Source organism: Aquarana catesbeiana, linkage group LG06, assembly GCF_042186555.1.
Source record: "Aquarana catesbeiana isolate 2022-GZ linkage group LG06, ASM4218655v1, whole genome shotgun sequence".
NCBI classification, from domain to species: domain Eukaryota; kingdom Metazoa; phylum Chordata; class Amphibia; order Anura; family Ranidae; genus Aquarana; species Aquarana catesbeiana.
Genome location: NC_133329.1, coordinates 54,830,136 through 54,973,922, shown reverse-complemented (window position 1 = coordinate 54,973,922; position 143,787 = coordinate 54,830,136). Strand labels below are relative to the sequence as shown.

Here is a 143,787-nt window from a genome sequence, read left to right as displayed (position 1 = left end):
CTTTGCCATTCTGAAGCTTCCCCCCAACCACTTTGCATATTATTTTATATATATTGTGATTCTGTACTTGCCAAATATGCTGCAGAAATCTCCCTCCACTGAGTCTGACTGCAACCATTTTAATTGTGGGCAGCTGAAGCTGCTGCCTGTTCACTTCCTGTATTTACACAGAGGCACAGCTCCAGCTCTGAAGCTCTAATTGGTCCTCTTATGACTCATCCCCCCTCCCTTCTTTGAAAACTCCCTCTCTCTCTCTCTCTCTCTCTAGAGAGCTGTGCATGATGTCCTAAGCCTAGGCTAATGACCAGAGAAGAAACAGGAAATGTATAAGAGATTTACTGGCAGAAAAATAATGTTTTACTATCTAAGTCGGCTTCATCAGGAAAAGGACGAAGGCATTCAGGTATTAAAAATTAAAACCAATGACTTGTATAGAGCCTTAGGTGTATAAACAGAAAACAAAAAATTGAAATTAATTAACATATCACAATACACAGAGAAAAAAAATCAATTTTAACACGATATAGCATTGTAAGTGCATGATTCATGTTGGTATGAAATAATAAAATTTAAAAAAACCATAGAGGCCCTGTATAACTCAATCCCACATGCTAGAGGGGTTGGAGTTGTGCAGGACTTTCTCTGTGAACGTGACCTTGACTCTTGGAAATATAACGAATTTGTTATTGAGTTGTTGGAATTTATCTTATCACACAACGTTTTTGTATTTAAAGGTTCCCACTACCTCCAGGTGCAGGGTGTTGCTATGGGGGCCAAGTGTGCCCCCTCTTATGCAAACCTGTACCTGGGGGGGTGGGAATGTGACCTGTTTTCGGATGAGTCAAGGTCGGTGGATATTGGTCAAATTATTTCATGGCATCGTTACATCGACAATGTATTCATGGTATGGGCAGGATCAAAAGAAAACTTGCAAAAATTCTTGGAAAGTCTACAAGTGAATACATACAGTGGAGATGGAAAGTATTCAGACCCCCTTAAATTTTTCACTATTTGTTATATTGCAGCCATTTGCTAAAATCATTTAAGTTCATTTTTTTCCTCATTAATGTACACACAGCACCCCATATTGACAGAAAAACACAGAATTGTTGACATTTTTGCAGATTTATTGAAAAAGAAAAACTGAAATATCACATGGTCCTAAGTATTCAGACCCTTTGCTCAGTATTTAGTAGAAGCCCCTTTTGATCTAATACAGCCATGAGTCTTTTTGGGAAAGATGCAACAAGTTTTCACACCTGGATTTGGGGATCCTCTGCCATTCCTCCTCGCAGATCCTCTCCAGTTCTGTCAGGTTGGATGGTAAACGTTGGTGGACAGCCATTTTTAGGTCTCTCCAGAGATGCTCAATTGGGTTTAAAGTGGGATTCCGTCCTAAAAAAAAAAATAATTGAAGTCAGCAGCTACTAACACTGTAGCTGCTGACTTTAAATAAGTACTTACCTGTCCTGGGTGCCTGCGATTTCGGCCGCCCGAGGCCGACCCGTCCCTCGGCTCCCGGCACCACCATCCTAGGAAAGGGAAACAGGCAGTGGAGCCTTGCGGCTTCACTGCCAGTTTCCTACTGCGCATGCGAGAGCGGCGCGGAGCTCCGTTCTGTGAATGGCCCCGTGGTGTTCTGGGAACACACACAGTTCCCAGAAGACAACGGGGCCGCTCACCGAGGAGAAGAACTCACCGCGGAATAGGAAGAGGCAGATTAGGAAGACTGCCTAGCAACAAGGGTTTAGGTAAGTTTAATTTTTTTTTTTTTCAGATTTTTTTTTTCTTTTTTTTAGGATTTTTGGCGATTTTTTTTTTTTCAGGGTGGTCCTCCACTTTAAGTCAGAGCTCTGGCTGGGTCATTCAAGAACAGTCACGGAGTTGTTGTGAAGCCACTACTTCGTTATTTTAGCTGTGTGCTTAGGGTCATTGTCTTGTTGGAAGGTAAACCTTCGGTCCAGTCTGAGGTCCTGAGCACTCTGGAGAAGGTTTTCGTCCAGGATATCCCTGTACTTGGCCGCTTTCATTTTTCCCTCAATTGCAACCAGTCGTCCTGTCCCTGCAGCTGAAAACCATCCCCACAGCATTATGCTGCCACCACCATACTTCACTGTTGGGACTGTATTGGACAGGTGATGAGCAGTGCCTGGTTTTCTCCACACATACCGCTTAGAATTAAGGCCAAAAAGTTCTATCTTGGTCTCATCAGACCAAAGAATCTTATTTCTCACCATCTTGGAGTCCTTCGGGTGTTTTTTAGCAAACTCCATGCGGGCTTTCATGTGTCTTGCACTGAGGAGAGGCTTCCGTCGGGCCACTCTGCCATAAAGCCCCAACTAGTGGAGGGCTGCAGTGATGGTTGACTTTTTACAAATTTCTCCCATCTCCTGACTGCATCTTTGGAGCTCAGCCACAGTGATCTTTGGGTTCTTCTTTACCTCTCTCACCAAGGCTCTTCTCCCCCGATAGCTCAGTTTGGCTGGACGGCCAGCTCTAGGAAGGGTTCTGGTCGTCCCAAACATCTTCTATTTAAGGATTATGGAGGCCACTGTGCTCTTAGGAACCTTAAGTGCAGCAGATATTTTTTTGTAACCTTGGCCAGATCTGTGCCTTGCCACCATTCTGTCTCTGAGCTCTTCAGGCAGTTCCTTTGACCTCATGATTCTCATTTGCTCTGACATGCACTGTGAGCTGTAAGGTCTTATATAGACAGGTGTGTGGCTTTCCTAATCAAGTCCAATCAGTATAATCAAACACAGCTGGACTCAAATGAAGGTGTAGAACCATCTCAAGGATGATCAGAAGAAATGGACAGCACCTGAGTTAAATATATGAGTGTCACAGCAAAGGGTCTGAATACTTAGGACCATGTGATATTTCAGTTTTTCTTTGATAATAAATCTGCAAAAATGTCAACAATTCTGTGTTTTTCTGTCAATATGGGGTGCTGTGTGTACATTAATGAGGAAAAAAATGAACTTAAATGGTTTTAGCAAATGGCTGCAATATAACAAAGAGTGAAAAATTTAAGGGGGTCTGAATACTTTCCATCTCCACTGTATAATTTAAAATTCACATACACATTTGACCAATCAAGAATAACCTTTCTGGATGTGGAAATCTTTACAGACGATACAGGGATGATTTGTTCTACCCTGTTTAGGAAACCATCGGCGGGAAATAGTTTGCTACACGCTAGTAGTTTGCATCCTGAAAAACTGATCAAAAGCATACCGTACAGTCAATTCTTAAGACTTAAACGTAACTGCATACATGATGCAGATTTTCAAAGGGAAGCCAATGCTTTACGCAATCGCCTTTTGATTAGGGGTTATAGCAGCACATGCCTAAGGAAAGCGTTCAATCGAGTGAAAAATCTTAATTGACATAGGCTGCTGTACAAACCTAGGCAAGACAAATCCTCTACATCAACGCGAATCATTACGAAATATAACTGACAACATGCTAAGATACGCAAAATGTATAACAAATACTGGTATCTATTGACCGCTGATCAAAAAGTCTGTAAATTTATTAAACCTCATCCAGAAATAACCTATAGGAGATCCCGTTCACTTACAGACACTCTGGTTACTAGCCACTACAGCAGTACAAATATTGTTAAAAAAAAGTCCCCCGGGACTTACCCATGCGCAAATGTAACTTTTGCCGATTTATCACTGCAGGAAGGAGCATTGAGCTCCCCAACGGAAATCTATGGACTCCAAAACACAGAACCAACCATCAGTCGGTTGGCTCTGTGTATTTAATGCAATGCCATTGTGGAGCCTTTTACGTGGGTAAAACAAAGCGCCCACTGTTTTGTAGAATCAGGGACCATGTATCCCTGATTTTGAAACATAAAATGGAGACATCCATAAGCCGCCATGTGGGATTGTATCATAACTTGAATCTCAAGTCAATTGGCTTTTTCAGCCTTGAACATCTACCTCAACATGAACGTGGAGGGGACAGCTGGAGACCAGGTGGATCTACACGCTACAGGCCATCCGCTCTCCAGGTTTGAACGAGGGGATTAGTTACAAGACTTTTCTGTGAATTTTGTCCCCCCCCCTTTTTTTTTTCTTGGGAGCAGCCATGTTTGCATCTTGAGCCCTCCTGACCACAGTTTCTCTGTCATTCATGGTTTTTCTTTTCCTTTATGCCATCTTTTTGGGTCCTCTGGTGATCCTGTGTGCCTGTGCCCTGGCATTGGCCTAGCTGCTACCTACTAGATGGTGTTGTTGGCCACTCACCCGCCGGGTAGCAAATGGAAACATAAATTATCAAATGATACATGTGATACAATTGTGTATAGATTTTGATCACTTGTCTACTTTGATTGAGTATTGATAAATGGAAAGTATATGCATGGCCTTGTTGGGTTCGGATGTTATTTTGAGGGGTTGGTGGGTGGGTTTTGGGTTTTTGTTTTTTCTGTCACATTGTTCCTCTGCTGGGGCCTGTCCTGTCCCTGTCTTTTGACTCCCGTACAGACGCCCAAGGGTGTGCATTGGGAGTAGTAATGCACCCGTATGGGTGACACTGTCCCGATGCATGCCCGCCCCGAGGTGCATTTTCTTTCACGGCATCCCAGCTGTATATTACATCTGCAGGACAGCTTTCCTGTCCTGCACTGTCTGCAGGGTCCATCTTTCACCCTGCTAGACGGAAACCAGATGCGGTCATCTTTTCCGGTTTTCGGATGTCAGTCTGTGCTGCATGCACCTCCTCCTTTGCGTCCGCGGGGCGTCAGTGCGGCGTGACATCACACGCCTGCTTTGGCACCACGGGGGGGGATATTTTAACCTCAGATTGCGCAGATGCATGTTGACACAACCCGGGAGCTCATGGTACTTGACAGCGGGGTTTTTGTAAGGTAATTTTTTCATTTTGGCTCTGTGACTGCCTGTGTTCCCACTTGGAAATCTGAAGGATTCCATATTGATCCTGATACACTCTTTATGTTGCAGAGATCGCCTCCAGCCTTCTTTCCTTTTTGGCAATTTGGCTTTGTGCCTCTCTGCCACCCCCATGCATTTTCTCATTTTTTGTGCCTATTGAGGACAGGATTAGCTTAAGCATCAGTCATTATGAGGTGAGAATACCTCTTATTCTATATACACTTTTTGCAATATGAGATGGGGGTTGGGTGTTTTCGTAGAAGACAATGTCAGATAGATGCCTATATGTCTTATTAGTTGTGTAGATGATGTGAAGCTTACCATACGAAGTGAATCTATTGATGTCGTTAATGACTGCCCTGTCCGCATGAGCTCTGGGCGTGTACACTATTATACTTATAGAGATATGGGAGTGTGGTGAGTACGGTTCATTTACTATTGGTCATGGACTGGTGGTTCCCCTACCCTCAAGCTGTTTTATAATTACTTATACTTTGATGTATAATTCGTTGCAGATATTGCTGCACTGCTTACCTGTTTGACCTAAGTGAAAACCACATCCCCCTACGGGAAGTCTGACACTATAGAGACTGGTCTGGGGTCCAGGCGGTGCGGGCATGTGACTCCCCTTGTCCCCCCCGGCGGTGCTCACTCTGGGACCCATCAGGGAACGGTGCAAGGGTTCCGGGTGTGGGGGTTGGGTTGTTTTAGTTTTTTTTTTTTTTATTTTATTATTTCATACCAACGTGGATCATGCACTTACAATGCTATATCGTGTTTAAATTGAATTTTTTTCTCTGTGTATTGTGGTAGTGGGTAGCACTCTTGCCTAGCAGTAAGAAGGGTCGCTGGTTCGAATCCCAACCATGACACTACCTGCTTGGAGTTTGCATGTTCTCCCTGTGCCTGCGTGGGTTTCCTGCGGGTACTCTGGTTTCCTCCCACACTCCAAAGACATGCTGGTAGGTTAATTGGATCCTGTTTAAATTGTCCCTAATATGTATGAATGTGAGTTAGGGACCTTAGATTGTAAGCTCCTTGAGGGTAGGGACTGATGTGAATGTACAATGTATATGTAAAGCGCTGCGTAAATTGACGGTGCTATATGAGTACCTGAAATAAATAATAAATAAATAAAATATGTTAATTAATTTCAAATTTTTGGTTTCTGCTTATACACCTAAGGCTCTATACAAATCATTGGTTTTAATTTTTCCTTGTCAAAAGAAGTTTATTGAGTATACAATATTATAAAGATACATAAAGTAAGTTTACAAGGATCTATAAAGTAAGCTCATTGTTTTACAGTAGGGTTTATATAGGTAAATATCATGAAATTTCAAATATTAAACATTGGGTTCACGTAAACCTAAATTAAAGATATATATCATTTCCTTAGTTACTTTTGTAGGTATTTAAATGATTTATACCTACTATACATATTGTTTACAGGTAGAGTGTATATAGGTCAAATAAATTCTGATAATGAGCTTTAATCGTAAGGTGGAGGAAAGGAAAGAGAAAGAAGAAAAAGGGTAGAAAGGTAGAGGTATGGTCCACAAGGTTGTCCCGCTCGTCAGTTTATTATTCTTTTTAGTTCTCTTTGAAGCCTTAGAATGGGTGTCTCTGTAAGTCATTTAATCTGTTACCATGGCAACAGGACAGAGTCATTGAAATTTGACAGGAACTGTTGTTTTATCCAAGGATGCCAAAGTTTTTCAAATTTTGGAATTTGATTTTGATCGATGGCTACCATCTTAGCATGGGACATTGTATTATTCATTCTGTGAATTGTTTCTGCTAGTACCAATGTAGGAGATTTCCATGCCTTGACCACTGTTTGTTTTGCAGCCGTTATTAGTTGGATCATAAGTTTGAATTGAGAGAGTGTTAACCATTCCGGTTTTAGATTAAGTAAAGTTATATATGGATCTGGTTGTATTATTTTTTTAAATATTTTAGATGCAATCACGAAGACTTCCTTCCAGAAGGTTTGGATTACTGGGCACGTCCACCATATGTGTAAATATGTGCCTATTTCTGGGCATCCTCGAAAACAAAGAGCTGAGGTATTAGGTGAATATTTTGCCACTCTAGCGGGTACAAGGTACCAGCGAGTTAGGACTTTATAATTTGTCTCCAGTGCTAAGATGTTGGGTGAAGATGACTTAGATGTGAGCCATATGTTAGACCAGTCCGTGTCTTCTAAAGTTCGTCCCAGGTCCTCCTCCCACCTCTGAACGTAAGAGGGTCTATTAAGATTTGCTACTCCATATAATTGATTATAAAGTGATGAAATCCTACCTTTAGCAAATGGATCTTTTGTACAGATTGATTCAAAAATGGATAATTGGGATAATGGTGTATCCCCCTTTAGGAATGGTGTATAGAAATTTTTGATTTGGAGATATCTAAATATCTCAGAGTTTGGTAGATCATATTTTTCTCTAAGCGATGGGAATGAAAGGAATGATTTAGATGCTATGAAGTCATTTAGTGTCTGAATGCCTGATGTTGTCCAAGCTTTAAAAGAATTTGGGTAGATCCATGCCGGATAAAAGGCCGGATTTCTGATAAAAGAAAGGAGAGGATTGTGTGGAGATTGTAACTGATATTTGGTTTTTAGTTTATCCCAGAGAGATAAGAAGTGTTTAGTTATGGGATTATGAATTTTAAAGCGGTCATTAGGATCAAGCCATAACAAGTTTGATATTAATGGAGGGTCATTTTCTGAAGCCTCTATAAATACCCATAATGGGATTTCCTGTTTTGCATGGTATTTGGACAGACTGGCCAAATGTGCTGCTCTGTAGTAGTTAGTAAAATTAGGGTATCCCAGGCCTCCTTTATTTTTGGGAAGATGTAGTGTGTGTATAGGTATACGTGGTTTAGAAGAGCCCCATATAAACGAAGTTGCTCTTTTTTGTACTATTCTCAAAAAATAGGAAGGAATTGGAATAGGGAGGACTCTGAATAGATAAAGCAATTTGGGTAGAATAGTCATTTTGATTGCATTAATCTTCCCTATCCAGGATAAAGGAAGTTGCGACCATTGTTTTATTAGATTTGTGATCTGTCTTAATACAGGAGGATAATTGGTTGAGAATAAGTCAGAATGAGATGCTGTTAAATTAATTCCAAGATATGGGATTGATTTTTCTGCCCATGTGAATGGGAGTGCAGCCCTAGCCGGGATCAATTCCATGTTTGTGAGCGAAATATTAAGCACTAGGCATTTCTTAGGATTAATCATAAGGCCGGATAGGGCTGCAAATCCATCAAGAGCTGGTATTAAGTTAGGACCAGAGACCTGTGGTGATGATAGAAAAAGTAATATATCGTCTGCAAATATACATAATTTGTGTGTATATAGGCTTTGGGTTTATTATATAATGCTTTGATCCATGTTAAAAAGTGGGGTCCAAAACCCCATTTTTGTAATGAATATTGCATATATTGCCAGGATACTGTGTCAAATGCCCTCATAATATCGAGAGATAGAAAACATAAAGGGATTTTCCGTTTTTTAGCAATATGTGCCAATAACACTGCCCTGCGTATATTATCGCCTGCCTGTCTATTTGGCATGAAGCCTACTTGATCTCTATGTATTAATTTTCCTATAATGCTATTGAGTCGTTTTAATATTTTTTTTGCTAATAATTTAATATCAAGGTTTAACAGAGAGATAGGCCGATAATTCACACAGGAAGTATCATCAGAAAGGGGTTTTGGGATCATACAAACAATTGCCATTAGTGTTTCTTGCCGAAAAGAATGTCCTTCTAGAAGTTTGTTAAAAGTTTCAGTGAAAATGGGAGAGAGTATTTCTGAGAATGTTTTATAGTATAAAGCCGAGTAGCCATCTGGGCCTGGTCTTTTGTTAAGTTTTAGGTCTTTTATGGCGTTAGCAACTTCATCTATAGTTATAGGCTCATCCAAACTGCTTTTTTGATTCTGAGACAACTCAGGTAAGGTTATTTTTGAGAAGAAGGATTCAGCCTCTGTAGGATTAAATTCATTGTTTGTCTTGTATAAAGTTGCGAGATGTGAGTGAAATTTATGGACTATTTTAACTGGATTACAAGTATAAACATTTTTTGATAATTTTAAACGTATTGGTTTGAAAGATTTGTTAGTTGAATTTAATGCCCGAGCCAAATATGTACCTGGTTTGTTTGTATTCATGTAGAAATTGTGTTTGGAGCGTCTGAGGGATTTATCAACTGACTCAGTGAGAAATAGATCGTATTCCAATCTAGATTTTTCCAGATGAGATTTTGTACTCTGAGATGGATTATCTTGAAATGATATGTAGGCTGCATTAAAATTGAGTTCTATTTTTTTTGCTAGATTTTTGCGTTCCCCTTTAAATAGTGCCATTTGTCTTTGTATTGTACCACGCAAGACAGGCTTATAAGCTTCCCACAGTGTTATTGGGGAGATGTCTGTTGTATTATTAATTGATATGTATTCCTTTAAAGCTTGTTCAATGGCCATCTGATGTAGTGGGTGTTTGAGCATTATGTCCGGTAAGTACCACGTTGGGTCATGCGCTTTTGGTATGGCTGAGGCTATAGTAGTGTATACTGCATTATGGTCAGACCACGGAATCGGAATTATATCTGATGCAATAATTTCTGGTATCATTCCCATTGTTAGAAAAATATGATCTATTCTGGTGAAGGTTTGATGAGGGTGCGAGAAATAAGTGAATTTCTTTTTCATTGGGTTACTTTCTCTCCACGAATCTACCAGATTGTATTTGGAAAGAAGTTGAGAAAAAGGTAATCTAGAGGTTATTTTGGATGGTGTAAAAGGTGATTTATCTAGAAATGGGAGGAGGACCTGGTTCGAATCCTCACACATTATCACTGTTCCTATTTTGTGTGTATTAATCACTTGTAATATATGTGAGAGGAATGGTGTAGGTTGTTTGTTAGGAGCGTAGTAGGAAATCACTGTGATTGCTGTATCCATTATATAACCCATGAGAATCAGGTATCTACCTTCTGGGTCTTTCATTTCTGATGATAAGGTGAATGGTGTGGATCGGTGAAATGCAATTAGAGTTCCCCTTTGTTTGGTACAGGCAGAAGCCGTGTAAATTTGTTGATAAAAAGGAGAAATATATTTTGGAGTAGAATCTTTGGTGAAGTGTGTTTCTTGGAGGTATACTATTTGAGCCTTCTTGTTATGGAAAGTACGGAAGGCTTTGGTCCTTTTTTGAGGGACATTTATTCCCTGAACATTCAGGGAAAGTATATTCAGTGGTGCCATGGCAACAGATCAAATAGTTTTGACTTACTTTTTGTTATGCAGAGCTGACTGCGCAGATCAACCTGTGTGGACTGAAGAGATGAAAAGATAGAAAAGAAACCAGTGAATTCTGGAGTAAAGAGTAAACCAAAAACATATGAGATTAGATGATACATTGTATAAATTATTTTTTGCAAGCAATCACAATTTACCCGTGAAAGAGAATAAATATCTCTCTCAGGGGAATAAGTGCCCTCGTCACACTCCCACATAATATGGTTGGGAGAATGAGGAGGGCTAATGGGGGTACACGGATCTTCCGCTTACAGGAGAGAAGTGCTATGTCAAAAGACATCAAAATGATGATTCATTAATTGGAGTGCAGAATATGGTTTTTGTTGAAATTATTTATTCCAGGGTGGTTGTATATGGTTAGTCTTGCCCTAGGCTAAATAATTCAGTTAGAAAGGTACTGTTAATAACTTTGGTATTGATGAAGATAGTTTGAATTATTTTGGGATTTTAACCCTTTTAGAGTAAACAATTACATATTTTATTCATATGTAACTGTTTAGATATGTTAACTCATAAAATTGAGGTTGTATTGCTTCAGATTAGAATAAACAGAAACATAGTTCTAGGAACTAGTTAGGTAATAATATATTTGTTTTAAGAAAAGAAAGAAAAAGCTTCCATTACTTCTGGATTATTGAACATATTTGTCCTAAAAAGTAATAAATCTATTGTTATTACCTGAAAATATATAACTGAACAAGAATTTCCTTATTTCACTTATATATTCTAAGGCTATATGAATCAGAAGTAATAAGAAATATAACTGGAATGTAACATGATCCCACACAGTGTGTGACTATCAGAATGCAGTTACATTCAGTTATAAATACAGGTTTTTTTATAGAGAACCATCTCTTAGTATAATAAATGAAGAGATATCAGGAATTAGGATGTCAGTCCATTGAATCTTCTTGGTCCATGGATGATGTGGCATAACGGCCTCTTTTGTGAGAATGATGATTCCCATTTTGTTCTGAAATTTTCTGGGTGCTGCCTGAAGGTGAAGATGATGCCATTCTTCTGCATGTGGGAGTGTTGCTGCTTGTGGGCTCTGTCAGATTTAATTTTAAAAGGGTTTGTTGTAGTTCATCTGCTGATCTGCTTCTGTAAATTGTACCTTGGTAGTTAAATCTGACTGAAAAGGGGAAGCCCCATTGATACATAATGTTGTGGCTTTGCAGTTCCATTAGTTGGGGTTTCATGGATCGTCTTTTAGTAATAGTAAGTTGGGATAGGTCAGCAAAAATTTGATAATTGTGTCCTTGAAAATTAAGTTCCTTTTTTTCTCTTGCAGCAATTAGTATTTGTTCTTTCGTTCTGTAATAATGAAATTTTGTGATTATATCACGTGGGGGTCCATCTTTCTTTTTGGCTGTGAGGGCTCTGTGTACTCTGTCCAGTTCTAAACGTTCAATAGGGATATCTGGCTTTAGTTCTTGTAATAGAGCAGTAATAGTAGATTGCAGGTCTGTCACAGTTTCAGGTATTCCCCTTATGCGCAAGTTTGAACGTCTGGCTCTATTTTCGTAATCTTCAAGCTTAGTTTGAAGTATTAAATTCTCTTCTTTTAATTGTTCCAATTCTGTTATATTTTCTTGGGTTGTAATTTCAATTTTATCCATTTTTATTTCTAAGGCTGCGGTGCGGTTTCCCAGCTCTCTTATTTCTTTGGTTAGGCTGTTTGTTATTTGGTCTGAGGTTTGTTTTAAAGCCTTATGCAGCATCTTTTCAAATTGTAATAATATTACTGGGGATACTGAGGAGGCTTGTGGAGAAGTTTGTGAGAGGATTTGTTCTGTATCTGACTCAAATGGAGAGTCTTGCTGTGACATTTTCTGTCTGTGAGAGCGCCCTGATGCTGTATATTGTGAGGTGACTGGAGCTGCTTCAGCTGCAGTGAGTGCCTGTGAGCTCTTTGTGAGGTGATTTTTATTTCTGCCACGGCTTCCTCCCAGTACCATATTTCCTGCCCAAACTTTACAGTTTGTTCCCTGGGGCAAAAAGGTTCAAATGGATACCTTTTGAGCCTGCAGGCTCCGCTTTGTCCTTCTCTTCTCTCCTCAGCGGTGTGGAGCTCTAACAATGCATTTCTGCTCCGCTAGACTCTGCCCATCTCCCCCGGTTTTAATTTTTAATACATGAATGCGTTTGTCCTTTTCCTGATGAAGCCGACTTGGCGAAACATGTCGAAATTTTAGGACGCAGGAACTCTGTATTTGCAACTCCAGTTTTTTCATTAGGTCAGGGTTTAGATAGGTGTGCATACCCAGGACCATGACTGTAACTGTAGTTGCATATTTTATTGTGTCTTAAATGTGTATATTTTTTCTTCGAATAAATGATTTATACTTTTATTAAATTGTTTTTCTGTGTATACATGAAGTACCTTTAACCACTTCCGGACCGCCGCACGCTGATGTACGTCCAAACTTTGAAGGGGGATATCGTTGTTATGGCAGCAGCTAGCTGCCATAACCCCGGTATCCCCGTTTTCGTGCGGTGGCCGGCTTTCTGATAAAAGTGGTCCCTGCGGCAGATTCGCCACAAGGTCACTTTTATCGGTGGCGGGAGAGGGACCTCCACCTCCCGCCGCGATCCGGTGCCCTCCGCCGCTTACCGGAGCCGTCGGTAGCGGTGGAGGCGATCGCGTCCTACTCCATGCTGTGCCCGGAGACGAGTGAGGCTAAGATCAAAACGTCACTTCCGCCCATGCCTCTTAAAGGCATATTTTTTCAATGTCATTTTTTTAAACGACTTTTTTTTTATTGCATTTTAGTGTAAATATGAGATCTGAGGTCTTTTTGACCCCAGATCTCATATTTAAGAGGTCCTGTCATGCTTTTTTCTATTACAAGGGATGTTTACATTTCTTGTAATAGGTATAAAAGTGACACAATTTTTTTTTTTAAAAACAGTGTAAAAATAAATAAAATATTGTAAAATAAATAATAAAAATAAAAAAAAATTTTAAAAACCACCCGTCCCGACGAGCTTGTGCGCAGAAGCGAAAGGATATGCGAGTAGCTCCCGCATATGAAAACAGTGGTCAAACCACACATGTGAGGTATTGCTGCGACCGGTAGAGCAAGAGCAATAATTCTAGCCCTAGACCTCCTCTGTAATGCAAAACATGCAACCTGTAGAATTTTTTAAACGTCGCCTCTGGAGATTTTTGAGGGTAAAAGTTTGATGCCATTCCACGAGTGGGCGCAATTTTGAAGCGTGACATGTTGGGTATCAATTTACTTGGTGTAACATTATATTTCACAATATAAAAAAGGGCTAACTTTACTGTTGTCTTATTTTTTTTTTCAAAAAAGTGAATTTTTTCCAAAAAAAGTGCGCTTACAAGACCGCTGCGCAAATACGGTGCAAAAAAAAGTATAACGACCGCAATTCTATTCTCTAGGGCGTTAGAAAAAAAAATATATAATGTTTGGGGGTTCTAAGTAATTTTCTAGCACAAAAACCTGTTTTAAACATGTAAACACCTAACATCCAATACGAGGCTGGTCCTTAAGTGGTTAAAGTCCCATTCAAAATAAATTTTCTCTTCACCACTATAATCTGCTAGTTAGTTTAAGTTCTGTATTCTCAGACTGTGACAGACTGTAACAGTTTTTGCAAGGCACACATATAAGAAAATATAGCTTACAGCAGCATCTTTGCTCTGTACCTTTCTATATAAAGCTTATGTGGTGTAGAACGGTCTGGGACATTGTCCTGTGTAAAGGGGAACACCAAAGGCATGACTAGGAGTTATGGAAGTAGATGGCATGGTTACTATAGTTGCTATGTCAGCCATGTTTAAGGGCTTGGGCATCTGAGTATTAATAATATGTAATGATATGAAATGTACACCAATGTATTGACCACCCCCTCGTTCCCTATTATGATTGGCTAATAATAATGTATATAAGTGGTATACCCGCCCAGAATGAAATCAGATAGCTTTGAACATTTAGACTTTGCAGTCATCTCTTTTGTGTTCACCAAGAAGCTATCTCCTCAGTACTGAGAGGGTCTTGTGGGTGTGGTAATTGCTGTGAATATACCCAGCTGGTCTTGTCAGGTATATAGAAATACCATTTGATTCCACTTCACTTTACATTGTAGCAAAGTATCATTTCTTCAGTGTTGTCACATGAAAAGATAGAAGAAATACAGAAATGTGAGAGGGGTACTTACTTTTGTGAGATACTATATGTTAAGTCTATGAATGGTAAGTAATGTCAGTGTAATATTTTCAGGCATTTATTAGCTCTCACGGAGATCACAGGACACCTCCTGACAACCTTTAATCTGCTTTTCTCTCCAGAAGGATGGCGCCATGTTTATTCAGGCACCCTTCAGGGTCACCATCTACTTCTTGGGCTGAGATGCCAGCATAGAGATGACACAATCATGTAAATCCTGGTGCCTGTGCAGTTCCTGGCTGTGTTCACAAATGTCTTGGGACAGATCAGCCACTTCTACGAATTCTTGTGAGTCTTCCAAGTTTTTCTTGTGACTTGCTACAAAGTTACAATGTTTGCTTTTTTTGAAAAACTATACTGTTGCTGTCTATTGTGACCTCTCAGGAATTTCTTCATGCAGACTTATGAAGTTACCAAAAGCTGTATAATATGGAAGTAAACCATATAAGAGAGGCGATGTACCCTAAAGACCCTCTACTTTCTCTTGTCCAGCATTACATTAACCCCTCCAGTCCAGGTTTGAAGAGGTATATTGGATCTGAAAACACAAATTTATTCTCTCTCCTATTTTTAGGTAGAAACTCTGCCACATCGACCCAGCCACAAGATTCGGAGAAGACATTCGCCCCCCAGGCAGCCCCGGCTATCTTTAGAGCCATTTCTTTAGAAAATAATATTTTTGCTAAAATCTTTAGGTGACTCTCTGTGTGCTGCACTCATTGGACTGTAGAGACCCCTCCTGGCCACATCCTGTATTGCAGGTAATTATACGCATTCCATCGTTAGCCGCTTGACCTCTGGAAGATTTACCCCCCCTTCCTTACCAAGCCATTTTTTGCAATACGGCACTGCGCTACTTTAACTGACAACTGCGCGGCCGTGCGACGCTGTACCTAGATAAAATTGATGTCCGTGTTTTCCCCACAAATAGAGATTTCTTTTGAAAGTATTTAATCACCTCTGCGTTTTGTTTTGTTTTTGGATTATAAACAAAGAAAGACTGACAATTTTGAAAAAAAAAATTGATATTTTTCACTTTCTGCTATAAAACACATCCAATAAAAAAAAAATGTAAAAAAAATCTAATTTCTTACATTTTTCAATCAATTTAGGCTAATATGTATTCTGCTATAAAACACATCCAATTCAAATAAAAATGTAAAAAAAAATTTAATTTCTTCATCAATTTAGGCTAATATGTATTCTACATATTTTTGGTAAAAAAAAATCCCAATAAGCTTATAATGATGTTATAGCATCTACAAACTATTGCTGCGTACACACGATCGGATTTTCCGACAACAAATGTTCGATGGGAGCTTTTTGTCAGAAATTCCGACCGTGTGTAGGCTCCATCGGACATTTTTTGTCGGAATTTGAGAGCCGTTCTCAAATTTTATGACAACAAAATCCGAATCCGTTGTTGGAAATTTACAAAGTACACAATTCTGACGCACAAAGTTCCACGCATTCTCAGAATCAAGCAGAAGAGCGGCACTGGCTATTGAACTTAATTTTTCTCGGCTCATCGTACGTCTTGTATGTCACCGTGTTCTTGACGTTCGGAATTTCCGACAACATTTGTACGACCGTGTGTATGCAAGACAAGCTTGAGCCAACATCCGTTGGAAAAAAATCCCAGGATTTTGTTGTCGGAATGTCCGATCGTGTGTTGCGTACACACGATCGGACATTCCGACAACAAAATCCTGGGATTTTTTTCCAACGGATGTTGGATATTTTTCTTTATATTTTTTTCTTTCTTTTTTTTTTTTTTACTAGCAATGGTGGCGATCAGAAACTTATAGCGGGACTGCGATATTGCAGTAGACAAATCTGGCACTTTTTTGGGAACAATGACACTAATACAGAGATCAGTGCTACAAAATATGCACTGTCACTGTACTAATGACACTGGCTTGGAATGGGTTACTATCAGGGGCAACCAAAGGGTTAAATGTGGGCCTAGCCAGTGTTTCAGTGTAGTGGGGGAGGTGCTTTTTACTAGAGGAAGGCATGGATCAGTGTTTCTGCTTTACAGGAACACAGGATCCGTGTCCTCTGTACTGACAGAATGACAATCTGCCTTGTTTACATAAGCAGACTGCTGTTCTGGCTGTGTACAGAGCGATCAGCGGGTGCTGGGGGACATTGGGTCTGAGAGACCTGCTGATCAGCTCCTGCTGTGAACACGTCACCATTTTTCTAGGTAAATATGTTTCTAAAGGTGCTGTTGACATGAAATTTTCACCACATGTCAGTAACAACCCATGCTATCCATGCATACAAAGCAGTGGTGGCCTGTCCATTATGCCTGCATCCGGCCCCCTAATCTACATGCGGGGCACTGGATGCATGGATTCCAATCAAGTTTTTTTTTTTTTTAGAAGCACATGATTAGAGCCTGAGGCTCTAATGGGCTTCAAAAAATAATGGGCTCGGGGCGCAAACTATTGCACCCTGAGCCCACCCGGTTGTGAGACCCGTTTCCCAATTGGTGGAAAGGAGAAGCAAGTCCATTGACCTAGGAGGAGGAGGATGGGGAAGGTATGGCGATGGGCTCCTGCCGCTCTGTCCTTGGAAAATGTGTACAGCATGGCCAAGAGCCTGGGATCCAACCTGCAGAGCCTCACCGAGCAGCAGTGGCGTCGCTAGGGGGTGGCTATTGGGGCTGCAGCCCTGAATCTGGGACACGTAGCCTCTTGCCGCAGGGTCCCTGCCTAACCAGCGGGTTGAGGCTGCGGTGGGTGGGCGGGCGGTTTGCATTAGAGGCAAGTGGGCGGACGAGCAGAGATGATATCATCTCTCACTGCTGCTCCCCCTCAAAAAATTGCAACCAGGAGCAAGTGCTTTGGGATCCTGATCACATGATCACATGACAACCAATCACAGGGTTCATATGATGGAGAATATTCTTCCATTAACATGCACTTAAAGGGCCACCAGGTGGCAGCAGCAAGGAGTTATGGGTTCATTTACATTTCTGGATTGCGGTCACACGTGGACAGTATGTTATGAATGGCACTCAGCACACTAGAGCAGTGGTCTCCAAATTGTGGGCCCTTTGCTTGCCTTTATCTGGCCCTTGGGGCACTATTCCTCCTACTGATACCAACAATGGGGGCATAATTCTTGCACAAACACACAAACAACAGAGCACTATTCCACTGACACCAATGATGGGCATGCTTCCACCTACTGACACCAATGATGGGTCACTATTCCTTCCACTCACACTAACGATCGGGAATTATTTTTCCCACTTGCACAAATAATGGGGCACTATTCCACTCACTGACAACAATGATGGGGCACTATTCCGCCCACTGACACCAATGAGGGGGTACTATTCCTCCCACTGACACCAATGATGGGCACCCTTCCACCTACTGACAACAATGATGGGGCATTTTTCTTCCCACTTGCACTAATGATGGGCCACTATTCCCCCCACTGACACCAATGATGGGGCACTATTGATCTTTTATTGAAAAGAATCAAGCAACCAATTTTATACAAAAGTAAAAAACAAAACCATAGTATAAAGCTTCAACAGAAATCCAAGGAATACACATCCATGTTCAGAATATTTACAATATATACATAATCCATTACCAACACATTTTTAGTAAACTATTTACATAAAGCAGCAGAGAGGGCCTAAGAGGCACAACCCATCACCTATGTACACAGCCATTTATAAAAAATTAATCATAAATTATAAAATCTAGGGTGATAAGAGACAGACAGCCACACCCAGTAACGAGACTCCTGGCAGTCAGGGAGGCTTGAAACCCCTCCACGCCTTCAACCAAGCCCCCCGACTCCGCTTGTCTCTCTCAAGCACCCGAATCTTACCCACCTCTTGCAAAATGTCATACACCACCACCTCAACAGTAAGGATTTTATGCTGAGTGCAGACCTGACACCGTGCGTTCCAGGAGAAATAACGGACTACTAGGCTAACTAGAAAAAGTGTATCCAAACAAAAAACTCCACCAGTATTGAATGCTCCATACACCCACTCAGCATAACCCAGCCTGGAGAGGAAAGGAACACAGAGGGCCCGCCCCACCTGTTTGTACAACTCTATGTTAAAAGGGCAATGAAGCAGAAAATGGTCCATAGTCTCCTCCTCACCTGCACACTCCTCCTGAGGACAACTATGATCCATCCCACTGCGGAATTTCAAATTGCTCCGAACATCGAGCCTCCCATGGAAGCACAACCAGGCCAGATCCCAGAATTTAGGGGGTACTCTGTCCAAATTAATCATTCTTAACCCTGCCCTCAAAACTGGGCCTGGGCAATCCAGTGGGTCATGAAAGACTTTGCTCAAGACTCGACTCATAAGGACTTTCCTCGGAACCGATCTGAGATCTTCAGCCGACAATCGCCACTGCCGTAGTAACTTCAGGCACAGAGTGACATAGACTGGTAGCTGACCACAATGACCCCTGAGATTCTTCACTTGGCCACCTTCTTCCCAAAGTCGTAGAAAAGGCCTAAACCAGGATCTAAATATGCCTACCAATCCAGGAGGTTCCACTGTAAGCATATTACCAATGTTAAATTTGAGAAATAGCAGCGAAAAGAAAAGAATTGGGTTGACCATACCTAAGCCACCCTCCCTCCTGGATAGATAGGTGACATTCCTCTTGACGGGGTTCAGTCTGTTCCCCCACAACATCTGGAAGAACACACTACTGACCCTAGCATAGAGAGACACTGGCAAGATGCAGACAAAGCTGACATACAAGAAGATCGGAATCAGGTAAGTCTTAATCAGATCAACCCTTTCCCTCATAGATAACTTCCATCTCTTCCAGCTGACCACCTTAGTATTGGCAATTTCCAGTCTGCCTTCCCAGTTTTTGAGGTCATAATCGCTGGGTCCAAATTCAATGCCTACAATCATAATCCTTTCCTGGGGCACTGGAAAGGTGTCCAGGAGATCAAACCCCTCACCTTCCTTTCCCATCCAGAAAACTTCTCTTTTGCTGTTTGATCTTGGAGCCCGATGCTTCAGAGTAATGTGATGCCAGAGATACCACCTCCTCTGCTTCATCGGTCCCAGTGACAATCACCGACACATCGTCCGCATAGGCAACAACCCTCAAAGGCGGCTCACCCGGGAGCCCCACTGGCACCCCACACAACATGCTGCTCTCTAGCCTCCCGATGAAGGGGTCAATTGCAAACACATAGAGCAGGGGACTCAGGGGACAACCCTGATGCACTCCAGAGCCAACCTCAAAGGACTGCCCAACCCAACCATTAACAAGAGGAAAGCTTTCTGCCCCCTTATACAAGACTTTCAACCAATCGACAAAACCACCCGGCAGACCGTACTTACTAAGAAGCACCACAGGTACTCATGGTTAACACGATCAAAAGCCTTTGCCTGATCCAATGTCAGCAAATACTTTCCCCAGCCTGCAGCCCTGCACCGCTCCAAGGCCTCCCGGACAGCTAAAACCACTGTGAAGGTGCTCCTACCCTGGACTGAACAGTGCTGATGGCGAGAAAGCAAAGACTCTGCTACTGACGATAGGCACCAGAAAAATATCTTTGCCAGTATCTATCGACATTGAGAAGGCTGATGGGGCTCCAATTCCCAATTATTGAAGGATCTTTACCCTTTCAAAGAAGAATCACAGCTGAGTGCCTCATGGAAGGGGGAAGTACCCCCTCGGCAAGGCAACTGTTAAAAACCTCTTCCAAATGTGGGACCAGAATAGACTTAAAAGCTTTGTAAAATTCAGCCGTCAAGCCATCTGGTCCGGGTGACTTTTTGATGGCAAGCTGTTCAATTGCCCTCATCACCTCTTCAACTGTGATCTCCTCTGTCAAATTCATCAATGGGATATCTACATCATTTAGACCTGGAGTAGAGTCCAAAAAGCTTTCCATCTTGTCACGGTCAAGCTCTTTCCTCCCAGGTCAGCATAAAAGGATCTCACGACCTCCAGGATCCCTGACCTGGACTTTGTCAAGGAACCTGTACTATCCTTAAGGCCAACGACCGTTTTAACAGCTACACCTTGTTTGCAGTTCTGGTAAGGGTCAGGCGAGTGGTACTTCCCATAGTCCCTTTCCTGAACCAAAGAGGCATGCCGGTCATATTGACACTTCCTGAGAAGGAGTTTCACTTCGGAGATTGCCCCAGGATCTCCTCCTCTCGAGACAAGAATATCCAGCTTCCTCTGTAAACGTTGGTAGGTCATGTATTTATTAAACGGCTTTCTATTGGCTAGGCCCCTGAAGAATCCAGCGATCCTCTTTTTGGTCAGCTCCCACCACTCAGCCTTGCTGCTACAAAAGTCCAGGATGGTCACCTGTGCCTGAAAGAATTCCTCAAAGGATTGTCTAACATGTTCTTCCTTGACTAGAGTCGAATTCAATCTCCAGATGCCCTTACCCCTCTGAGGTGTATTTGAAGCATTCAGGACCACAGATAGCATACAGTGATCGGAGAACTCTACTGCTGCACCACTGGGGGCGAGAAAGCAGAGGTCTCCTTAAAAAAAAAAACCTATCTATCCTACTCTGACTACTACCTCGATGAAAGGTGAACCCGGTGTCATCCGGGAGGTGCTTAATGTGCACATCCACAAGACCAGCATCCCTAACCATACTATTTAAAAAAACGTTATCATATCCCAGCCTGTCCTTCCTGTCCTTGGGCCTAGTTACTGTATTAAAGTCACCTCCAAAGACCACTTGCTGGAATGTAAAAAGAAATGGATTGATCCTTGTAAAAAGGCATTTCCTGTCCCACTTTTTTTGCGGCCCATAGACATTAATTAGGCACAGGTCCTGCCCTCCCACAAGGACATCTAAGACAATACATCTCCCAATCTCCACCTCCATAACCCGCCGGACAGTTACCATGCCGGTTTTAAACAACACCACCACACCGCCGTAAGGCTCAGCCGCAAGAGACCAGTAAGATGGACCATACCTCCACTCTCTCTTGGCCATATGAATATCTGCCAAGGAGGTGAGCCTAGTCTCTTGCAAAACTAAAATTTCAGCATCTAATTGGCTGAACAAAAAGAAGGCCATAGAACGAGCTCTTACTGACTTAATGCTGGCGACATTTATTGTCGCCACTTTTAATGGAGGGGGAACCGCCATTTGGGTTATTGGATGGATTGCATCTTAGCTCCCCTCTGCTGCTCATCACCAGAAGCCTCTCTCTTTCTTGAGGCTGCCTCAAACTCCATTTCGGAATCAGAACTTCACTCCGAAGAAGCTCTAGATGAGGAAATATCCCACTTAGAGGACCTATGACGATTGGAGACAGGCACTGGAGCCCGTTCTATCCTCACCGCCTGCTTCTTCCGCTTCCCAACCTTCCTTCTCTCCTCCAGGTACTGCAGGTCAGCTTCAGAGATGCCCTCATCTCTTGCTTTTTTCTTTGAAGTCTTTCCACAAGACTTCTTTACAGAGGAAGAAGCGACCTTTTTAGTACACACTACCACTTCTGATGGGGGGGTGTTCCCTTTGAGTCAGACTTAGGAGGGGTAGACTCCTGGAGGGTAACTGACTCGGAAGGGCACAGACTTGGAAGGTTTTGACACAAGAGGAGAGGGTACAGTAGGCTGGCGGGACACAGAGACAGATACAGAAGGAATACTTACAGACACAGGAGGGGTGACCACAGGAACTGGAGAGGGATCCTGAGCAGGACCAGGGGAGTCGTCACCGCAGAGGAGGATGGTACACCAGGGGCCTCACCCTCCATCCTGTCCAGCCTTGACAATTCACCTATTACCTCCTTCTCCATATTGTGCCATGCTTCAGGACATCTGCTGTAGGGGTGGCCAAGGTGCAGGCCAGGGCCGGACTGGGAATAAAAACCAGCCCTGGAAATAAATTCATACCAGCCCCATAGTATTTTTATACCAGCCCAACCGCATAACGTCTTTATTTTCTTGTTCACAAAAGGGAAAACCATGCATTTTAAAGCACATTTGAAGAGTGTATTATATATAGATAAGAGAGACATGGCTTTTACAAACAGCAGCAATTTTTTTCAAGGCAAAAACTTATGCCATTTACTGGCACATTTTTTATTGACACTGCAAAAAAAAGGTGCCGTAAATGGCAGTTTTCAGTGCAAATATCAATATTTAAGCTATAAACTGCTATTAGCAATGTGTTAAGTTAAACAAAAGTCAAAAACCATATTTCTCCATTTACATGAAAGTCAGATTAATATAACCTAACACAGAGTTCCCCCATATATCAGGAGGATTCCCCTTTACAGTGCAAGGGAACTCTGATATAAAGGGGAACATTGCAGATCATGATCTAAGCAGGAACTCTGATATAAAAGGGGGGCACTGGTGACCAGAGACTCCACTTATATCAGAGTCCACTGCATTCCCCTTTACATCAGAGTTCCCCCTTGCACTGTAAGGTGGAATCCTGCAGACTATGATGTAAAGGGGAACTCTGGGAATGTGGGGAGGACTCTGGTGACCAGAAAGTACCTTCCGCAGAAAGAAAACACTAAAGTAAGGGGGTTTACTGATATAAGGGGGAAACCTATATATCAGTGCCCCCTTACAATATTGTATTGACCCCTCCCCCCCTCAGGTAGGCCTGGCGGCGCTGTCACTGACCTCCTCTCAGGTGCACCTTACAGGGCTCAGTCAGTCGGCTCCAGCTCGGTGGCTCTGGTTTTATCCCATAGTTTCCTCTCCACAGTCCATACATGTCTGACTTCTCCCATGACCCTCATCCCTGCGGCACTCCCACTGTTGACTCCACTCCAGACGTGATATAAGACAAGAGATGGTCAGAGGCTGCGGATGGTACAGGAGAGGTCAGAGGCTGCCGATGGTACAGGGGAGGTCAGAGGCTGCCGATGGTACAGGGGAGGTCAGAGGCTGCCGATGGTACAGGGGAGGTCAGAGGCTGCCGATGGTACAGGGGAGGTCAGAGGCTGCCGATGGTACAGGGGAGGTCAGAGGCTGCCGATGGTACAGGGGAGGTCAGAGGCTGCCGATAATACAGGGGAGGTCAGAGGCTGCCGATGGTACAGGAGAGGTCAGAGGCTGCCGATGGTACAGGAGAGGTCAGAGGCTGCCGATGGTACAGGAGAGGTCAGAGGCTGCGGATGGTACAGGGGAGGTCAGAGGATGCGGATGGTACAGGGGAGGTCAGAGGCTGCGGATGGTACAGGGGAGGTCAGAGGCTGCGGATGGTACAGGGGAGGTCAGAGGCTGCGGATGGTACAGGGGAGGTCAGAGGCTGCGGATGGTACAGGGGAGGTCAGAGGCTGCGGATGGTACAGGGGAGGTCAGAGGCTGCGGATGGTACAGGGGAGGTCAGAGGCTGCGGATGGTACAGGGGAGGTCAGAGGCTGCGGATGGTACAGGGGAGGTCAGAGGCTGCGGATGGTACAGGGGAGGTCAGAGGCTGCGGATGGTACAGGGGAGGTCAGAGGCTGCGGATGGTACAGGGGAGGTCAGAGGCTGCGGATGGTACAGGGGAGGTCAGAGGCTGCGGATGGTACAGGGGAGGTCAGAGGCTGCGGATGGTACAGGGGAGGTCAGAGGCTGCGGATGGTAGAGGAGAGGTCAGAGGCTGCGGATGGTACAGGGGAGGTCAGAGGCTGCGGATGGTACAGGGGAGGTCAGAGGCTGTGGAGGGGGGATGACAGGAGGTCAGAGGCTGCAGGGGGGGGCAGGAGGTCAGAGGCTGCAGGGGGGGGACAGGAGGTCAGAGGCTGCAGGGGGGGACAGGAGGTCAGAGGCTGCAGGGGGGGACAGGAGGTCAGAGGCTGCAGGGGGGGGCAGGAGGTCAGAGGCTGCAGGGGGGGGGACAGGAGGTCAGAGGCTGCAAGGGGGGACAGGTCAGAGGCTGCAGGGGGGGGGCAAGAGGTCAGAGGCTGCAGGGGGGGCAGGAGGTCAGAGGCTGCAGGGGGGGGCAGGAGGTCAGAGGCTGCAGTGGGGGCAGGAGGTCAGAGGCTGCAGTGGGGGCAGGAGGTCAGAGGCTGCAGTGGGGGCAGGAGGTCAGAGGCTGCAGTGGGGGCAGGAGGTCAGAGGCTGCAGTGGGGGCAGGAGGTCAGAGGCTGCAGTGGGGGCAGGAGGTCAGAGGCTGCAGTAGGGGCAGGAGGTCAGAGGCTGCAGGGGGGGGCAGGAGGTCAGAGGCTGCAGGGGGGACAGGAGGTCAGAGGCTGCAGGGGGGACAGGAGGTCAGAGGCTGCAGGGGGGGCAGGAGGTCAGAGGCTGCAGGGGGGGGCAGGAGGTCAGAGGCTGCAGGGGGGGCAGGAGGTCAGAGGCTGCAGTGGGGGCAGGAGGTCAGAGGCTGCAGGGGGAGTAGGAGGAAGAGGCCACCAGACAAGTACTCACTGCGGTACTTTTAAAAATGGCGCCGCTCGGCGCCATCGTCACTGCGCATGCGCCCGCATTTCCGAGAATTGCCGAGTGTGTACGGACTTTCCCGAGCATGGCTAGCTCGGGAAAGCCCGTACACACTTCCGAGAATAGCGCTAGCGCATGCGCAGTTGCATGTCAGCCTGGCGGCCCCGCGGCCATGTTTCTTTCAGGCGCCGCTGCCCTCACAGCGGCACCAGGGGCAGCCAGACAGCCGGCCCACCGGGGGATTTCCCGGTATCCCGGTAGGCCAGTCCGGCCCTGGTGCAGGCAAAGGTTGCACCTGATCATCTCGGTGCAGTCCTTAGCCATATGACCCTGACCCCGACACACTGAACATATCAAGGCTCCACAGCGGTGACACAGCTTCGGCTGACCAGGGTAGAAAATAGTCATCCTATCCCTCCCTATAAAAGCTGAGGAGGGCAGGTGATGGACAACATTCCCATCCCTGGCCAACCTGACTGTTACTGACCAACCCCCAGTCCAGATGTTACACTCATCAAGGATTTTGTTGGGCTTAGTCAAAACCTCCCCATAGTTCCTTAACCAAACCTCTAGATCCCGAGCAGGGATGCTCTCATTAGTGAGGATAATTGTGATTTTTTTTTACTGTTGACCTCTGAGAAACTGCAACTGGGGCCAGACCTTCCCATTCAGGTCTTGACCTGCACCGAGCCTCATAACGTTCCCAGAACAGGTCAAGACCCTCTGGCCTGGTGAAGCTAACCGTATAATCCCGTGTCCCAGCTACATGTATAAAGGCATACAGGTCATTTGCCCCAAAACCCATCTCTAAAATCAAATCCACCACTGCACGCCGTGCTGGAGGGATTGCACCACCTTCCCATTTCAGAATAACTACATTACGTCTGGGACCCCCAGCAGAAGCCAAAGACCCAAGACCAGATCCTGGGGTGCTCAAAGTGGTAGCCTGTGGGGGAAAACCCCGCTTGGGAGCGGAGCTACCAGGAGCAGAGCGTTCCACCTAAGAAAACGTAGGTTTATCAGGGCCAAGGCCCCACACTGAAGTCACATTAGTCTTTACATTATTATTGTTATCATTATCAACTGTTTGAAACGAATTGGTAGCAGGACGATTGTCCATCACACTGGTACTGGGGTGATTGTTATCAGTCACAGAAATATTCAATTTCCCATCAGGAATGGTCAGTTACTGCTGCAATACCAGCTGTCTCCTGATGCTGCGCTGTAGAGTCCTCAGCAGCAGTGGGGCAGACAGCTTTAGATTCAGCTAAAGAAGGTCCGTAGGGTTCAATATTGAGTTGGTCCACCCTTTGCAGCTATAACAGCTTCAACTCTTCTGGGAAGGTTGTCCACAAGGTTTAGGAGTGTGTCTATGGGAATGTTTGATAATTCTTCCAGAAGGGCATTTGTGAGGTCAGGCACTGATGTTGGATGAGAAGGCCTGGCTCGCAGTCTACTCTCTAATTCATCCCAAAGGTGTTCTATCTGGTTGAGGTCAGGGCTCTGTGCAGGCCAATCAAGTTCCTCCACCCTAAACTCGCTCATCCATGTCTTTATGGACCTTGCTTTGTGCACTGGTGCGCAGCCATGTTGGAACAGGAAGGGGCCATCCCCAAACTGTTCCCACAAAGTTGGGAGCATGAAATTGTCCAAAATGTCTTCCATGTCTTTATGGACCTTGCTTTGTACTCTTGGTATGCTGACGCCTTAAGAGTTCCCTTCACTGGAACTAAGGGGCCAAGCCCAACCCCTGAAAAAAACAACCCCACACCATAATCCCCCCTCCACCAAATTATTTGGACCATAAAGACATGGAAGATGAATGAGTTCTGACCTCAACCCGATAGAACACCTTTGGGATGAATTAGAGTGGAGACTGCAAGCCAGGCCTTCTTATCCAACATCAGTGCCTGACCTCACAAATGTACTTCTGGAAGAATGGGTCAAACATTCCCATAGACACACTCCTAAACCTTGTGGACAGCCTTCCCAGAGGAGTTGAAGCTGTTATAGTTGCAAAGGGTGTGGCTGCACTACTGCTGATCTCCTGAGCTCTAGTGAGGCCTACTGATCCAGGGAAATTGATTATGCCCTATACCCAGAGTGGACGCAGGAATCTGGGGTGGAACCAAGGGAGGATCCCCCGGATGGCCAGAGTACCGGTCCTCTCATACCAGTGTTTGAGGACCTGGGAAATGGCCCAGCTAAAGGTGAAAGCCTGTCAGCCTACAGAAAGAAGGTTTGTGCTAGGATTGCGAGAATTGCCAAGGAGGAGGAAGTACTGGCAAAGTTGAAGTTTGACTTCAAACATAAAAAAATTGCAAATGACCGGCTTCACAGTTCCAAGAGAAGACAGATGCGGCCTGAGTTAATGGCTTTGGAGGCCAAAGTGGAAAAGCAGAGTCTGCTGGTGGCCGCAGTGAAATAAACCAGCGGAGCTTTCAAGGAGAAATATGGCAATGATGATCGCTTCCGTACAATGCGCAGAGGGGCCATAAAGGCCAGTGGAGGAGAAGCATCACCAGAGTGCGAGAAAGAAAGGTCAGTGCAAAGCAAAAAAGTTTCTGTGGGCTTGGACTGTTTCTGGCCAGCACGCTGGAAAATCTTTACATTCTGAGCCAAGTATCAGTATGCCTGCAGATAGTGGAGAAATCTCTGGCACACAGGCTGCGGGTGATCAGCAGTCAGGTGTTTTGACTGGCAGTATGTCATTGGGCCAAGGAAGTTCTGTGCCCTTGTCACCGCAGCAGGAGGCTATGGAGCAAGATGATCTATCTGAGCCTGTGAAGGGAGCAGGTATGCTAAAGTAAATCACAGAAATGGAATCACCTTTGCATGGTCGCAAGTTTGCCGTGTCTGGATCATCTGAGGATGAAGAAGAGAATAATGATGTCCTCCCAAAACCTTTGAAACATCGGGTGGCTGAAAAAACTTTTTGTTAAAGACTTGCCTATACAACATAATGGAGGTGTAGTTCCTATGGATGGTGCTGTAGAGGGCAGTGGAGAGCAAGCTCATCTCCTGGCTGAGACTCCCACCTGTGTACAGAAAGCCACTGAAGGGTGTGCTGACTCTGCTGTGAAGAGTGCTGATAAGGACATCTCCACTGTTGGTAACCCTTTAGTTACTGGTAATGAAGTAAGAATTACCAAGGGTAATGTAAATGATATTTTTGTGCCAGAAGTCTCTGCTCCATCTGTTGTTTCTACCTTATCTAAAGAAGGGTCTGTAACTAAAAGTGATGTGCGGGATGTTGCAAGGAGTGCAGTTATTTCCTATGCTGCAGCGCTGGCTACACCTGTCCCAAGGGTGAGTAGGGCCAGTTATTCTGCGGTCACTAGGACTGATTTGAGTGAAGGTCAGGCCAATCTGACACCATCTGGTAGCTCCTTTAAACGCTGCAATGTGGTCCAATTGATCTGGACTGGAGAAGGCCCCCCACCAAATAGGAGAGATGTGGTGGACCGTATTCTGGGGATGGGTTTTAAAGCGGAGGAGATTTTTGCCCTTATCAGCCCAGTTGGGTCATATGAGTATGACCTCTCCTTTGTCAAGGCGGAAGGATTAGATGTCTTTTGGGAGAGTTATGAGCAGAGGTGGAAGGAGTCCCCAAGATGGGCAGGTTTGTCGTAGGGTTGCCACCTTTTCTTTAAGCCAAACCCGAACATTTTTGTGTCGTACGGCAATTTTTTTGTAGTATACATTATAAGATTGTAAAAGACCTGGGGCACTGTTGGGTGTCCCAATGAGAGTAGTAATGCGGCGTGCTATGTGCGCCATGGCGAAGAGTAGGGGTGTCTAAATTGCATTAACAGTGTGAGGGGGCTTATAAAACAAAAGCATTTTTGTATTCATAAAATATTCTTAGATTTAAAAAAAACAAATGTCACTGTAAATATATGAACTTAACCTACCTTAAAAGTGGTCAGTGTTAGTCAGCAAAACAGTAAACAGTGGATGGTAGAAGTAGAGTATTGGACGGCACCAGTATGAGAGTGGACAGGATTGAAAACCTGGACTGTCCGGGTGAATCTCCGACAGGTGGCAACCCTAACTACTGCTCGCTTAACCCATTCCATTTAATCAAATGTAATGAGGGAGTGATATAACACCTCCTCCCTGCCTGTCAAATGCCTTCTGAAAAGCAATCCAAATGTGGATTGCTCTTCAGAGGGCACCACATGTGTAAATGAGCCCTACGTCTCTTTAGCCATTCCAGTATTTTCTGTCAATTCAGTAGATAACTGGGAACAGGAACAAGACTATTAATGTTTACTTTGGGACATTGCTGAGTAACCTCATTGTCTGCAGCAATTACAAAAAAAACTTCCCTGGGCCCCATCTACTTAGCTGGGGGAAGGAACAGGACTATTTAGGGCCGTTTCACACTACTCTGCAGCAAAATCTGCAAGCAGCAAGATTTTTCTGTGTTTCATGTGCATCTTTGGGTTGCCTGTACCTGTGAAAAATGGACACGTGACTCAAAAAATCCTCCAAAAACTTGAATGGAAAGCTGCGTTTTTGGTGTGGTTTTTCAACACACCGCACCAAATATGCAGCATGCAGGACTTTTCAAAACGCACATCACCCACAGTTTAAATCGTCCCATTGCAGAGTAAAAATGCATCGGTGTGAAAGGGGCCTTAGGCTACTTTCACAGTGGTGGTTAGAGCTGGTGCGAATTGTAACAGTTCCTGATGTGGCTCTCAACAGCTAGGTGTGGCTGCTGGCCCCCTTCACTATATTGACATTTTGCCAGTCCCGCGTCCCACTGCATCAATTGCTGCCACTGTGCCCCATCAGTTGCTGCCACTGTGCCCCATCAGTTGCTGCCACTGTGCCCCTCTGAGTCCTCGATGTCTTCTCCCATCCTCTGCTATGATTGGACACCTGATAGGCGTCCAATCACAGCGCCTGTCGCTTCAGGTAACCAGACCCGAGCATCCTGATTGGCTGAGAGGCGGGTCAGTGTTAGCAAAGCGATTTATTCGCTTCCCTAACACAACACTGTGTAAACAGCAAACACACAGCATTGTGCCCACTGTTTACCAATTTGGAAGCCTATGGCTCTAATCAGGCGCTTCCAAAAACACCCCCGCCGCTGTAATTCAGATGCCCGGTGCACAACAAGGGGCTGGACACCTGAATAGGGTGCGCCAGTGGCAACCATAGATTCATGCAATGCATGAATCTATCCATTGGTAATAGAGGAGTGTAGGAGAGAGGGGGCGGCGCTCCTGCGCCCTTTATGGACGTACCGGCACTGGCTTTAGGCTTGGTTCACACTGGAGCCGGCTGAGGATCACAGAGGAATTCTGTGCTCCCTGTTCTCCATTTCAGGAACAAATCGGGAATGAATCTATGCCTGAATTCGGCCCCGAAACAGAGCCAAAGACGCACAGTGCAGATATGTGAACCGGTTCCATAGAGAGCCGCTCACATTCTCCTGCTATGCGAATTGAATGTGGGGAAACCCTCATCCAATTTGCATAGGTGTGAACCCGGCCTAAAGTGAACCGGACGTTCCCTGAAACTTTCTAAGATGCCAAAGTTGTTCAGGCACCTTAGCAGGACTAGTTAAAGCTTATCAGGGAGCAGCGGAGTAATCCTTAATGCAGTGGTTTTAAGTCAGAGTCCCGACAATCCGCCGGGGCATGTAAAAAAAGCAGAAGGTGGAGGTCCGTAGTATGGCAGAGGTAATATGTAATGCGGAGGTCAGTAGTATGGCAGAGGTAATATGTAATGCCGAGGTCAGTAGTATGGCAGAGGTAATATGTAATGCCGAGGTCAGTAGTATGGCAGAGGTAATATGTAATGCGGAGGGTAACCATCAGTGGCCCACACACAGTCACAGGCAGGACCTTTGTCTGCCTTAATAGGTCGTGATAGGATTATTACTTTTATGCAGGGCAACCAAAGTTGTGTCATCACTGAGGAGAAAAGGGGCTTAGTTCAAGCTCATGTTCTGTGCAGAAATGTTCCCTCTGTCAGGGCTCAGGGCATGTTGCAAAAGACTGCAATAGTATTCATTGTAATCTTTGTAACAAGTTAGGTCACCCCTATAGCCTATGCCCTGAAGCTCTCCATAATCAGCCAGAGGTGGTGGAAGAACTGTTGAGGATGGAGGAGGAGGAACGTGGGGGACAGCAAGATGTTGGTAGAGCTGTTTCAGCTAGTCCTGAGGGCCCCCCCCAGGTGTCAGTTTCCCAACCTGAAGGTGTGACCCCTCTTGTGTCTGCTCCTCAGTCTGTGTTCCCTACTGTGTCGGTGTCTACTTCTGTTGTGTGTTCTTCCCCAGTGTTTCAGGTGCCCAGTTTTCCAAATGTAAATAAGTCATCCAGATTGGCTGAGGCTGCCAAAGGGGCAGATTCCTGCAGATCTGAGGTGGCAGCTTCATCAGGGCCTTCCCTAAGGCAGCGTAAAACCTCTAGTGGAGGTTCTAAGGTGAAGAAGGGGGAAGTTGCCACTGCTAATAATGTAGATGAGGCTTTTCAGGGTAATGTTTCAGGGGAGGAGGGAGAGTGGACCAAGGTGGGGAGAAGGAGGAATAAGGTAGTCCTGACCTCTGCCTCCTCGGTTTCATCTGTAGAGGTAAATGATCTACCGCTGGGAAACAAGTTTGGGTCCTTATCTGAGGGGGAGGAGGAGTCTTCTAATTTCGTGTCTCAGATGGAGGAGGATGAGGTAGAGTGTTCTCTAAAGAGGTCAAGGTCTCCAGTAAGGGGGGAGGGAGCTCAGGCTAGGAAACGCCTACCTCAATCATCTTGATAGCAGCTCCCACTCCGATAAAGGTGGCAACAATTATTGTTGCCAGCATAAAATCTGTAAGGGCTCGTAATATGGCCTTATTTTTGCTCAGTGAGATGGATGCTGATATTTTATTTTTGCAAGAGACCCGGCTAAATAGCCTTGCCGATGTCCACCTGGCAAAGAGGGAGTGGAGGCGTGGGCCCTCCTTCTGGTCTCTTGCGGCTGAGCCTTACAGCAGAGTTGCAGTACTTTTTACTGGCATGGTAACGTGTCGGCGGGTTATCGAGGTGGAGATTGGAAGGTGTATGGTCCTGGACGTCTCTGTGAAGGGGCATGATCTGCGTTTAATAAACATTTATGGACCACAAACTAGATGGGAGAGGAAATGCCTCTTTTACAAAGATTAAGGCTTTCCTTTTTACTTCTCGGCAAGTTGTCTTTGGAGGTGATTTTAACACCGTTACTAGGCCCAAAGACAGGAAAGGCTCCACTGACAGCCTGAGATATGATAGCGTTTTTCTTAATACGATAGCCAGGGAAGCAGGTCTGGAAGATGCGCATATTAAGCGTTGCCCAGACAGCACGGGGTACACATTTAAGCGAGGCAGTTGTGAGAGCAGGATAGATAGTTTTTTTTTAACCACTTCAGCCCCGGAAGGATTTACCCCCTTCCTGACCAGAGCACTTTTTCCAATTTGGCACTGCGTCGCTTTAACTGCTAATTGCGCGGTCATGCAATGCTGTACCCAAACGAAATTTGCGTCCTTTTCTTCCCACAAATAGAGCTTTCTTTTGATGGTATTTGATCACCTCTGCTGTTTTTATTTTTTGCGCTATAAACGGAAAAAGACCGAAAATTTTGAAAAAAAATGATATTTTCTACTTTTTGTTATAAAAAAAATCCAATAAACTCAATTTTAGTCATACATTTAGGCCAAAATGTATTTGGCCACATGTCTTTGGTAAAAAAAATGTCAATAAGCGTATATTTATTGATTTGCGCAAAAGTTATACCGTCTACAAACTAGGGTACATTTTCTGGAATTTACACAGCTTTTAGTTTATGACTGCCTATGTCATTTCATGAGGTGCTAAAATGGCAGGGCAGTACAAAACCCCCCCAAATGACCCCATTTTGGAAAGTAGACACCCCAAGGAAATTGCTGAGAGGCATGTTGAACTCATTGAATATTTATTTTTTTTGTCCCAAGTGATTGAATAATGACAAAAAAATAAAAAATAAATAAAAAAAAATAAAAATTACAAAAAGTTGTCACTAAATGATATATTGCTCACACAAGCCATGGGCATATGTGGAATTGCACCCCAAAATACATTCAGCTGCTTCTCCTGAGTATGGGGATACCACATGTGTGGGACTTTTTGGGAGCCTAGCCGCGTACGGGGCCCCGAAAACCAAGCACCGCCTTCAGGATTTCAAAGGGCATAAATTTTTGATTTCACTCCTCACTACCTATCACAGTTTTGAAGGCCATAAAATGCCAAGATGGCCCAAAACCCCCCCAAATGACCCCATTTTGGAAAGTAGACACCCCAAGCTATTTGCTGAGAGGCATGTTGAGTCCATGGAATAGTTTATTTTTTGACACAAGTTGCGGGAATGTGACAATTTTTTTTTTTTTTGCACAAAGTTGTCACTAAATGATATATTGCTCACACAGGCCATGGGCATATATGGAATTGCACCCCAAAATACATTTAGCTGCTTCTCCTGAGTATGGGGATACCACATGTGTGGGACTTTTTGGGAGCCTAGCCGCGTACGGGGCCCCGAAAACCAAGCACCGCCTTCAGGATTTCTAAGGGCATACATTTTTGATTTCACTCCTCACTACCTATCACAGTTTTGAAGGCCATAAAATGCCAAGATGGCACAAAACCCCCCCAAATGACCCCATTTTGGAAAGTAGACACCCCAAGCTATTTGCTGAGAGGCATGGTGAGTCCATGGAATATTTTATATTTTGACACAAGTTGCGGGAAAGTGACAATTTTTTTTTTTTTTTTTTTGCACAAAGTTGTCACTAAATGATATATTGCTCAAACATGCCATGGGCATATGTGGAATTACACCCCAAAATACATTCTGCTGCTTCTCCTGAGTACGGGGATACCACATGTGTGGGACTTTTTGGGAGCCTAGCCGCGTACGGTGCCCCGAAAACCAAGCACCGCCTTCAGGATTTCTAAGGGCATAAATTTTTGATTTCACTCCTCACTACCTATCACAGTTTTGAAGGCCATAAAATGCCAAGATGGCACAAACCCCCCCCAAATGACCCCATTTTGGAAAGTAGACACCCCAAGCTATTTGCTGAGAGGCATGTTGAGTCCATGGAATATTTTATATTTTGACACAAGTTGCGGGAAAGTGACAATTTTTTTTTTTTTTGCACAAAGTTGTCACTAAATGATATATTGCTCACACAGGCCATGGGCATATGTGGAATTACACCCCAAAATACATTCTGCTGCTTCTCCTGAGTATGGGGATACCACATGAGTGGCACTTTTTGGGAGCCTAGCTTCATACGGGGCCCCGAAATCCAATCACCGCCTTCAGGATTTCTAAGGGCGTTAATTTTTGATTTCACTCCTCACTACCCATCACAGTTTCGAAGGCCATAAAATGCCAAGATAGCACAAAACCCCCCAAAATTACCCCATTTTGGAAAGTAGACACCCCAAGCTATTTGCTGAGAGGCATGGCGAGTATTTTGCAGCTCTCGTTTGTTTTTGAGAATGAAGAAAGACAAGAAAAACGTATTTTTTTTTTCTTTTTTCAATTTTCAAAAGTTTGTGACAAAAAGTGAGGTCTGCAAAATACTCACTATACCTCTCAGCAAATAGCTTTGGGTGTCTATTTTCCAAAATGGGGTCATTTGGGGGGGGGTTTATGCCATCTGGGCATTCCATGGCCTCCGAAACTGTGATAGGCAGTGAAGAGTGAAATCAAAAATTTACGCCCTTAGAAAGCCTGAAGGCGGTGCTTGGTTTTCGGGGTCCCGTACGCGGCTAGGCTCCCAAAAAGTCTCACACATGGGGTATCCCCGTATTCAGGAGAAGCAACAGAATGTATTTTGGGGTGTAATTTCACATATTCCCATGGCATGTTTGAGCAATATATCATTTAGTGACAACTTTGTGCAAAAAAAAAAAAAAAAAAAAAAAAAATTTGTCTTTTTCCCGCAACTTGTGTCACAATATAAAATATTCCATGGACTCGACATGCCTCTCAGCAAATAGCTTGGGGTGTCTACTTTCCAAAATGGGGTCATTTGGGGGGGTTTTGAACTGTCCTGGCATTTTATGCACAACATTTAGAAGCTTATGTCACACATCACCCACTCTTCTAACCACTTGAAGACAAAGCCCTTTCTGACACTTTTTGTTTACATGAAAAAATTATTTTTTTTTGCAAGAAAATTACTTTGAACCCCCAAACATTATATATTTTTTTAAAGCAAATGCCCTACAGATTAAAATGGTGGGTGTTTCATTTTTTTTTTTTCACACAGTATTTGTGCAGCGATTTTTCAAACGCATTTTTTGGGGAAAAAACACACTTTTTAACATTTTAATGCACTAAAACACACTATATTGCCCAAATGTTTGATGAAATAAAAAAGATGATCTTAGGCCGAGTACATGGATACCAAACATGACATGCTTTAAAATTGCGCACAAACGTGCAGTGGCGACAAACTAAATACATTTTTAAAAGTCTTTAAAAGCCTTTACAGGTTACCACTTTAGATTTACAGAGGAGGTCTACTGCTAAAATTACTGCCCTCGATCTGACCTTCGCGGTGATACCTCACATGCATGGTGCAATTGCTGTTTACATTTGACGCCAGACCGACGCTTGCGTTCGCCTTTGTGCGAGAGCAGGGGGGGACAGGGGTGCTTTTTTTTTTTTTTTTTTTTTTTTTTCCTTATTATTTTTTTGCTTTTTTATCTTATTTTTAAACTGTTCCTTTCATTTTTTTTTTTTTTTAATCATTTTTATTGTTATCTCAGGGAATGTAAATATCCCCTATGATAGCAATAGGTAGTGACAGGTACTCTTTTTTGAAAAAATTGGGGTCTATTAGACCCTAGATCTCTCCTCTGCCCTCAAAGCATCTGACCACACCAAGATCGGTGTGATAAAATGCTTTCCCAATTTCCCAATGGCGCTGTTTACATCCGGCGAAATCTAAGTCATGAAATGCTCGTAGCTTCCGGATTCTTAGGCCATAGAGATGTTTGGAGCCATTCTGGTCTCTGATCAGCTCTATGGTCAGCTGGCTGAATCACCGGCTGCATTCTCAGGTTCCCTGTTGGTACAGGAGAGCCAGAGAAAAACATGGAAGACGGTGGGGGGGGGGGCATTCCCTCCCACTGCTTGTAAAAGCAGTCTAGAGGCTAATTAGCCGCTAGGATTGCTTTTACATGAAAGCCGACCGCTGGCTGAAAAGAATGATACCAAGATGATACCTAAACCTGCAGGCATCATTCTGGTATAACCACTCAAAGTCCAGCAACATACCAGTACGTTGCTGGTCCTTGTTGGGCATATATTGTAAACTTTTTTTTCATGCAGCCTGTGGGCTGAACGAAAAAAAGATATTGATCGGTGGGTATGCCCACCATTAGAATACCTCCCTTCATCCACCCACTTCTAATGATGGGCATACATGCACCATTTATATATGCCGAAGCATGGGGGCATCCTCCCGCAAAAGGCAGGAGCAAATTGCTCCTCCACCCACTGCCCCCACGCTTCGGCATATATGCTGAAGTATGTAACTGTGGTGGTGAAATCACCTCCAACAGCGCTGGAGTCACGGCTTTATGTATCGTGGGAGCAAACGCTGTTGCTGTCAAGATAAATAAATCCGCGCTGCAACTGAATGGCGTACCTGCTAAGCAAATGATGGTTAACAAAAAACAAAGTAACATTACAGTATAACAGTAATACTTACCATACCTGCAAAGCAAATACAAAAAAAAAAAACATAGTAAAAAATAAAACATTTAACGCAACCTGTGCCTACCTAAAATATATATATGCCGAAGCATGGGGGCATCCTCCCACAAAAGGCAGGAGCAAATCGCTCCTCCACCCACTGCTGCCCCCACGCTTCGGCATATATGCTGAAGTATGTAACTGTGGTGGTGAAATCACCTCCGACAGCGCTGGAGTCACGGCTTTATGTATCGTGGGAGCAAACGCTGTTGCTGTCAAGATAAATAAATCCGCGCTGCAACTGAATGGCGTACCTGCTAAGCAAATGATAGTTAACAAAAAACAAAGTAACATTACAGTATAACAGTAATACTTACCATACCTGCAAAGCAAATACAAAAAAAAAAAAAACATAGTAAAAAATAAAACATTTAACGCAACCTGTGCCTACCTAAAATATATATATGCCGAAGCATGGGGGCATCCTCCCACAAAAGGCAGGAGCAAATCGCTCCTCCACCCACTGCTGCCCCCACGCTTCGGCATATATGCTGAAGTATGTAACTGTGGTGGTGAAATCACCTCCGACAGCGCTGGAGTCACGGCTTTATGTATCGTGGGAGCAAACGCTGTTGCTGTCAAGATAAATAAATCCGCGCTGCAGCTGAATGGCATACCTGAAAACAAAAAAATGGTTAAAACACATTAAACTATAAAAAAATTACATACCTGAAAAGCAAACATGATAAAACATAACAATAAAACATTGCAGAATAGAATACAGTAAAAAAGAGAAGAACAATAGAGAGAAAATAGAGAGAGAGAGAACAATAAAAACGACAACTATTTTTGTTTTTTTTATTTTATATTTTTTTTGTGTATTTTTTTTTTTTTACTTTTTTTTTTTTTTTTTACATTTTTTTTTTTTTATAACTGTAACTTTTAAAACTGTAACGGTTCCAGGTTTGGGTCTCTCAAAATGCGATGGCATCTTGGGAGACCCTGTGAAAGTGTGTCCTAGTCTGTGCAGTGCTGTACCCTACGCTAAAACTCAACTAGTGTATGGTAGCGTTCAAAACATTCACCAATGCAAAGACCAGGATTGCCAGGACAGGAGGGACAATAATACCGGGTGTCACGCCTAAATCCGCGCTTGCTGCAGACACGACATTTTCTTTGGGGGGCTCGTTGGGTAGGGGTACTCTCGAGGACATAAGGAAAATGCCTCTCATGCAGCCGGCCTACTGCATTTGGTTGGGGAAGGTGAGGTGGAGCACCGTCTGGAAACAGAAGGGCTCTGACGATCTCTTCCTGGAATTTAAGGAAGGATCCAGTCCGTCCTGAAGCTCTGTATAGCACATGAGCGTTCAGCAAAGCCAATTGAAATAAGTATACAGACACTTTTTTGTACCAGCGTCTGGCCTTACGGGCAATTAGGTACGGCGCCAACAACTGGTCATTGAGGTCCACCCCTCCCATATTTTGGTTATATTCGTGGACACAGAGGGGTTTCTCCACAACACCAGTCGCCGTAGTAATTTGGGTCGTCGTGTCTGCATGAAGGGAGGTAAGAACGAAAACATTCTTATTGTCCCTCCACTTCATAGCGAGCAAATTATTACACTGCAAGCAGGCTCTCTCCCCCAGCCTAAGACGGGAATCTACAAGCCGCTGAGGAAAGCCCCGGCGATTAGGTCGCACGGTGCCACATGCTCCAATTTGATGATCAAAAAGGTGACTAAAAAGTGGCACGCTCGTGTAATAATTGTCCACGTACAAGTGGTACCCCTTTCCGAATAAGGGTGACACCAAGTCCCACACTATCTTGCCAGCGCTTCCTATGTAGTCAGGGCAGTTGATCGGCTCTACGTGACTATCTTTGCCCTCGTAAACCATAAATCTACATGTATAGCCTGTGGCCCTGTCACAGAGCTTATACATCTTGACCCCGTATCTGGCACGCTTGCTGGGAAGGTACTGTTTGAATGACAAGCGGCCAGAAAATTTAATCAGGGACTCATCAACGCAGACAACTTGATGGGGGGTAAACAAGTCTGCAAAACGTTGGTTGAAGTGGTTTACGAGGGGCCGAATTTTGTAGAGCCGATCGTATCCAGGGTCTCCACGAGGACGACAGAGTTCATTGTCGTTGAAGTGCATGAACCGCAAAATCTGCTCGTATCGTGCCCTGGCCATGGAGGCAGAGAACACGGGCATATGGTGAATTGGGTCAGTGGACCAATATGACCGCAACTCACTCTTTTTGGTTATGCCCATGTTGAGGGAAAGGCCCAGAAAGACCTTAAATTCGGAGACCGTAATTGGTCTCCAATCTCTGGCAAGGGAGGACTGGGGAATAGTGGCGATGTGTTGACCAGCGTACAAATTGCTTTGGTCCACAATAGATCTATAGAGATCTTCGGTGAAAAACAGTGAATAAAAATCCAGTGGCGTAAAATCAACTGTTTCCACCTGAATTCCGGGTTGGCCAGTGAATGGGGGCAATACGGGTGCTGCAGAAGTGGTGGGTACCCAATTCGGATTGGCCAATGCAGCAGGAAGGGCACTATGGGCACGACGGGCCTGTCTTTGTCTTCTTGGTGGCAGCGGGACATTACTTGTGCTTGCCACCTCACCAGCTTGAACTGCACTTATGGGACTCGCCACGTCACCACGTGATACTGCAGTGCTGGATGTACGACCAGGGTGTACTAGGCCGCTGGTGCTTGCCAGTTCACCAGAAGGAGTAGCGGCACTAGTACTGCTCTGCTCCATACGAGGGACCTGCGGTTCTTGCACTTCAAGGACAGAAGAAGAAGTTCGGGGTCTGGTACGCCTGACCCTAGCAGGGACCACAACTCCGTCGTCAGAGCTATCTGTCATGGAGCCGCTGTCCTCTACAGGTTCGTATTCTGAGCCTGAACTTGACAGATGAGTGACTTCCTCTTCACTATCTGTCATACTCAGAAACGTGTAGGCCTCTTCACTAGTGTACCTTCGATTTGCCATTTTGGCCTCTAAATTTAGGGGTACACTAGTGAGACTCACAGGCAAAAAAGCTCCTGACTGTCAGCGACTGATTCAAAAAGCTACCAAAAAACTGTTAGCGATCGCAGGGATCAGGCCTGACTCTGCGACCGCTGCAGTTATGTGTGCTTAGTGTTTTGTGACAGTTATCGATTGATACTGCACTTGGGTGGGGTGGGCTGGGCTGGGCCGAGGAGCAAAACGCAGGTGCTAGCAGGTATCTGGGCTGATCCCGCTAACACTGTGTTTTTTTGGGGGACCCTAAACTGCTGGGGAGTATAGATCTGATCGGATCAGATATCGATCCGCTCAGATACTATAGCACTAAGGGAGGTGTATGCTGCGTGCGTGGGTGTTAGCGGTACTGGCGCTAACCTGACGCTGCCTGGGGCGACGCAGACCTAAGCTGACCCTAAAAACTTAAGTTATATCACCGCCGGGCAATTAGGGGGTTAAACCTTTATAAGGTAATAAACGGCGGGTGCCCTAAAACTATAATAAACTGTAATAAACTATAATAAACTACAAAAAACAAACCAACTAACCAGCGTCACCCGTAACAATTATATGGTGATCACTGGTGAAAGGGTTAACTAGGGGGCAATCAAGGGGTTAAAACCTTTAGAAGGTAGTATATGGGGGTCCCTGTCGCTATAAAACACTGACAGCGAACCTATATACTTACCTCCCTAACTAGCGTCACCTGTGTCACTAATACAGCGATCAGAAAAACGATCGCTTAGTGACACTGGCGACGGGGGGTGATCACGGGGTTAAAACTTTATTAGGGGGGGTTAGGGGGGTACCCTGGACCTAAGGGGGGTACCCTAGACCTAAAGGGGGCTAACCTAACTGCCCTAACACTTATAACTGACACAAACTGACACCAATGCAATAATCAGAAAAAAAAAAAAAACCTGCTATTGGTGTCAGTATGTGTGGGGGTACAGGGGGGTGATCGGGGGGTGACTGGGGGGTGACAGGGGGGTGACAAGTGTGCCTGCGTGTTCTACTGAATGTGTAGTGTTGGTGCACTTACTTGGATGTCTTCTCTCCTCGGCGCCGGACGAAAAGACCGACTAGAGGAGAGATGACATCACTTCCTCGGCTTCTGTTTACATTCACAGAAGCCGAGGAAGCACATCATTGGCCAGGAGCGATCGCGAGGGGGGAGCCACGAATGAGTGGCCTCCCCCTCACCTCCGATCGACCCTGACCTCGATCCGACCGCCGCTGGCACCGGGGGGGGTCCGATCGGACCCCCCACCCGCGGGCAGGCAAGGACGTACCTGTAAGTCCTTTTGCCTGCCCGTGCCATTCTGCCGACGTATATAGTCGTGCGGCGGTCGGCAAGTGGTTAAAGGGGGACTCTGCCTTTTCGGCTCCGTCGTATGGTGGAGTTTTCTGATCACCTTTTGCTGTCTGTTATTCTCAATGCTTCAGATATGCCACTTAAAGGAAAGGGTATTTGGAGGATGAATTCGGCTCTGCTGGATGACGAGGAGGTAAGATAATCTTTTCAGGATTTTTTTTCAGGCTCAGGTAACCATCCTGGATTTCTGCAGCAGTAAGTCGGAGTGGTGGGAGCTTGCCAAAAGCCGGATTAGTGGTTCTTTCAAGGCCATAGGAAAAAGGAAACAGCTTGGTAAGTACATTGCCTACCAGCAGCTGCGGAGAAAACTTGATCGCCTTGTCTTGAGTGGTGGAGATTCCGGGGCAATCTCTGAGGTGAAACTTCTCCTTAGGAAGTATCAGTATGACTGGCATGCTTCTTTGGTTCTGGAAAGGGACTACGGGAAATATCACTTCTTTGACGAAATCCAGGTCAGGGATCCTGGAGGTCTCTAGGTCTTTTTATGTGGATCTTCTGGGGGAGAAGTACCTTGATCGGGCAAAGATGTCGAGTTTTCTGGATTCTACACCAGGTCTGGGAAATAACATTCCGCTGGCAAGTTTGACAGGGGGAATCACAGCAGAAGAGGTAGTCAAAGCTATAGATGGTCTGGCTATTAAGAAAACCCCTGGGCCAGACGGACTGACGGCTGAATTTTATAAGACTACCTTATCTTGTGGAGGTATTTAACAGCTGTCTGAAGGAGGGTTCGCTCCTTCCCTCCATGAGACAATCTACTGTGATTCTGTTGTCAAAAGACAAGGATCCCTCGATGATTGAGAATTGGTGCACCAATAGCCTTCTCGATGTCGATAGAAAGATTCTGGCGAAGATAATTTTCTGGCGCTTGTCGTCAGTAGCAGACAGATTGCTTTCTCATCAGCAGCACTGTTCGGTCCAGGGCAGAAGCACTTTATCAGCTGTGTTAGCTGTCTGGGAGGCTCTGGAAAGTTGCAGGCCTCAGCAGAAGCAAAGTATTTGCTGGCACTGGATCAGGTGAAGGCTTTTGATCGTGTCAATCATGAGTACCTCTGGCTTCTCCTTGACAAGTATGGCCTGGAGGGTGGGTTTATTGGATGGCTTAAGACTTTATACAGAGAGGCAGAGAGCTTCATGCTTGTTAACGGTTGGGTTGGAAGGCCCTTCGGGGTTGGATCGGGGGTGCGCCAGGGGTGTCTGCTGAGCCCTTTGCTATACGTGTTTGCAATCGACCCCTTCATCAGAAGGCTAGAGAGTGGACCGTTGTGCGTGGTGCCGGTTAGCATTACTGGTGAGCTGCCCTTGAGGGTTGTAGCCTATGCTGATGATGTTTCTGTCTTTATCTCTGGTACAGAGGAGGCGCAGGAGGTGGTTTCAGTTATAGAGCAGTATTCTGAGGCATCAGGCTCCAAGGTCAACCGTGATAAAAGTGATGTTTTCTGGATGAGCGAGGGAGGTGAGAGCTTTGCACTTCCGGACACCTTCCCGAGGCCTCAGCAGAAAGTCAAAGTATTAGGCATTGAGTGAAAAGCCTAAGGATCAAGCATGGTAAGCTTCCGGCTTATGTTGCCCTGTGCCTGAAAATTCTTAAATGGTGGCACGTGACAGCGGAGGATATCAGGTCCCTTCCTAGGAGACTCCTGGTTGAGAAGATCGTGGGTACTGTCTTTCATGTGCCACTGGCCTTAAGGGATTGCCCAGGCAGGGGCGGACTGACCATTCGGTCACTCGGTCGCAGACCGAGGGCCCGACGTTAGGAGGGGCCCCATGAGCGGCTCAGTCAGCAGCAGAAAAAAGCCGCCCGCCGCACCGCAAGAAAACCCCGTCCTCCTGGATTATTACAGCTCCCAGCACCGCGGCCAGCCTGCTGCCCAAGCAGACCTCGGCTTAGACTGAGAGAGGCTCTGTCAGCAGGGAGGGGTGGGGCAGGGAGCTCCACTGACGCTCTGACCCTGCCCTGCCCCACCCCTCCTCTCCTCATGTAGTCTGAGTCTGTATAGAGCGTCTCTCCTGCACTTCTGAGAGCTCCGCTCTGGACCACAAGAATCCCCGCCCCTTGATGAAAGCTCCGCCCCCTACCGACGAAAGCTCCACCCCCTACCAACGAAAGCTCCGCCCCCAGGCCTCAGAGTGGGAGGTGAGCCCGACTGGTCAGGTAGGTCCTTCTGCCTACCATATATACACGGCCTGTAGACCCCTTTTTTTTTTTTTTTTTTTTTTTTTTTTTTTTTTTTGTTAAACCATCCCTGGAAATGTTGTTTACCCCCCCTGTATAGCTGTGCATTGCTGAAAGTTTACATTTTAAAACTGGCTACCTGGTTATTTCCTGTAGTCGCATTCGCAGTCTGGTTATTTCCTGTAGTCACATTCGCAGTCTGGTTATTTCCTGTAGTCGCATTGGCAGTCTCTGGTTATTTCCTGTAGTCGCATTGGCAGTCTCTGGTTATTTCCTGTAGTCGCATTGGCAGTCTCTGGTTATTTCCTGTAGTCGCATTCGCAGTCTCTGGTTATTTCCTGTGGTCGCATTGGCAGTCTCTGGTTATTTCCTGTAGTCGCATTCGCAGTCTCTGGTTATTTCCTGTGGTCGCATTCGCAGTCTCTGGTTATCTCCTGTAGTCGCATTCGCAGTCTGATTATCTCCTGTAGTTGCATTCGCAGTCTCTGGTCATTTCCTGTAGTCGCATCCCCAGTCTCTGGTTATCTCCTGTAGTCGCATTCGCAGTCTGGTTATTTCCTGTAGTTGCATTCGCAGTCTGGTTATTTCCTGTAGTTGCATTCGCAGTCTGGTTATCTACTGTAGTCGCATCCCCAGTTCTGGTTATCCCCTGTAGTCGCATTCGCAGTCTGGTTATTTCCTGTAGTTGCATTTGCAGTCTTTGGTTATTTCCTGTAGTTGCATTCGCAGTCTGGTCATCTCCTGTAGTCGCATTCGCAGTCTGGTTATTTCCTGTAGTCGCATTCGCAGTCTGGTTATTTCCTGTAGTCGCATTCGCAGTCTGGTTATTTCCTGTAGTCGCATTCGCAGTCTGGTTATTTCCTGTAGTCGCATTCGCAGTCTGGTTATTTCCTGTAGTCGCATTCGCAGTCTGGTTATTTCCTGTAGTCGCATTTGCAGCCTCTGGTTATCTCCTGTAGTTGCATTCGCAGTCTGGTTATCTCCTGTAGTCGCATCCCCAGTCTGGTCATCTCCTGTAGTCGCATCCCTAGTCTCTGGTTATCTCCTTTTGTCACATTCGCAGTCTGGTTATCTCCTGTAGTTGCATCCCCGTCTCTGGTTATCTCCTGTAGTCGCATTCGCAGTCTGGTTATTTCCTGTAGTTGCATTCGCAGTCTCTGGTTACTTCCTTTAGTCGCATTCACAGTCTCTGGTTATCTCCTGCAGTTGCATTCGCAGTCTGGTCATCTCCTGTAGTCGCATCCCCAGTCTGGTCATCTCCTGTAGTCGCATCCCCAGTCTGGTCATCTCCTGTAGTCGCATTCCCAGTCTGGTTATCTCCTGTAGTCGCATCCCCAGTCTGGTCATCTCCTGTAGTCGCATTCCCAGTCTGGTTATCTCCTGTAGTCGCATCCCCAGTCTGGTCATCTCCTGTAGTCGCATCCCCAGTCTCTGGTTATCTCCTGTTGTCGCATTCGCAGTCTCTGGTTATTTCCTATAGTTGCATCCTTAGTCTCTGGTCATCTCCTGTAGTCATTTATGATATCTATGGCTATGCATATTTCTTGAGCACTATATTTGATTGGCTGTTTGCTTCTGCTTAGGCCTGGCAAACACGCACAATCGCACATGATGATGACTTCATCATCATGTGCGTGATTGTGATTGTGCGTGTGTGCCAAGCAGAGGCAGCCAATCAAATATAGTGCTCAATATGGATTAAAAAAATAGTGGGAAGATTGTTCCTTAGATTGGTGATCAGTGAGAAGAATGCTCCTTACATTGGTGGTCAGTGAGAAGAATGTTCCTTACATTGGTGGTCAGTGGGAAGAATGCTCCTTACATTGGTGATCAGTGGGAAGAATGCTCCTTACATTGGTGGTCAGTGGGAAGAATGTTCCTTACATTGGTGGTCAGTGAGAAGAATGTTCCTTACATTGGTGGTCAGTGAGAAGAATGTTCCTTACATTGGTGGTCAGTGAGAAGAATGTTCCTTACATTGGTGATCAGTGGGAAGAATGTTCCTAACATTGGTGGTCAGTGAGAAGAATGTTCCTTACATTGGTGATCAGTGAAAATTATATAAAGTTAATAAAAATAATTTTAAAAAAATGTAAAGAACCCCCATGATCCCCACACATGCTCTATATGAAAAGCCTTATGTAGGTTGAGCACATGTATGTAAACATGTGTCTATAGACGCAAATGCTGGACACGGGAGCCCACCTGCAAGGTAACCCCCCCACGGGAGAGCGCTTCTCCTAGGGAGTTATCTGATGTGGGGAGGAGCCGCGAAAGCCACCCCCAGATGTCGAGGTTCGGGGCCACTCTGTGCAAAACGAGCTGCACACTGAAGGTAAGTATGATATGTTTGTTATTTAAAAAAAAAAAAAAAAAAAAACGAGCCTTTACAATCACTTTAATTTTGGAAAGGTACCGTTGTTGCACTTTCTTTAATGTAATTCTGTGACGAACGCATGTAGTGTGGGCAGTGCAAAATGTAGGTGGGGATTTGTGTGGGTGTGGCTTGAGTGTGGGTGGGAACACGTGAGTGGGGACAGGGGGCCCCAGGATCTCCTATTGCCCGGGGGCCCCATGAGTTGTCAGTCTGCCCCTGTGCCCAGGTCATATTATGAGGGAGGGTTTACGTTTAATAAATTCTGAGCGGATTCCCTTAAAATTTAGGGACCAGGCCTGGTTCGCTTTCCACGGTAGGCTCTATGTGAGGGGGAATGTGAAGTGCCGCTCTTTGGATAATCGTGGTTGTCCAAGAGCGGAGTGTCAGGGTGAAGTGGAAACCATGGACCACTTCTTGCTTCAGTGCCCTTTCAATATAGAAGTCTATAAAAAGGTGGGGAGGGCTCTGAATATTCCTTTCCTGCCTAGCATGTCTTATGCTGAGTGGGTGTATGGAGCATTGCAGAATCGCAAGGGATTTGATTTGGACACTCTTTTTTCTAATCAGCTTAGTAGTCCGATATTACACCTGGAATGCACGGTGTCAGGTATCCCTTCGGCAGAAAGTCCTTCCTGTTCCGGTGGTGGTGTGTGAGATTCTTGGTGAGGTAGGGAAAATTTGGGGTCTCGAGAAAGACAGATGGCAGCAAAGGGTCTGGATAAAGGTGTGGAGGAATATCAGGCCTGTAGCTGCTGTTTGTTGATCTCTGGGTGTTGGGTTCTTTCCCTGTTTTCTCTCTGGACACTCCCTTAGATTTTCAAGGATAAACATAATTTTGAAGAAAGGCTACATACACATGATAATCTACCTCTGCTGGGTTAGCCCCCCATATCAAAATTTTTGAAAAAATCTTATGCAGTTTGTTAGATCTTTGTTAGATCAGGTTAGATCAACCGTTGTTTGCATTAGATCTCACACAGAAGAAGCGATATTAACAGTTATTTGCTGGGGGGGTTAACCCGTCATCAGCCCCCCCTTATCAAAAAATTGACCAAACAGTTAGCTAGTTTGGAAGCAATTTGTTAGATCCGGTAAGATCAAGTGGTTTTAACGTTAGATCTCACATCATTAGAGACTTATTAAGTGATTGAGGGGGCTAGCCCCCTTATCAAATTTTCTGGCCAAAAATCATTCAGGCTAATAGATATTCGTTAGATCCGGTAAGATCAAGTGGTTTTAACGTTAGATCTCACATAATTAGAGACTTAGAGATGGTCTCTGGAACCTTCTTTGCATGGTTCTTCAGCGGGTGCATGTAGTCTCTCCTCACACCTCCGTTCACCTCCCTGCCTCATGGTGATCTCTCCTCAGACCAACAAGCTTAAGTCTTTAGCTAGCCCCCCCTTCTTGCAAAGCAGGCTGGGCTTGGTAGTTCCACCCCCTGTAGAAATCAATGGGGCTGTATTGTGGGCCGTGGTCCTCTTCTGCTGCTTGATTGGGTCCCTCTCCCTGCCAATAGGGACACAGGAAGAGGAGAGGGAGGGGGAGAAATCCCCCACAGGGACTGACAGGCTTGCTCTCCCTCAGTGAGTGTCTGTGTCAGTGTCTATTCAGTCCGGTGGTCGCTGGCAGGAATGGCGGGAGGTGCAGGATGCATCCGAATTTCCGAATTACAAAAGTAAAGAATTTAAACGAATTTGAAAACATATTCGAATCTAATTCGATAACAAATTCGAATCGAATTCGAAAAAAATAGAAAACTATAAAAAAACAATAAGATAGAATATAAAATAATAAAGCAATAGTATGTGTATATGTGTGTGTGTATGTATATATGTGTATATATATATATATATATATATATATATATATATATATATATATATATATATATATATATATATATATATATATATATATATATATATATATTTTTTTTTTTATTATTCTCTTCTATTATTTTTTTATGCTTTTCTTTTCTATTATTTTATATTCTATAATAGTCTTTTCAATTCAAATTCATTCTATACGAAATTCGAATTTCGGAATATGGCTTCTGAAGTTTAAATTGAAATGAATTCGAAACTGAATAGAAAAGATTAGAACAGAAAATAATAGAAAAGAATGAACTAGAAAAACAAAAGAACAAATTCGAAATTCGAATTTCGTATAGAATGAATTCAAATTCAAATAGAAAAGTTTAGAATAGAATAGAAAAGAATAGCCTAGAAAAACAATGAAACAGAATAGAAGAAAATATAATATATATATATTATAGTCTAGTCTATTCTTTTCTATTATTTTCTATTCTATTCTAATCTTTTATATTCAAATTTGATTTCGGTCTATATGAAATTCGAATTTTGGAAGATGTTATATATATATATATATATATATATATATATATATATATATATATATATATATATATATATATATATAAATCTATATCTACGTATATCTATAGATATAGATATATATATAATTTTTTTCTATTCTGTTTCATTGTTTTTCTATGCTATTCTTTTCTATTCTATTCTAAACTTTTCTATTTGAATTTGAATTCATTCTATACGAAATTCGAATTTCGGAAGATGGCTTCTGAAAGTGGAATTTCGTATAGATTGAATTTGAATAGAAAAGATTAGAATAGAAAAAAATAGACTAGACAAACAATAGAACAGAACAGAATAAAATATAATATATTTTATTCTATTCTGTTCTGTTCTATTGTTTTTCTAGTCTATTCTTTTCTATTATTTTCTATTCAAATTCATTCTATACGCAATTCGAATTTCAGAAGCCATCTTCCGAAATTCAAATTTCGTACAGAATGAATTCAAATTCGAATAGAAAAGTTTAGAATAGAATAAAAAAGAATAGCATAGAAAAACAATGAAATAGAATAGAAAAAAATATAATATATATATTATATTTTATTCTCTTCTGTTCTATTGTTTTTCTAGTCTATTCTATTTCTATTATTTTCTATTCTAATCTTTTCTATTAAAATTCGAATTCATTCTATACGAAATTCTAATTTAGAAGCCATCTTCCGAAATTCGAATTTCGCATAGAATTAATTCAAATTCGATTAGAATAGAAAAGAATAGCATAGAAAAACAATGATATCAGCAGTAAACTCTACAAAACCAGGAAAGGCCCCCGGTCCGGACGGTCTTACCCTGCAATATTACAGAACCTTGCTTCCTATACTAGGACCCTTTATGGTAGATCTGTTCAATGGCTTGGGCAACGACGAGACTCTCCCTAGAGATATGTCAAAAGCATATATATCCGTTATTCCGAAGGAAGGCAAGGATCCGACCCTATGTAGCAGTTATAGGCCAATCTCCCTTCTAAACGCGGATATTAAATTGTTCACTAAAATTCTGGCGACTCGTTTAGCAATTCACTTACCAGATTTGGTGCATTTAGATCAAGTAGGCTTTGTTCCTACTAGAGAAGCAAGGGACAATACGACTAAAGTCTTAAATTTACTACATGTGGCTAAAACCTCCCACACACCATGCGTATTTCTCAGCACAGACGCGGAAAAAGCGTTCGATCGGGTGAATTGGCAATATATGTTTACGGTTCTTCGATATCTGGGCCTAGGAGACACCATTATTCAATGGATTACTACAATTTACTCACAACCTAAGGCTCAGGTTAAAGTAAATGGGGTCCTTTCGGATCCCTTTCCCATATTAAACGGCACTAGACAGGGATGTCCGCTTTCCCCCCTGCTATTTGTTCTGTGCTTAGAACCATTTCTAAATAGAATTCGTCGGAACCCGGACATCCAGGGCATAAGTGTCGGAGGTGATCAGTACAAAATTTCGGCCTATGCAGATGATATGCTCTTTTCACTGACAAATCCTGCTATTTCCCTCCCCAATCTACTACGTGAGTTTGAGACTTATGGACGTCTATCCAATTTGGAAATTAATTTCCATAAATCAGAAGCTATGGGGATAGGGATACCCCTTTCTATGCTGTCTACATTTAAGTCCAGTTTTAAATTCAAATGGACAGCGACAGCTTTGCAATATCTAGGCACTTATATCCCGACGGAGATGTCTCGCATATTTGAACTGAATTTCCCATCACTGCTGTCAAAAACCCGTACGCTCTTAGAGACTTGGAACAGGGGCCTGCATTCGTGGTTTGGCAGAATTAGCCTATTAAAAATGAGTATTCTACCGAAATTTTTGTATCTGCTCCAAGCCCTACCAATTAGAATCCCCATATCCTATCTTAAACAAGTTAACGCACTTTTTATCAAGTTTGTGTGGGCGTATAAGAAGCCACGATTTTCTTTTCATTTAATGACCCTACCTAAACAACATGGGGGGCTAGCTTTCCCAGATATCCGAGCATACTATCAGGCAATCCAAATAGGTAGAATTGTAGATTGGTGCCGTCATAGTCGATTTAAACTATGGGCTTTGATAGAACAGGCCCAAACATGTATCTCACTCTCAAAGGCCCTGTGGTGCTATGACCATCTCCAACCACCTTTGAAAAGTCACCCACTAATAGGGACGACGCTGCGTATAGGATCGGTAGCTAGTAAACAATACTCTCTTTCTTCTTCGGACTCTCCATTATTTCCTATTTTAGGGAACCCACAATTCTCTCCTGGCCTCTGCCTTCACACGTTCGGCAAATTACGCCGGACCGGCATAACTCAAGCATCCCACTTTTTAGTGAATGGCAGACGGCCTTCCATCAAGGAACTAATGTCGGAGGAGGGTCCCTTTAAATTGACCCTCTGGCCAGCACTTCAACTACGACACTTTCTGGATACAATATCTAATCCCCGTAATTTTGCCCGCTCCTTGACGACGTTTGAAGAATATTGCTCTGATGAAGGCAATATAACGCGGGTTCTATCTAAAATATACACTATGCTGAATTATCCGACAACTCTATCACATCCGTCGTTCTTGGAAAAATGGGAACAGGACCTACAACGGAAATTCACACCGGCACAAACCCAGAATATATTTAGATTAGCTTGGAAGACATCAATCTGTACAAAAACACAAGAATCTAACTACAAATTACTGACGAGATGGTATTATACCCCCTCATCTTTTGCACCAATACTACCCTGATACCACTGATCTTTGTTGGAGATGCTTGGGAGACAGAGGTACATTACTCCACATATTCTGGTCATGCCCAAAATTGACTAACTTTTGGATGACAGTCCGGGAAGTGTCTCAAAAGTTCACGGAATATAAGATACCTGGTGATCCGGCATTTTTCTTATTTCATGTCTCTAATATTCCTGCCAAATGCTATCAAGAATCAATTTTGGGGCACCTTCTCAATGCTGCAAAGTCCTGCATTCCACTTTACTGGAAAAAACAATCATCACCAACGGCGGCCGACTGGCTACGTAAAGTGATAGACATCAGTAGAATGGAGGACTTGCTGGCGGCTGAGCGAAACCAACAAGACACGTACGCCATGACTTGGAGTGTTTGGAAATAGTTCATCAATTCTACGGAGGGAATAGCCCTCCGTAGATAGGAGACTCATGTATGAATGCTATTCTTTATACACCTTGGCCATCCTTCTCAGTTGAATTTTTTATTTTTTTATTTATTTATTTCATTTTTTTTTTTTTTGTTCTGTTTTTGTTCTGTCTTGTTTTTGTTTGTTTGTTTGTTTGGTCTTGTTTTCTTTGTTAATTTATTAGAAATAGGAAAAAAGAAACGAGCGTAGTTGGGTTTTTTACCTGAATCCCTTTTATATATTTCTCCCAGTAGACAACAAAGGGCGGTGCCGGCTGGCCCTAAAACAACTATACTGAACTGTATTGTAGACATAAAAGAATTGGGGTTATATTGCAGTTGTAATCCATATGCTATATTGTTTATTTTTTCTGTTGTACTGACCTGACTCTGCCCGTTGGGGGTGTTAATAAAAGTTATATTTGAAAGAAAAACAATGGAACAGAATAGAAAAAAAAAAAAAAAATATATATATATATATATATATATATATATATATATATATATATATATATATATATATATATATATATATATAACCATCTTCCAAAATTGGAATTTGGTACAGAATGAATTTGAATAGAAAAGATTAGAATACAATATATTATATTTTTTTTTTTATTCTGTTCTATTGTTTTTCTATGCTATACTTTCTATTCTATCCTAATCTTTTCTATTGGAATTCGATTTCATTCTATACGAATTTCAAATTTCGCAAAATGGTTATATATATTTTTTCGAATTTGATACTTTTTTTCGAATGCGGTCGAATTTTTCGAATTCGAATAAGAAACGAATTCCGAAAACGAATGTAACAAATGCATCGAATTTAACTAAACGAATTTAGTTAAATAACAAATCGAAACGAAACTAAACAAATTTTTTCATCCTGCACATATCTATGCAGGACCATGGGTGATAGAGTAGCCCCCGCTACACACTCCCCCCACCAAAGAACCTTTGGTCCGCCAATTAGCATAGGAGAGGAGGTTAACTGGAATGGCCCAGCTAGATGTGCCAGGGGATGAGTGTCAGAAACCAAGAAATCAGGCCGAGACAGAAGTACAGTTAAATCACACTTGTTTAATAATAAAAGTAAAAAGAACAAACGTAGTCAAAACACAGCCAAAGTTCAGTAACCAGAATGGATAGTCAGCCAAGCCAGAAGTCAGGGATCAATGTAGTGGAACAGCAAGAAGGATCTGGTTTTAACGTTAGATCTCACATCATTTCGGAGATATTCCACATCAAAATAGAGATATTAGGTGGTACATATGGACGGGTTAGCCCCCCCTTATCAAATTATCTGGCCAAAAATCATTCAGGCTAATAGATATTTGTTAGATCCGGTAAGCTCAAGTGGTTTTAACATTGGATCTCACATAATTAGGGACTTATTAAGTGATTAATGAGGGGGGCAGGCCCCCTTTATCAAATTTTCTGGCCAAAAATCATTCAGGCTAAAAGATATTCGTTAGATCCGGTAAGATCAAGTGGTTTTAACGTTAGCTCTCACATCATTTCAGAGATATTCTACATCAAAATAGAGATATTAGGTGCTACATATGGACGGGTTAGCCCCCCTTATCAAATTTTCTGGCCAAAAATCATTCTGGCTAATAGATATTTGTTAGATCCGGTAAGATCAAGTGGTTTTAACGTTAGATCTCACATCATTTCAGAGATATTCCACATAAAAATAGAGATAGTAGGTGGTAAATAAGGACAGGTTGGCCCCCCTTATCAAATTTTCTGGCCAAAAATCATTAGGCTCATAGATATTCGTTAAATCCAGTTAGATCTCACATAATTTCAGAGCTATTCCACATAATAGAGATATTAGGTGGTACATAAGGACGGGTTGGCCTCCCCACATGCAATTTTCTGACCAAAAATCATTCAGGCTAATAGATATTCATTAGATCTGGTAAGATCAAGTGGTTTTAACGTTAGATCTCACATCATTTCAGAGATATTCCATAAAAATAGAGATATTAGGTGGTACAGAAGGTACATCCATCTTCAACAGTCTCTGGATGGTCTCTGGAACCTTCTTTGCATGGTTCTTCAGCAGTTGCCTGTAGTCTCTCCTCACGCCTCCGTTCACCTCCCTGCCTCATGGTGATCTCTCCTCAGACCAACAAGCTTAAAGAGGAGGGCCAGTCAAAAAAAAAAATTAAAAGTCAGCAGCTACAAATACTGCAGCTGCTGACTTTTAATTGGACACTTACCTGTCCCTGGGTCCAGCAATGCGGGGGATCGAAGCCCCGCTTGTCTCCCCCTCCGTTTAGCGGCGCCGGCATTGCAACTGTGGGCGCCGGGCTGTGGCTTCACAGCCTGGCACCCGCTGCGCATGCGCGCGCGGCGCCACACGCCATGATTGGCCGCTCAGTCACCTGGGACCTGTAATGGGTCCCAGATGATTGACAGGAGGGAGGGAACACAGCTGAGCCCTTCCTGTGCTGAGACGGAAGTGATGTCACCAGCCCAGGCACTGAAAGAGGCAGACTACGAGGGACACCCTAGCAACAGGCATTTTGAGGTGAGTAAAAAAAAAAAAATATCCAAATTTTTTTGTATTTTTTTTTTAGGATTTTTCATGTAGTTTTTTTTTTGGGCAAAACCCCACTTTAAGTCTTTAGCTAGCCCCCCTTCTTGCAAAGCAGGCTTGGTAGTTCCACCCCCTGTAGAAATCAATGGGGCTGTATTGTGGGCCGTGGTCCTCTTCTGCTGCTTGATTGGCTCCCTCTCCCTGCCAATAGGGACACAGGAAGAGGAGAGGGAGGAGGTGGAGAAATCCCCCACAGGGACTGACAGGCTTGATCTCCCTCAGTGAGTGCCTGTGTCAGTGTCTATTCAGTCCGGGGGTCGCTGGCAGGAATGGCGGGAGGTGCAGGACCATGGGTGATAGAGTAGCCCCACTCCCCCCACCAAAGAACCTTTGGTCCGCCAAAGGAGGTAAAGTGTCTATGACCTGTTACATGCTTTTGATATACACACGGAAAAAAAAACAGGTTCGTGTGCACAGGAAACCATACAGTTTACATCTGCATAAAACCCTGGCAGAGGAACATCCCACCAATTAGCATAGGAGGGGAGGTTAACTGGAATGGCCCAGCTAGATGTGCCAGGGGGTGAGTGTCAGAAACCAAGAAATTAGGTCGAGACAGAAGTACAGTTAACTCACACTTGTTTAATAATAAAAGTAAAAAGAACAAACGTATTTAAAACACAGCCAAAGTTCAGTAACCGGAACGGATAGTCAGCCAAGCCAGAAGTCAGGGATCAATGTAGTGGAACAGTAAGCAGGATCTGGAGCCAGAAGGGATGTCAGCAAAGCAAGTCTTGAACAGGATCGCAGGAGATTGTTTCTGTGATGTTGACCAAGAGGAAGGCAGAGATCCTCTGGACTGGACGGCTTAAGTAGGCAGGACTGACGAGCAGGATATCATCAACAGCTGAGTAACTGTGGATAGATAGGAGCTGGCAATTATCCAACAGCTGAGTAGCCAGCTCAGAGAAGGAAGGGCTTAGCGCAGCCCTGACAGTGGGTTGGGATTCTCCACCACCAAATCTGCGGTGGAAGGGTTTCTTCAAGAGTCCTTTTTGCAATGAGAACGACCTCCTCAGAGCTTTCACCCAAAGTATTATATGTTAGTCTTTTGGGTGGGTGAATAACCCTTCTGGGGTTACAGGCACACTGGTCTCTTCTTCTTCCTGCATATCAGCTTCAGCTTCCTCAATGAAGGATGGAAAGTCTTAGGGGTCTGTTGTCAGCAGGGAAGATTGAGGGTCTTCCAACTTTTCAAAAGGTGGACTTTGAGGTACAAACTCAGGAGCCTCTGGCCTGAGAGTCACCTCAGTCACCTTGGGAGAAGAAGAAAGGGGGGGGGGGGTGGCAGGCAATGGCATTTGAGATGGCCACAGACAATCTTTCTCTTCATCCTCGCTGTTTTCATCTTCAGCAAGGGTTACAGAGTGAGATCTAGTTGCTGGCCATGATCTTTGAGAGGCCGTGGGTGTGGACTGTAAATCTGGCTGTGATGGCACATGAACTGCTTCTGACAGAGGCAACAGATGATTGTGATGCTAAGTCTTCAGCAGGCCTGTGCTTCCCTCTGGCCGGATTTGATATACTGGGTGTCTGGGCAGATGCTTGAAAACGACATAGGGCTGCGACTTTCAGCGGTTAGCCAACTTGTGCTCTCCAGGGACACACAGGTTTCTCAGCAGTACCTTGTCATCCGGCTGTAGGTCCTGCACTCGTATCCCAAGGTCAAAGTTTATTTTGTTTCTCTGTCCTCGGGCATATGAGGCAGCTTGAGCCTTATCAAAGGTGGTTTTCAGATGTCTTTGCAGGCGATCCACATACCCTCTATGAAAAGTTGCTAAGGTATGGTCGAGGCATGTGCCGAAGGCCAAGTCTACTGGCAGCCGGGCCTACAGTTCGAACATCAAACTATAGGGAGAGTAACCTGTGGCATCATTGGCGGTGCTGTTATAAGCATGCACAATAGCCGCTATATGCTTGCTCCAGTGCTGCTTTTGTTCTGAACTTAAAGTTCCAAGTATATCCAGGATGGTTCAGTTGAATCTCTCTGGTTGAGGATCTCCTTGAGGATGATACGGGGTGGTTTTAGACTTCCTGATGCCCAACAGGTCTGAAAGTCTCTTGATGAGACTACTCTTGAAATCTCTCCCTTAATCAAAGTGGATGCGTTGGGAAAGACCATAGTGCACAAAGAATTTCTCCGCGAAGATCTTGGCCACCATGGATGCTTGTTGGTCCCTCGTGGAAAACGCCTGGGCATACCGAGTGGAATGGTCAGTCACTACCAGGATATTTCCTTGCCCGCTCAGATCAGGCTCCAAGCACAGATTGTCAATGCACACCAGCTCCATGGGTCCTTGACTCTGAAGATGGTCTACTGGGGCAGCTCGGTGAGGCAAAGTCTTCCTTTAGATACATCTGATGCAGGAGTGGCAATAGTCCTCAACTTCAGCCTGTATGCAGGGCCAGTAAAACCAGTCCCTCACCAGGAGAAAAGTCTTCTTGGGCCCTAGGTGACCATGGTTGTCATGTAGGTGTCAGGGCTGGGCTCAGCCCTTCCTTCTCTGAGCTGGCTGCTCAGCTGTCAGCTAATTGCCAGCTCCCATTTCTCTCCACAGTTACCCAGGAAGTCGTCCAGCTCACTTGATCTCTGCCTTCACCTTTGTCAACATCACAGAGTCTTTCTCCTGCGTTCCTGTTGAAGACTTGCTAGGCTGACGTTCCTTCTGGCTCCTGATCCTGCTTGCTGTACTACTACGTTTATCTCTGGCTCTTTGACATTTGCTTGGCTGACTACCCGATCCGCTTACTGAACTCTGGCTTGTTTTGACTACGCTTACTCTGTTTACCTTATTATTAAACAAGTGTGATTTAACTATATTTCTGATTCATGGTTCCTGACAGTAGGGCAGTTAATACTTTCTCCGTATGTTTTTCAGGTAGGAATAGCTTCCATTTTTCTTCAGAATCGTCAGAGGGGCCCCTTCGGTAGACCAACCCTCTGTGCACCTGAAACCGATACCACTCTCGGTGCAGCAGATCGGTCTCCTTTGGGGAGTCAGTGAGGAGCAAGTCAGGGCATTGGCTCTCCAAGGCCTTCAATGCCAAGCTACAGGGAGGGTCCTCCAACTGGTCCCTCCGCAGGTCTTTGACAGCTTGGGCAGACCTTCGTCCCCGACTTGGGCGACATTGCAATAACATCTGGGGACACCAACGGCTGACACTCCAACCTCTTCGGTCCTGGATCCTACTCCAGGTTGATGTTCTGCTCCTTGACATAAGGCTCGTACCCTTCAGGTGTCAGTTGGACGTATTCTTCTGGAGGGTCCCTGGAACAATGGGGCCTTCTTGACAAAGCATCAGCGTCTTGTTTCCTGACCCCGGTCGATACTTCAGGCTGAAAATAAACCCTGATAGAGCAGATAACCATCTGTGACCCGTGGCATCCAACTTGGTGGTAGTGAGGATGTAGGTGAGAGCATTGGTGTCAGTCTTGATCACGAACTCTGCTCGATACAGGTAATCCCTCAGCTTATCCACCCACTTCAAGACCAGGAACTCAAGTTTGTGCATGGGATAGTTCTTCTCAGCGGGGGCCAAGTTCCGACTCACGTAGGCAACAGGCCATAGATGGCAGTCATGCTCTTGATATAGCACCCCACCTAACCCATCTCGACTGGCGTCAAAGTGTAGCTCGTATGGCTTGGTTGGATCTTCATAGGCCACGACTGGAGCGTTTGTTAGGCTTCACTTCAGCTGCCTAAAACCTCTTCATACTTCAGAGTCAATTGTTCCTGAATGGACTCTAGGTTTTCTGGGCCCTCCAGCTGGTCTGACAGGCTTCGCCAGATCAGGGTCAGCGTCTTAGCGAATCCCTTGACAAATCTTCTGTAATAAGAGCAGAATCCCAGAAATGACCTAAGCTCAGTCACGTTGGTAGGTCTCGGCCAGGAGGTCAGTGGCCACTTCATCAGCAGACACAATGTGACCAAGGTAGTTGACCGAGGGTTGATAAAACTGGCACTTTTCCAGAGACAGCTTCAACCCCCTCACCATGGAGTCTCTTAAGGACCTTCTGCAGAAACTTTGTGCTCTTCCAGGGTCTTGCTGAAAACGATGGTGTTGTCTAAGTACACCAACACCTCGATCAGTTTTATGTCACCCATGGTCTTCTCCATTAGCCTTTGTCTGGGGCACCAGACAGGCCTTGATGCATACGGTCAAATCCAAAGATCCCCTGCGGGGTAATAAAAATGGTCTTCTCCCGATCCTCAGGGTGCATGGGGATTTGGTAATACCCACTCTTCAAATCCAGCATGGTGAACCATTTCACTCCTGACAGGCTCTGCAAGGCATCTTCTATCCTTGGGGTGGTATATTGGTCGGGAATGGTCCTTCAGTTCAGCGTCCGGTAGTCAATACCCAGCTTCAGTGACCCATTCTTCCGTACCACCACTATTGGGGAAGCGTATAGACTCTGGGACTCTTGGATGATACCTGCCCTCTTCAACTCTGCCAGTTGTTTATGCAGATCCTCCAAGTCTCCTAAAGGAATCCATCAAACTCTTTCCCTGAACGGCTTATGCACTCGAAGAGATGGATCTGGTATTGGGCACTTTTTGTACACCCCACATCAAATTCACTCTTGGAGAATGCAGCCTGCCATCTCAGGAGCTGAGTCTTGGCCCTTTCTTTCCATTCAGGCAAAAGGGGAGTATTTTTCGGATAGAGCTCCTCCACAGAGATCCCATCCTTTGTTCCCCCTACCAAATCAGACGGCGGGACTGGGGTGGCCAGATTCACTTGTCCCAGCAACATCTGAGCTGGCATCTTCACTGGCGAAGCTGTTATGTTGCGGACACTAACCAAGATCTTCCCGTGACTTCTTTGCAACCCTTTGATTGAAACTACCTCGGGAATTATCTCCACTCCGATGTCTTCTCTCTATCCGTCTGATTGAAGGACCATGAAAGGGCCTGCTTGCTTCCAATTTAGCTTGACAGATGCTCATAAATAGGCCACTTTACCAGGCTGTAACACCTTCTCACACTGGTCCAAGCGCCAGATCTTTCCCTTCTGTTTTTGTACCAGGTGCTGGTAGGCTTGTCTCAGCATGGGGTGCAAACTTGTAGTTGAAGTGCCGGCTCCAGAACAAGAGGAGTCAACAGCCTTCTGACAAGATCAGTATTGGTCCCTATGATGAGAGAACTCTTACTGGCCCCTGGTGGGCGAGGGCAGACCACTGCCTGAGTTTCAAAAGTCTCGGCTTTCCCAGCCATAGAGGGATCGAAGGTCAGCTTGACCGGTATATAGCTATCATATGGGAAGTTCTGAGTCACAATGCCCCATATCTGCAGCTATTCCAACTTCTGCAAAGGCAGGTGCTTGAGGTGCCTGTCATAGAAATCTCTGTAGAGAAGGGTCACTTAAGCTCCAGTATCCCGAAGGGCCTTGGTGTAGACTCCCTTTACTTGGATGGGAACAACAGGAGAAGGTCCCACCAGCTTGTCAGGGAGCATGGAGGAATTGGTGGCCCTAGCCGGTTCGGTGGTTTGTATCCGCACTCCTCTCTGTGAGGTTCTGATTTGTCTTAAGTCTGCGCTAAGTTCTGGGAGTCTGGTGTGCATTGACTCTCCAACACCAGGCAGCATTTGTCAAAAGAAACAGGACACTGGGTTGCTTGGAGGCAACAACGGGGGGCCCTCTGCAAGGGTTTGGACTTTCGCTGCTGTCTCTTCGTGTCATTGGTTTTGAGCCAGCTACCATAGATGGGCACCCGGTTGGCTCCTTCACCAGAGCCCTCTGAAGTTTCCCTCTGTTTTCTGGCACTGTGCTTCAGGCTTCACTGGGCTTGGACACACCTGTCGATTAATGTCCCACATAATTTCAGCATACCTTGGTATGCTCAATGGCACTCCTCACTGGTACACGTGAAAATGCTCATCACCGCCTCCGATATAGACAGTAGTATGGATATACGTTCATCGTTACCAAATATCCATAATATCCCCGTAATTATGGATAATCAAACATTAAAATCACTTGATCTTACCGGATCTAATGAATATCAATTAGCCGGGGTGATTTTTTGGCCAGAAAATTTGATAAGAGGGGGCCAGCCCCCTCATTAATCACTTAATAAGTCTCTAATTATGTGAGATCTAACGTTAAAACCACTTGATCTTACCAGATCTAACAAATTTCTTCCAAACTAGCTGTTTGGTCAATTTTTTGATAAGGGGGGGTTGATGACGGGTTAGCCCCCAGCAAATAACTGTTAATATTGCTTCTTCTGTGTGAGATATAACGCAAACAACGGTTGATCTAACCTGATCTAACAAACTGCATAAGATTTTTTCAAAAATTTTGATATGGGGGGGCTAACCCAGCAGAGGTGATAATCTATGTTTCTTGGTCTGAATGTTAATCAAGTTGAGTAATGTGTAGAATTTTTGAAGATGTCTATACTATTTAGTGATTGAGATATAGATTATATATATATATATATATATTAATATAATACAGTGATATTTCTCTTGGTTGAGGAAAAAAAACCCTTTTGTTAATATATTATAGGTTGAAGTAAGCCTTTATTATGTTTAGTCGTGTATACAATATGTTATACATATTTTTTTTTTAAATTATATATAATATTTATTTTTTGTATAAAAAAAAGTTGGAATGTGTTTCTTGTTTGCGAGATTCTCTTCTCAAATAAAAAAAATTGCCAACTCAATATTGAACCCTACGGACTAAGACTGGGATACCATTAAAGTTCTTGTGTGTGTGTAGGCAAGTGTCCCAATACTTTTAGTAATATAGTGTAGTTGACTATAGTTCTCCTTTCAGAAAGCCTATAATTTTGTTTTAATATAAAAGAATCAGACAGGCATTGTAGATGCAGATTTTATTATGAGGAGAGGATACACGGAATATTGGGAGCTGATACAAATGGGGGGTAAGGTAGACAGATGACAGACGGGGGCGATACTCTGCAGCTCAGGTCGGCACAGTGGTCTGGAAATTACTTGTTGCAGGGGACGCAGTTGCTGTAGGGGTAGTCCCAGTGGAAGCCGATGGCGTCGATGACGGAGCCGGAGCTTCCGCTGATGTATCTCAGGAAGGTGTCGGGGAACAGAGGGGAGCCGTTGAAGGCGGTTCCGGTTTCTTTGCCGAAAGAGAACATTCGCCCCTTGTTGGTGATAAATACCAGCTGGCGGATGTAGGAGTTATATTTCCCATTTACCTGGCTAATGTGCTCTCCGGGGTGAAGGAAAATTTCCTCCAGATCACCCGATGTGCCACCGCGGTACTCTGACCACGTCGTCCCATATCGCACCTGGATCCTGTGGAGGGAACAAACCCACGTCATTCTTCAGAAGAGAAATAGAGAAAGAACATCTAAAATTGTAACATAAGATAAATAATATGAATAAAACTGCCATAAGCCCCATGCCAGCCTTAGATTACCTGGCAAAAAAAAATGCTGCCAGTGCCGCAGCTATTTCCCCCAAAAATCACAAGATTTATGCATTGGTTTAACCACTTCAATACCGGGCGATTTCACCCCCTTCCTGCCCAGGCTCATTTTCCGCTTTCAGCGCTGTCACACTTTGAATGACAATTGCGCGGTCATGCAACACTGTACCCAAATTGCATTTTTTTTTCATTTTTTTGAGACAGATAGAACTTTCCTTTGGTGGTATTCAATCACCACTGGGATTTTTTTCTTTTTGCTAAACAAATGAAAAAAAGACCGAAAATTTTGAAAAAAAAAAACCTTTTTTCATTTCTGTAATACAATTTTACAAATTAATCATTTTTCTTCTTCACCGATGGGCACACATAAGGCACCACTGATGGGCACTGATAGGAGGCACTAATATGCTGCACTGATGGGCACTAATATGCTGCACTGATGGATACTGATTGTTACTGATGAGGCGGCACTAATAGGTACTGATGAGGCAGCACTGATGAGGAAGCACTGGTGGACACTAATTAGCACAAATGAGGCTTCACTGATTGTCACTGAAGAGGCTGCACTGATGAGCACTAATGAGGCTGCACTGGTGGGCACTGATGAGGTGGCACTGGTGGTCACTGATTAGCACTGATGAGGCTTCACTGGTGAGCACTGATGAGGCAGCAATAATAGGCACAGATGAGGCATCGCTCATGAGCACTGATGAGGCAGCACTGGTGGGCACTGATTAGCACTGCACTGATGGGCACTAATGAGGTGGCATTGATTGTTACTGAAGAGGCTGCACTGATAGGCACTGATGAGGCAGCACTAATAGGCACTGATGAGGCAGCACTAATAGGCACTGATGAGGATGCACTGATGAGGCGTCACTTATAAGGCTGCACTGATGGGCAAGGATATGCTTCACTGATGGAAACTGATGGGGCTAAACTAATAACGTCCAGTCATAATGGCAAAACCTCTGCCCAGTCATCAATCTGCTATAAGCTGGGCAGGAAGGTGTTAATAGGGATGGTCAAATTTGGGTGATTTTTTTGTGTTATTTTAGGGTGCAATCAGCTGGACCATGAGGATTACAAACGCTCTTTTCAGCTACCCTGGACATGTTTTTCTAGTCTCATTATTTTAAATGACTTTACACATGTAACAATACAATACACAAAATAAAATATCAAAAATCAAAAAAATTAGAGCAGTTCCTCTATCAAAATTGCATGTACTGTACATACATCCTGTGTGAATGGAGCAAGATCAAATGTTCTTCAGTCTATTTTCTCTGCAATTGGAATGTGTGAATGGGGAAAATACCACATTATGGCCACAAGATGGTGATGAGGAGCACAATTATTTCTCAATAGTCATGTCATAGTCCTAAATCAGGGATCTCCAAACTACACCACATCTGGCCCTCTGCAAGGTCTTATCCGGCCCACCGCTAGGGTCAGTGAGGTATAGTCAGTGTGCACTGATTGAGGATTCAGGCCAGCAGAGGTCGCCCTTTGTCTCCACTTCAACCCCTCCAACCCGCACCCAGACTTTGTAAAGGGTGACTCTAATGGGGACCCTGATGTAAGGGGGGGAGGTCTAATGGGGACCCTGGTGTAAAGGTGGACTTTGATAGGGACCCTGATGTAAGGGGGGAGTCTAATGGGATTCTGATGTAAGGGGGGACTCTAAAGGGAGCCCTGATGCAAGGGGGACTCTAATAAGGATTCTGATATAAGGGGGGGTCTAATGGGGAGCCTGATGTAAGGGGGGTCTAATGGGGACCCTGATGTAAGGGGGAGTCCAATGGGGATCCTGATGTAAAAGGCAATCTAATGGGGATTAGATATCCTCCAAAGGTCCCTCAAAATTTTTGGGGGACCTTTTCAGGGGTCTGTGCACCATTTCTTTATTTTAAATAGAAGCCATATGGGAAATGTCATTTGCCATCAGTTGAAAACCATTTTTCCTTTGTACCTGTCCCTGCTCCCGGCCCAGTGGAAGTTTTACATGTTGTTCTGCACTGGTACACGTTCCCAGGGCAGTGCCCCGAGCATTTTGATTGGACAGATTTGTCTCCCATTGCGTTCGGCATCTGAACTTCTTTTAAGTTTGCAAAAACTCTGTTCTCTAAACCCGGAACAGCTGAGCTCAGTGATAATAGAGAATAGGGACAGACACTGAGAATCCCCCCAATATACACATGTATTAGTATGAAGCTGATGAGAAAAGGAAAAAGTGTGTCTCACCCGGTGATGTAGAGACGGTTGTTACGAACTCTCAGGGCTGTGATTTCTCCATCCAGTTGGTTTCCAGACTGTGAAAATCGCTTTCCACCGCCACCGCCATATTCACCGGAGTACGAGGAGCTGCGCTGCTGAGCTGAGGAATAAAGGAGGCAAAACAGCTGTGACATCACTATTCTCTGTATATAATATATTACACAGGAGTGACATCACCACTCTCCAGATATAAGAAGGGTGACATGAGATGTGAATATATCAGATGAGAGAAGAGGATCTCTTACCTGCAGCGATGGCGCACACACTGACAAGGATCCACAGCAACATTCTGTTATAAAACAAAATTTACATTATTATATAATACATATGCAGCAGAGCATTGCACCTCAAATACTGCACATCACTATCTGTAATACTGAAAGTATATATAATATAATGAACCACCGAAGGTAAACTATATCGCCTTCAATATGTTGCCAACATCCCAAATTAGTACGGACAAAACAAGAACCCTAAAAAATATAGGGAACTTTCGTACCCCCCGGTACACTGGGACTTTATGGGCGAACAAAACAATTACGTTTAAGTAAAATTATTATTTATTTAGAAAAGCCATAAAAACAAGACATACTGAACATGAATCTTTACAAAAGTGCGTATACAGTGAATTTTCTTTCATATGATCATTATATACTTCCATCTATAGATGCATGTTTCTCTGTAAGCCTAACATGTTTCAGGACAATGTCCCTTCTTCAGAGGCATGTTGCAGAGAGAAGCCCCAGTGTACCGGGGGTACGAAAGTTCCCTATATTTTTTAGGGTTCTTGTTTTGTCCGTAATACTGAAAATATTGCCCCTCAAATACTGCACAACACTGTCCCCAGTACTGCAGAGCATCGCACCTCAAATACTGCGTAGAATTGCCCTCAGTAGTGCAGAGCATTGTAGCTTCAATACTGCACAACACTATCCCCGATACTGCATAGCACCGTCCCCAGTCCTGCAGAGCATCACACCTCAAACACTGCACAGTACTGCAGAGCATTGCAGCTCTAATACTGCATAGCACTGCCCCCCGTACTGCAGAGCACCGCAAACCAAATACAGCACAAAACTGTTCCCATATCTGCAGAGCATTGCACCTCAAAAGCTGCTATGGACCGCTCTTCGAAACAGAAGACCGATGTACTTAATATTGTTTCCATTTCTCTGAAATTGTTCTAAAAATCGTGAAATTTTGGCAAAATGTCATCATTTTAAAGGGGAAATGAAGGTGTAATGAGCTTTAAATAATTCCCAGAGAACCTTCCTCCACCTATTCTGTGTTTATGCTAAGGAGCTAATGAGCGGAGCAAGTTGTTTTGGGGGGGGGGGGCAAAACCAATTTCCTTCAATGATATGTTCATCCCTGCTGAGCATTACACCCATCGATAATTATCAGTGGACTTTCCCTTTAAATCATCTTGTACAATGTTCATTTATCAGATCACTGCAGAATATTACTGCTCATGCAGATTATCTCATGCTCCATACAATACATTATATGCTGCATTTAGACATCACACCGCTCTAGGCAGGTCTCAATATTAACGCCCTTTTGTACAAGCTCCGCCCCCTGCGTCATGAGATGGGTAAAAATCCAATTTTATAATGCCCTCATGTTGTAAATCGCTGCGCAAATTGATGGCGCTATATAAATCTGGTATATTAATAATAATTATAAAAATAATAAAAATGTGCTATTGGAGACATCATGGGGTCTGTCCCATATACATAGTTGCCAACAGTCCCGAATTTCCCAGGACAATCCCGATTTTGGGACCCTTGTCCCGATCGGAGGCTGTCCCGAATCGGGATTTGCCAAGGGGATATTCGGGAATGTTTGCATTTTACATTTTTATGGCAACAGGCTTCAGTAAAATGCCGCCGCCGCTAGAATGCTCCCCCTTGTGTTCAGTAGAGAGAGGAAGGGGGCTCGATCTGTGCAGCCAATGAATCGGCTTCTCCTCTCGCACGGATTGGCCCCTCCCCTCTCCACTGAACACACACGGCGCCGGCTGCCGCTATAATGGACACGACAATCACATGTGCTGGAGCCTGGGGGGCATTATGGGAGGGGGTCTGCACTGCCTGGGGGGCATTATGGGAGGGGGCTCTGCACTGCCTGGGGGGTGTTATGGGAGGGGGGGTCTGCACTGATGGGGGGTCTGCATTGATGGAGGGGGTCTGCATTGATGGAGGGGAGTCTGCACTAAGGGGGTCTGCATTGATGGGGGGTCTGCACTGAGGGGGTCTGCATTGATGGAGGGGGTCTGCATTGATGGAGGGGGGTCTGCACTGTGGGGTCTGCACTGAGGGGGTCTGCATTGATGGAGGGGGGTCTGCACTGAGGGGGGTCTGCACTGATGGGCGTCTGCATTGATGGGGGGTCTGCATTGATGGGGGTCTGCACTAAGGGGGTCTGCTGAGGGCTTCTGCACTGATGGGGGGTCTGCATTGATGGAGGGGGGTCTGCACTGAGGTGGTCTGCACTGATGGGGGGGTCTGCACTAAGGGGGTCTGCATTGATGGAAGGGGGTCTGCACTGAGGGGGTCTGCATTGATGGAGGGGGGTCTGCATTGATGGAGGGGGGTCTGCACTGATGGGGGGTCCGCACTGAGGGGGCCTGCATTGATGGAGTGGGGTCTGCACTGAGGGGGTCTGCATTTATGGAGGGGGTCTGCACTGAGGGGGGTCTGCACTGAGGGAGTCTGCATTGATGGAGGAGGGTCTGCACTGATGGGGGTCTGCACTGATGGGGGTCTACATTGATGGAGGAGGGTCTGCACTGATGGGGGTCTGCGCTGAGGGGGTCTGCATTGATAGAGGGGGTCTGCATTGATGGAGGGGGTCTGATGAGGGCTTCTGCACTGATGGAGGGGGGTCTGCATTGATGGAGGGGGGTCTGCACTGAGGTGGTCTGCACTGATGGGGGGTCTGCATTGATGGAGGGGTGCCTGCATTGATGAAGGGGGTCTGCATTGATGGAGGGGGGTCTGCATTGGAGGGGGGTCTGCACTGAGGGGGTCTGCATTGATGGAGGGGGGTCTGCATTGATAAGGGGGGTCTGCACTATGGGGGTCTGCATTGATGGAGGGGGGTCTGCACTGAGGGGGGTCTGCACTGAGGGAGTCTGCACTGAGGGAGTCTGCATTGATGGAGGGGGTCTGCGTTGATGGAAGGGGGTCTGCACTGATGGGGGGTCTGCACTGATGGGGGGTCTGCATTGATGGAGGGGATCTGCATTGATGGAGGGGGGTCTGCACTGAGGGGGTCTGCACTGATGGGGGGGTCTGCATTGATGGAAGGGGGTCTGCACTGAGGGGGGTCTGCTGAGGGCTTCTGCACTGATGGAGGGGGGTCTGCATTGATGGAGGGGGGTCTGCACTGAGGTGGTCTGCATTGATGGAGGGGGTCTGCATTGATGGAGGGGGTCTGCATTGATGGAGGGGGTCTGCATTGATGGAGGGGGGTCTGCACTGATGGGGGGTCTGCACTGAGGGGGTCTGCATTTGATGGAGGTGGTCTGCACTGAGGGGTCTGCACGGAGGGGGTCTGCATTGATGGAGGGGGTCTGCATTGATGGAGGAGGGTCTGCACTGAGGGGGTCTGCACTGATGGGGGGTCTGCACTGAGGGGGTCTGCATTGATGGAGGGGGGTCTGCACTAAGGTGGTCTGCACTGATGGGGGGTCTGCATTGATGGAGGGGGTCTGCACTGAGGTGGTCTGCACTGATGGGGGGTCTGCATTGATGGAGGGGGTCTGCATTAATGAAGGGGGTCTGCACTGAGGGGGTCTGCATTGATGGAGGGGGGGTCTGCACTGAGGGGGGGTCTGCACTGAGGGGGTCTGCTTTGATGAGGGGGGGTTTGCACTGAGGGGGGTCTGCACTGAGGGAGTCTGCACTGAGGGAGTCTGCATTGATGGAGGGGGTCTGCACTGATGGGGGGTCTGCACTGATGGGGGTCTGCATTGATGGAGGGGATCTGCATTGATGGAGGGGGGTCTGCACTGAGGTGGTCTGCACTGATGGGGGGTCTGCATTGATGGAAGGGGGTCTGCACTGATGGGGGTCTGCATTTATGGAGGGAGTCTGCATTGATGGAGGGGGGTCTGCACTGAGGGGGTCTGCACTGAAGGGGTCTGCATTGATGGAGACGGGTCTGCACTGAGGTGGTCTGCACTGATTGGGGGTCTGCATTGATGAAGGGGGGTCTGCATTGATGGAGGGGATCTGCATTGATGGAGGGGGGTCTGCACTGAGGTGGTCTGCACTGATGGGGGGTCTGCATTGATGGAAGGGGGTCTGCACTGATGGGGGGTCTGCATTGATGGAGGGAGTCTGCATTGATGGAGGGGGGTCTGCACTGAGGGGGTCTGCACTGAAGGGGTCTGCATTGATGGAGACGGGTCTGCACTGAGGTGGTCTGCACTGATTGGGGGTCTGCATTGATGAAGGGGGGTCTACATTGATGGAGGGGGGTCTGCACTGAGGGGGTCTGCATTGATGGAGGGGGTTTGCACTGAGGGGGGTCTGCACTGAGGGAGTCTGCATTGATGGAGGGGGGTCTGCACTGATGGGGGGTCTGCACTGAGGGGGTCTGCATTGATGGAGGAGGGTCTGCACTGATGGGGGTCTACATTGATGGAGGGGGTCTACATTGATGGAGGGGGGTCTGCACTGAGGGGGTCTGCACTGAAGGGGTCTGCATTGATGGAGACGGGTCTGCACTGAGGTGGTCTGCACTGATTGGGGGTCTGCATTGATGAAGGGGGGTCTGCATTGATGGAGGGGGTCTGCATTGATGGAGGAGGGTCTGCACTGAGGGGGTCTGCACTGATGGGGGTCTGCACTGAGGGGGTCTGCATTGATGGAGGGGGTCTGCATTGATGAAGGGGGTCTGCACTGAGGGGGTCTGCATTGATGGAGGGGGGTCTGCACTGAGGGGGGGTCTGCAATGAGAGGGTCTGCATTGATGAGGGGGGTTTGCACTGAGGGGGTCTGCACTGATGGGGGTCTGCACTGAGGGGGTCTGCATTGATGGAGGGGGGTTTGCACTGAGGGGGGTCTGCACTGAGGGAGTCTGCACTGAGGGAGTCTGCATTGATGGAGGGGGTCTGCACTGATGGGGGTCTGTACTGATGGGGGGTCTGCACTGATGGAGGGGGTCTGCATTGATGGAGGAGGGTCTGCACTGATGGGGGTCTACATTGATGGAGGGGGTCTGCATTGATGGAGGAGGGTCTGCATTGATGGAGGTGGGTCTGCACTGAGGTGGTCTGCACTGATGGGGGGTCTGCATTGATGGAAGGGGGTCTGCACTGAGGGGGTCTGCATTGATGGAGGGGGTCTGCATTGATGGATGGGGGTCTGCACTGATGGGGGGTCTGCACTGATGGGGGTCTGCACTGAGGGGGTCTGCACAGAGGGGGGTCTGCATTGATGGAGGGGGTCTGTACTGATGGGGGGTCTGCACTGAAGGGATCTGCATTGATGGAGGGAGTCTGCATTGATGGAGGGGGGTCTGCACTAAAGGGGTCTGCATTGATGGAGACGGGTCTGCACTGAGGTGGTCTGCACTGATTGGGGGTCTGCATTGATGAAGGGGGGTCTGCATTGAGGGGGTCTGCATTGATGGAGGGGGGTTTGCACAGAGGGGGGTCTGCACTGAGGGAGTCTGCACTGAGGGAGTCTGCATTGATGGAGGGGGTCTGCACTGATGGGGGGTCTGCACTGATGGGGGTCTGCATTGATGGAGGGGATCTGCATTGATGGAGGGGGGTCTGCACTGAGGGGGTCTGCACTGATGGGGGGGTCTGCATTGATGGAAGGGGGTCTGCACTGAGGGGGGTCTGCTGAGGGCTTCTGCACTGATGGAGGGGGGTCTGCATTGATGGAGGGGGGTCTGCACTGAGGTGGTCTGCATTGATGGAGGGGGTCTGCATTGATGGAGGGGGTCTGCATTGATGGAGGGGGTCTGCATTGATGGAGGGGGGTCTGCACTGAGGGGGTCTGCATTTGATGGAGGTGGTCTGCACTGAGGGGTCTGCACGGAGGGGGTCTGCATTGATGGAGGGGGTCTGCATTGATGGAGGAGGGTCTGCACTGAGGGGGTCTGCACTGATGGGGGGTCTGCACTGAGGGGGTCTGCATTGATGGAGGGGGGTCTGCACTAAGGTGGTCTGCACTGATGGGGGGTCTGCATTGATGGAGGGGGTCTGCACTGAGGTGGTCTGCACTGATGGGGGGTCTGCATTGATGGAGGGGGTCTGCATTAATGAAGGGGGTCTGCACTGAGGGGGTCTGCATTGATGGAGGGGGGGTCTGCACTGAGGGGGGGTCTGCACTGAGGGGGTCTGCTTTGATGAGGGGGGGTTTGCACTGAGGGGGGTCTGCACTGAGGGAGTCTGCACTGAGGGAGTCTGCATTGATGGAGGGGTCTGCACTGATGGGGGGTCTGCACTGATGGGGGTCTGCATTGATGGAGGGGATCTGCATTGATGGAGGGGGGTCTGCACTGAGGTGGTCTGCACTGATGGGGGGTCTGCATTGATGGAAGGGGGTCTGCACTGATGGGGGGTCTGCATTTATGGAGGGAGTCTGCATTGATGGAGGGGGGTCTGCACTGAGGGGGTCTGCACTGAAGGGGTCTGCATTGATGGAGACGGGTCTGCACTGAGGTGGTCTGCACTGATTGGGGGTCTGCATTGATGAAGGGGGGTCTGCATTGATGGAGGGGGGTCTGCACTGAGGTGGTCTGCACTGATGGGGGGTCTGCATTGATGGAAGGGGGTCTGCACTGATGGGGGGTCTGCATTGATGGAGGGAGTCTGCATTGATGGAGGGGGGTCTGCACTGAGGGGGTCTGCACTGAAGGGGTCTGCATTGATGGAGACGGGTCTGCACTGAGGTGGTCTGCACTGATTGGGGGTCTGCATTGATGAAGGGGGGTCTACATTGATGGAGGGGGGTCTGCACTGAGGGGGTCTGCATTGATGGAGGGGGTTTGCACTGAGGGGGGTCTGCACTGAGGGAGTCTGCATTGATGGAGGGGGGTCTGCACTGATGGGGGGTCTGCACTGAGGGGGTCTGCATTGATGGAGGGGGTCTACATTGATGGAGGAGGGTCTGCACTGATGGGGGTCTACATTGATGGAGGGGGGTCTACATTGATGGAGGGGGGTCTGCACTGAGGGGGTCTGCACTGAAGGGGTCTGCATTGATGGAGACGGGTCTGCACTGAGGTGGTCTGCACTGATTGGGGGTCTGCATTGATGAAGGGGGGTCTGCATTGATGGAGGGGGTCTGCATTGATGGAGGAGGGTCTGCACTGAGGGGGTCTGCACTGATGGGGGTCTGCACTGAGGGGGTCTGCATTGATGGAGGGGGTCTGCATTGATGAAGGGGGTCTGCACTGAGGGGGTCTGCATTGATGGAGGGGGGTCTGCACTGATGGGGGGTCTGCAATGAGAGGGTCTGCATTGATGAGGGGGGTTTGCACTGAGGGGGTCTGCACTGATGGGGGTCTGCACTGAGGGGGTCTGCATTGATGGAGGGGGGTTTGCACTGAGGGGGGTCTGCACTGAGGGAGTCTGCACTGAGGGAGTCTGCATTGATGGAGGGGGTCTGCACTGATGGGGGTCTGCACTGATGGGGGGTCTGCACTGATGGAGGGGGTCTGCATTGATGGAGGAGGGTCTGCACTGATGGGGGTCTACATTGATGGAGGGGGTCTGCATTGATGGAGGAGGGTCTGCATTGATGGAGGTGGGTCTGCACTGAGGTGGTCTGCACTGATGGGGGGTCTGCACTGAGGGGGTCTGCATTGATGGAGGGGGTCTGCATTGATGGATGGGGGTCTGCACTGATGGGGGTCTGCACTGATGGGGGTCTGCACTGAGGGGGTCTGCACAGAGGGGGGTCTGCATTGATGGAGGGGGTCTGTACTGATGGGGGGTCTGCACTGAAGGGATCTGCATTGATGGAGGGAGTCTGCATTGATGGAGGGGGGTCTGCACTGAAGGGGTCTGCATTGATGGAGACGGGTCTGCACTGAGGTGGTCTGCACTGATTGGGGGTCTGCATTGATGAAGGGGGGTCTGCATTGAGGGGGTCTGCATTGATGGAGGGGGGTTTGCACAGAGGGGGGTCTGCACTGAGGGAGTCTGCATTGATGGAGGGGGTCTGCACTGATGGGGGGTCTGCATTGATGGAGGAGGGTCTGCACTGAGGGGGTCTGCACTGATGGGGGTCTACATTGATGGAGAGGGTCTGCATTGATGGAGGAGGGTCTGCATTGATGGAAGGGGGTCTGCACTGAGGTGGTCTGCACTGATGGGGGGTCTGCATTGATGGAAGGGGGTCTACATTGATGGAGGGGGTCTGCATTGATGGAGGGGGTCTGCATTGATGGATGGGGGTCTGCACTGATGGGGGGTCTGCACTGATGGGGGTCTGCACTGAGGGGGTCTGCACGGAGGGGGGTCTGCATTGATGGAGGGGGTCTGTACTGATGGGGGGTCTGCACTGAAGGGATCTGCATTGATGGAGGGAGTCTGCATTGATGGAGGGGGGTCTGCACTGAGGGGGTCTGCACTGAAGGGGTCTGCATTGATGGAGACGGGTCTGCACTGAGGTGGTCTGCACTGATTGGGGGTCTGCATTGATGAAGGGGGGTCTACATTGATGGAGGGGGTCTGCATTTATGGAGGGGGGTCTGCACTGAGGGGGTCTGCATTGATGGAGGGGGGTCTGCACTGAAGGGGTCTGCATTGATGGAGGGGGATCTGCACTGAGGGGATCTGCACTGATGGGGGGTCTGCAGTGAGTGGGTCTGCATTGATGGAGGGGGGTCTGCATTGATGGGGGGTCTGCATTGATGGAGGGGGTCTGCATTGATGGAGGGGGGTCTGCATTGATGGAGGGGGGTCTGCACTGAGGGGTCTGCATTGATGGAGGGGGTCTGCATTGATGGAGGGGGGTCTGCACTGTGGGGTCTGCACTGATGGGGGGGTCTGCACTAAGGGGGTCTGCATTGATGGAAGGGGGTCTGCATTGATGGAGGGGGGTCTGCACTGAGGGGGTCTGCATTGATGGAGGGGGGTCTGCACTGATGGAGGGGGGTCTGCACTGATGGGGGATCCGCACTGAGGGGGCCTGCATTGATGGAGTGGGGTCTGCACTGAGGGGGTCTGCATTGATGGAGGGGGTTTTCACTGAGGGGGGTCTGCACTGAGGGAGTCTGCATTGATGGAGGGGGGTCTGCACTGATGGGGGGTCTGCACTGAGGGGGTCTGCATTGATGGAGGGGGTCTGCATTGATGGAGGAGGGTCTGCACTAAGGGGGTCTACATTGATGGAGGGGGTCTACATTGATGGAGGGGGTCTGCATTGATGGAGGAGGAGGGTCTGCACTGAGGGGGTCTGTACTGATGGGGGTCTGCACTGAGGGGGTCTGCATTGATGGAGGGGGTCTGCATTGATGAAGGGGGTCTGCACTGAGGGGGTCTGCATTGATGGAGGGGGGTCTGCATTGATGGAGGGGAGTCTGCACTGAGGGGGGGTCTGCACTGAGAGGGTCTGCATTGATGAGGGGGTCTGCACTGATGGGGGTCTGCACTGAGGGGGTCTGCATTGATGGAGGGGGGTTTGCACTGAGGGGGGTCTGCACTGAGGGAGTCTGCACTGAGGGAGTCTGCATTGATGGAGGGGGTCTGCACTGATGGGGTCTGCACTGATGGGGGGTCTGCATTGATGGAGGGGGTCTGCATTGATGGAGGAGGGTCTGCACTGATGGGGGTCTACATTGATGGAGGGGGTCTGCATTCATGGAGGAGGGTCTGCACTGAGGGGGTCTGCACTGATGGGGGTCTGCACTGAGGGGGTCTGCATTGATGGAGGGGGTCTGCATTGATGGAGGGGGTCTGCTGAGGGCTTCTGCACTGATGGAGGGGGGTCTGCATTGATGGAGGGGGGTCTGCATTGATGGAGGGGAGTCTGCACTGAGGTGGTCTGCACTGATGGGGGTCTGCATTGATGGAGGGGGGTCTGCATTGATGAAGGGGGTCTGCATTGATGGAGGGGGGTCTGCATTGGAGGGGGGTCTGCATTGATGGAGGGGGGTCTGCACTGAGGGGGTCTGCATTGATGGAGGGGGGGTCTGCATTGATGGAGGGGGGTCTGCACTGAGGGGGGTCTGCACTGAGGGAGTCTGCATTGATGGAGGGGGTCTGCATTGATGGAAGGGGGTCTGCACTGATGGGGGGTCTGCACTGATGGGGATCTGCATTGATGGAGGGGGGTCTGCATTGATGGAAGGGGGTCTGCACTGAGGGGGGTCTGCTGAGGGCTTCTCCACTGATGGAGGGGGGTCTGCATTGATGGAGGGGGGTCTGCACTGAGGTGGTCTGCACTGATGGGGGGGTCTGCATTGATGGAGGGGGTCTGCATTGATGGAGGGGGGTCTGCACTGATGGGGGGTCTGCACTGAGGGGGTCTGCATTTGATGGAGGGGGTCTGCATTGATGGAGGAGGGTCTGCACTGAGGGGGTCTGCACTGATGGGGGGTCTGCACTGAGGGGGTCTGCATTGATGGAGGGGGGTCTGCACTGAGGTGGTCTGCACTGATGGGGGGTCTGCATTCATGGAGGGGGTCTGCACTGAGGTGGTCTGCACTGATGGGGGTCTGCATTGATGGAGATGGTCTGCATTGATGAAGGGGGTCTGCATTGATGAAGGGGGTCTGCACTGATGGGGGTCTGCATTGATGGAGGGGGGTCTGCATTGATGAAGGGGGTCTGCATTGATGGAGGGGGGTCTGCATTGGAGGGGGGTCTGCATTGGAGGGGGGTCTGCATTGATGGAGGGGGGTCTGCACTGAGGGGGTCTGCATTGATGGAGGGGGGGTCTGCATTGATGGAGGGGGGTCTGCACTGAGGGGGGTCTGCACTGAGGGAGTCTGCATTGATGGAGGGGGTCTGCATTGATGGAAGGGGGTCTGCACTGATGGGGGGTCTGCACTGATGGGGATCTGCATTGATGGAGGGGGGTCTGCATTGATGGAAGGGGGTCTGCACTGAGGGGGGTCTGCTGAGGGCTTCTCCACTGATGGAGGGGGGTCTGCATTGATGGAGGGGGGTCTGCACTGAGGTGGTCTGCACTGATGGGGGGTCTGCATTGATGGAGGGGGTCTGCATTGATGGAGGGGGGTCTGCACTGATGGGGGGTCTGCACTGAGGGGGTCTGCATTTGATGGAGGGGGTCTGCATTGATGGAGGAGGGTCTGCACTGAGGGGGTCTGCACTGATGGGGGGTCTGCACTGAGGGGGTCTGCATTGATGGAGGGGGGTCTGCACTGAGGTGGTCTGCACTGATGGGGGGTCTGCATTGATGGAGGGGGTCTGCACTGAGGTGGTCTGCACTGATGGGGGTCTGCATTGATGGAGATGGTCTGCATTGATGAAGGGGGTCTGCATTGATGAAGGGGGTCTGCACTGAGGGGGTCTGCATTGATGGAGGGGGGTCTGCATTGATGGAGGGGGGTCTACATTGATGGAGGAGGGTCTGCACTGAGGGGGTCTGCATTGATGAGGGGGGTCTGCACTGATGGGGGTCTGCACTGAGGGGGTCTGCATTGATGGAGGGGGGTTTGCACTGAGGGGGGTCTGCACTGAGGGAGTCTGCATTGATGGAGGGGGTCTGCACTGATGGGGGGTCTGCATTGATGGAGGGGATCTGCATTGATGGAGGGGATCTGCATTGATGGAGGGGGGTCTGCATTGATGGAAGGGGGTCTGCACTGATGGGGGGTCTGCACTGAGGGGGTCTGCATTGATGGAGGGGGTCTGCATTGATGGAGGGGGGTCTGCATTGATGGAGAGGGGTCTGCACTGATTGGGGGTCTGCATTGATGAAGGGGGGTCTGCATTGATGGAGGGGGTCTGCATTGATGGAGGGGGGTCTGCACTGAGGGGGTCTGCATTGATGGAGGGGGGTCTGCACTGAGGGGGTCTGCATTGGTGGAGGGGGATCTGCACTGAGGGGATCTGCACTGATGGGGGGTCTGCAGTGAGTGGGTCTGCATTGATGGAGGGGGGTCTGCACTGAGGGGGTTCTGCTGAGGGCTTCTGCACTGATGGAGGGGTTCTGCATTGATGGAGGGGGGTCTGCATTGAAGGGGGGTCTGCACTGAGGGGGTCGGCATTGATGGAGAGGGTCTGCATTGATGGAGGGGGGTCTGCACTGAGGGAGTCTGCATTGATGGAGGGGGTCTGCATTGATGGAGGGGGGTCTGCACTGATGGGGGGTCTGCGCTGATTGAGGGGGTCTGCATTGATGGAGAGGGGTCTGCACTGAGAGGGTCTGCATTGATGGAGAGGGGTCTGCACTGAGTGGGTCTGCACTGAGGGGGTCTGCATTGATGGAGGGGGGTCTGCTGAGGGCTTCTGCACTGATGGAGGGGGGTCTGCATTGATGGAGGGGGGTCTGCACTGAGATGGTCTGCATTGATGGAGGGGGGTCTGCACTGAGATGGTCTGCATTGATGGAGGGGGGTCTGCACTGAGATGGTCTGCATTGATGGAGGGGGGTCTGCACTGAGGTGGTCTGCACTGATGGGGGGTCTGCATTGATGGAGGGGGGTCTGCACTGAGGGGGTCTATACTGACTCTGCTGGGGGCACCTGATGCGAGGACAGACTCTGCTGGGGGCACCTGATGCAAGGACGGACTCTGCTGGGGACCCCTGATGCAAGGATGGACTCTGCTTGTGGCAGGCGACGTGGCAGGTGACACGCTTAGGGATCCCACTGATTCGGCATTATGGTGAGTTGAATGATTTAATTTTATATTACAATGTAATAATAGAAATAATGCGCTTCAATCATCCTGACACCATAACAATCATGGTGCCGGGATGTTTGAAACGTTAACACCAGGTGTTTGGAGTATCTTTATGTGCTGATTGTTAAACTTTCTAGAATACACATATTTCTATTGTTGTGTAGGATCTGGGGCTGCTGTCCTGTCATTCCCCTCTCTCCCCCTTTCCCTCCCCATCCCTCATTCATCTCAGACTCTAACCACACACCCTTTGAGCCACGCCCATTTAAGCCACGCCCACTATTTCAAGTAAAGCCCATTTTTGCCGCAGCGCGCCGTTTTATTTTTATTGCTAAGCCACGCCTACAAACGAATGCCCCGCCCCCTAATTATTGTACGGCTCCGCCTACAGCCAAAAAAGTGTCCCACTTTTTTTTTTGCAATGTTTGCAACTATGCATATACAGAAATATTTGTTAAACTATACAGACCACCAAATCAGAAAGAAAAAATAGATTTATGTTTCCTAAACTTCAGTGAGTCTCCTGACTCCTCTCAGCACCCCCTTTCCCTGAACAGTTTACTGACTGAATGCAATCACAAATGTCCAAAATCAGGCAAGAAGAGAAAAAAACAGTTTAACCCTTTCATGACTAAGCCTATTTTTGAAATTTGGTGTTTACAAGTTAAAATCCATATTTTTTGCTAGAAAATTACTTAGAACCCCCAAACATTATATATATATATTTTTTAGCAGAGAATCTAGCGAATAAAATGGCGATTGTTGCAATATTTTATATCACACGGTATTTGTGCAGCGGTGTTTTAAACGCAAATTTTTGGAAAAGGTATGCCCACGAATTTTAAAAAATCCAAACAGTAAAGTTACCCCAATTTTTTTGTATAATGTGAAATATGATGATGTGCTGAGTAAATAGATACCAAACATGTCATGCTTTATAATTGCACGCACTCGTGGAATGGCGACAAACTATGGTAGCTATGAACTTCCATAGGCGACGCTTTAAATTTTTTTTACGGTTACCAGGTTAGAGTTACAGAGGAGGTCTAGGGCTAGAATTATTGCTCTCGCTCTGATGATTGCGGCGATACCTCACATGTGTGATTTGAACACCGTTTACATATGCGGGCGCGACTTCCGTATGCGTTTTCTTCGCTGCGCGAGCTCGCGGGGACGGGGGTGCTTTAAAAAAATATATTTTTTTTTTAATTTATTTTTATACTTATAAATTGTGTTTAAAAAAAAAAATGTTTTTTTTTTTATTTTTATTGCTGTCACACGGAATGTAAACATCCCTTGTGACAGTAATAGGTGGTGACAGGTACTCTTTATGGAGGGATCGGGGGTCTAAAAGACCCCCGATCCCTCCTCTGCACTTCAAAGTGTTCAGACGGCGATTCTGAATACTGTGTGTATTTTTTTAAAATTCGGCGCCATTGTGCAGCCGAGTAAACGTGAAGTGACGTCATGACATCGCTTCCGCGTTTACATTGAGAAGGCTAGAACGAAGCCACCCACGGCTTTGTTCCAGCCCGCCCACAGCCGCCGGAGACAGCCGATTGGACACCGGGCCTCCCGATCGCTCGGGAGGCTCGGTAAGAGCGGCGGGAGGGGGGGGGTCCCCTCCTGCTCCTCCGGTATAACAGCCGAGCGACTTTTAGCCGCATCGGTTGTTATATACGGATAGCCGATCGCCCGCTCGAAACAACGGTACCGGGATGATGCCTGCAGCAGCGGGCATCATCCCGGTATAACCCCCGAAAGCCGAGTACGCAGATGTGCTGTTTATATGTATTTTTTTTTTTTTTTTCAAATATGTAAAATGGGGGCAAAATTGAATGTTATTAGGAGGTTATTTATTCTCCATGTCAAATGTTATTGATTTGTTAACAGTAGAGTTTTAGGGGAACATATCACATTATGGCCACTAGATGGAGCTGATGATCATAGTATTATTATTATTATTATTATTATTATTATTTAAGGTACGTACTGTAAGTATTTTAAAGAGGAACTGCAGTCTGCTCACATAATTTGTAATAAAAACATCTTTGCCATTCTGAAGCTTCCCTTCAACCACTTTGCATATTATTTTATATATACTGTGATTCTGTAGTTGCCAAATATGCTGCAGAAATCTCCCTCCACTGAGTCTGGCTGCAACCATTTTAACCGTGGGCAACTGAATCTGCTGCCTGTTCACTTCCTGGATTTACACAGATACACAGAGGCACACCTCCAGCTCTGCAGATCTCATTGGTTCTCTTATGACTCATCCCTCCTCCCTTCTTAGAGAGAGAGAGAGAGAAAGAGCTGTGCATGAAGTCATAAGCCTAGGCTAATGACCAGACAAGAAACAAGAGGTGGGCCGTATAAGGTATTTACTGGCAAAAAAAAAAAAAAAAATTACTATCCAAAGTTAAAACAACAAGGGCAGAAGATTTAATAGCTGGAAAGATGAACAAAAATGACTGAAGGTCCGCTTTAACAAGAGTTTTTGGGAAACATACCACAATATGGCCACTAGATGGAGCTGATGATCATAGTAAATCATTTGATCATCAGAGCCATCTAGAGGCCATAATGCAGTATTTTTTCTGATTCATACTAGTCTGTATTTTCTCCAGGAGAGAATTTAGCAAAAATTTGACTTGGCCTCCCATTTGCACAGAATAAATGTACATGCAGTTGCATAGAACAAATAGCTCTAAAATATATATATACCTCCAGTACCTTTTGTATTGTACTGTAATTGTAATTGTCCCCTTTATACATTGTAAAGCGCTGCGTAAACTGTTGGCGCTATATAAATCTTGTATAATAATAAATATATATATATAAATATAAATATATATATAATTATATATATATATATATATATATAGTAGCGGGGTGCCTGTTAAAATTTAGCGGGGTTAAAATTTCAGGAGAAGTGATTGATGGGATATATGTTCCTCCATGGATTCTTAGATTTGCAATCTAAGATAATACCAGCAAAGACTTCAGGGTAAAGAAGAATAGTTCTTTACCCTGTATTGGTAAAGTCCGTTCCGGGGCTGGTTTTATTGGGAGTCTGATAGAGATCTGGGTGGGACAGACTCCCAAGTCCATGGACTGCAGTTTAATGTTTTCAGGTCTTGATTAAGGCAGCTGGTCCTAGATCTCAGAGAGAGTGTGTGTGTCTCCAAGTGAGGAGGCAACTAGGAGCATGGCTGCTTATTCCCTGACTTTGGATACAAAGTATTTGCATTTGTAAGGACCAGGGCTTTTTTTTTTTTTAGAGAATAGGTGCAGGAACTCCCCCTTTCTGAGTCACCTCTTTTCTGCGCCCCTTCCCACCTACGAGCACCATTCCTTGGTTTCACCCCCTACCCATCTGCCAGTACTGCCTTTTTTAGAGAATACAGAACCAAGTATCATTTTGTAATTTGTATGGAATTTTTATGGAATTTGGTAATGATAACAAGAAAAGCACTAAAATAGATCCCCAGCAGCCAGTAACAATAGAGTCCCCCTCCCCCAGCAACAATAGATTCCCCCATCTCCCCCATCCCCCCCTCCCCCCCGCAACAAGATTCCCCCCAAGCAACAATAGACTCATGGCATCAACAACAGATCTCTCATAGCCAGCATCAATAGACTTTATGGCAGCCAACAATAGACCCCTCCCTCAACAGTAGATCTCTCCCAGCAACAACTGACCCCCAGCAATATAAGACCCACCCCAAGCAACAATAGATCCCCCACCAGAAACATTAGACCTCCTCAGCAACAATAGACCCCTAGTGCTGGAGGTGCTGGAACTGCGTTCCCCCACGTTCCCACTGAAAAAAAGCCCTGGTAAGGACACTTACTACAAAACCAAGGAATGGTCAGACTACGGACACAGTAAGGCTCGGCAGAGCAGAAGTTTATTTTTGTTTGTTTGATGGCAAGATGCCCTTTTTCTTCTGTTTGGGAACATCCTTTTTTCACCACCCTGGACTATACAAAGGGGTATTGGTAAATACCACGTACAGAACGTTCAAAAGAGAAGACAGCCTTTTCCATTCCTCAAGGGCACTGGCAGTATAAGAGGATGCCATTTGGCCTACATGGGGCCCCGGCCACTTTTCAGCGGATGATGGATCGCATCCTTAAACCCCACCAAGCTTATGCATCTGCATATTTAGATGACGTAGTAATTTTTAGTGCAGACTGGGAGAGCCAATTACCTAGTGCAGGCTGTTGTTAAAGCTCCTCTGTTGTGAGGGTCTGACAGCCAGTCCTAAGAAGTGTGCTTTGGGATTAGAGGAGGCCCGCTATTTAGGGTACATTATTGGCAGGGGGGTAGTAAAACCCCAAGTCACAAAAGTCCAGGCAATCAAAAGTTGACCAAGACCCCTTAATAAAAAACAGGTCAGGGCTTTTTTGGGATTAGTAGGCTACTACAGAAGGTTTGTCCCCAATTTTGCTACTTTGGCCGCTCCCTTTACAGATCTTACCAAGGGGGGGGGGAGTCCACAGGGGTAACTTGGTCCCAAGAACCTAAAGACAGCTCTGTGTAATAGCCCTGTCTTAATCACCCCAGATTTCACACAGGAATTTATAGTGCAGACGGATGCTTCAGAAGTGGGATTAGGTGCAGTGTTGTCCCAAGTGGTAAATGGGAAGGAACACCCCATAGCATTCTTAAGCAAAAAATTGACCCTTGCTGGAAAAGAGATATGCCACTGTAGAAAGGGAATGTCTAGCCATCAAATGGGCTCTTGAAAGTTTAAAATATTTTCTGTTAGGGCGACAGTTTTAGCTCCTAACTGACCATGACCCCTCAAATGGATGGCCCAAAATAAGGAGAAAAATGCAAGAGTTACTAGATGGTTCTTGGCTCTACGGAATTTTACATTTTTAGTAGAACATAGACCAGGTAGCCAACAAGCTGAGGAGGCAACTAGGAGCATGGCTGCTTATTCCCTGACTTTGGATACAAAGTATTTGTGTTTGTAAGGACACTTACTACAAAACCAAGGACTGGTCAGACTACGAACACAGTAAGGCTCAGTAGAGCAGAAGTTTATTCTTGTTTGATGGCAAGATGCCCTTTTTCTTTTGTTTGGGAATATCCTGTGGATTAAACGTGAAGTTTTTCTAAAGAAACTGTGAGTTTGTTCCTGCATTGAGTCTGATCCCCCACAATTGTGTGTGTGTGTATATATATATATATATATATATATATATATATATATAATTTTTTTTTATTTTTTTTTTATAAATGCACCCCTTGGTGTTGCCCCCCACCCCCATCTTACACTGCCACCCTAGGCACAGCCATTATGACAAATACAGACAAATGGAAGCCCCGAAAGCATTCACCTTTCAAAGTGACAGGTTCTATTACTTCTCACCCAACAGGTCCCCTTTAAACCCTTTACAGAAATTGCTCCAAAAGATGAAAATCTCTGGCACTGCAGGAATTATGGTGGAGCGCAAACAATTGCGTGCTGTTAGCGTTCATTTTCATTTTTTCAACACCATAAATTTTCAAATTGATCAGCTGTCCCCCCCCCCCCCATATGGTCACCTCAGCCTGGTAATCACTTACCTGAGGTTTGGGTGTCTGGGGTGAGCCTGCCATCCTGACTCCTATAAATAGGTAGGTGGGTTTGAGGCAGGTCCCTCCTTCTGAACAAACATCGGAAGGCGCTGTGGGCCATCTGAAAGGCAAGAAGGTGGGGCAGATAATAAGGATCACCCGGGGTCAGGGCGATTCACGCCTCGGCTACAATCACCTCCCTCCATATCAGTGTTTGTTCTGTCTAAATATAGATGAGAACTCACCAAATGTCAGCTCTGCTGCCAAGAATCGGCATGCCTCGAGTTTCTCAATGACATGATAAATACGACGCTACATTGTGTATAATTCTTTTTTTTTTGGTTTAGTCTGAAAATAATAATAATTTCGACAGGTCATCTTGTAGGTCACTGTGTCTTACAATTTTTTTATTTGTTTTTTTTTGTTTTTTTTACTCAGTTTATTTTATAATCCATAATAAAACAGAGTGTATTTGGCTTTCACCACCTATCCCTATAAAAAGAAAAAAAAAAGGGAACTAGGTGACTGCAATACATACCAGCAGGGCTTTTTTTCTCAGAGAATAGGTGCAGGAACTCAGCCATGTCTGCCACATACACATACCTGACAAATGACATCAAATAGTAACTCTTCCCTCTGCGTCTGCGTACAACCCCCTCCCTCCACTGCCCTCATCTTCTCCCCCCTCCTTAAAAGCTCCACTATCTGTCATATGTCTTACCTTTGTTGCAATATTAGGCTGAAGCACCTACCCGGCTGTAGTACCTCCCAGCATACTATACTATACTACAGTCACTTGCAAGGGAGATCATGCAGTAGTAGCATCAACAACTGGTCACCAGGGAAAAAATGGAGACCACAGAGGGTGCAGCCTACCACGCACCCTATCCTGCCCATGACTGCACTGAACCCTGGGCCCCCGTTCTGTATCTCCCTTGTCCCTGTCCGGCACTCAGTGGGATCTGTGCAGGAGATCTGACCTGTGGGAGCTACTGGGAGATAAGCTATTACTTGTGTAGCGCAGGGGTTTTCGCCACCTAAGTTACTATGTGAATAATGTGATGTTCTTTAAATAAGAGTTTGGCTCCCTCTAGTGTCCACTCTATTTATTGCTATTAAGACTTTTGTTTTGGCTTCTGTAATGCCACCCTCCAATGCATTGTTGGAGATGTAGTAAATGAGGAAGTGACTCGTGCTAAAACTCCAAGTCACCGAACAGCCTACTGGGTAAGTAAATAAAAGACAGGCGTGGCATGTTTCCGGCCTCTTGGGACGCCATTCAAAGCCTGCCTGCAGGGAAGTCTGTGTGTGGCCGACTGCGGCCTGGAAGGAGCGGAGCGGAATAGTTTGGCCTCTGAGGAGCTCCAGAGCACAGTCAGCTGGACTAGTGTGCGGATGGACCAGAGGATCCAAGATTTCTAAAGGATTCCTGCATCACAGTTACATCAGTCATCAGAAGGAGCGGCGCGGTGTGAGGGCGCCAGCTGGGAATGGACAGAGACACCAGGAGAGGAGCCCTGCAAGCATCTGGACTTGGTGTGGTGAGCGGGCACTAGCCCAGATAAATACAGTGCACTGTTGCTATTTAAACTAGTTCCAGACTGTTGCTGGGATCTGTAGTCCCACAAGAGTGAGTTCATTCAGACTTACTGTGCACAGTGGAACTTCAGGGCTGTTTTCCCTGTGCTGCAATGTTAATATTGAGTTGCAACCTTCATTAAAGAAGCTCTACAAGTGTCTTCTCTTGTGCAAACCTTCAGTTACCAGCACATCATTTCTATTATTAATTTGCAAACTACTTGTTTCTTACCTGGATTTACAAACACTGCAGTATAATATAATTACCGTATATGCTCGAGTATAAGCCGAGTTTTTCAGCACATTTTTTTGTGCTGAAAGTGCCCCCCTCGGCTTATACTCGAGTCAAGCACTTTTCTGCAGCAAAAAATGTCATTTTCCGAACCGATTGGTGTGCGAACCCAGAGGAACTAGTACCACAACATATCCAAAGCTGGCGTTCCTAGCACCAAGTGGCCCCGAGATACGGGGCCCCAAAGTTGGTTCGGAAAAAGAGAAGCCCGGAGTAATGCCCAAAAGAAAATGAACGTAGGGCCTACATGACTGGGTAAACATGGGTACAAGGAGGAATTGTAAGAGGAGATCTGATTGGTGGGTAAGAGGGAAGAGGAGGAGTCGGCAGGAAAGTAAGGGGTAGGAGGTCCCTCCCCAGCGTCAGTGCGAGCAGAGGAAACAGCTTGGAAGCATGTTATCCCTGGAGGAGCTGATGGGACAGTTGCAGGCCGCGGCAGCGGTGAAAGGTGAGCGGTGGCTGCGGGACTAGGTCTCCCTGGTCCTGGGGATAAGTCAGCTACAGCCAGCACCGTGGGGAGGGAGTCGGCCCAGGGTGCAGCGGTCCCGTCCGCCGGATTGTTTCTCACCTGACTCACCACCCAGGACACAGCGGCATACCATCATCCCCACATATGTCACTTCAGAACCCCCGGCAAAACAAGTGGCGGTTCCAGAAAGGGGGGCTCTGAGAGGTTCCAGAGGCAGGATCGGCGGGGCGGCCCTCAGGGACACCTGGGGCCCTCGACAGGCCCGCCATGCGGCAGGACACGGAGCTTTCAGGCTCCGCCCCTGGCTCAGCCGTAGTGGGGGCAGGGCACCGGCGGGGGACGAGTGCAGCTACGGCCCCGGGCCATCCGATTCCTCAGCCGGCGGCCCCCAGTGCTCGAACGCTGTACATGGGACGAGGAGAACAGGAGGCGCACTGGGGCAGCGGGATCAGGGCAGTACTAGAGGCCCGAAGAAAGCAACACACAAGTCGCCAGGAGTAAGGAGGCATGGCCGTCCAGGCCGCGGATGTCCGGCATCCAGGGAGGGATCCCCTGAAGGTCTATCACTGGGAGCAGAAGAGCCGATCGCGGATCGATCCGAAGGGGAGCTTTCCATGTCGGAGGAAGAAGGACCGCGCAGAACCATGTCAGCGATGGAGTCAGGACCTTCGGTTGGTGGGACTTCTTCCAGGCAGCCCAGTAAGTCCACTTCTATTTTGGGGTATTTAGAGAGTGGGGGAGTGAGGTGTTAGCGGGGGGGTACAGAGGGCATGTCCCGGGCCCTTTGCAGCGGGGGGCCTCCCCCGCTGCTCCCCCTCTGGTCACGAGGGTCTATGACCATGCCCCGGCGGAGGGTGGATTGCAGGGGTTCCTGGCAGGGTTAAAGGAATTGGTTAGCAGGTTCGAGCCTGGGATTGCCAGGCCTGTCATTCCCGTGGTGGCATGGGTGGCTCCTGTGGGTGGGGGGGTCCCTGTTCGGGGAGGCGGTACCGATGACACAGCCGGGGCTCTCAACAGCAAATCCTACGCCCGCGGTGGGTGACACCGTGGTGGCTGCACCAAGTGCTGGAAGTGAGGGTTCCTTGGGGGAAAAAGTAGGGGCGACGGAAGAGGCGGCTAAAAAACAAGACATGATCAGGTTGGCGGATGAGGCGGTGTGAAGTATATGTTTGTTTTGAAGGGCCGTTGGGAGCTCATTTGAAAACAGGAGGTCAGGGAAAAAAATTTGGAAGAGGGAGTATGTGGAGATTTTTTCCCTGCTACCCCTAGAGAAGTTCAACTTGGACAGGGTAAAACCAGAGGACAATAAGAAGGAGGACGAGGAGAAGAGGAGGTACAGACTCATACCGCAGACGTTCCAGAACTGGCTTCAGGCGTTCGCTATTTTGGCCAGTGTGGTAGGGGAGAAAAACCTGGAGCATTGCTTTGCGCTTTTCTGCTACCTGGATGCAATCAAAGAAGCTCACAGAGTCTACGAGGGAGTAGCATGGTTGAGATACGACGAGCAGTTTCGTCAGCAGAGGGGAACACTACTGGCCTTGCGGTGGGACCACAAGGATATCGGTCTGTGGATGCGCTTGATGACAGGGCACCAAATCAGTTTTTTCCAGATGGGGCCAGTGGCTCAGCTACTCCCGGACAATCGGCCTCGAAGAAAAAGTGAGCTTGTTGGCAATACAACGAGGGCACCTGCAAATTCGGGGGGAACTGCAAGCACAAGCATGAATGCTCTGGTTGTGGGGGAGCCCATCCGGTGTCCCGGTGTTTCAAACAAGGTAAAGGAAGGGCTGGAGAGTCTGCGAACAAGAGGGATGACGCCGGTGAAAGTGGAAAAGATGCGTCCTTTTCTAGATAGATACCCTGATAGGGAGGCAGCGCAGGTGTTGGGCCGGGGGTTTTTGGAGGGTTTTAGGATACCGGCAAACCTAGTCGTCTTTCCCCCAATGGCTAGGAATCTACGTTCAGCAATGCAACATCCAGAGGTGGTTACGGAAAAACGAAGTTGCGTTAGGGCGTATGGATGGCTCTTTCACGACGTTGCCAATTCCTGATTTAGTCACCTCGCCTTTAGGGGTGGTCCCCAAAAAGGAGCCGATGAAATATAGGCTGATTCACCACCTCTCTTTTCCCAAAGGGGGGTCAGTGAACGATGCCATTGATCCACAGATGTGTGCAGTTTCGTACACATCATTTGATGCGGCGATTTTTTGGGTAAGGCGCTATGGGCGAGGGGCTAAGATGGCAAAAACAGATATCAAGGCTGCATTCAGATTACTCCCCGTCCACCCAGACAGTTTTCATCTTTTAGGTAGTCATTGGCAGGAGGAATACTATGTGGATCGCTGCCTGCCAATGGGCTGCTCTATTTCATGCACGCTATTTGAACATTTCAGTACATTCGTGGAATGGGTGGTCCGGGACGTGGCAGGAGTGAATTCCATTATCTGGATGATTTCTAGTGTGTAGGCCCGGCCTCATCCGAAGTATGTGCGGTGTTATTGACGACGCTGGAACACATAGTGGAACGTTTTGGGATTCCCCTGGCTCCGGATAAGACAGAAGGGCCGACTACGGTGATTAGTTTTCTGGGCATCATGGTGGATTCGGAGGTGATGGCGTGCCGACTGCCTGAGGACAAGCTGAGGGCGCTGCAGGCGGAGATTCGGGCGACCGTGGGACTACGTAAGGTATAGTTTAAGACTTTACAGTCGGTTTTGGGTAAGTTGAATTTTGCGTGTCGCATAATCCCCATGGGCAGGGTTTTCTGCAGGTGGCTGTCGGCCAGCACAGGGGGGGTGGAATCCCCAAAACACTTTGTAAGATTGACAAAAGAGCATAGGGAAGACTTGCGGATATGGCACTTGTTCCTGGAGCATTTCAATGGAAGGGCTTTGTGGATGCCTGGGCCGGTGAGTAACTTTGATTTAAAGGTTATACACGGATGCGGCGGGATCCACGGCTTTCGGGGCTTTTTTCCAGGGGAAGTGGAGTGTGGGGCCATGGCCAGAATCATGGAAAGCGGCAGGGTTTTTGAAGAACCTGGTGCTGCTGGAACTATTTCCGGTGGTACTGGCGGTGGAGCTATGGGGAGAATCCTTCAGGGATCTGAAGGTGCGCTTCCATGGTGATAATCTAGGGGTGGTTCAGGTCATCAACAAGGTGTCAGCGGCATCCCTGCCGGTGGTGCGTTTGTTGAGACATTTAGTTCTAAGGTGCATGCAGTTGAATGTGTTTATATATGCAGTGCACTTGCCAGGAGTAGAAAACGTCATTGCTGATGCGCTGTCTCGCTTTCAGTGGGACAAGTTTTGGGAAATGGCACCTGCAGCGGACACGCACAGGGTCCATTGTCCCCCAAGTCCATGGAAGATTGCATTGGAGTCATCTCCGGCTGGATCAGATGGTCAGTAAGTGAGGCAACATGGGCAGCGTACAGCAGGGTGTGGTCCGAATGGGAGTCACTGTTGACACAGGTTGGCGGGACGGATAGCACATCAGATCGTAGGCTACTGGTGATATATTTTGTCTATAGGAACCTGGAAGATGGGGTGTCAGTATCAGGATTGGGGAAAAAATTGGCAGGCCTTGCCTTTTGATTCAAACTGAATGGGGAACGGGATTTTACAAAGGAATTTTGGGTTAGGCAGCTGTACAGCGCAAGGATGACAGGTGCCCGGTGTCATTTGAATTACTGGGCAGGCTCTTTGCGCAGTTACAGGAAACCTGTTCATCACATTATGAAATGCTACTGTTCAGAACTGCGTTTGCCCTGGCGTGCTTTGGGGTATTCCGGATTGGGGAGCTAGTCGTCTCTTCAAAAAAAAAGGAAAAGGGGGGATTGGGACTGAAGAGGTCATTTGCGGTGATGATAGGTTGTCCATGCGGGTAAAAAAGTCAAAAACAGATCAGGAAGGTAAAGGAAAATGGCTATTGGTTTTTGCGATACCGGGCTCCCCCTTGTGCCCAGTTTCAACTGTTAAGAGTTTTCTTGCGATACGTCCAGGAGGGGTGGGCCCCTTTTTAGTGCATGAGAATGTGGAATCGCTGTCGAGATTCCATTTTATTTCAGTTTTCCGCAAGTGTTTGGTCAGTAGGTTTGTGGTGAAGAATGGGGGGCTAGCTATCAGGCATCTGGAGTTGGAGGTAGATACTTGGCGTTACCTTCGAGACGATGATGTACACCTCAATGACGTGGGGATAGATATGTGGGCCATAGGAATACAGGATGGCATTGAAAGAGCACTGAGGGTGTGAAGGTGCGCTCAAGGGTAAGGTTTTACCCTTGTTTGCGGTGGCGGGTGTTGGTCGTTGCAGGTGAAGGAAGAAACCCCCCCCAGATAAGGTGAATACGGGACTCATCGGTAGTATGGGCCCGTTGGTGGTATTCCAGCTAATGCTATTTAGCTGGAATTTGGTGAAAGGGTGCACTGCGGGCAGTGGTTTGGTTGTCTCCGAGCTAGCTTGTCAGCTGTTTTCAGTTAAAGGTACTGCAGTGCATGGTGAGGATCGTTATGTTGATGCTGGGGGGGAGGATGTCCTGCATAGACCAACGTGACCAGTTGAGGTTTAACAGATGTTGTTTTCAAATATGTTAATTTAATTGATTTGTTAATAAAGGGGCTGCTACGGCCGATAATGACTCCAAAATGGTGTGGTCTCCTTTAATGGGAAAAAAGGGGGTAATAAAAGGTTGGAGTGGGTCAGCTGGGTAAAGCAGTGGGTATGTAACATCTGTTATACTATAGTCAAGAGAAGCCCTGAGTAATGGCCAAAAATAAATAAACGTAGGGCTTACATGACTGGGTGAACAGGGTTACAAGGAAGAATTGTAAGAGGGGATCTGATTGGTGGGTAGGGGGGAAGAGGAGGAGTTAAAGAGAAGGAGGCAGGAAGAGGCAGGAAAGTTAAAGAGAAGGAGGTCCCTCCCCAGCGTCAGTGCGAGAGGAGGAAACAGCTTCCCACCCTCCCTCCCTGGAATAGGTTTGGGTTGTATATTTGTAACATGCTTTTCTTTACAGAGGTCTGTTTCTAGGATGTCGTGGTGTTGGTCATTGCAGGTGAAGGAAGAAACCCCCCCCCCCAGATAAGGTGAATGCGGGACTCATCGGTAGTATGGGCCCATTGGTGGTATTCCAGCTAATGCTATTTAGCTGGAATTTGGTGAAAGGGTGCACTGCGGGCAGTGGTTTGGTTGTCTCCGAGCTAGCTTGTCAGCTGGAGGCCTATTTTCAGTTAAAGGTACCGCAGTGCATGGTGAGGATCGTTATGTTGATGCTGGGGGGGGGGGAATGTCCTGCATAGACCAACGTGACCAGTTGAGGTTTAACTGATGTTGTTTTGAAATATGTTAATTTAATTGATTTGTTAATAAAGGGGCTGCTACGGCCGATAATGATTTCAAAATGGTGTGGTCTCCTTTAATGGGAAAAAAGGGGGTAATAAAAGGTTGGAGTGGGTCGGATGGGTAAAGCAGTGGGTATGTAACATCTGTTATACTATAGTTATGCCTATATGCAGTGTCATAATCCACTACCAAAACATTTTTAGAAAACTATTTAAATAAAGCAGCAGAGAGGGCCTAAGAGGCATAACCCGCCATCACCTATGTACGCAGCCATTTATCAAAAATTAATCCAAAAAAAATAATAATCTAGGGTGATAAGAGACAGACAGCCACACCCAGGAAAGAGACTCATGGCAGTCAGGGAGGCTTGAAACCCCTCCACGCCTTCAACCAAGCCCCCTGACCCCACTTGTCTCTCTCAAGCACCCAAATCTTTTCCACCTCATGGAAAATGTCATACACCACCACCTCAACAGGAAGGATTTTATGCCGAATGCTGACCTGACACCGTGTGTTCCAAGTGAAATAACGGACTACTAGGCTAACTAAAAAAAGTGTATCCAGACAAAAAACCCCACCAGTATTGAATGCTCCGTACACCCACTCAGCATAAACCAGCCTGGAGAGGTAAGGACACTGAGGGCCGCCCCACCTGTTTGTACAGCTCTTTGTTAAAAGGGCAATGAAGCAGAAAATGGTCCATAGTTTCCTCCTCACCTGCACACTCCTCCTGAGGACAGCTACGATCCATCCCACTGCGTAATTTCAAATTTCCCCGAACATAGAGCCTCCCATGGAAGCACAACCAGGCCAGATCCCTAAATTTATAAGTCTTAAGTCTTAACCCTGCCCTCAAAACTGGGCCTGGGCAATCCCTTAAGGCCAGTGGGTCATGAAAGACTTCGCTCAAGACTCGACTCATAAGGACTTTCCTCGGAACTGATCTGAGATCTTCAGCCAACAATCGCCACTGCCGTAGTAACTTCAGGTATGGAGCGACATAGGCTGATAGCTGACCACGATGACCCCTGAGATTCTTCACTTGGTCACCTTCTTCCCAAAGTCGTAGAAAAGGCCTAAACCAAGATCTAAATATGCCTACCCATCCAGGAGGTTCCACTGCAAGCATATTACCAATGTTAAACTTGAGAAAAAGCAGTGAAAAGAAAAGAACTGGGTTTACCATACCTAAGCCACCCTCCCTCCTGGATAGATAGGTGGCATTCCTCTTGATGGGGTTCAGTCTGTTCCCCCACAACATCTGGAAGAACACACTACTGACCCTAGCATAGAGAGACACTGGCAAGATGCAGACAAAGCTGACATACAAGAAGATCGGAATCAGGTAAGTCTTAATCAGATCAACCCTTTCCCTCATAGATAACTTCCATCTCTTCCAGCTGACCACCTTAGTATTGGCTATTTCCGGTCTGCCTTCCCAGTTTTTGAGGCCATAATCGCCGGGTCCAAATTCAATGCCTAGAATCTTAATTCTTTCCTTGGGCACTGGAAAGGTGTCCGGGAGATCAAACCCTTCACCTTCCTTTCCCATCCAGAACACTTCACTCTTTTCCTGATTGATCTTGGAGCCTGATGCTTCAGAATACTGTGATGTCAGAGAGACCAGCTCCTCTGCTTCAACCGTCCCAGCGACAATCACCGACACATCGTCCGCATAGACAATAACCCTCAAAGGCGGCTCACCCGGGAGCCCCACTGGCACCCCACCCAACATGCCGCTCTCTAGCCTCCTGATGAAGGGGTCGATTGCAAACACATAGAGCAGGGGACTCAGGGGACAACCCTGGCACACCCCGGAGCCAACCTCAAAGGACTGCCCAACCATTAACAAGAGGAAAGCTTTCTGCCCCCTTATACAAGACTTTTAACCAATCGACAAAACCACCCAGCAGACCGTACTTACTTAGGAGCAACCACTGGTACTTATAGTTAACACGATCAAAAGCCTTTGCCTGATCCAATGGCAGCAAATACTTTCCCCAGCCTGCAGCCCTGCATCGCTCCAAGGCCTCCCGGACAGCTGAAACCGCTGTGAAGGTGCACCTACCCTGGACTGAACAGTGCTGATGGCGAGAAAGCAAAGACACTGCTACTGACGATAGGCGCCAAAAAATTATCTTTGCCAGTATCTTTCTATTGACATTAAGAAGGCTGATGGAGCGCCAATTCTCAATCATCCAAGGATCTCTACCTTTTGAAAGAAGAATCACAGCCAAGTGCCTCATGGAAGAAGAAAGCACCCCCTCAGCAAGGCAACTGTTAAAAACCTCTACCAAATTTGGGGCCAGAATAGACTTAAAGGCTTTGTAAAACTCATCCATCAAGTCATCCGGTCCAGGTGACTTTTTGATGGCAAGCTGTTCAATTGCCCTAATCACCTCTTCAACTGTGATATTCTCTGTCAAATTCATCAATGGAACATCTCCACCATTTAATCCTGGAGTAGAGTCCAAAAAGCTTTCCATCTTGTCATGGTCAAGCTCTTTCCTCCCAAGAAGGTCAGCATAAAAGGACCTCACGACCTCCAGAATCCCTGACCTGGACTTTGTCAAGGAACCTGTACTGTCCTTAAGGCCAACGACCGTTTTAACAGCTACACCTTGTTTGCAGTTCTGGTAAGGGTCAGGCGAGTGATACTTCACATATTCCCTCTCTAGAACTAAAGAGGCATGCCGGTCATATTGACACTTCCTGAGAAGGACTTTCACTTCGGAGATTGCCCCAGGATCTGCTCCTCTCGAGACAAGAATATCCAGCTTCCTCTATAAACGTTGGTAAATCATGTATTTATTAAACTGTTTTCTATTGGCTAGGCCCCTGAAGAATCCAGCGATCCTCTTTTTGGTCAGCTCCCACCACTCAGCCTTGCTGCTACACAGGATGGTCACCTGTGCCTGAAAGAATTCCTCAAAGGATTGTCTAACATGTTCTTCCTTGAGTAGAGTCGAATTCAATCTCCAGATGCCCTTGCCCCTCTGAGGGGTGTCTGAAGCATTCAGGACCACAGATAGAATACAGTGATCAGAGAACACTACTGCCTGCATCACTGGGGGCGAGAAAGCAGAGGTCTCCTTAAAAAACAAACCTATCTATCCTACTCTGACTACTACCTCGATGAAAAGTGAACCCAGTGTCATCCGGGAAGTGCTTAATGTGCACATCCACAAGACCAGCATCCCTAACCATACTATTTTTAAAAACACCATCATATCCCAACCTGTCCTTGGGCCTAGTTACTGTATTAAAGTCACCTCCAAAGACCACTTGCCGGGATGTAAAAAGAAATGGCTTCATCCGTGTAAAAAGGCATTTCCTGTCCCACTTTGTGTGCGGCCCATAAACATTAATTAGGCGCAGGTCCTAACCCGCCGGACAGTTACCATGCCGGTTTTAAACAACACCACCACACCGCCGTAAGGCTCGGCCGCAAGAGACCAGTAAGATGGACCATACCTCCACTCTCTCTTGGCCATATGAATATCTGCCAAGGAGGTGAGCCTAGTCTCTTGCAAAAATAACATTTCAGCGTCTAATTGGCTGAACAAAAAGAAGGCCATAGAACAAGCTCTTACTGACTTAATGCTGGCGACATTTATTGTCACCACTTTACGGAGGGGGAACCGCCATTTGGGTTATTGGGTGGATTGCTTCTTAGCTCCCCTCTGCTGCTCATCACCAGAAGCCTCTCTCTTTCTTGAGACCGCCTCAAACTCCATCTCAGAATCGTAACTTTGCTCCGAAGAAGCTCCAGATGAAGAAATATCCCACTTAGAGGACCTATGACGGTTGGAGACAGGCACTGGAGCCCGTTCCGTCCTCACCACCTGCTTCTTCCGCTTTCCAACCTTCCTTCTCTCCTCCAGGTACTGCAGGTCCGCTTCAGAGATGCCCTGATCTCTTGTTTTTTTCTTTGAAGTCTTTCCACAAGACTTCTGTACAGAGGAAGAAGCGACCTTTTTAGTACACACTAGCACTCCTGGTGGGGGGAGTGCTCCCTTTGAGTCAGACTTAGGAGGGGTAGACTCTGGGGGGTAACTGACTCATCGGGGGCACAGACTTGGAAGGTTCTGACAGAAGAGGAGAGGGTACAGTAGGCTGGGGGTACACAGAGACAGGCACAGAAGGAATACTTACAGACACAGGAGGGGTGGCCACAGGAACTGGGGAGGGATCTTGAACAGGACCAGGGGAGATGGTCACCGCAGAGGAGGATGGTACCCCAGGGGCCTCACCCTCCATCCTGTCCAGCCTTGACAAGTCATCAATTACCTCCTTCTCCATATTGTGCCAGGCTTCAGGACATCTTCTGTAGGGGTGGCCAAGGCGCAGGCACAGGTTGCACCTAATCATTTCGGTGCAGTCCTTAGCCACATGACCCTGACCCCGACACACTGAACACATCAAGACTGAACAGGAGGAGCTCAAATGCCCCTTTTCTCCACAACGGTGGCACAGCTTTGGCTGACCAGGGTAAAAAATAGTCATCCTATCCCTCCCTATAAAAGCTGAGGAGGGCAGGTGACGGACAACATTCCCATCCCTGGCCAACCTGTTACTGACCATCCCCCAGTCCAGATGGTACGCTCATCAAGGACTTTATTGGGCTTGGTCAAAACCTCCCCATAGTTCCATAACCAAACCTCTAGATCCTGAGCAGGGACGCTCTCATTAGTGAGGATAATTGCGGTTTTTTTTTTACTGTTGACCTCTGAGAAACCACAACTGGGGCCAGACCTTCCCATTCAGGTCTCGACCTGCACCGAGCCTCATATCGCTCCAGAACAGGTCAAGACCCTCTGGCCTGGTGAAGCTAACCATATAATCCCGTGTCCCAGCTACATGTATAAAGGCATACAGGTCATTTGCCCCAAAACCTATCTCTAAAATCTAATCCACCACTGCACGCCGTGCTGGAGGGATTGAACCACCTTCCCATTTCAGAATAACTACATTACGTCTGGGACCCCCAGCAGAAACCAGAGACCCAAGACCAGATCCTGGGGTGCTCAAAGTGGTAGCCTGTAGGGGAAAACCCTGCTTGGGAGCGGAGCTACCAGGAGCAGAGCGTACCACCTGAGCAAACTTAGGCTTATCGGGGCCAAGGTCCCACACTAAAGTCACAGTAGTCTGTTCATTATTATCAACTGTTTGAACTGAATCGGTAGCAGGTTGATTGTCCATCACACTGGTACTGGGGTGATTGTTATCAGTCACAGAAATATTCAATTTTCCCAGGAATGGTCACAGTTACTGCTGCAATTCCAGCTGTCTCCTGATGCTGCGCTGTAGAGTCCTCAGCAGCAGTGGGGCAAACAGATTTGGACTCAGCTAAAGAAGGGTTAATGGGCTTTGCTGACACCTGTAGTTCATCCACAGAAATTACATTGGATCTCCGGATCCATGGATCCACGTTTCTGGCTGTGTAAGCCCTCACGCTGCCTTCGCAGACGCTTCAGCTCTGCTCGTAAAGCTTGTCCCTCTCCCTATTTAGGAACTTAATCCCGGCCACCACTCGCTCCCGAATGGCCTCAGAACCTTCATCCTCACCAGGGGTAGAGAGATTAGCTTGTACAGGGGCAGGCATGTCACCCGACGGCCCGGGAGATGGCTGCCAGCTTCCACCAGGAGAGGCCCCACTGTCCTCCATGGCTTCCCCAGAAAGGGGCCAGGAGAGCTGGGAGAGATTTCACCACCACTCCCCTCTCATACGGATCACCTGGAGCAGCTTCAGAGACTCCTTCCTCCTGACACACCTGTGCTCCAATGATGGGTGGGGCACCATTACTCCCACTGACACCAATGATGGGGCCCTATTCCTCCCACTGATACCAATGATGGGGCACTATTCCTCCCACTGAGACTAATGATGGGGCTCTATTCCTCCCACTAAAGATTTGGCATTATTTATGACCACTGACACCAGGATATTTTCTACTACTAATGGCCACAGTCCGACCCCCCTAAAGTCTGAAGGACATTAAACCGACCCTTTGTTTAGATTGTGTTGAAACGCGTCACAACGCACACTGGTGCCTTGTGGGGTTTTACAAAATGGGTCGTGTTTTTATTAGCAAGTTGAGGTGTGTTGACAGCACACAAGAAAACACACGTTAAGGGGCCACAAAGAAGAAAATGGGCCTTTTATATACACTATATTGTCAACAGTATTGGGACGCCTCCTTTTACACACACATGAACTTTAATGTCATCCCAGTCTTAGTCTGTAGGGTTCAATATTGAGTTGGCCCACCCTTTGCAGCTATAACAACTTCAACTCTTCTGGGAAGGTTTAGGAGTGTGTCTATGGGAATATTTGACCATTCTTCCAGAAGCGCATTTATGAGGTCAGGCACTGATGTTGGACGAGAAGGCCTGGCTTGCAGTCTCCGCTCTAATTCAACCCAAAGGTATTCTATCGGATTGAGGTCAGGACTCTGTGCAGGCCAATCAAGTTCCTCCACCCCAAACTCGCTCATCCATGTCTTTATGGACCTTGCTTTGTGTACTGGTGCGCAGTCATGTTGGAACAGGAAGGGGCCATCCCCAAACTGTTCCCACAACATTGGGAGCATGAAATTGTCCAAAATGTCTTGGTATGCTGACGCCTTAAGAGTTCCTTTCACTGGAACTAAGGGGCCAAGCCCAACCCCTGAAAAACAAACCCACCCCATAACCCCCCCTCCACCAAATGATTTGGACCAGTGCACAAAGCAAGGTCCATAGAGACATAGAAGATGAATGAGTCCTGACCTCAACCCGATAGAACACCTTTGGGATGAATTAGAGAGTAGACTGCAAGCCAGGCCTTCTCGTCCAACATCAGTGCCTGACCTCACAAATGCACTTCTGGAAGAATGGTCAAACATTCCCTTAGGCACACTCCTAAACCTTGTGGACAGCCTTCCCAGAAGAGTTGAAGCTGTTATAGCTGCAAAGGGTGGGCCAACTCAATATTGAACCCTATGGCCTAAGACTGGGATGATATTAAAGTTCTTGTGTGTGTAAAGGCAGGCGTCCCAATACTTTTGGTAATATAGTGTAGTTGACTATAGTTCTCCTTTCAGAACGCCTATAATTTTGTTTTAATATAAAAGAATCAGACAGGCATTGTAGTTGCAGATTTTATTATGAGGAGAGGATACACGGAATATTGGGAGCTGATACAGATGGGGGGTAAGGTAGACAGATGACAGACGGGGGGCGATACTCTGCAGCTCAGGTCGGCACAGCGGTCTGGAAATTACTTGTTGCAGTGGACGCAGTTGCTGGAGGGATAGTCCCAGTGGAAGCCGATGGCGTTGATGGCGGAGTTGGAGCGTCCGCTGATGTATCTCAGGAAGGTGTCGGGGAACAGAGGGGAGCCGCTGAAGGAGATTCCGAAACCATTGCCGAAACTGAACACGCGCTCCTTGTTGGTGATAAATACCAGCTGGCGGACAAGGAAGGTATATTTCCCATATACCTGGCTAATGTACTCTCCGGGGGAAAGGAGAATTTCTTCCAGATCACCCGATCTGCCCCCGCGGTACTCTGACCACGTCGTCCCATATCGCACCTGGATCCTGTGGAGGGAACAAACCCACGTCATTCTTCAGAAGAGAAATAGAGAAAGTATATCTAAAATTGTAACATAAGATAAATGATATGAATAAAACTGCCATAAGCCCCACGCCAGCCTTAGGTTACCTGGCAAAAAAAAAAAAAGAAAAACCAAATGCCATGGCATCCGATTCCCATTGCTGCCAGTGCCGCAGCTATTTCCCCCAAAAATCACAAGATTTATGCATTGGTTTAACCACTTCAATACCGGGCATTTCCACCCCCTCCCTGCCCAGGCTCATTTTCCGCTTTCAGCGTTGTCACAGTTTGAATGACAATTGCGCGGTCATGCAACACTGTACCCAAATTACATTTTTTTTTCATTTTTTTGAGACAGAACTTTCCTTTGGTGTTATTCAATCACCTCTGGCATTTTTTCCTTTTTGCTAAACAAATAGAAAAAAAAAAAAAACTTTCATAATTTCTGTAATACAATTTTACAAATTATTAATTTTTCTTCTTCACTGATGGGCACAGATAAGGCACCACTGATGGACACTGATAGGAGGCACTGATATGCTGCACTGATGGATACTGATTGTTACTGATGAGGCGGCACTAATGAGGAAGCACTGGTGGACACCAATTAGTACAAATGAGGCTGCACTGATGAGGCTGCATGGATGGGCACTAATGAGGCTGCATGGATGGGCACTAATGAGGCTGCATGGATGGGCACTAATGAGGCTGCACTGGTGGGCACTAATGAGGCTGACTGGTGGGCACTAATGAGGCTGCACTGGTGGGCACTAATGAGGCGGCACTGGTGGTCACTGATGAGGCTGCACTAATGAGGCTGCACTGATGGGCACTGATGAGGCTGCACTGATAGGCATGGATGTGCTAAACTGTTGGACACTGATATGCTAAACTGTTGGGCACTGATGGAGCTGAATTAATAACGTCCAGTCAGGATGGTAAAGCCTCTGCCCAGTCATCAATCTGCTATAAGCTGGGCAGGAAGGTGTTAATAGGGATGGTCAAATTTGGGTGATTTTTTTTTGTGTTATTTTAGGGTGCAATCAGATGGACCATGAGGATTATGAACGCTCTTTTCACCTACCCTGGACATGTTTTTCTAGTCTCATTATTTTAAATGACTTTACACATGTAACAATGAAATACACAAAATAAAACATCAAAAATCCAAAAATTACAGAGCAGTTCCTCTATCGAAATTGCATGTACTGTACATTCACCCTGTGTGAATGGGGCAAGATCAAATGTCCTTCAGTCTATTTTCTCTGCAATTGGAATGTGTGAATGGGGAAAATACCACATTATGGTCACAAGATGGTGATGAGGAGCACAATTATTTCTCAATAGTCATGTCATAGTCCTAAATCAGGGATCTCCAAACTACACCACATCTGGCCCTCTGCAAGGTCTTATCCGGCCCACCACTAGGGTCAGTGAGGTATACTCAGTGTGCACTGATTGAGGATTCAGGTCAGCAGAGGTCGCCCATGGTCTCCACTTCAACCCCCCCAACCCCCACCCAGACTTTGTAAAGGGTGACTCTAATGGGGACCCTGATGTAAGGGGGTTCTAATGGGGACCCTGATGTAAGGGGGGGGGAGGTCTAATGGGGACCCTGGTGTAAAGGTGGACTCTGATAGGGACCCTCTAATGGGAACCCTGATGTAAGGGGGGAGTCTAATGCAGACCCTGATGTAAAGGGGGACTCTAAGGGGGATCCTGATATAAGTGTGGACTCTTAAGGAAACCCTGATGTAAGGGGGACTCTAATAAATTTCTGATGTAAGGGGGAGTCTAATTGGGGCCCTGATGTAAAAGGCAATCTAATGGAGATTAGACATCCTCCAAAGGTCCTTCAAATTTTTGGGGGGACCTTTTCAGGGGTCTGTGCACCATTTCTTTATTTTAAATAGAAGCCGTATGGGAAATGTCATTTGCCATCAGTTGAAAATCATTATTCCTTTGTACCTGTCACTGCTCCCGGCCCAATGGAAGTTCTACGTGTTGTTTTGCACTGGTACACATTCCCAGGGCAGTACCCTGAGCATTTTTATTGGACAGATTTGGCTCCCATTGGGTTTGGCATCTGAACTTCTTTGAAGTTTGCCAAACTCTGTTCTCTAAACCCGGAGCAGCTGAGCTCAGTGATAATAGAGAATAGGGACAGACACTGAGAATCCCCCCAATATACACATGTATTAGTATGAAGCTGGTGAGAGAAGGAAAAACGGCGCCGTGTGTCTCACCCAGTGATGTAGAGACGGTTGTTACGAATTCTCAGGGCTGTGATTGGTCCATCCAGTTGGTTTCCAGACTGTGAAAATTGCTTTCCACCCGTACCGCCATATTCACCGGAGTACGAGGAGCTGCGCTGCTGAGCTGAGAAATAAAGGAGGCAAAACAGCTGTGACATCACTATTCTCTGTATATAATATATTACACAGGAGCGACATCACCGCTCTCCAGATATAAGATATACTATAGAAGAGTGACATATGATGACATGAGATGTGAATATATCAGATGAGAGAAGAGGATCTCTTACCTGCAGCGATAACGCACACACTGACAAGGATCCACAGCAACATTCTGTTATAAAACAAAATTTACATTATTATATAATACATATGCAGCAGAGCATTGCACCTCAAATACTGCACATCACTATCCCTTATACTGAAAGTATTGCCCCTCAAATACTGAATAGTACTGTCCCCAGTACTGCAGAGCATTGCACCTCCAATAATGAACAGTATTGTTCCCAATACTGCTGAGCATTGATAGGGTTGAAATAATGACTTAGAGTTCCACTTTAATTGTTTCTGTTTTTTCTTACCTGTGTACATATCAATTGTTCTATTTAAATTGTTTGTGCTCCTTTCTTACCTGTGTACGTATCAATTGTTCTATTTAAATTGTTTGTGCTCCTTTCTTACCTGTGTACGTATCAATTGTTCTATCAATCTGTATCTAGATGGAATTTGGAACTGCTGAATAATCATTACATGTTCGCTGATGAGAAACTCTTTGTACCTTAACCTCATTTGGTAATGCCGATAAGATTACTGCTTTTGTAACTGCCTATAAAAGAAGTAAAGGGAGCAGTCCTTTTGGGAATGCTCAGAACTTTGATACAGACATACCTGACTCTGTGTCTTAATTCCTATATGAAGCAATAATTTGGCAAAGCAATATAAACTATAAGCAACTTGTTTAAAAGTTGAACCTAACATTTTGGCGCCCGAACAGGGACTCACCGATGATACTACAAGAGGTGGACGAACGCGGCTGACGGAACAAAAAGACAGGCATTCCGGGAACCACAGATCAAAAAAAAACCTGCGCAGGTAAGAAAAAGCTTTATTTTTCTTATATTCTGTGCTCCCCTGATTTGTGCCTATCCGTTCTGTCAGTTACGGTTCTCCTGGTTTTAAAACACCAGCCTCTGTAGTGGTGAGTCTAGAATTACTGCATATTTTAGTTTATATTGCTGGAATTATTTGTTTGTTTTGTTATCTGTGTTTGGCTTGTCTGTCTTGTTGAGAAAGTGAATGAGCCTTGTCAAGGATGGTATGAGTTAGAAGGGGATTGCCGAACTAAGCAACGGAATGCGCCTTACCTCACACGATTGGGAACCTGAGGGCTTGTGAGCTTGGGGGTCTGACGCTTATGCTTAACCTCACATCTAACTCATAAACCATAGACGGGTTGAGAGTATAAGCCCTGTCTGCTCCATAAAGCAGGGATAAGAGTGTATGAGAGGGATTCCCAGATACGGGGAGGGAATAAGGTCTCAACAAAGTCCCGAGATCTAGTCGGATACCTGGCCACTTAAAGGAATGCTTGTATATGTTGTAGCCGCATTTTTGTATATGTTGTAGCCGCATTCTGGTTTGTTATTGGGCTAGCATATAAAGTAATTATTTATTTTTGGGCTAGCATATAAAGTAATTCGGTTTCAGAAATCTCATTCCGGAGAGGTTTCTAGAATTCTAGCACCCTAGGAGGAAGGCAACGAGGAACTAGTGTAACTTAGCTGGTTTGCTATTGGGCTAGCATATAAAGTAATTATTCATTCTTGTATATGTTGTAGCCGCATTATATTGTACACTAAGTGTCCCACACGCTACCTAGGCAGGACTGTTAGAATGGGCCAGAGGAACACAAAACCCCGTCAGGGAATTGTGGCGCACTATACGGTGCCACAGATAATTAAGAACATTTATGGGAAAACCGAAGCACAGGACTTAAAGGATGTCCTTCGTAAATTTAAGGTGAAAGGAGCAGCGGGCTTAGACCCGGATGTATGGAGTGAAATAAAAAGGGACAGACAAGGAGAGGTGTTAGAGAAGCAATGGATGCGTCAGGTTCAATGCTTAATTAAGGTCTCAAATAGAGCGAAAGAAGAGGGGTGGAAGTATAATCCAGATTGTGATGGTTGGGATATGAAAGATAGAAGAACAAAAAATGTCGAGGCTCCCAGCTCAGCCATCCCACCCCCATACACTGACGTAGAACGCAAACCACACAAGATATATCCGGTACTTGAGGGGAGAGGATGGGTTTGTCAGGATTGTGGAGCACAAAACCCAGAATGGGCAGTAGAATGTGTGCATTGTGGGGCACAAAAACCTCATCCAGAAACTGTAGCTCCCGTACGCACTGATACACGCATTGTTCAGGTAAACAATCCAGAATTTGGACAAGCAGCCCATCCAAATGCCCCGCCTACTGTCACTCGTAGAATGCAAATAAGGACTTGGGCACCATGGTCGGCAGACACCCTTATGGCATTAATACAGAGCGCCCCAGACCCGGTAGCAAAGCCAGCTGCTTTTTGTAGATTTGTGACACAGTTAATGAATACACATGAAGCGACCTGGCAGGATGGGGAGGATCTATGCAGACACAAAATGACTCTGACCCTGTTTAACCAGTTTATGACAGAAATAGGTCCACACAGACCTGCAGGACAAGTTGATGGGGATGGCAATTTAGAGACAGGACATGTCAGACATATAGACTCAAGGGCCCCTTTTATTGCTAGATTAGAAGCTTTTTGTCAGGCAAAACAACAAGAGGGGGGGTCAATATCACCCATGAAACAAATGCCAGGACAGACTGTATCAGACTTTTACTTATCTATAGAAAGTATGATGGCAGATGAGGGAATGGATTTAGAGCTGCCAGTCACGATCTGAGCCTTCAATAGACAGTTTATGGAAGGATTAATTCCACAGATAAGTGAGAGACTGAAAGCCTGCACACCACCCTTAATTTGTTGCGATTTTTGGCAGAAAAAGGTTGCAAGGTTAATAAGAAAAAGTTGCAAGTGTGTCAGGAAAAAGTTATCTTTTTGGGACATTGTATATCACAGGGTACGAGACATCTCACTGAGGAGAGGGTTCAAGTGATAAAGGGAATGTTACCCCCACGGAATTTCAAACAATTGCGTATGTTTTTAGGTATCGTGTCATATTGTAGACAGTGGATACCACATGCTAGCGCTTTGATGCAGCCATTATACGATTGTTTGAAAATTGTACCGTATGTGCTTACAGAAGTAGCTTATGAGTCGTTTATCACTTTGAAAAAGTTGTTGATTTCTGCCCCGGCTATTGGTATACCAGATTACACCAAGATATTTAATCTGTACATTGCTGAGATCACTGGACACGCCACAGGTGTTCTGACACAGGCACATGTAAAACAAAGACCAGTCGCTTACTTTTCAGCAGCATTAGATCCAGTATCTAGAGGTTCACCGTCTTGTGTACGGGCGGTAGCTGCAGTGTCAATTATCATAGATAAGTCATCAGAGATTGTTCTAGACAATCCAGTCGTAGTGCATACCACACATGACATACATGCAATCTTGTCTCAGGTACAGCCCAAACACATTTCAATGGCTAGGCAATTAAGATTACAGTGTACTTTACTCTTACCTCCAAATGTTACTTTTCAGCGCTGTACAACCTTAAATTTGGCCACCTTTTTGCCTCTTCAGTCACCAGATTTGGCAAGGGGGAATGATAGTACTAATAGTACTAGTGAGAAAAGAAATGAGGACACTGACACTCTTTTGTTTAAAGAAGTAGATCAGCACGATTGTTTTCAGCTCATGGAACAGGAGACAATGGGATTCCCACACGTTACAGATACACCAATTTTAAACGCTGAGTACACCTTGTATATAGATGGTAGTAGGTTTGCTGATGACAAGGGTAAATATCACACAGGTTATGCCGTAGTGATTGATACCCGGGTGATTGAAGCACAGCCCTTACCAGCCCACATGTCAGCACAGGAAGCAGAATTAAAAGCTTTAGAACAAGCCTTAGAATACTTAAAAGGACGAGAAGGGAATATTTACACTGACTCTGCCTACGCTTATGGTGTAGCGCACGATTATGGCCACATATGGAGGGCTAGAGGTTATCTGACAGCAGCAGGTACACCTGTAAAACATGGAGAAGGGATTAAGAGAGTCCTGAACAATCTTCAAAAGGTTAAACGAGTAGCCATTATGAAGATAGCGGCACACACTCGCGCAAAAACAATTGAGGCAAAAGGAAATGCATTTGCAGATTTGACTGCAAAACAGGCAGCTCTAGGGGAAGGAAGCCCTGAGACCGTAGCAGCGGTAGAGGTGAGTATCCCAGAACCAACATGGCAGCAGCTGAGTAAATTACAGGAGCAAGCAGGGGAGAGCGAGAAAGATAAGTGGGTCAGAATGGGAGCAGCACCAGACCTTGACAATGTATGGAGGGAAGGGGGCAAAATATGCCTACCTGCCTCTCTGTACCCAGAAATGGCAGCGGCAGTTCACCTACCCACACACGTCAGTTCCAATTCCATGTATAGGATTGTGAACCAAGGATGGCTCGCCCCTGGATTCAGTAGCACTGCAAGAAACTACTGTGCAGCCTGCCAAATCTGTCTCCTGAATAACCCAGGACAGAGAGTAAAAACCCCACGAAAACACCAGGTCCGGGCCCAATACCCCTTCCAGAGACTGCAAATTGATTACATACAAATGCCTAAGAGCGGCCCTTTTGAATTTGTCCTCGTGTGTATCGATTTATTCTCAGGTTGGCCCGAAAGTTATCCAGTAAAATCGGCTACAGCTAAAGCCACAGCTAAGAAAAACTGATCACTGAGTTAATACCTAGGTTTGGTCTTCCTGAAACCATAGAATCAGATAGGGGGACACACTTTACAGGAGAAATCATGCAGAATGTGATGACCATGTTAGGGGTTCAACAAAGTTTTCACACCCCTTACCACCCACAGAGTTCAGGATCAGTGGAGAGAGTAAATGGGACAATAAAGTTAAAAATACAAAAAGCCATGCAAGAGTTAAACAAGCCTTGGCCAGAATGTCTGCTTTTGGCTTTGTTCTCTATAAGGTACACTCCAACAGGAAAGACAGGATTATCCCCATATGAGATACTTTTTTGGGAATGCACCTAGATTGGGTTTATACTTTCCACAGAGTATGCAATTGCAATGTGATAGTTTGACTGCATATGTGATACAATTACAACAACGTCTAACTAAGATCCACAAAAGTGTGTATTCTTCTCTTCCAGACCCTAATTCAATAACAGGTACACATACTCTGCTACCAGGGGATTATGTATATGTGAAGAAACACACCAGAAAGACATTGGAACCCAGGTTTGAAGGTCCTTACCAAGTACTCTTGACCACAGCCACCTCAGTAAAGCTGGAAGGAAAACCTACCTGGATACACGCATCACATTGCAAGAAACAACCCAAGAAAACAACATGATGAAATATCTACTTACATATTTTTTGTTGAAGATTGTTGTTTTACAAATATATGCATGGACTCCTGGTATTAATGTACTTGAAGTAGAGGAAACAACAACTTTCGAATGGGCTATAGATGATCCTAAAGTAGCAAATTATTATTGACAAAGGTAGACTAGTACATCTTTCCTCACAGATACAACAGGATACTGCACCACATTGGTGGGATATATTTAGTGGAATGTCTTCTACAGCAACCAATACCTTTCACTGGTTGTTAAGTCCAATGGTAATTATTATTCTAATATTAATATCACTTACAATCACAAATATATGTGTATACAGGAAAATAAATAGGAAAATTAGGAGAATAGACAGGGTATACTGATAAGTGTGTATTGACATCACCCTACTCCTCTTCTTGAATTTTAAGATGTTAGTAATACCTAGGGGGATGGGTTCTACCCCTCTGACAACTCGCGGTCAGGGAAAGGACTCTGGGGAAAAACTGACTAGAACTTATTCATGAGGACCCAGGGGGAAGGAGAGGATGATGTCAAAGGGGGAAATTGATAGGGTTGAAATAATGACTTAGAGTTCCACTTTAATTGTTTCTGTTTTTTCTTACCTGTGTACGTATCAATTGTTCTATTTAAATTGTTTGTGCTCCTTTCTTAGCTGTGTACGTATCAATTGTTCTATTTAAATTGTTTGTGCTCCTTTCTTACCTGTGTACGTATCAATTGTTCTATCAATCTGTATCTAGATGGAATTTGGAACTGCTGAATAATCATTACATGTTCGCTGATGAGAAACTCTTTGTACCTTAACCTCATTTGGTAATGCCGATAAGATTACTGCTTTTGTAACTGCCTATAAAAGAAGTAAAGGGAGCAGTCCTTTTGGGAATGCTCAGAACTTTGATACAGACATACCTGACTCTGTGTCTTAATTCCTATATGAAGCAATAATTTGGCAAAGCAATATAAACTATAAGCAACTTGTTTAAAAGTTGAACCTAACAGCATTGAACCTCAAACTTTGCACAGTACTGGCTCTAATACTGCAGAGTATGACACCACAATACTGAAGAGTACTGTCATCAATACTGCAGAGCATTACACCTCAAATACTGCGTAGAATTGCCCTCAATAGTGCAGAGCATTATAGCTTCAATACTGCACAACACTATCCCCGATACTGCATAGCACTGCCCCCAGTCCTGCAGAGCATCACACCTCAAACATTGCACAGTACTGCCCACAGTACTGCAGAGCATCACACCTCAAACATTGCACAGCTCCGCACCCAGTACTGCAGAGTACTGCACACCAAATACTGCACAAAACTGTCCCCAGATCTGCAGAGCATTACACCTCAAAAGCTGCTATGGACTGCTCTTCGAAACAGAAGACCAATGTACTTAATATTGTTTCCATTTCTCAGAAATTATTCTAAAAATCGTGACATTTCGGCAAAATGTTATAATTTTAATGAAACGCATTGCAGTTGCGGGGAAGGGGAAATGAAGGTGGTTTTAGGGTGTAATGAGCTTTAAATAGCTCCCAGAGAACCTTCCTCGCCTATTCTGGGTCTATGCTAAGGAGCTAATGAGCGGAACAAGTTTTTTTTTTTGGGGAGGGGTGAAACCAATTTCCTTCAATGATATGTTCATCCCTGCTGAGCATTACACCCATCCATAATTATCAGTGGACTGTCCCTTTAAATCATCTTGTACAATGTTCATTTATCAGATCACTGCAGAATATTACTGCTCATGCAGATTATCTCATGCTCCATACAATACATTATACCCTGTGCTGCATTTAGGCATCACACTGCTCTAGGCAGGTCTCAATATTAACGCCCTTTTGTACAAGCTCCGCCCCCTGCGTCATAAGATGAGTCAAATCAAATTTTATAATGCCCTCATGTTGTAAATCACTGCGAAAATTGTTGGCGCTATATAAATCTGGTATAATAAAATAATGTGCTATTGGAGACATCATGGGGTATGTCCCATATACAGAAATATTTGTTAAACTATACAGACCACCAAATCAGAAAGAAAAAAATAGGATTTATGTTTCCTAAACTTCAGTGAGTCTTCTGACTCCTCTCAGCACCCCCTTTCCCTGAACTGTTTACTGAAAGAATGCACTCACAAATGTCCAAAATCAGCCAAAAAGAGAAAACAAAAAGTTTCAACTGTGTAGCGCTGGTAGATTTTTCAGTCTACCGCTTATAGGTAAATTTAGTGGGTCAAATGTTTTGTACATAGTTCAGATTAAGTTTGTCAGATTTAGCCTCTGTTCCAGTTTGGCTGTGTTGCGTGTAGTTTCACACTGTGCCTGTGGGTGTCGTCACCATGGGTCGGTGTTGGAAAGGCAACATGCTGAAGTAGGAAGTGGATGGAAGGCGCGTGATCAGACGCTTACATCAAGAAATGTATGGTTTATTTATGTAAAAGAATACAGACATATAGTCATATAGATATAAAATCATACAAATACTACATAATAATATGACAAAAAAGGAAAAACAGGTAACAAAATAAGTACTAGGAAGTTAAAATTGGGGTGTGCCCATATTGAGGCAGGTATTTAAGAAAGGCTGACGCGTTTCGAGGAAAACCTCTTCATCAGAGCCAGGAGAACTGGAGCACAGTCTGTATGGGCTGGTAGGCCGACATGTGTACATGGGGAGAGGTGGTGTGGCTAGTAGGAGGATGTGATGGACAATTGATTATTCCAAGTTCCATACCCAGGTGTTCTATGGATGAAATTAGAATGTGAATAGATTGTATTTTCTTTTTGCGGTGCTGTTAGGCTGTCAGATGTGCCTGTCTCAGGAGAAGTGTGTAGACACAGCTGCAAACTGTAGAGATCCTTTGGAGTGGAGAGCCGTGTGATCCTGGCAGCAGAAGGGGGGGAGGAGGAGGGAGGAGGTGTCCTTGAGGCAGCTGATGCCTGGATAGAAAGCGTCTTGCTGCCTAGGGATGGGAAAAACCTTTCCCATTTCTTGTTGTAAGCGTCTGATCACGCACCTTCCATCCACTTGCTACTAAACAGTCCTTTGCAGACCACCCCTGGTCAGCTAAGGCAGCGGGACACGCTCCATCATCTCCCCCAGTCCTATCTCTGACTACAATACTACCTTTGTTTTACAGCAAACGATCTCACAAGCGCAGGAGTATTTTTCACCATATCTTGTTCACACTTTAACATGCTGAAGTGAATGAGTGCTCTTCTGTCCCGGAGATAACTCGGCGGAGGTGGTCCTCCGAGTTGCATTCTGGGAGAGAGTATTTATGGGACAGATGCCATATTTAGAGGGAGTTGTCTTTCTGCCCCGTGGCCCTCCTGGCCTAGAGGCATGTGTCAGTGAGTGCCATCTCGTAGCCCTCCGGCCTGGAGGGTTACGGAGCTGCAGCCGTGCAGGTGGACCCAGAAGTCTGTCTGGGGCCTGCTATCGTTGGGATGGTCCTGTGCTGTCTGTCCTGCAGGAAGAAGCCAGACAATCGGGAAGATCCAGGGGAGGACCCATCTTGGAAGGGACCATGCAAGGCTGGTCTTAAGAAGGGCCTGGTGACTTGATTGGAGGACGTATCCTAAACTACCCTACCGCACAAGTACTGCCGGGTTGGCTTAAAGGTCCTGGTACTGTGTTTGCTACTTCTTCGTTATATCCCATTAAAGCATTGGAAAAATACTCAAGTGACTGGTGCCTACATTGTCTGATAGTAAGCTCAATGGGACCCTAGACCCGGTGTTGGTGAAATCACAGGTAAAAAGGGTAACGGAAACAGCCCGCAATAAATCAGCAGCTCCACCGTGAGTTAGTGCTACATGTGGGGCTCGTCCGGGATTGTTTGCTGTTACCCTAAGCAGCCCTGAGAAGTGTTTCGCCGAGAGTTTATGCTAGAAGAGGCTTCTGGACCTTGTTACTTTTTTCCAGGAGGAGAAGGGGTTAAATTCCAGGACTTTATTTCTGACCCCGTAGGCTGCGGGTGAGAAGTAAAAGCCCAGGAGCTACGTGATCAGAGGAACAAGTGGGAGGAGCCACATCTACTTGTTGCCGCGTGGGACGCGGGTATGTGTGTCTTGACGCCAAAGGAGAAGAGAAGCCTCGATCGTATTGAGAGGATCGGAGTGCAGTCATGTCTTCTTTCCCATTGGTACCATCAACTATGGGATCCAAGATGTTCCCTACGAGTACCGCTGTGGGTGCTATGCTGACCGGAACCCTGCTTACAGATAGCATTCGTTTGAAGCCGCAGGGGCGGTTCGTACTATACACAGTTGGAGATATCGAAGGGCTGAGTATGCTTTGCCACAAATGTGAAGGACTGGCCATACATCTCCATCCATTTGTTCGATGTTTGCAGTGTGGAGAATATTTGTTCACAGTGGAGCAACCTACAATGTCGCCTCGTGCTTATCGTGTGGACTGGGCTACAGGTACCGCCACAGTGGAATCTGTTATGGATGATATGTTTCTTTAAATGCAACTCTATGGTTCATCTCTGTTGTACTTCTTCCTGTGTAGTGTTTCCTGTTCCTGCTGGGTATTTCAGTAAACATGGCTTCTGTACAGTAATGGCTTGTGCTGTCTCTTTACATATATCACTTCAAACATGGTGTCAGAAGATTTATGGATCCATGCTCTTTCTACACACTTGATGCTGAGAGCCTGCTAGCCTTGATGTGAGTGTTCATGGAACTGATTGTGCCTCCTGACAATTGCAGTCCTGTCTGCTGAGTATTTGCAGCAAGGAAAACAGCATCGTGGCAGTTAACAGCATTCCACTGCCTGAGGCAATGAGGGTGAGTGGAGATGTCAGCAGTAACTGGGACAATTTCAGGTTAGAGTTTGAGGACTACTCCCTAGCCACAGGGTTAAATGAGAAGCCTGCTGCAGTGCAAGCAGCCACACTGAGGAGGGTGATGGGCAGTGAATGCCTCCATGTTTACAAGCATAATCTGAACCTCACAGAGGAGCAAAAGAGTGACACCAAAACCATTCTTCAGACCCTCTACTAAAAATGTCATATATGAAAGATATATATTTGGCTGCTGTAAGCAAGAAGACTGTAAATCAATAGACAGGTTTGTCACGTGGCCAAGAGAAAAAGCTGCAAGCTGTGAGTATGGCTCTCTGAGAGATGAACTTATTCGTGATAAAATAGTTTTGGGTATCACCAGTGAAAGCACACTCCGCCACCTATTGAGGAAACATGATTTAGATCTACAAACAGCAATTGAGATATGTCGCACTGCAGAACTTACTAACAAACATATGAAAGCTATGGAGCAGGATAAACTGATTGACAATATCAATGCAGCCTCTAAACAACAGCAAAGCTTCAAAAACCACCAGCGTAAGTTTCAGCACAAGGGTCGCCTACACAACTCACCTGGGAGGAAGCCTGCATCATGCAAGTATTGCGGCAATGTGCATGTACGAGAGAAAGAAAAGTGTCCTGCATATAGGAAAATCTGTACTGCATGTGGTAAACCAAAATCACTTTGCAAAAGTGTGTCTCTCCGGTGAAATGGAAGCAAGGAAGCTGCACACAATTGAGCAAATGTCAGATCCGGAAGACGCACACCTGCTTAGTACTGATATGGTTTACTCCTCAGAATGCATTGGTGCTGTAAACACAAAGGGCAAAAAATGGTTTGTTAACTTCAGGTTAAACAATATAATCCAACCCTGCCAGCTGGACTCTGGTGCAATGTGTGATGTCATGAGTATAAAGGACAAAATGAAACTAGCACCCAGGGCACCCCTTCAGCCTGGTAGCACCAAACTAAAGTTGTATTCAGGGGAACTAATGGAATCATTGGGGCTATTCCAAACAGAATGCAGCATACGTGATTGTATACACAAACTGAACTTTGAGATTGTTGACAGATCAGAAACCGCTATTATCGGGTTCAACATGTGAGCGCCTTGGACTGATGCTGTTCACCGTTCCTGCTGAGCTACATAATGTTGATAATCAGCCTGCACAATCTCTGACTAGGCCGCTGACAAAACAGCAAATTCTTCATGCCTATAGTGATGTGTTTGAGGGCCCGATAGTCTTTGTTCCAGGAGAGGTTCGTTTTGAGCTTGATCCTACCATTCAACCTGTACAATGTGCCTATCGCCATTAAGCCACAGGTTAAAGCTCAACTAGATAAATATGAAGCTGAAGGACATCTAACTTCAGTATCAGAGCCTACAGATTGGATCAGTAACATGGTTGTTATCAAAAAGCCTGAGAAGATCAGAATATGCATTGATCCCAAGTTTCTGAATATAGCCCTGAAACGGTCACACTACTTAATGCCAACACTCGATGATATTTTGCACAAACTACCTAAAGCACGTGTCTTCACACTTGTTGATGCTAGAGATGCCTTTTTACAGTGCAAATTGGATGAAAAGAGTAGCTACATGACCACGTTGTGGACTCTTTGGGGCAGAAAGAGATGGCTCAAACTACCATTTGGAGTCTCTGTAGCACCTGAGGTATACCAGCGAAATCAGCATGAACTATTAGGTGGTCTTCACGGAATTGAGCCAATAGCTGATGACATTCTTATAGTTGGCTGCGGTAATACAGATGAGGAGGCTGAGCAGGACCATGATGAAAAGTTAATAGCGCTACTGGATCGTTGTAGGCAGGTGATGCTGAGGCTTAAGCCCCATACACACGATCCGAATATCGGACGAATGATCGTCCATTTTTGTTTGCCTGCTAATCTCACATCGAATCTGATGAGTTTACTAAAGTCGAGAGAATAAAAATTCGGAAGCGATGTCATGTGTTGCAATGCATTTGTATTGCATTTTCGAACGATAGCTGTACCGATTAAACGAAAATCGTACGATCGGGCATCGTACGGAAAAAATTTCCGTGCATGTCCGATAGAATAATATCGGATGAACTGTCCTGATCGGCTCTCGAAAGCTCTGTACTAACGATCCGATTATCGTACGATCGTTTCGAATGCGGCATTTTTCGTACGATTTTCGGATCGTGTGTACGGGGCATTAGTGTAAAGAAATTGCAGTTCAAGGTGGAAGAAGTCCATTTCCATGGACATATCCAATCTTCACAAGGCTTAAAAGCTGACCCGGATAAGATTAAAGCCATTGTGGACATGCCACAGCCTACTGATGCTAAAGCGGTACAAAGATTTATTGGCTTTGTTACATACCTAGCAAAATTCCTGCCACACTTATCTGAGGTGTGTGAGCCATTAAGGTGACTTCTGGACAAAGATGCAGTTTGGAACTGGCTTCCCAAGCATGACCGGGCAGTAGAGAATATAAAACGCTTGGTCACATCTGCCCCAGTATTGAAATACTATGATGTCGCCAAGCCTGTTACGATACAAAGTGACTCCAGTAAAAATGGTCTAGGTTGTTGCCTTTTGCAGAAAGGTCAGCCAGTTGCATATGCGTCCAGAGCTCTTTCCACAGCTGAGCAAAATTATGCTCAAATTGAGAAGGAATGTTTAAGCATTGTATTTGCTTGCCAGCGTTTCCATCATTATCTTTATGGACGGGATTCAATTACAGCTGAAACTGATCACAAACCTCTGATAGCCATATTCAAAAAGCCTCTTTTGTGTGCTTCCAAGCGTTTGCAGAGCATGATGCTTACATTGCAGCATTACAACCTCAATGTTGTCTACAAGCCAGGATGTGAAATGTATATCAGTGATACCCTGAGCAGAGCTATGTCAGATAATGTGGCACCTGGAGGTGAGCATGAGCATCGTACAATTTGTCTGCTGCAACAGGAACAACATTTCTTTGCTGATATCAATCAAGCGGACTATCTTAATGTCACAGATCAGCGACTACATCAACTCATACAGCACACTGACAGCCATGCAACTTTACAAGCTTTGAAGTTTATTGTTTTGAGTGGGTGACCAGATGAAAAAGAGGCAGTACCTGGAATTGTAAGGGAATACTGGTCCTTTAGAGATGAGATCAGCTTACAAAATGGTATCTTGTTCAAAAGGTCCAAGGGTCATCGTGCCGAAGTCACTGAGAGCAGAGATATTATTATGCATACACTCCAGCCATACTGGTAGTGAAGCATGCTACAGACAAGCTCGTGATACTCTTTACTGGCCCAACATGCATGGTGAAATCAAAGACTTTGTCAGTAATTGTCCCACCTGCAATGAATATGCCCATTTACAACAAAAAGAAACCATGATGTCACGTGAGATACCTACACGTCTGTGCCAGATTATAAGTATGGACTTATTCAACTACGCAGGCAAGGAATACCTGCTATTAGTCGATCATTATTCAGACTTCTGGGAAATGGACCTTCTTCCCGACTTATCCACTGAAACTACAATTAAGAGGTGCAAGGCTCAGTTTGCACGTCATGGCCAACCAGATACAGTGATCTCCCACAATGGCCCTCAGTTTACAAACCTACAATTCAGAAAATTTGCCACTGAATGGGAGTTTGAGCATGTTACTTCCTCACCACATCATCCACAGGCTAATGGCAAAGCTGAATCAGCTGTAAAGATTGTTAAAAGTTTATGCAAGAAAGCACAAAGTGATGGTAAAGACCCATGGAAGGCCATTTTACATTGGAGAAACACTCCGACTGAAGGCGTGGATAGTAGTCTGGCACAAAGACTGATGTCAAGGAGATTAAAGACCTCCTTACCGGTAGTAAATAGGCTGCTTGAACCCTCTGTCATACAAGGTGTTACAGAAAAGTTAAGGATTAAGAGACAAGTATCAAAGGCACGATATGACACATCGGCCAGAGATTTGCCAGAATTGAATATTGGGGAACGCATCCGTATGAAACCATTACCTGGGGGTCGAACAGGCCGTTGGAAATAGGTACTTGTCTGCAAAAGGTTGCACCATGCTCCTATCTTGTGGACATTGAAGGAACTCTCTATTGCCGCAATCGAGTGGATTTGAGAGTGGCAGAGCAGCCTCATCTCAGTATCCCATTGATAGGTTGGACTCACCCAGTATCACAAGGACATACTCACCCATTGACAGTGAGGCATGTACAGAGGCAATGCCTCATACCAACGGCAATGACAGTTCTGGGCAAGCAAGTATATCTGACAGCCGTCCAGCGCAGAGCATGCCAGTATGTGTTGAGGAGCCCAGTAACTTCAGAGAGGTCTAAAGGAATCCTTGCAGAAGGGCCAGTCTTCACCCATAGTGGTAGATGTTCAAAACAACCTATGAGACTTAACCTATAGAATGTGTTATTGCTGTGTTTCTTTTTAATTTCACAATGTTCATTTATTAACACTAAAAGGGGGAGATGTTATGGATGATATGTTTCTTTAAATGCAACTCTATGGTTCATCTCTGTTGTACTTCTTCCTGTGTGGTGTTTCGTGTTCCTGCTGGGTCTTTCAGTAAACATGGCTTCTGTACAGTAATGGCTTGTGCTGTCTCTTTACATATATCACTTCAAACAGAATCTGCTATCATTGCTGTTGGAGAGCAATTGGCAGCGACCTCGTCTGCTACCGAGAGTGTTTCTAAAGGGAGATGTCGCTGTCACCGCTTCATCAGCGGACATCACCTTCATTTCTACTTCTACCACACCTATCCCTGTTGCACCTGTCCAGAGGAAGGTGGGATATGTGAAGGCTTCCCGCGGCCGTGGTCGAGGCCTACCCTAGAGACTACCGGAGCTGGAATAATATATGGATCCAGAGAAGTTCACGTCAGGAACAGGTGAGAGATCAAAGGGGACCATATCTGGGACTCTGTAAATATTTGCCAGCAGAAGAGTTGAGACTCGGCGATAGATTCTATGTCAGATCTCTTCGGTGATGATGATTTGTTTGAGACAATGTCACAGGAACTATTGTGGGCCCAGGGTGAAGATGTTGCTTCTGCCCTAACTTTCTCAGAATGGACAGCCCTGAATTCTGGGAAGACATCACCTTGTGTGTAGCCGCACAGTACTACCAAAGAGACATTGTCTAAAGTTGCTAGTTTGCTTAAGTTTGAGCTGACACCCGTCGGATCTATGGTGCGTAAATCACTGAATTCTTGTGTGCCTCCTGGTTTGGTGAAAAATAGAACTTTGCCTAGACTTGCCCATTTACAGAGAGTGCTCACCAAACAACGTATAAAATAGATTGATGCGCTCTGATAAATAATTCAATGTGAATAAATGAAAATTGTGCTAAAAGCCAAATGTGATCAAGTATAAATAAAGACTGTCAAGTCACTAAAATGTAAAAATCGCAAAAATAAATGTAAAAAAATGTGTGCAACTCAAATCAAATACTAGAACGATGTGCAAGTCCACTGAAAATTGTGTTGGGGCATGTGTGATTTCTCCAACGTGAGAAATGCAGAGGTTAATATATAGAAAATGTGTAAAAATATACTATATATGCATTAAAAATATGCTAAAGAATAATTAATACAATTGGTGCCAATAAAAATTACAGGTGAAGGTTGCTAAATAAATAGTTGATTGCACATATTCCCTGTGATAAGTGCTAAACACTCCATGATGCTGAAAATAGATAGATAATAAATATATATATAACAACTTATAAAAGTGTGATATATATATACAATTGGTAAATATAAATAAATAAATAATTCCGGTAGAGTGCGATTGAGTATAAATGATTTAGTTCATGAGATGGGATTGATAATAGACAACAGTTCACTCCTCAGTAACCTGGGATACCTGGATTTCTGCAGTACTTGTTTGTACACGTTATAAGTTATTTCTTCCACAGCCACAATAACTAGTAATTTTGTCAGTATCAGATGATTTATGTAAAACAAATAAAGAAAAGAATCATTGCGCAATATTGCTACAAAGAAAGTCCACAAGCAAAATAGCACAGTGATAAACTCACGTGTGCCCGATTCGTTTAAGGCATGTAGATAGGCAGATAAGCAGATCTCAGCTGGCCATTACGGACGAAGCTTGTTACACAAGCTGCTGCTGTTTGATACAAAGTATTCGACAGACTACGTCCTAGGCTCCTCCCATGCGTTGCGTCACTGACATGTGACTTTCTCAAGGCTAAACACGAGATGCCAGTGTCTCCGTATTTAGGCATTTCAGTTCCTATGGTGACGGTGCTGTGATCATCGGATCATCACGCTGCTTACTGCTTGTACTTGTATGTGTATATTTATTTCAAAGACAATATTTATTCATTTAAAACAATTAAAACAAATTAAGATATCAAGGTAAAACTAATACAAAATAATACAACTTAGAAGATGACAGAATAAGATCCTTAATATAATATATTAATATATCCATATATCAATGGACTCCCTAAAGTGGCGCATATTGGTATTGCACACTCCTGAATTTAAACGTGTAGTTGATTTCTACACATGCCAACGACTGATGTTCTTAATCATGGTGTATGTATTACCCTAAATGTTTTGACCCCGCCAAATCGCTAATTTAGCCCTTGTACCTTTATGCTAGATCTAGACAATATATAGTATGCAAGTTATATCTAGATAGAAAATCATATCACATTAAAAATATATTATGAATATTATGAATAGATATTCCAGTACCATATAAAATGATATTAGTAATACACAGAGATTATTATATTCTATTAGGATTATTGTAAATATTAGTCATTGTTACTATAAAATTTGTATGAACCTGTTAAAATAAAATATAATATATGTATTTAGACCAATTAAAATAATAAAAATAATAATATTTTTTTATTATTTTAATTGGTCTAAACACATTATATTTTAACAGGTTCATACAAATGTTATAGTAACAACGACTAATATTTACAATAATCCTAAAAGAATATGATAATAATCTCTCTGTGTATTACTAATATCATTTATACGGTACTGGTATATCTATTCATAATATATTTTTAATGTGATATGATTTTCTATCTAGATATAACTTGCATACTATATATTGTCTAGATCTAGCATAAAGGTACAAGGGCTAAATTAGCGATTTGGCAGTGTCAAAACATTTAGGGTAATACATACACTATGATTAAGAACATCAGTCGTTGGCATGCGTAGAAATCAACTACACGTTTAAATTCAGGAGTGTGCAATACCGATATGCGCCACTTGAGGGAGTCCATTGATATATGGATATATTAAATTAAGGATCTTATTCTGTTATCTTCTTAGTTGTATTATTTTGTATTAGTTTTACCTTGATATCTTAATTTGTTTTAATTGTTTTAAATGAATAAATATTGTCTTTGAAATAAATATACACATACAAGTACAAGCAGTAAGCAGTGTGATGATCCGATGATCACAGCGCCGTCACCATAGGAACCGAAATGCCTAAACACGGAGACGCTGGCATCTCATGTTTAGCCTTGAGAAAGTCACGTGTCAGTGACGCAGCGCGTGGGAGGAGCCTAGGACGTAGTCTGTCAAATACTTTGTATCAAACAGCAGCAGCTTGTGAAACAAGCCTTGTCCGTAACGGCCAGCTGAGATCTGCTTATCTGCATGCCTTAAATGAATCGGGCACACGTAAGTTTATCACTGTGCTGTTTTGCTTGTGGACTTTCTTTGTAGCAATATTGCGCAATGATTCTTTTCTTTATTTGTTTTCCATAAATCATCTGATACTGACAAAATTACTAGTTATTGTGGCTGTGGAAGAAATAACTTATAATGTGAACAAACAAGTACTGCAGGAATCCAGGTATCCCAGGTTACTGAGGAGTGAACTGTTGTCTATTATCAATCCCATCTCATGAACTAAATCATTTATACTCAATCGCACTCTACCGGCATTATTTATTTATATTTACCAATTGTATATATATCGTACTTTTATAAGTTGTTATATATATATTTATTATTTTCAGCATCATGGAGTGTTTAGCACTTATCACAGGGAATATGTGCAATCAACTATTTATTTAGCAACCTTCACCCCTAATTTTTATTGGCACCAATTGTATTAATTATTCTTTAGCATATTTTTAATGCATATATAGTATATTTTTACACAATTTCTATATATTAACCTCTGCATTTCTCACTTTGGAGAAATCACACATGCCTCAACAACATTTTCAGTGGACTTGCACATCGTTCTAGTATTTGATTTGAGTTGCACACATTTTTTCACATTTATTTTTGTGATTTTTACATTTTAGTGACTTGACAGTCTTTATTTATACTTGATCACATTTGGCTTTTAGCACGATTTTCATTTATTCACATTGATTGAATTATTTATCAGAACGCATCAATCTATTTTATACGTATTTAATTTTTATGGGATTCTGATCACTGTGTAATTGATAGCAGCTTGATTTCATATTCTTCAATCTAATAACTACTATTAATCACTTAATCGCACGTGCATTCACATATTTTGATTTACACTCATCTAGTTATATATCACGGTGAGGACATTATTGCACTTGGTGTTTTGTTTATTTATTTATTTGCTCACCAAACAAGTTGCCACAGTATATGGTCTGGAATTTCCCTACGTTATGCAGGAAATTGAGGCCAACCGGGAACAATGGTACCGCGAAGCTGTTTGGGGCGGTTTGTCAGTACCAAAACCTTTCCGGAAAGCTGGGTATTCTGTTGCCATGGATGAATGCTTCAATGGATGTTTGCTGGTTGGTCGGCACATCTATGCTGACAAGGTGGTCATTTGCAGACCTAGAAAAGATGACATTGTGTACTTTATCACTACCGTGGATAAACTAGGGAAGAAATTGACATTACCAGATCCCCGGTTTTATTGGTGATTATGCAAAGGAACTGTTGTCTTCTACTCTTTTAAAAAGAAAAGAGAACTTTGGGGTATATAGCTAGATAGTGTTAGTGTTTAGAGATCTCCGTGGTCAAGAGATTTTGTTCACCTCAGCGCTTTTATATCCAAAGACTTCTGTGATAACCAAAGTTTATTTTACTGAAAAAAAATAATATATATAATATGCCCCGAGATAGGGATGGACTTTTTAAGTTACTTCAGTTTATTAGAGGAAAATATGCGGGAAGAGAGTGTCATTCTTTTGTGGAATGAGGCTTTGCTCCTGAACTGTTAGTGATGCTACTGTACATATTTTGTGTGCGTCTAACTTTGTTTCTTTCAGGAACAACTAGATCTCCTATCAAGCTGTTAGGCTTTTCAGCTAGGTAGATAGTGGGGTTTTGTGACAGCTTTAATGTGATTTATATAGTTACATAGTAGATGAGGTTGAAAAAAGACACAAGTCCATCAAGTCCAACCTATGTGTGTGATTATATGTCAGTATTACGTTGTATATCCCTGTATGTTGCGGTCATTCAGGTGCTTATCTAATAGTTTCTTGAAGCTATCAATGCTCCCCGCTGAGACCAACGCCTGTGGAAGGGAATTCCACATCCTTGCCGCTCTTACAGTAAAGAACCCTCTACGTAGTTTAAGGTTAAACCTCTTTTCTTCTAATTTTAATGAGTGGCCACGAGTCTTGTTAAACTCTCTTCTGCAAAAAAGTTTTATCCCTATTGTGGGGTCACCAGTAAGGTATTTGTATATTGAAATCATATCCCCTCTCAAGCGTCTCTTCTCCAGAGAGAATAAGTTCAGTGCTTGCAACCTTTCCTCATAACTAAGATCCTCCAGACCCTTTATTAGCTTTGTTGCCTTTCTTTGTACTCGCTCCATTTCCAGTACATCCTTCCTGAGGACTGGTGCCCAGAACTGGACAGCATACTCCAGGTGCGGCAGGACCAGAGTCTTGTAGAGCGGGAGAATTATCGTTTTATCTCTGGAGTTGATCCCCTTTTTAATGCTAATATTCTGTTTGCTTTGTTAGCAGCCATTGCTGAGCCTATCATCTACTAGGACCCCCAGGTCCTTTTCTATCCTAGATTCCTCCAGAGGTTCTCCCCCCCCCCAGTGTATAGCTTGCATTCATATTTTTGCCACCCAAATGCATTATTTTACATTTTTCTACATTGACCCTCATTTGCCATGTAGTTGCCCACCCCATTAATTTGTTCAGGTCTTTTTGCAAGGTTTCCACATCCTGCGGAGAAGTTATTGATTTAGTTTGCTGATGTGAATATGTCGTTGTCTAAATGTTAAAACTGTGACATTTCTATACTGTCTATTCTTCTTTCTCATCCAAGTTCTAAGTTCAAATACCTACTCTCAGGCTTGAGAGTTATATTTTAACAGACATTGAGGACAACGTCTATTATAGTGGGGGGAGTATGTAGCGCTGGTAGATTTTTTTAATCTACCGCTTATAGGTAAATTTAGTGGGTCATCTGTTCTGTACATGGTTCAGATTCAGTTTATTGTGAGATTTAGCCTCTGTTCCAGTTTGGCTGTGTTGCGTGTAGTTTCACATTGTGCCTGTGGATGTCGTCACCATGGGTCGGTGTTGGAAAGGCAACATGCTCAAAGTGAATGAGTGCTCTTCTGTCCCAGAGATAACTCAGCGGAGGTGGTCCTCCGAGTTGCATTCTGGGAGAGGGTATTTATGGGACAGGCACCATATTTAGAGGGAGTTGTCTTTCCGCCTCGTGGCCCTCCTGGCCTAGAGGTATGTGTCAGTGAGTAGTATCTCGTAGCCCTCCGGCCTGGAGGGTTACGGAGCTGCAGCCGTGCAGGTGGACCCAGAAGCCTGTCTGGGGTCTGCTGTCGTTGGGATGGTCCTGTGTTGTCTGTCCTGCGGGAAGAAGCCGGACAATCGGGAAGATCCAGGGGAGGGCCCATCTTGGAAGGGACCATGCAAGGCTGGTTTTAAGAAGGGCCTGGTGACTCGATTGGAGGACGTATCCTAAACTACCCTACCGCACAAGTACTGCCTGGTCGGCTTAAAGGTTCTGGTACTGTGTTTGCTGTTCATAGAAAACCACTACATCCTGTGGCAAAGGATCGTATGGGTTTTATTTCACTCAAGTCTGTGGCAGAGACTTTTTGTTCGTGCTGCGTACCGGCTGCTAGGTTGGTGAGAGAGACCTATCTGGGCGGGCAAAAATTTAACTCTGAAAGGAAAATATATTCATCCCTAAGATTCCAATTATTCAGTGCTACACCAAGAATAAGGAAAATTGTTGTCCATACTTACCGTAATTTTCCTTTCCTGGATCCTCCCCATGTCAGCCTACTTTGGGTCAGCTCCGCCCCTCTGACCCCTCCAGGACCACCTCTTTTCTAGCCCATAAAGGGCGGCTGGCTGCCCACACCAGTGTTCAAAAAAACCACGCCTCGCAACGGAAAAACTGGGTGGGAATCCTACTAGCTACTCAAAATTTTTATTGGGCAACAGCCACCATAATACTGTAGAGCCAAATGATTCCTCAGGCGGACAAGCCCTATTAAGCTTGTAATGCCCAATAAAAAAAAAAGGTGTTGGGCACGCTCCAGCTTGCTGCTCCGCAAACTATCTCAGGGGCGACCTTCGCGTATGCCCAGGATGCTGCCATACCCCTCGTTGAATGTGCTTTGATCTCTGAAGGAGAAGGAAGGCCCAGCGTTTTGTATGCAATATGAATGGTCTTAACAAACCAGGAAGACCCAACTCTGGATGTTGCTGGCATACCCTTTTTAGGCCCCATTGGGAAAACCTACAGCTGATCTTGTTTGCCAAAGCTTTTAGTCCATTTCAGGTAGGTTGAAACCGCAGAGACCAGGTCCAACCTACTCCACTCATCATCAGCTGTATCCGCCGGAAAGGCTGGGAAAGACCTCCCAGTTCACACGAAATTATGTGGCCACCTTAGGTAGAAAGCTCGGTATCGGCCTAAGGACTACCTTATCTGGTAGCACCAAACAATATGGTTCTTTAGATGAGAAGGCGCACAACTCGGAGTCTCTTCTGGCCGAGGCCATGGCTAGTGAAAAACAAAACTGTTAAATGAAATAATGAACAAGAGAAAGCTTGATCAAACGGAGGAACCAGCAATGTTCCCAAGACTAATGTTAAGTCCTCTTTTGGAAAAAACTATTTCAATGGAGGTCCGATTTCTATGGCTGTGCCTTAAAAAAAAAAATAATATCAGATCACCAACAGATGTAGAGCATATCTTGTACAGGACATAGCCGACAAGTCAGGCATTTGACCCTTCAGGGAATTATAAGCTAACCATTGGAGACTACTCTGCAGAAACTCCAAAATGTTAGTTATTGAAGGAGATCCGAGGTCCCAACCCCTTTCCATAGTATTCCAGATTCGGGGATAGGTTACATTCGTTCTGCCGATCCTGTAATAATGTCATCAACTTTATCCTCCTGCAGTTCAGGTGTCAGGTCCCACTCTGCAGAAGGAGATTTTGACAAGGAGGCAGAGGGATTGGTGAGCCCAACTTTATCCTCCAAGCCAGAGGGAACCACAGCTCCCTGAGCCAGTAAGGTAGGACTACTATTGCTGTGATCCTTTCTCGCTGAATCTTCAGCAGGATTTTGAGAGCCAATGGAAGCGGCAGGAACACATACACCAAGGGGAAGTTCCAAGACCTGGACAGAGCACCCTGACCCAATGCCTGTGGATGCTAGGTCCGGGTGAAGAAGCAAAGCAGTTGACAATTCTCCAATGCCATAAGATCTATCGAAGGCGTCCCCCAGATCCTGCGTAGGTATTTGGGGTTGAGGCCCCATTTGTTGTGATCCCCAAAGCCTCGACTCAAGCGATCTGCTAAAACATTGCCAGGCCCTGGGAGTTAAGATGCTGTAAGAGAGCCGAGATTCTTCTCTGTGCAGAGGAAGATTGACATGCCACCTGAAGGAGAGCGTGACTTCTTGTGCCCCCTTGATGAGACACATAAGCCACCGTAGTTTTGTTGTCCAAAAGAATCTTGACAGCTCGACCTCGCAACATAGGTTGGAACACTAACAGCGCGTCTGACAGCATCCAATCCCAGGAAATTTGAACTCTTCCACAAAAGGTACCATTGGCCTTGAACCTGCTGTCCCAGGCAATGTGCCCTGCAGCCTGCCAGACTGGCATTGGTCGACACCACTATTGGTTCTGAGGCCTTTAACAGAACTCTGCTGGAAAGATTGCGAGCTACTGACCACCAACCAGGGACCAGATTATCGGAATTGGCAGATGATCCCACTGAAGAAGAAAGTTGCATTGAAACCTCCTTCTGCGCCATCTGACCCACGGGACTACTGGACCTGTGGCTGATAAAACCCCCAGATACTGCATGGATTCCTTCAGCATCATAGAAGGCCTGGCCATCACTGCTTTGTCTGAGACTGGATCCCCTGGACCTTCCTCTGAGGAAGAGAAACACGACCCCGATCCGTGTTGAATTGTACTCCCAAATACTCCAACATTTGGGTCAGATGCATCTGGCTCTTCCAAAAGTTGATCAACCAACTGAAACAAGTTAGTGTTTTGCAGGTGAATTCACATGAACTAGAAGGCGCTCATTTGACAGACCCAGAAGTAGCATGTCATCTAGATAATGAAATATTTGCACTCCCTTGACCCTGAGAGTCGCAACGACAGCAGACAGTAGCTTCAAAAAACGTTCTCGGAGTCGTGCAGAAACCGAATGGGAGAGATTAAAAATGAAAATGAAAGCCTTCCACGGAAGGCCTGAGAAAGCGATGGTGAGATGCGTCTATAAAGATATGAAGATACGCATTCCACAAGATCAATGGAAACCATCCAGTCTCCTGACTCCACAACCGAAATGATCATTTCCAATGACTCCATTTTGAATGGTGGAACCTTCATGTATGAATTCAGGACTTTGTGGTCAAAAACTGGTCCGAAACCCCCCTGAAGCCTCTGGGTCAAAAACAGAGGGGGAACATACTCTTTGACCCAATTCGTGCCTTGGAACCGGAAGGATGGCCCTTATATCCTTGCAAACATTGCCTCTTTTCCAAATCCATAGGAAGTCCAGTTTCTATGAACAAGGTCTGAGGGGGCCTTGTTCTGAACGCGAGACGATAACGTGATCGAATGACAGCTACAATCCAGGCATCATGCAATTTGTCCGCCCATACCCCCCCTGAATTGGGCTAGTCTTGCTCCTACTTGAGAGGGTTAAGCGGAGACAGCTTCAGAAGGACTTATTTGAAGCCTTAGGATCTGTCCCTACTACTGCGATTTGTTGTGCGACCTGTCACAAGCGAAGTCGCATGACAAGTCAAAACCCATGTATTTCAATGGTCCCCATTTTAATTGGTGCGACTTAAGTCGCAGTGACTCTAAAAAAGTTTTTTGCACTACTTTGTTCCCACATCTGTGCGATTTGTTCTAACATGGTTTTCACAGGTCGAATGATATCGCATCACAAATCGCACAGCAAAGTTTCAATGTAAATCGCGCGACTCTGGGGATGCAGCAGTGGAAACAGTCCCAGGAGTTTTGTTGGCCCTGGGCTTGGAAGGTTGAACCAGCACCTCTCCACTGTCTGAAAAACTGTCTGTAAGCCCTGGCCTCTCTAAATCCTTCTTTGGATCTCTTGTTAAACCGAAAGGGCTGCTGTGTCTTAGGCTATGTTTCCACTAGTGCGTCCCCAAAGTCGCGTGATTTACACTGTGATTTTGCGATGCGATTTGTGGTGCATTTTGTTGCGACTTTGTGCGACTTGGATGTTCTGCAATTTAGTCATAGTGATGTAATTCCTTATCCTGCTTATTTATTTCCCCTTCCTCTTTCATTGTCACGTGTTGTATGTTTGTTAGCAAACATGTTGGCTATGCAATATGTTGGGTCAGCAGTCATTTTGGCTGCTGTAGCAGCATTTATAGATAAAGAAGAGGAGGATAACCGGAGGAGGAGAAGGCATAGGTTTTGGATCCATCCCATCATCGCCCAAAGGGAAGTGAGAGGCCAGTTTGGGGTCCTTTACAACTACCTCCGTGCTCATGAAGACAAATTCTTCAACTACACAAGGATGTCAATTAGAAGGTGAGAACATTTTTTGATGTCAACTTGCAGATGCTGCCAGATATATTTATGAAAATGTGTAATTGCCTGGTCAGTATGACTCTTTTTAGAATTTTTAGGTTTGAATAGCTAGAAGTGTTAACTATAACCTGATCAAATTGTTATAAAAATGGAACTCGATTTTTAAATGTTTGATTTTTACATGGTCAATGGAGATAATAGCCATATTTTTTCTCTTTACAGTTTTGATGAATTGTTGGCTTTGCTCTCTAGCCATCTAGAGCGAAAAAACACAAGTTTCCGAAGGAGTATTCCAGCTGTTGAAAGACTCATAAGAACATTGAGGTAACTTTTCATACCTACTGTTTCTTCTTCTTAACTTCTATGTGGCATTTGGATAGCCACATCATTCTTTCATCCTCCTTACATGAAGTAAAAAAATAAATACTAGCATGTAATTGTGCGTGAGATTGTTTTTACAATCTTAACTTTGCCTCTACATCACCAGTGTCTTTCTCCTGCTCCTCTTCTTCCTTCACTTCCTCAGGCACCTCCTACCTAGCTCATTTTTTTTTAGTTTATTGAAGTAGCTTAGTGTAAATATGTATCATTATCATAAAATGTATGTACTTTTCCATTTTAGGTACCTGGCAACTGGACATTCCTTTGCAAGTTTGCATTATGAGTTTTTGGTTGGCAAAACTACTGTCAGCAATATTGTCCACAATACCTACAGAGACATCTGGAATGTCCTTAGGGATTTGGTCCTGAAGAAGCCCACTTGCGAAGATTGGTGCAAAATAGCAGAAGTTTTCTGGGATCGTTGCAATTTCCCAAATTGTCTAGGGCCAATTGACGGAAAACATATGAGGGTAGTGATGCCCATTGGCAGTGGAACAAAATACTTTAATTACAAAAAATATTTTTCTTTTGTATTACTAGTAGTGGCTGATGCCAATTATTGTTTTAGCTATATAGACATAGGATCATATGGCAGCAGCTCAGACTCCAGTATTTTCCAAAGATCATCGTTTGGAAGAATGTTGCGGGAAAATGGTCTGGACCTGCCACAGGACTGTCCGTTGCCAGGAACAAATGGGCCGCTAATGCCATTTGTGTATGTTGGGGATGAGGCCTTTGCTCTCAGTGAGCATCTATTAAGGCCTTATTCCAATAGGTGTCTGAGTGAAGAGAAGCGAATCTTCAATTACCGGTTAACGAGGGCAAGACGTGTGATAGAATGTTCATTTGGCATTTTAGCCAACAAGTGGCGTTTGCTACATACACTGATTAATTTAAAACTTGAGAATGCAATATCTGCAGTAAAAGCAGCATGTGTGCATCATAATTTTGTTAGAATTCGTGATGGCTATCTTTTTGAAGATTCCCTCATGCACGATCTGGAAGGTGCACAATGGAGTGCCAGTAGGGGCACCACCAATGGTGCCACTGTGCGTGAGGGATTCTCGTCTTATTTTATGTCTGCTGCTGGTTCTGTCCCCTGGCAGCAGGATGCCATTGCATAATGTATGTCATACATTTTATTGTAATATTATTTAGATGTCTGTTATGTTTCATTGCATCCAAATGCAGAATAACAGGTCTTTACCACAAATTCGAAAAAAGGATAAGCAGAAAATGCATAATGTAACCAGAATAATTTTTATTTTCCTGAATTTTGTGCAAGAATGCACCAAAAATTTTTTTTTTTATGTGTTTTGGTGAACTACACCATTTTTTTTTACTTTTTAACAAGCACAACAAATATTAAAATAATAAAATATTTCACTTTGAAAACCACCAAAATAAGTCATAAAAAAAATAAAATATATAATCTGAATCCTTTTTACAAGACAACTCTTTTTGCAAGAAGGCAAAAATAAAGAAATAAGTTCCATGAACTCAAAAATTCAAAAGTTGTTGTTTTGGCCTCCTCAACCAACCAAAAAATATACAAGTCTTAAACCCACAGCAAAAATAATCAAAAATTACAATTGCTCGTATGTTTTGTTTTCAGTGGTCCCAGAAACTGAACTATTGGTTGGTCCAGGGAAATCCACTGATGGACCAGGGTAATATTTCCTTTCCAGAATAGGCAGAACCTGACTGGGTGTAGGCTGCCTAAGTTGATGAGTGGTTGGGGGGCTAAGGGTAGGAGGTAGTGGGGGCAGGAATTGGATGCAACATGCGTGGCCTTGAGGGATTCAGCATATTACCATACTGGTCACAGTATGGACGGTTTATTGGTGGAGCATACTGTGTACTTGGAAAGTGAGTGTATTGTTGATAAGGGGGATATTGGGGAAGGGGGGGTTGCATATATGCTGAGGATGTTGTTGGCCCCTCACCCACAAATGATTGAGCAGTTGACATCAAAGCCATCCTGAGTGCATATTTTTTCTCAGGGGGTACCTGTTTACATATGCCTAAAATTACAGTGAGAAATGCTGTGTCTTCACACTGGTTTTCTGCCATTTTAGTGGAGATCTGACTGACTACATCTAAAATTTTATCCATGGGTTTCACAGGCCGGGCACTTCCCCTTGAAGATCTTCGCAAAGGCCTAGAGACATTGCTAGGCCCTGGTTCTGCATCCTCCTCATTCATTGAGTTTTATGTTGACCTTGAATCATCTACGAACAGTTCCTTGTCAACATTGTCTTGGAATTGTTCTTGCTCCTCCTCCACAGCAGGTTCCTCTGACTCATCTTCTGCTGCCAAACCCTGTGTGCTATCTTCCCAGCTTGCTTGGGTTCTGCAATACAAATCACATATTTTTTAAGTAAGCATTACAATTTGATATGTACAATTCGTAACATATGCCTGCTGATAACTTACTCTCGCATTTCCAACACTGGTTTCAAAAAATCAAGATCCCCGGCATGGGCATATGGGGCTAATCTTTTTGAGCCGGAACCACTCCTTCCTTCTTTTAATTTTCGTAAGTACCGGTTGTAGCAGTCTTTGAGACTTCTCCATCAAGTTTGTAACAAAATTACAAAATATAAAGCAAATAATAAATTAAAAACAAAAACTTTAGTAACTGCCTATAGGTCATTCATTTGCTAGGCTGCATAATTGATATGGATGGTGTTAAAACAACCGCTAAATACATTACCCATGACACCTACATAATTTGCCATGTGCTGGAGGATGTTGACAGGGCCATCTTTAATATTATTTAATATTATTAGGACCGTGGTAAAATATTATTTGATGGCCCACACACACAGATTTACTTTCCTGCAGGCCACAGGTTACAGGAAAGTAACTATATAAATTCCACCATCAACACAGATAGTGTTGACAGGGGATTCCCTCCTGCCAAACCATTGTGATCTCCTGGCAGGAGAAGCTGTCCCCACCAAGAAAACACAGTGCACATTGTTAACACACACCCATTGGTTGCAGAATATTTAAATAGGTGCAAGTGCTAAGCAGCATATATCAACCACTTACTTTTTGAAGAACGTTCTGTGGCTGATAAAGAGTCCCAGGTCTCATAATATATGCGAGCCACTTCCAACCATGCTCTCTCCTTCTTTGCATGATCTTTGTAACCTGGATCTCTGAGGTCATATATTGCCGGACGTTGTCTGACATGCTTCCTGCTGTCTTCCACACTCACATACATCAATATAGGAAGTGATGTATTTGGGAGGAGCAGAGATCATGTGCTTCTGTAGACTTCCATGGAAGTCGCAACAAAGTCGCGGTGTCAGACATGTACATACGACTGCATTGCGACTTAATACCTTTCTATGGAGAACAAGTCGCACCGAAGACGGAACAAAGTAGTGCAAGAACCTTTTTTGGAGTCGCTGTGACTTGAGTCGCACCAATTAGAATGGGGACCATTGAATTACATGGGTTTTGACTTGTCATGTGACTTGACATGTGATAAGTCGCAAAATAAGTCGCAGTAGTGGAAACAGAGCCTTAAAGAGCCATTATCTTTGCTGTCATCTTGACCTGGTTGACAGCCACAACTCTACAGCAGTCTGCAAGGAGAAGAACTGCCACTTCCCAGACTTTCATCCAAACATCCATCCACCAGCTCCGCTACCCACACTCTAAGGCTGGATTCACACCCATGCACTCCCAGAGCATTCCGCAGAACCGCACCACAGAACGTGTCCCATAGGAGACCATGATAAATGGACAGTAGTGCAAATCCACAAATCCGCAAAAAGCACCAAAAAACGCACAGGTGCGAACCCAGCCCAAGTGCTGCTGCCACAGGAGTGAGTGCTACCGCCGGTCTGCAGGCTGCTGTCCAAACTATACGACCTTTTAGGTCTGCGTTTACTTTGTGATCCATAGGATCCCTAAAAGAGACCAAATACTCCAGCGGAAGCGTAATGTGGCAGGCGAATATACGTAATGAAGCATCCACCTTAGGCGTAGTGTCCCAAGGGGCACAGCTTCGATACACCATTATGCACATTGAGCTTCTTCTCAGCCCCCCCACTCATCGTCAATCACTTTAATTTCAGAAATGAAATGAAAAGGAGGGTAACGATCTCTTTAAATATGGGTAGTATCTTTGCTGTTTATTTGGAAGCGAAAATTCTTTCCTTAACAGCCTCCACCAAGGGGTGAACCAGTGCAAAAATCAAACGTATGCGATTCTGAGACCATCTCAGCCTCAGATGGATCCGAATCGCTATCAACTTCAGAGTTAAAACGCACTGAAAACACATGATCTGAATCTGCAGATGGTGAAGATACAGCAGGATGAGAAGGATTCCTTGAAACACTCTTTAACCCTTCCTTGACTGTGTGCTTCATGTAGGATTTAACCTGGCGTGCTTTTGCAGCATTGTCCTGAGCCGTCTGATGTCTTAACCTCTCTTGGCTTGGGTGCAAGCGAATAAAGTGAGGTAAGAGCGAGGGAGATCTGGAATGCTGTGACAACAGACATCTATCCAGCTGCATGCAACTCTGCGATTTGTCATGTCTAGTCCCTTCTTTACTCTTTTGAGGCTGGAATGCTGATTTGGAACCTCTTTGCGGGAGTTTATCTCGCAGTGGGCCCTTCTCTCTGTAAAACACAGAGGATGTGCTCTCTTAAAAAATAAATAAAATAACTACAATTAAAATAAATTTCTCCATCCAAATCTTCGGTGCTTAAGGCAGCTAGGCAGGCAGGCATAATTCCCCAGTCCTAGAAGGTACAGGATAATAAAAATACTGACAGACAAGTAAATACAGCAGAAAGTACCTGGAAGGAGGCTTACCAGAGCAGAGAAGCAGATTGACCAGCTGGAGGCTGAGATCAGCCTAGAGGACAGAACCAGCAATCAGCATTCTGGTGTTTGCTAGACAACCCAAAGAGGAAGATACCTCTGACCTCACCTGCACAACTCTGAGCTTCCTGAAAGGAGTACATGTGGAGGAGGTGAACTACAAGTCCCAGCGAGCCAAACCATGAACGCACAAAAACATGGTAGAGAGTGCCAGCACCTGCCTAACGAAGGTATTTACAGTCATTTATACTGCCAGTGACCTTTGCCAGTAATACACAGTCATTGATACTGTACCATACAATCCCAGCACCACGGGAACCCACCTTCTCGGGAGATTTACAGCCTATATGGGGGGGTCTTCTGAATCGGGAGAGGATGAACCCGACAGGATGGATGGAGAAGAGAAAAAAATAAATAAATAAAAAAATAAACTTTTAAAGGCATCCAGAGCGAGGACAAAAAAAAAACACTGGTGTGGGCAGCCAGCCGCCCTTTGTGGGCTAGAAAAGAGGTGGTCCTGGAGGGGTCAGAGGGGGCGGAGCTGACCCATAGCAGGCTGACATGGGGAGGATCCAGAAAAAGGTATTTGAACTTCCCTGCAACTCTTCTTCTTTCAGTTATATCCCATTAAAGCATTGGAAAAATACTCAAGTGACTGGTGCCTACATTGTCTGATAGTAAGCTCAACGGGACCCTAGACCCGGTGTTGGTGAAGTCACAAGGTAACGGAAACAGCCCGCAACAAACCAGCAGCTCCACTGTGAGTTAGTGCTACAACTGTATATTTAACCACTTCCCGCCCGCCCTATAGCGGATTGACGTCCGGGAAGTGGTTCTGTTATCCTGACTGGACGTCATATGACGTCCAGCAGGATAACATGCCGCAGCGCGCCCCCGGGGGAGCGCATCGCGACGATCGGTGGAGCGGTGTGTCAGTCTGACACACCTCTACACTGATCTTGGTAAAAAGCCTCCGGCGGAGGCTCTTTACCACGTGATCAGCCGTGTCCAATCACGGCTGATCACGCTGTCAATAGGAAGAGCCGTTGATCGGCTCTTCCTCACTCGCGTCTGACAGACGCAAGTAGAGGAGAGCCGATCGGCGGCTCTCCTGGCAGGGGGGGTCTGCGCTGATTGTTTATCAGCGCAGCCCCCCCTCAGATCACCCCACTGGACTACCAGGGATGCCACTAGGACCACCAGGGAAGGGGCAACGTGGATGGCCAGGTATGTACCCCATGGCCATCCACATGTGCCCAATCTGTGCCAAATAGTGCCCACAAATGGGCACAGATTGGCACTATTATGTCAATGATCTGCCCAGCAATGCCCAGATCTGCCCAGCAATGCTTTATCAGTGCCACCTGTCATTGCCCATCTGTGCCACCTGTCATTGCCCATCGGTGCCACCTGTCAGTGCCCATCAGTGCCCACCTATCAGTGCCCATCAGTGCCACACATAAGTACCCATCAGTGCCACCCATATATACCAATCAATGCCACCTACAAGTGCCCATCAATGCCGCCTATGTGTGCCCATCGGTGCCACCTATCAGTGCCCATCAGTGCCGCATACCAGTGCCACCTATCAGTGCCCATCAGTGCCACCTATCAGTGCCCATCAGTGCCGCCTATCAGTGCCCGTTAGTGCCACCTCATCAGTGCCACCTCATTGGTGCCACCTCATCGGTGCCCATCAGTGCCGCCGTATCAGTGCCCATCAGTGCAGCCATATCAGTGCCCATTATTGAAGGAGAAAGCGTACTTATTTACAAAAAAATTTAACAGAAACAAAGAAAAACTTGTTTTTTTCGAAATTTTCGGTCTTTTTTTATTTGTTGCGCAAAAAATAAAAACCGCAGAGGTGATCAAATACCACCAAAAGAAAGCTCTATTTGCGGGAACAAAATGATAAAAAATTTGTTTGGGTACAGTGTAGCATGATCGCGCAATTGTCATTCAAATTGCAACAGCGCTGAAAGGTGAAAATTGGGCTGGACGGGAAGGTGTCTAAGTGCCTGGTATTGAAGTGGTTAAAGACTTGAGCTGTAGATATAATTTTTATTTTATTTTTTTCAAATATGTAAATTGGAGGCAAAATTGAATGTTATTATGAAGTTATTGACTCTCCATGTCAAATGTTATTCATTTGTTAATAGAGTTTTAGGGGAACATATCACATTATGGCCACTAGATGGAGCTGATGATCATAGTTAATAAGTATTTAAAGAGGAACTGCAGTCTGCTCACATACAAGTATGCCCGTAATTTGTAAAAATGTTTGCCATTCTGAAGCTTCCCTCCAACCACTTTGCATATTATTTTATATATACTGTGATTCTGTATTTGCCAAATATGCTACAGAAATCTCCCTCCACTGAGTCTGACTGCAACCATTTTAACTGTGGGCAGCTGAAGCTGCTGCCTGTTCACTTCCTGTATTTACACAGAGGCACACCTCCAGCTCTGAAGCTCTCATTGGTCCTCTTATGACTCATCCCCCTCCCTTCTTTGAAAACGAGAGAGAGAGAGCTGTGCATGATGTCATAGGACTAGGCTAATGACCAGACAAGAAACAGTAATGTCCCCAGTACTGCAGAGCATTGCATCTCCAGTAATGAACAGTACTGTCCCAAATGCTGCAGAGCATTGCACCTCAGACTTTGCACAGTACTGTCCCCAGTACTGCAGACTATTGCACCTCCAGTAATGAACAGTACTGTTCCCAATACTGCTGAGCGTTGCACCTCAAACTCTGCACAGTACTTTCCTGAAAACAGCAGAGCATTACACCGAAAATGCTAAACACACCTGTCCCCAGAACTGCAGAGCATTGCATGTTAAACATTGCACAGTGCTGTCCCCAGAACTGCAGAGCATTGCACCTCAAATACTGAATATTACTGTCCCCAGTACTGCAGAGCATTGCACCTCAAATACTGAATATTACTGTCCCCAGTACTGCTGAGCATTGAACCTCAAACTTTGCACAGTACTGGCTCTAATACTGCAGAATATGACACCACAATACTGAAGAGTACTGTCATCAATACTGCAGAGCATCGCACCTCAAATACTGCGTAGAATTGCCCTCAGTAGTGCAGAGCATTATAGCTTCAATACTGTGCAACACTATCCCCAATATTGCACAGCACTGCCCCCAGTACTGCAGAGCATCGCACCTCAAATACTGCATAGCACTGCCCCCAGAACTGCAGAGCACCGCACACCAAACACAGCACAAAACCGTCCCCAGATCTGCAGAGCATTGCACCTCAAAATCTGCTATGGACCGCTCTTCGAAACAGAAGACCGATGTACTTAATATTGTTTCCATTCCTCCGAAATTGTTCTAAAAATTGTGAAATTTCAGCAAAATGTCATAATTTTAATGAAACGCATTGCAGTCGCGGGGAAGGGGAAATGAAGGTGGTTTTAGGGTGTAATGAGCTTTAGATAATTCCCAGAGAACCTTCCTCCGCCTATTCTGGGTCTATGCTAAGGAGCTAATGAGCGGAGCAAGTTGTTTTGGGGGGGCAAAACCAATTTCCTTCAATGATATGTTCATCCCTGCTGAGCATTACACCCATCCATAATTATCAGTGGACTGTCCCTTTAAATCATCCTGTACAATGTTCATTTATCAGATCACTGCAGAATATTACTGCTCATGCAGATTATCTCATGCTCCATACAATACATTATACCCTGTGCTGCATTTAGACATCACACCGCTCATGGCGTCCCAGGCGGAGAGCCAGGAGCAGCCCTCGCCGCCTGTAAACAGTCTTGCAGAGGTCCTGGCTGCCATTACAAATTGTCATGCCTCTGTCACCTCCCTAACCACTAAAGTAGATTCTGTGCAGCTTGATGTGGGGTTAATCAGGCAGGACATGGACAAAATGCGTTCCAGAATCCATACAGCAGAACAGCGCATGTAGAAAACGCGGTGGAGGGCCATACTATTGACCTGCGAATGCTGCACACTAAAATTAAAGCCCTTGAATACAAAGCAGAAGATGCCAAAAATCGCAATCGGAGAAACAACCTTCGCATTGTCGGCATGGCGGAGGGTCTAGAGCAGGGGGTCTCCAAACTTTTCAAACAAAGGGCCAGTTTAATGTCCTTCAGACTCTGGGAGGGCCGGATTATAGCCAGCGGGGGCAGAAAATGTCCCGAACCCGGCGTCAGGGAGAATAAATATGGTCTTGGGTTGGTGGTCAATAGGAGGAGGAGGAGTGCCCCTATTAGTAGGAGGAAAAGTATCCTGTCATTGGTATCAGTAGAAGCAATGGTGCCCCATTGTTGGTGTCGGTAGGAGGAATGGTGCCCCATATCAGTGGGAGGAATAGTGCCCCAAGGACCGGATAAAGGCTAGCACGGGACCACAGTTTGGAGACCCCTGGTCTAGAGCAAGGATCTCCAAACTACGGCCCTCCAGCTGTTGCTGAACTACACGTCCCATGAGGCATTGTAAAACTCTAACATTCACAGACATGAGTAGGCATGATGGAAATTGTAGTTCCTGAACAACTGGAGAACCATAGTTTGGAGATCCTTGGTCTAGAGGGTTCACACCCGACTGAGTTTGAGGAAAATCTAATGGCTGCTGGTCCCCCCACATTTAACAACCTCTTACCTCAGTATTACAGCCCTGCTCTTCTGTTCATAAACGACCTGACGGGAGGACCTTGGGACGGATATCTGGGGGAGATCATCCTCCAGGTGGGAGGTTGGCTTCTACTTCTGTTGCACCTGTTGTGCCTGATCTACTTGTTTGCAATGTTTGAAGAAAGTGCCCCTGGACAGACCAGGTGATCTAGTGCAGTTGTGCACACTCAGCTTTCTGTTCACCATTAAGTACTCCGGATTTCATAGTTTATGCCGAAATGCTGTTTCCTGCTGCAGGGTTTGCCTTATATGTTGGGGTTTCCCCCCCCCCCTTCTTTTTCCCCCCTTTTTTTTTTTTCTCTGCACAGAGTCTCATTCCTCCTGCTGTAAAGTGCCCAAACTGGAAAGACTTCCTTTACGCAAACTTCTGACTCACTGGAGGACTCTAGTGTCAGATGCCACATACACACGAGTGGGCTTTCCGGCAGACTTGGTCCGGCAGGCGGGACTCCATCGGACATTTCGATCGTGTGTGGGCTCCAGCTGACTTTTTTTTCCCCTAAAAGTCAGACGGACCTAGAAATGAAACATGTTTCAAATCTTTCCGACGGACTCGAGTCCAGTCGAAAAATCCGCTCATCTGTATGCTAGTCCGACAAACTAAAACCCACGCTAGGGCAGCTATTGGCTACAGGCTATGAACTTCCTTATTTTAGTCCGGTTGCACGTCATCACGTACGAATCCATCGGACTTTAGTGTGATCATGTGTAGGCAAGTCCTAATAAAGGAGATTACCATCCAGCTAGATCATGTATGTTGCCAACATCCCAAGATGGAATAGGTAAAAATTACCGCCAAGAAGGATTTGTGGGACTTTGCCGACAACCACGTAATATAAAAATAATTTTATTAAGTAGAAAAAAAATACAAAACATAAGCATTATCACATATACATAACAAAAAAATAATCACAAATGACGAATAAATAGCTAAAAAAGCTATATCTGCAAGAGATGGAGCTGAGTGCGTTGTATAGTCTTCCACGAAGGCCTTACGTGTTTCGGGACTAAACAGACCGTCGCTTCATCAGGGAAAACTCGTGGGACAAAATCCTACTGTGCAGTAGAATACAAATTAGGAAAGAATATAAGTACAAAATTGTATACAAAATGACATTTGCTTAGTATTACATAAAGATCAAGTCCTGTAATCACAAACAGAAGAAACAGCCTACCCAAGCATATCAGCGCTGGAGTACCCATCGCCAGAATCACGGCGGCGACAATGTCAAAAACCACCCACGGATCCAGAAAAGCGAAAAGGAGCCGGGGTATGTGGCTGGCCCCGCTCTATCCACACTGATCCACCCCTTGTGTAGGCAAGTCAGTTCGTTAGAAAGTCCGGCAAAAGTCCATCGGAAAGTCCGCCTGTGTGTACGCGACTACGCGGCAAGAGTCTCACTCCTCCTGCTGAAGAGTGACCAGAACGGCCAGACTTATCTTGCACTAACTTCTGACTCACTGGCGGACTCTAGTGTCAGGTAAAAGGTACTGTAGCCCTGTACTTCTGTGCAGACTGTGAAATATAAATGCAGGTTTATCCTTAGCCCTGACTAAAAGGACTGTTATTCAAGGGGATGGGATTGTTTTTCACTTGGGGTCTACTCGTATGCTATTCCCCCCCCTCCTGCTCATGTTTAAATGTGTAAAGGGTATGAGTTTTGTTATCTCTTGGTGCGCATTTGTCGGATGGAGATGAAACCTAATAACTGTGTTGCTCCTCTCCTACACTGGCGGTGGAGCCTCTCCAGATCTGCGGGGTCGCTCCCCCCTCAGTGTATACATACACCCACTGGTACACGTCCCTAGCATTAGGTGTATAATGTTTGGGGTTCTAAGCATTCCTATTTTGGGGATTGGGATGCGGGGAGGGGGAGGGTTAGGGAAAGGGTTGGGAATGTTAATGTAGCACTAACTCACAGTGGAGCTGCTGATTTAAAACGGGCTGTTACCGTCACCTTGTTACCTGTAATTTCACCAATACCGGGTCTAGGGTCCTCGTTGAGTTTACTATGAGGCAATATAGGCACCAGTCACTTAAGTACTTTTTCAATGCTTTAATGGGGATAACTGGAAGAAGTAGCAGGAAAGAGGTAGAAGGAGAGTTGCAGGGATGTTCAAATACCTTTTATTGGCGTAGCGTCAAGGTATTTAAATCTTTAGGATGGATGTATCCTCAGCTTAGGATTAAATCTTTGCCCGCCCGGATAGGTCTCTCTCATAACCTAGCAGCCGGAATGCAGCACAAACAATAAGTCTCTGCCACAGACTTGGGTGGAACAAACTCATACGATCCTCTGCCACAGGATGTAGTAGTTTTCGATAAACAGCAAACACAGTACCAGAAGCTTTAAGCCGACCCGGCAGTACTTGTGCGGTAGGGTAGTTTAGGATGCGTCCTCCAATCAAGTCACCAGGCCCTTCTTAAGACCAGCCTTGCATGGTCTCTTCCAAGATGGGTCCTCCCCCGGATTTTCCCGATTGTCCCTCTTCTTCCCGCAGGACAGACAGCACAGGACCATCCCAGCCATAGCAGGCCCCAGACAGGCTTCTGGGTCCACCCGCCCGGCTGCAGCAACGTAACCCTCCAAGCCGGAGGGCCACGAGATAGCATTCACTGACACATACCTCTAGGCCAGGAGGGCCACGTGGCAAAAAGCTCTCAGAAATATGGTGCCTGTCCCATAAATACCCTCTCCCAGAATGCAACTCGGAGGACCACATCCGCCGAGTTATCTCCGGGACAGAAGAGCACTCATACACTTCAGCTTGTTGCCTTCCAACACTGACCCACGATGACAACGACACCCACAGGCACAATGTGGAACTGCACGCAACGCAGCCAAGCTGGAACAGAGGCCAAACTAACGTGAAATTAACTCTGAATGTATAGCACAGGTGACCCACTAAATTTACCTATAAGCGGTAGATTAAAAAATCTACCAGCGCTACATTAAAGGTGTTTTTTTGTCACCTCAGGTGTTTTGTGATGTCTATACTTAAGGTAATTTGGTACAGTGTCATATGTGCTACAGTGTCCCTCATGCATGGGGCCAGAGCCTTCTACCCCTACTCTGATTTCTCCCATATACCTCAAATGGCTCCAATTACAGTAATTTCTTGGAATGTTAGGGAGCCTAAACTCAGCTGTGAAACGATCCCTGGTGTTTCGCTTTCTACAGAAACATAATCCTGACATCTGCATTCTACAAAAGACCCACCTTCAGGGCCATAAGACAATCTCCTTGAAAAGACCATGGGTCGGGGTGTGGCGTGGTGATGGCGGAGTAGAGAGTCGTGCTAGCAGAGCTCCGGGCCATCCCTCCAGCGAACTGAGCGGTGAAATCTCTTTTATGAATGCAGAGATCCAACATTTCTTCCCGCGCACACGAGCCGCGATAGCCCGGGCATCAGCACTGGAAATACGAGGAAGACCGTGCACGGAGATTCCAATGGCGGCATCTCGCATGAGCCTGCCCCTGGCCTCAGGAAAGCCGGAAGAAGAGCAGCGTGGAATATCGTCAGAACAGCGGAACATGACAGGACCAGAGATGGCAGATCTAGATCTAAGAGCAATCCTCCAGGCACTACCAACACGCAGTGAGATGGAGGCGATGGTATCCCGTCTGGAGGAAGGACACTGGAGGAAAATGCAGCTGATCCAGACGGAGGTACCATACATCCTCTATACAACTTAGATTAGAGGAAATTGAAGATCAGAGGCGTCGCAATAACTTGAGGTTTAGAGGTATCCCAGAGGACATAGGGGAAGAAGCATTACATATGGTGGTGCAAAACATATGTCAGAAGTTGGGAATCTCAACGGCCCCTCGAGAAGTAGAATTTGACAGACTACATGGAGCCCCAGGGCCACGCTCCACAGACTTAGCTAGACCTAGAGATGTGATTGGACGTCTTCATCGATATGCCGATAAAATATTGATAAGTCGTAAAGCATGGGAGGTGGGCCCGATTAACTATGAAGGTGCAGTGGTTAAAATTCTCCCAGATCTATCTCGAGCCACCCTTCAGCGTAGGGCGCAATTACGCCCACTTTTGGAGAAAATAAAGCTCTCAGGAGGCTCATATAGATGGGGATATTCCATATCTTTAATAGTAAAAAAGGGATCGTCTTCCTTCTCCCTATTTCAACCGTCGGAGCTTCCTGCTCTGTTTTCGTTTTTGGGGGTAGAGCAGTGTGTAGTGCCAGACTGGCTACAGCCAACGACGAAGAGACAGCGATGGGGGGGGATCTCCCAGGATAACCGTAGAAACCCCTCTACAGGCTGAAGAAGGTTGATGAGAAACGGGAGCAGAAGATTAGATTAGAGACACAGGAGGATAGACATTATGAGGGCTCCCTTTTTTTTTTTTTTTTACTCTCCCTTTCCTGGTTTCCCAATCTTGGGGGAGAGGAAAAGAGAGGGAAAATCTGACTAGTGGGATTCATTCTCTAATTCTCTTTCCCTGTGAGAAAATTTGGACTGCCTATAAAGTGGGGTGAGGAATTGAGAAAATGAGACGGAGTATACTAAGCTAGGCTAGGAAGTCCTTTTACCCTGTCATTGGGATGTTTGAAAGGAAGAACCCTACTTTTTATACTTTTTTTTCTATTTGTTTTTTTTTTTTTTCTTTTCCTTCTTTCCCCTCCCCCAACCTCTTTTCCAACCTCCTCCTCTTAAGGACCAGCCTCGTTTTGGATTTTAGGTGTTTACATGTTTAAAACAGTTTTTTTTGCTAGAAAATTACTTAGAACCCCCAAACATTATATATTGTTTTTTTTTCTAACACCCTAGAGAATAAAATGACGGTCATTGCAATACTTTTTTTTGCACCGTATTTGCGCAGCAGTCTTATAAGCGCACTTTTTTTGGAAAAAATTCACTTTTTTGAATAAAAAAATAAGACAACAGTAAAGTTAGCCCATTTTTTTTTTATATTGTGAAATATAATGTTACGCCAAGTAAATTGATACCCAACATGTCATGCTTCAAAATTGTGCCCGCTCCTGGAATGGCGTCAAACTTTTACCCTTAAAAATCTCCATAGGCGATGTTTAAAAAATTCTACAGATTGCATGTTTTGCGTTACAGAGGAGGTCTAGGGCTAGAATTATTGCTCTCGCTCTACCGGTCACGGCGACACCTCACATGTGTGGTTTGACCACCATTTTCATATGCGGGCGCTACTCACGTATGCGTTCGCTTCTGCGCGCGAGCTCGTCGGGACAGGGCGCTTTAAAAATTTTTTTTTTTTTTATTATTTATTTTACTTTATTTTATTTATTTTTTCACTGTTTTTTTAAAAAAAAAAAAATTGGATCACTTTTATTCCTATTACAAGGGATGTAAACATCCCTTGTAATAGAAAAAAGCATGACAGGACCTCTTAAATATGAGATCTGGGGTCAAAAAGTTCTCAGATCTGATATTTAGACTTTAATGAAAAAAAAAAAGTCGTTTTAAACAAATGACACAAAAAAAATGTGCCTTTAAGAGAAGTGGGCGGAGCTGACGTAATGATGTCGCTCCGGCCGTCCTATGGTATAGAGACGGGTTGGCGCCATCTTAGCTTCACTCATCTCTATACTGAGGAAGAGAAAGGACCCGATCACCTCCGCCGCTACCGACAGCTCCAGTAAGCGGCGGAGGGTGCGGGAGAGCGGCGGGAGGGGGGGTGGCACCTCTCCCGCCGCCGATAACGGTGATCTTGCGGAGAACCCGCCGCTGAGACCACCATTATCGTGTACAGAAACGCCGGCCCTAAAGATGGATACCTCGGTTGTGGCAGCAGCTGCTGCCGTTACCGAGATATCCATCTTTAAAGTAATGGCGTATATATATATATATACAGTGGCGGGTCGTTAAGTGGTTAACCAAATGCCGACCGTCTAATGCAGATATACTGCGGCAGAATGGCATGGGCAGGCAAAATCACGTACGTGATCTGCCTCCCGCGCCCTCCCCCGGTGCCGGAGGCGGTCGACTTCGTTAGGGGAGCGATCCAGGCTGAGGGGGAGACCACTCATTCATGGCCACCCCCTCGCGATCGCTCCCCACGAATGAGATTCTTCCTCTGCTGCTGTATAGTAAACCGCGGCAGAGGAAGTGATGTCATCGCTCCTCGGCTCGTTTTTTTCCATTCCGGGTGACGTTGGTTAGTTTATTTTCTTATAGTGTCAGGGCACCCGCCGTTTATTACCGAATAAAGGTTTAGCCCCCTGATCGCCCGGCAGTAATATAACTTAGGTTTTAGGGTCAGATAGGGTCTGCGTCGCCCCAGGCAGTGTCAGGTTAGTGCCAGTAGCGCTAACACCCACGCACGCAGCATACACCTCCCTTAGTGGTATAGTATCTGATCAGATCAATATCTGATCCGATCAGATCTATACTAGCGTCCCCAGCAGTTTAGGGTTCCCAAAAACGCAGTGTTAGTGGGATCAGCCCAGATACCTGCGTTTTGCCCCTCCGCCCGGCCCGGCCCAGCCCAGCCACTTACAAAACACAAAACACATAACTGCAGCGTTCGCAGAGTCAGGCCTGATCCCTGCGATCGCTAACAGTTTTTTTGTTAGCGTTTTGGTGAACTGGCAAGCACCAGCGGCCTAGTACACCCCGGTCATAGTCAAACCAGCACTGCAGTAACACTTGGTGACCTGGCGAGTCCCATAAGTGCAGTTCAAGCTGGTGAGGTGGTAAGCACAAGTAGTGTCCCGCTGCCACCAAGAAGAAGACAAACAGGCCCGTCGTGCCCATAATGCCCTTCCTGCTGCATTCGCCAATCCTAATTGGGAACCCACCACTTCTGCAGCGCCCGTACTTCCCCCATTCACATCCCCAACCAAATGCAGTCGGCTGCATGAGAGGCATTTTCTTTATGACCTCCCGAGTACCCCTACCCAACGAACCCCCCAAAAAAGATGTTGTGTCTGCAGCAAGCGCGGATATAGGCGTGACACCCGCTATTATTGTCCCTCCTGTCCTGACAATCCTGGTCTTTGCATTGGTGAATGTTTTGAACGCTACCATGCACTAGTTGAGTATTAGCGTAGGGTACAGCATTGCACAGACTAGGCACACTTTCACAGGGTCTCCCAAGATGCCATCGCATTTTGAGAGACCCGAACCTGGAAGTGGTTACACTTATAAAAGTTTCAGTTACAAAAAAAAGTGTAAAAAAAAAAAAAAAAAACACAAAAAATATATAAAATTAAAAAAACAAAAATAGTTGTCGTTTTATTGTTCTCTCTCTCTCTATTCTCTCTCTATTGTTCTGCTCTTTTTTATTGTATTCTATTCTGCAATGTTTTATTGTTATTATGTTTTATCATGTTTGCTTTTCAGGTATGCAATTTTTTATACTTTACTGTTTACCGTGTTTTATTGTTAACAATTTTTTTGTTTTCAGGTACGCCATTCAGCTGCAGCACAGATTTATTTATCTTGACAGCAACAGCGTTTGCTCCCACGATATATAAAGCTGTGACTCCAGCGAAGGTGATATATGCCGAAGCGTGGGGGCAACAGGGGCTGAGGAGCGATTTGCTCCTAACTTTTGCGGGAGGATGCCCCCATGCTTCGGCATATATAAATGGTGCATGTATGCCCATCATTAGAAGTGGGTGGATGAAGGGAGGTATTCTAATGGTGGGCATACCCACCAATCAATCTCTTTTTTTTGTTCAGCCCACAGGCTGCATGAAAAAAAAAGATTACAATATATGCCCAACAAGGACCTGCAACGTACTGGTATGTTGCTGGACATTGAGTGGTTATACCAGAATGATGCCTGCAGGTTTAGGTATCATCTTAGTATCATGCTTTTCAGCCAGCGGTCGGTTTTCATGTAAAAGCAATCCTAGTGGCTAATTAGCCTCTAGACTGCTTTTACAAGCAGTGGGAGGGAATGTCCCCCCTCCCACCATCTTCCATGTATTTCTCTGGCTCTCCTGTCCCAACAGGGAACCTGAGAATGCAGCCAGTGATTCAGCCAGCTGACCATAGAGCTGATCAGAGACCAGAGTGGCTCCAAACATCTCTATGGCCTAAGAAACAGGAAGCTACGAGCATTTTATGACTTAGATTTCGCCAGATGTAAACAGCGCCATTGGGAAATTGGGAAAGCATTTTATCACACCGATCTTGGTGTGGTCAGATGCTTTGAGGGCAGAGGAGAGATCTAGGGTCTAATAGACCCCATTTTTTAAAAAAAAAAGAGTGCCTGTCACTACCTATTGCTATCATAATAATAATAATAATAATCATAGGGGATATTTACATTCCCTGAGATAACAATAAAAATGATAATAGAAAATAAAAAAATGAAAGGAACAGTTTAAAAATAAGATAAAAAAGCAAAAAAAAAAAAAAGCACCCCTGTTCCCCCTGCTCTCGCGCAAAGGCGAACGCAAGCGTCGGTCTGGCGTCAAATGTAAACAGCAATTGCACCATGCATGTGAGGTATCATCGCGAAGGTCAGATCAAGGGCAGTAATTTTAGCAGTAGACCTCCTCTGTAAATCTAAAGTGGTAACCTGTAAAGGCTTTTAAAAATGTATTTAGTTTGTCGCCACTGCATGTTTGTGCGCAATTTTAAAGCATGTCATGTTTGGTATCCATGTACTCGGCCTAAGATCATCTTTTTTATCTCATCAAACATTTGGACAATATAGTGTGTTTTAGTGCATTAAAATAAAAAAAAGTGTGTTTTTTCCCCCCAATAATGCGTTTGAAAAATGAAACACCCACCATTTTAATCTGTAGGGCCTTTGCTTTAAAAAAATATATAATGTTGGGGGTTTTTTTCATGTAAACAAATAGTGTCAGAAAGGGCTTTGTCTTCAAGTGGTTAGAAGAGTGGGTGATGTGTGACATAAGCTTCTAAATGTTGTGCATAAAATGCCAGGATAGTTCAAACCCCCCCAAATGACCCCATTTTGGAAAGTAGACACCCCAAGCTATTTGCTGAGAGACATGTCGAGTCCATGGAATATTTTATATTGTGACACAAGTTGCAGGAATAAGACAAATTTTTTTTTTTTGCACAAAGTTGTCACTAAATGATATATTGCTCAAACATGCCATGGGAATATGTGAAATTACACCCCAAAATGCATTCTGTTGCTTCTCCTGAGTACGGGGACACCACATATGTGAGACTTTTTGGGAGCCTAGCCGCGTACGGGACCCC

The 143,787-nt window shown here is 45.7% G+C and overlaps 2 protein-coding genes across 2 annotated transcripts; both read right to left on the bottom strand.

Moving 5' to 3' along the window:
* Positions 1–60,461: 60,461 nt before the first annotated feature.
* On the bottom strand, positions 60,462–81,810 carry LOC141147569 (zymogen granule membrane protein 16-like). Its single transcript, XM_073634794.1, has 4 exons — positions 81,751–81,810; positions 63,571–63,614; positions 63,293–63,425; positions 60,462–60,915 (listed from the first exon to the last, which is right to left on the bottom strand). Exons 2-4 carry the CDS (start codon positions 63,611–63,613, stop codon positions 60,594–60,596), a joined length of 498 nt encoding a protein of 165 aa, XP_073490895.1. The 5' UTR covers position 63,614; positions 81,751–81,810; the 3' UTR covers positions 60,462–60,593.
* Positions 81,811–96,552: 14,742 nt separating this feature from the next.
* LOC141147567 (zymogen granule membrane protein 16-like) lies at positions 96,553–99,612 on the bottom strand. The gene is made up of 3 exons (XM_073634791.1): positions 99,569–99,612; positions 99,270–99,402; positions 96,553–97,007 (listed from the first exon to the last, which is right to left on the bottom strand). The coding sequence occupies exons 1-3, from the start codon at positions 99,609–99,611 to the stop codon at positions 96,686–96,688; spliced, it is 498 nt and encodes a 165-aa protein (XP_073490892.1). The 5' UTR covers position 99,612; the 3' UTR covers positions 96,553–96,685.
* Positions 99,613–143,787: the final 44,175 nt, after the last annotated feature.

Coding starts and splice junctions, on each gene's coding strand:
- LOC141147569 (XM_073634794.1), bottom strand. CDS start 63,613: ATGTTGCTGTGGATCCTTGTCAGTGTGTGCGCCATCGCTGCAG. Junction 63,426..63,570: donor TGTGTGCGCCATCGCTGCAG/GTAAGAGATCCT, acceptor TTTATTCCTCAG/CTCAGCAGCGCAGCTCCTCG. Junction 60,916..63,292: donor AACCGTCTCTACATCACCGG/GTGAGACACACT, acceptor TTCCCTCCACAG/GATCCAGGTGCGATATGGGA.
- LOC141147567 (XM_073634791.1), bottom strand. CDS start 99,611: ATGTTGCTGTGGATCCTTGTCAGTGTGTGCGTTATCGCTGCAG. Junction 99,403..99,568: donor TGTGTGCGTTATCGCTGCAG/GTAAGAGATCCT, acceptor TTTATTTCTCAG/CTCAGCAGCGCAGCTCCTCG. Junction 97,008..99,269: donor AACCGTCTCTACATCACTGG/GTGAGACACACG, acceptor TTCCCTCCACAG/GATCCAGGTGCGATATGGGA.